Raw genomic sequence first — 144,179 nt, forward strand, 5'->3', positions numbered from 1 at the left:
CTGTCTTTCCTGACCTCTCCAGGTTAAAGACACTTTCTCTTCCTTGTGGCCTCACTTCCCCCCCTCCCTTCGCCATCCCTTTTCCTTATCCCTACCTCAGTTTTAGGACCAGCCTCACCCCAAATATTTAGGTTTTTACACTGTTCCCCCTTGCCTGCCCCCCACCGACATCCCCCTTCTCCAGTAGACTCTGAATTCCCTGAGAGCAAAGACCACCTCTTCCTCAGTTCTGTTGCTCCCAGGGGTCATGACAGTGCCCAACAGGGCATGGTCACCAGATACATACTTGTGGCAGGGGATTTATGTGGAGAACTTGGCAGAAAGCCGAAGAAGCAGCAACAGTGTCCAGGCAAACCTGAGGGAAGGAGGCCTGAATGCCAGGATGTGTCTTAAGTGTGCAGGTAACACAGGCGCCTGTGCTGGTGGGCATCTGGGTTTCTCTGTTGGAATAGCATGAAAAGGTGTCTGTGTGGACAGTACCAGAGTCAACAAGTGGGTGAATGAGGGCTTGTGTGAGGGAAGTCTTCTGTGTATGGGCGTGTGAAAGGGAGTTTGTTCACGTCACTGGGGGAGACAGTGAAACTGTTTGGAGTGCAGTTCTGAGCGCTGAGTCAGAAGTGTGGCAGAAACATATGTAAATTTTTCACATCACTCAAAAGTGTGGTCAGCCCAAGATCTTCTAAAGCTGTCTTTGCCATGTTGTAAGTCCTAGTGTCCAATTCTCTAATTATTGCATTTCCACAGACCCTGCCCAAATTTCCCACATCCCACACCCCAGTGTTTAAAGAAAATAATGAGGAATGAATGGAGACAATCTGAGGGTCTTCTAAGCCCTGGATGATGCAGGTGTTTTTGCTCTTGTAGTTTTTGTTCTGAGGAAGATTTCTGGTCCATCAGAGCAAAGAGGAACCAACACATAATAGAGGCCTATGGGTCACCCTAACTGAAGCTGGCCTGGGGCATCCCTCTTCCCTGACCAGTTCTAACAACATCCTAGTCACGATCGTTACTGATTTGAGGGTGGTTTTGTTTGTTTTTAGGGGTAATATGGACCTCATTTAATAAAAAGATTTTATTTATTTATTTGACACAGACAGAGATCACAAGTAAGCAGAGAGGCAGGCAGAGAGAGAGGGGAAGCAGGCTCCCTGCTGAGCAGGGAGCCCAATGCGGGGCACGACCCAGGACCGTGAAATCATGACCTGAGCTGAAGGCAGAGCCTTAACCCACTGCGCCACCCAGGTGCCCCTGGACCTCATTTTTTAAGATCTTTGCTAAAGTGAAGTCCTAGTAGATGTCTCAACAAACAATAAGAGGAAAAAATGCAGCCAATGCTCTTATTTCATTCCCTAACTACCCCATGAAGCTCCATCTTGTAAATGAAGAAACTGAGGTCTAAGATGTGGAGGGACAGGCACTGCAAGTAAATAACACAGCTGGGATATCACCTCCGGCCTGTCTGAGGAGGATTCCTAAGGGAATCTCCAAGGAAAGCTGAGGACTGTTCTGGTTTTGTTTTGGCTTCTTTGGTGCTGTCGATGGTCTGGGACATCGCCAGGAAATGCAGGTTTTAGACCATGAGGAGAGACTCCCAGGCACCTGGTGAGGAGAAAAATGTTTCTTCAGAGGGTGAACCACCCATGCAGGACTGAATCACAAAGCACCCGGAGTCTGTGCTGAACTGTGTGCAGAACGGACTGGCCTGCCTCTGCTCGGGACTGACTGGCACCACATGGCCCTGAAGGCACGAGCACTCAGCTGTGGTCGGACTTCATGGGTGGCCCCTTTCAAAATCTTTGCAAGTGGGGAGAAGCCTTTGCCATCAGATTATTAGGGTGGGGTGTATACACCTTTCTAGTGTCTCAGGAAATTTGAGCGTGTTGAGACTCCCAAGCACCCCGCATTATTTTTTTAATTTTTATTTTTTTGGAAAACTTGTTATAATTTATTTTTTCAGCGTAACAGTATTCATTGTTTTTGCACAACACCCAGTGCTCCATGCATACATGCCCTCCCTATTACCCACCACCTGTTCCCCTAACCTCCTACCCCCGACCCTTCAAAACCCTGAGGTTGTTTTTCAGAGTCCATAGTCTCTTATGGTTCGCCTCCCCTTCCAATTCCACATTTGAGTGAGATCCTATGGTATTTGTTTTTCCCCGATGGACTGATTTTCTTAGCATTATACTCTCTAGCTCCATCCATGTCATTGCAAATGGCAAGATTTCATTCTTTTTTATAGTTGGTTAATATTCCATTGTGTATATGTATCGCCTCTTCTTTAACCCTTGATCAATTGATGGACACTTGGGCTCTTTCCATCATTTGGCTGTTGTAAATAATGCTGCTATAAACAGAACCCTTTTGAATTTATGTTTCTATATTTGGGGGGTAAATGCCCCAGTAGTGTGATTGCTGGATCTTAGGGTAGTTCTAATTTTAAAGTTTTGAGAAACTTCCATACTGTTTTCCAGAGTGGCTGTACCAGTTTTCATTCTCACCAGTACTGGTTTTTCCATGCATTTTTTTTTACGTTAGCCATTCTGAAAGGTGTGAGGTGATGTCTCATTGCCGTTTTGATTTGCATATCCCTGATGATAAGTGATGTGGAGCACCTTTCTTTTAAAAAAGATTTTATTTATTTCACAGACAGAGATCACAAGTAGGCAGAGAGGCAGGCATGAGGGCAGGGCGGGGAGAAACAGGCTCCCTGCTGAGCAGAGAGCCCCATGTGGGGCTGGATCCCAGGACCCTGGGATGATGACCAGAGGCGAAAGCAGAGGCTTTAAACCCATTGAGCCAGCCAGGCACCCTGTCGAGTGTCTTTTCATTCATCTTATTGGCCATCTGTATGTCCTTGGAGAATTGTTTGTTTATTTCTTCCCCCCATTTTTTTAGTTGGAGCATTTGTTTTGGGGATATTAAGTTGCAGAAGTTCTTCATAGATTTAGGATACTAAACCTTAGTCGGATATGTCATTTGCAGATACCTTCTCCCATATCATATGTTGCCTTTTAGTTTTGTTGTGTTTCCTTTGCAATGCAGGAGCTTTTTATTTTGATGTAGTCACAATACTTTATTTTTGCTTTTATTTCCCTCACCTCAGGAGACATATGTAGAAAAATGTTGCTATGGCTGATGTCAGAGAAGTTACTGCCTGTGCACTCTGCTAGGATTTTAATGGTTTCCTGTCTCACATTTAGGTCTTTAATCCATTTCAAATTAAATTTTTATAAATGATGTAAGAAAGCGGTCCAGTTTCATTCTTTTGCATATAGCTGCTCAGTTTTCACAGCACCATTTGTTGAAGAGACTTTTTCCCATTGGATATTTGTTCATGCCTTATCCAAGATTAATTGACCATATAATTGTGGTCTTATTTCTGGGGTCTTTATTCTGTTCCATTGATCTGTGTGTCTTTTTTTGTGCAGTACTATACTGTTTTGACTACAGCTTTATCATACTATGTAAAGTCTGGAATTGTGATACCTCCAGTTTTGTTTTTCTTTTTCAAAATTGTTTTGGCTACTTGTGGTCTTTTGTGATTCCATATAAATTTTAGGATGGTTTAAGTTTGGTGAAAAATGCTGTTGGTATTTTGATAGGGATGGCAAGGAATCTGAAATTTAAACAGAGGTTTTTAATGTCTGACTACTCTGTTGGACTGGAGACACATCAACTCAGCACTGTGGTGAAAGCCCATTTCTAGCATCAGCTGGGACCCAGGAGAAGCTAGTTTGTGGGGAGAGAGGTTGAAGCAGCTGCTGGAGAAGGGGAGACTTGGATTCCCTGAAGCACAATGTCCCTGGCCAGGGGGCCTGAGGTCCAACTCTCTCCATGTCATGGAGTGACCCAGGATCCTCATCATAAAGGTCCCCCTGTGCTCATACTGGTTCTGCAACCAAGGTTTGAACTTGCCCAACTCAAACAGATTCGGACTTAATGACTTGCTTCTGTATTGATATCTGCTAATTTTTGTAGGACAATACAAAATAAAACAATTGCTTATTAGCCTAGTGCAATCAAACACATTGTGATTTTACCACCAAGAGTCCATTTGCATAAACTTTTAAAAATTAATTTTTAACTACTGGAATATATGAACACATTCTCTTTATAGAAATTAAATTATTACAGATGTTTCTATAGAACGGTTTATATATAACAGTAAAATACCATTAGGGGTTTTTAGTTCTCCTTTCTTAGTTAACAATCAGTATATTGCAGACACATGTATGAGCTCAGAGACAAACCCTCCACCACCATCCTTTGAGCTGAGGGCTCTCATAGCCCAGTAGTGAGTTCCTTGAAGTCAGAAAGCATGTCCTAATCATCTTTATGTGATTCACGTGCAGTGTATGCCTGCACACACAGTGTGGATAACTGAATGAATGAATGAAATCAGGAGATTGGACTACATGATCCTTAAGACCTTCTCTGTTATGTCTTATGTATTCTGATTCTATAAACTATTCATTCCCCACTATTTATCAGTGTATTGCTTGACACGGTTTCTGTGCATTCAATAGGATCCCTGTACAATGCTGACCACCATAAACATGATCAAAATCTATATAAAGATTACTTTTACTGGGGTGCCTGGGTGGCTCAGTGGATTAAGCCGCTGCCTTCGGCTCAGGTCATGATCTCAGGGTCCTGGGATCGAGCCCCGCATCAGGCTCTCTGCTCCACAGGGAGCCTGCTTCCTCCTCTCTCTCTGCCTGCCTCTCTGCCTGCTTGTGATCTCTCTCTCCGTCAAATAAATAAAAAAAATAAAATCTTTAAAAAAAAAAAAAGATTACTCTTACTGTTTGCCACTGTTGCATTTCAAGAAATACAAGTTGAATTGTAGAATAGCTGAAATTTTGGAAAAGTTTGAGGTTCTTAACATTATATGGAGTAAAATCATTCACTGAAATTGTATAAATGATCATTTAATGTATTATTCCAATGACCAAGTGGCAAGGACTCTGCAGCCCAGTTGTTGGGGTTCCAATCCTGGCTCCACCACTTGCTAGCTATGTGACTTTAGGCATGTTACTTAACCTTTCTGTGCTGAGTTGTCTCCTTTGTAAAATAGGGATAATGATTGTGTTTCAACTGTAGAGTTGTTGCAAGAATTAAAAGCATCAATATGGGAAACAGGTGGTTCAATAAGTTCAGTGCCCAAATCTTGACTTTGGGTCAGGTTATGATTTCAAGGTCATGAAATCAAGCCCTGCATCAGGCTGTGCACTGGGCATGGAGTCTGTTTAAGATTCTCTCTCTCCTTCCTCAGCCCCTCCTTCTGTTTTCTCTTATATATATATATGATATGTATACATATTAATAAATACATGTATATAGTTTTAAGCATCAATACAATTTCAGGGCTTACAACGGTGCTTGGTGCATAGTAAGGCATAATACAGGTGTTAGCTGCTGATGCTTTTAGTTAAAGGAGAAATTGAAATTATTCAAACATAATCAACTGCCAAGACACCCCATACATGGTACGACTGGCCACAGAGGAACCACAGAGGTTAACTTCCTTAGCAGTGCTTGGAGGGCCAGAAACACAACCCAAAAGCACAGGGTGTCCGTACTCTGTTAGAAGGGGAAGACTCAGCAGTTCAATTGCTAAACTGCCTCCTCACTCTTCCTCCCACAGTAGTGACTCCAGGAAGCCTCTGTGTAAATGCCCTAGGATAAAGGAGCGGGCTGTTTGTGGTGACACACTGGCCATTTGCCATGCACTCCCTGCCCTTTCCTGCCTGGTGTCCCTGTCCCTCTTTCTGGTCTCCTGGGGCAGCATTCCCCACTTAAGTGTTGGGACATCTGCACGTACCTGGGGGGCTCAGTTGGCTAAGCATCTGCCTTTGGCTCAGGTCATGATCCCAGGGTCCTGGTATCAAGTCCCAGGCGCGGGACTCTCTGCTCAGTGGAGAGCCTGCTTCTCCCTCCTGCCTCTGCCTGATGTTCCCTCTGCTTGTGCACTCTCTGTCAAATAAATAAATAAAATCTTTAACAAGATTGGGATATCCACTTCTGCCTGCAGCCCTGATGTTTAAGGAATTGCGACTAAGAGAGACATTTCCCACTGCATATCCTCCAAGCTTCACCAAGGAAAATAAACCACAGCCCATGGTTTTCTTTGGAATTGTGAGTAAAGAGCATCTGTAAGGGGATGCTTGGGTGGCTTAGTAGGTTAAGCATCCACCTTTCTCTCAGGTCATGATCCTAGGGTGGGGGGATCAAGTCCTGCATCTGGTCCCTGCTCAGCTGGGAGCCTGCTTCTCCCTCTGCCTGTTGCTCCCCTGCTTGTGCTCTCTCTGTGGCTTTCTCTTTGACAAATAAATAAAATCTTCAAAAGAAAATAAAACAGAAAACATTGCTTTCCTTACCTAAGTGGTGCTCTCTGATTTCTTCTCTGTTTTTTCTTCTTCATTCTGTTTTATTTTAAAGATTGTTTTCATTTGACAGACAGAGATCACAAGCAGGCAGAGAGAGAAGCAGGGAAAGCAAGCTCTCTGCTCAGCAGAAAGCCTGATGTGGGGCTCAATCCCAGGACCCTGGGATCATGACCTGAGCCAAAGGCAGAGGAATTAACCCACTGAGCCACACAGGCGCACCTCATTCTATTTGATTTTATAATCAAATTAAAATAAAAAATTTTAAAAAATTAAAATCTATTTGATTTTATAATTTTATTTTAAAATTGAGTTTATGGGGCACCTGAATGGTGCAGTCAGTTGAGCCTCTGACTGTTGATTTCAGCTCAGGTCACAGTCTCAGGATTGTGAGATCCAGCCAGCATTGGGCTATGCACTGGGCATGGAACCTGCTTGAGTCTCTCTCCTTCTCCCTCCCGTCCCTATGCTTTGTTTCCCTCTCAAGGGAAAGAAAAACCAAAAAACCGGGGGTGTGACCTACTGCAGTATTGGCCGTGACTCCATACTGATTCGTCACCGCAGCCTAAGAATGCTACACCAGGCCAGAGCTCCCAGGGGCCATTGGGTGCTTCCCAGATGATCAGCGATGAGCCTGTATTGCTCCAGAACTGAGACAGGCACCTAGGACAGGCCTGAGAGAGCCAGTAGAGACACAGCCCTTCCCTTCATCAAATTCACAGTAGGTTTTACTGTTCCCTTGCAGGCAGACTATGAAATCCAGATGTGTGGCTGTTGTAGCAGATGAAAACATTTTGTCCATCTTCTTTCTTTTTGCTACCTGATCTTGCTTTGAGGCAATCCCACCCCACCATGAAGTGTGGTCTTAGGGCAGGTGGCAAACAGAACCAGGAAGGCCCATGCTCTGTTTCTACCTCTGTGGCAGCCAGGCATGGCGTGTGGCTCCCACTCTGTGCCCAGGGCTTTGACTCCAAAGCAGGGGCCCCAAGGCAGGGCAGTGGATGGTGTGGGAGGACATCCATCACCGTAGCCACTGTGCTGTGCTCCTGTCCACAGCCCACCTGGCCACATAGCATTTCCCTAAGTCATAGAGAGCCTGCTAATACTGTCTGATTTCTGTTTCCCACGCTTAGTTTTCCTTCTTCAGGAACCGAGAAAAACAACTTGGAAAGAGCCAGTCTTTTTTTTTTTTTTTTTTTTAAGGAGGCTGCCTGGGTTGGAGAAGTCATGCAAGGAATCCTGTGTCAGAGCACAAGCATCCCCCTTATTTCTACTCCACAGTGCCCTTCATTACACGTGCCTGTGTTAGATGGTGTTCTAGATCTGAGAAGTCTCTCATGCCATGAAGTCAGGGGGTGGTGCGTTTTCCAGAAGAGGGATGCAAGAGTCCACGGACCCTGAGTTTCAAAGGATACCTTTCTGCTTGGGCAAAGAGCTAACCGAATGAAAGAAACTGATGGAACACACTTAAATTAGACATGAAACACATTTATTAGTTGCAACCCTCAGGTTTTCTGAAAACAGGAATCAGCCACTGTTACATATCTTCCTCCATGGAAGCAACAGCTCTGCACGCAGAACTAACCACATACCAGCAAGGACCTCATCCTCCTGTCATGATTTGGAGAACAACGATAGAAAAGATTAGGATAGCTTGTTAAGAAAACATTTTCCCCAGGCACGTTGATTTGTTCTGGTTTACTCTCAAAGAGCTCAGCGGATGGCTACCTCATAGGTTGATCCTCTTTCCTTTCACCAGCCGCACTCTAAATCTAAGCACATCCTGGAAATAAAACCAAGCAGAATCAGTTGAGGGAACACAGGGATCTGTTCAGCACGAGGCAAAGTAGATTTCTAGCATCTACCAACAGTTAAATGGAAAAACTCTGCACAGTAGTCCTATCAATGGGTAAATCAACCATATTCTAAGACTCCAAATAATGTACTTGCCCACATCTAGAATAGTGTTGACCAAACTAAGAGAGCAAGTCCCCAGAAGGTCAGCCTGTGTTATTTGGCGTTGCTGTTGCCCAGAGATTTTTTCAACCGGCTGAGCACAGTGTTTGGTCACAACAGACCGCACTGCCCCTTGTCCAGCATTCCCTTAGACACTGCCCCATTTACAGTGATCTGCTCCTAAGTGCAAATGATGTCATGAGTTATGGCTTGATTTGGGGTTTTTTTTCTTTGTTCTTAATAAAACAATTCAGACTTTTGGTTTCTTGTTTATTTTTGAGCCAATAGCTAGAGAAGGTAGAAAAAATGGACTTGGAATTGGACCTGACTCCAAAATGTAGCTCTGTCACTTACATCACTCAGGCCAGCCTCTTGGTCTTTTCACTTTTCTCCCTAAGAGCGCAGAGTGAGGGGTTCCTGGGGGCTCAGTCAGTTAAATGTCCGACTCAGGTTATGATCTCAGGGTGCTGGGTCGAGCCCTGTCTCGGGCTTCTCGCTCCATGAGGAGTCTGCTGGAGATTCCCTGCCTTTCCCTCCTTTCTGCCCCCGCTTGTGTGTACTCTCTCTCTCTCTCAAATAAATTAAGAGATCTTTTAAAAATAAGTGAGAATGGAATCCATCAGAATCCTAGAGGAGATCAAAGGCAGTAACCTCTTCGATATCAGCCACAGCAACTACTTCCAAGATATGTCTCCAAAAGCAAAGGAAACAAAAGTGAAAATAAACTTTTGGGACTTCATCAAGATCAAAACCTTCTGCACAGCAAAGGAAACAGTCAACAAAATCCCACGGAATGGTTGAAGATATTTGCAAGTGAAAGTACAGACAAAAGGTTGATATCCTGGATCTATAAAGAACTCCTCAAACTCAACACACACAAAACAGATAATCATATCAAAAAATGGGCAGCAGATATGAACAGACACTTTTCCAATGAAGACATACAAATGGCTATCAGACACATGAAAAAATGTTCATCATCACTAGCCATCAGGGAAACTCAAATTAAAACCACATTGAGAGGGGCGCCTGGGTGGCTCAGTGGATTAAGCCGCTGCCTTTGGCTCAGGTCATGATCTCAGGGTCCTGGGATCGAGCCCCGCATCGGGCTCTCTGCCCCACAGGGAGCCTGTTTCCTCCTCTCTCTCTGCCTGCCTATCTGCCTACTTGTGATCTCTCTCTCTGTCAAATAAATAAATAAATAAATAAATAAATAAATAAAACCACATTGAGATACCACCTGACACCAGTTAGAATGGCCAAAATTAGCAAGATAGGAAACAACACGTGTTGGAGAGGATGTGGAGAAAGGGGAACCCCCTTACATTGTTGGTGGGAATGCAAGTTTGTGCAGCCGCTTTGGAGAACAGTGTGGAGATTAATGTGAAATTAATGTGAAAAATATTGTGAAAATATGTGAAAAATATGTGAAAAATAATGTGAAAAATAATGTGAAAAATTAATGTGAAAAATAGAGCTTCCCTATGACTCTGCAATTGCACTACTGGGTATTTACCCCAAAGATACAGATGGAGTGAAAAGAAGGGCCATCTGTACCCCAATGTTTATAGCAGCAATGGCCACGGTCGCCAAACTGTGGAAAGAACCAAGATGCCCTTCGATAGACGAATGCATAGGGAAGATGTGGTCCATATACATGATGGAGTATTATGCCTCGATCAGAAAAGATGAATACCCAACTTTTGTAGCAACATGGACGGGACTGGCAGAGATTATGCTGAGTGAAATAAGTCAAGCCGAGAGAGTCAAGTATCATACGGTTTCACTTATTTGTGGAGCATAACAAAGAACACGGAGGTCATGGGGAGATGGAGAGGAGAAGGGAGTTGAGGGAAATTGGAAGGGGAGGTGAACCATGAGAGACTATGGACTCTGAAAAACAACCTGATGGTCTAGAAGGGGATGGGGGGTGGGAGGTTGGGGGAACAAGGTGGTGGGTATTAGTGAGGGCACATGTTGCATGGAGCACTGGGTGTGGTGCAAAAACAATGAACACTGTTATGCTGAAAAGAGAAAAAATAACGTGATATATGTTTAAAAAATACTTTTTAGGACTTTGAGCAAACAATAAATTTCTATTATGGTTGAAAATTTAAAAAAAAAGTGAGAATGACTGATGCTCTGGGATTTGTTGAAGAAAGTAAGACTAGAGATATGAAAGAGCTCTCATTACTCACAAAGAACTATGTAGCAGAAATTAATATCATTATTCTAAGTAAAGCTGAGGAACTATATCTGCAAGACTAACATTTTCAAATAAATACAGGCGGGGCACTAGGGTGGCTCAGTCCATTAAGCATCGTTCTTTGGCTCAGGTCATGATCTCAAGGTTCTGGGATCCAGCCCCTCATTATGTTCCCCACTCAGCAGGGAGTCTGCTTCTCCCTCTCCCTTTGCCTGCCGCCATTCCTGCTCGCCCTCTCGCTCTCTCTCTCAAATAAATGAAATAAATACAGAAGGCAATCACTTACCACAACCTGAACAAACCACAAACATAATATATGCATTTTTTTCCTGCTTTAAAATTCAGAGTGTTGTACGGAAGCCCCACTTGACAAAATATGATGCATTTTAAGCACTGGACCAAGGGAGAAGGACAAGATGGTCTACCATCTACAGTGTGAAATGAGAGCCTTTGCAGATATGGCACAGAGTCATAGATGCTAAAGGGAGAAGGGGCAAGGGAGAAGTCAGGTTCTTAAGCTGGGAAGGAGTTTCAGAAGATGACTCCTCATGGCACAGTAGCTTAGTGCTGGTGTATGGAACTCTTCAGAGTACTGGAAGGCTCTGAAGTTATCATGACACTCAATCTCCTTGGGGGTCTCCCCCATAGGAAATGCATGCATTTATGTTTAATGCAAAATAAATCATAGGATCAGCTTCTTGGTTCAGCAGCTAAAATGGACTCATTTACAAAGTCAAATGCTTATTTTTGCTTTGACTACAGTTTGTCTGGTGACCATCATCATCAGCTTTGAATGTTCTAGTTACAAAGAATTTACAAGTGATGTGTATTAAGTAGAAAGGGGTATGAAATAATGCCTCTATCCCCATTGATAAGCCTCAGAGGCTTCTGAGGTCTGCTCCATGAAACTCCACATGCCAACTGACCCAAACAAAACCTGCTTAGGAATGGCTTTCTGGGAGTCTCCTTGAATTTGTAGATATGTAAATACTCTGCCCTCTACAAATAAAGGAGGCCTATGGGTGAGAGCCCAAGACTCTAACTTTCCTTCTGTGCGTTCAGAAGGTAGCCTTTGTCCTTCACTTGCTCTCCTCCAGATCTGTTTTCTGTTTCCACCTGTCCATCCTGGAACAGAACAGCCCGCATACCACAGGGTGGCCAAAGACATAAAAAAGCATGGGGTGCTCAGATGCCCCAGCTGGGGAAGCGCGTGCAATGAAATTCACCATCATTCTTATTGGATCTCAGCAATGCTTCTGCAAGGCACCCTAAACAAAGCACATTATCCTTCTAAATTACAACAGGTATGAGAGTTGTTAAGCATCTGAAGACAAGAGGACCAAAAAGTCTTAACCTATCATCTCAGAAAAACATACCTGCAGCCTGGTGTCATCTCGAATTCCATATATTTTTTTTGACATCTCTGAAATATCTCTCTCAATGACTTCTTGACTGGTGCCTTTCACATCAATGTAGTGGCAGTCTGCACCGGCGTAATGGCAGGAAATTGCCTGTGCAGAGTGACAGGGTTAATACTGGAAAAAACCCATTCCATTAACACCAGCAACTGAACAGGGAGTCTTCTTTTAGAAAATCAGCTATTTCACTCAGCGTTTGATTTCTAGAATGTTCCATGCTGTCCTGTATTAGTCTCTTCATGGTTCGGTATCTTTTTTCCCCCAGGTACAGTTTAAATCTGACTCAGAAATACAAGAGGCTTTTAGCTCCCTGTGATACTTGGGTTGTATAAGTGGCGGGGAACGTAATGACATGAGTAAGAGGACTTTAACTTTTTTTTTTTTTAAGATTTTATTTATTTGACAGACAGAGATCACAGGTAGGCAGAGAGGCAGGCAGAGAGAGAGAGAGGAAGAAGCAGGCTCCCCGCTGAGCAGAGAGTCCGATGCGGGGCTCGATCCCAGGACCTTAGGATCATGACCTGAGCCGAAGGCAGAGGCTTAACCCACTGAGCCACCCAGCGCCCCGGACTTTAACTTTTTAACATGTGATTTTTCTAGTGTGTGGATGTCCTCAAGTCCTAAACAGGCATGTGTTCCAGGGTTCTTCACCATTTTCTTAGTCAGGGAAGTTAGTTACTCAGTTGAGTCTGTGGTGGGTTGTCCTTTCAATGGCTACGGATCATGAAAACAAACAAACAACTACCCACAAAAATACCTTGCAAAGGACAATAACATACACACTACCCCCTTTGAAATAAAACGGACACTTTGAGTCCAATAGCATCACATACGATCCCCATCCTGTTTCTGTCTGAAGGTAAGATGGAGGTTACTTGGTTCTCCCCATTCTTGAAAAAGTTACAAGCTAATCTAAACTTAAAACTCACTTTCCGAGTTTCAGGTTAGTTCTCTTAAGGTGACTGTCTACGGAAGGGACAGCCTGCTTTGCCCAGAACATTGAATTTCTATGCAGTGGAGTCACAAACTCCATTTCCCACAGAAGCCCCCACATCGTGCCAAGGAGGAGTGACACTTGAGGCCAAAGAGGAAAAGGGAACACCCATATCCAAGTGTTTTTGTATTTTTTTTTAAGGGTTCATAGTTTCCCAAACATTTAACTAGTTGAAAAACTATTGAAAAATTTGCAATGTTGGGGTATTAGCATTCATAGTACTTGGGGTGTTTCATGTTATATAACTTCCAATTTCATACAGTAATCATTTCATACTCAACTTTTTAAAAAATTAATTAATTTATTTTTTCAGCGTAACAGTATTCATTGTTTTTGCACAACACCCAGTGCTCCATGCAATACGTGCCCTCCATATTACCCACCACCTGGTTCCCCCAACCTCCCACCTCTGCCCCTTCAAAACCCCCAGGTTGTTTCTCAGAATCCATAGTCTCTCATGGTTCATCTCCCCTTCCAATTTCCCCCAACTTCCTTCTCCTCTCCATCTCCCAATGTCCTCCATGTCATTTGTTATGCTCCACAAATAAGTGAAACCATATGATACTTGACTCTCTCTGCTTGACTTATTTCACTCAGCACAATCACCTCCAGTCTCGTCTATGTTGGTACAAAAGTTGGGTATTCATCCTTTTTTTTTTTTTTTTAATAAACATATAATGTATTTTTATCCCCAGGGGTACAGGTCTGTGAATCACCAGGTTTACACACTTCACAGCACTCACGATAGCACATACCCTCCCCAATGTCCATAACTCCCTCCCCCCTCCCAACCCCACCTCCCCCCAGCAACCCCCAGTTTGTTTTGTGAGATTAAGAGTCACTTATGGTTTGTCTCCCTCCCAATCCCTTCTTGTTTTATTTATTCTTCTCCTATCCCCCTAACCCCCCATGTTGCATCTCCACATCCTCATATAAGGGAGATCATATGATATACAGAATGGAATACTATGCAGCCATCAAAAGAAATGAAATCTTGCCATTTGCGATGACGTGGATGGAACTAGAGGGCATCATGCTTAGTGAAATAAGTCAATCGGAGAAAGACAACTATCATATGATCTCCATACACAACTTTTTAACATGGAGTCTTTTAATATGTAGTTATCCTATCTCAGTTTGATCCTGATCATGTAGCACGTGTTATAACTTTCTGACTCATGTAAACTCTCAGATTATTGTCTCAGCTTCTGTTTTTTATACACACACATAAACATAAATTTCCATTTTTTATTCCAAGTTGAATTTTGGGGCTAAGGATACATGATAAAGGGCCCAAATTAGGGGCACCTGGGTGGCTCATTTGGCTAAGTGTCTGCCCTCAGCTCGGGTCGTGATCCTAGGGTCCTGGGGTTGAGCCCCTTATCGGCTCCCTGCTCAGTGGGGAGCCTGCTTCTCCCTCTCCAGCTCCCCTTGTTTGTGTTCCCACCCTCGCTATCTCTCTCTGTCATAAATAAATAACATCTTTTTTTAAAAAGGCTGTGAAACTCAGGAACACTCAAATTATTTATGTCACTGTGGCTATACCTCCTGCTTGCACATTTCCGAGGGCCATGTTGGTAGAGAGTCCATTCTAGTCTTTCTTTAAAATGCTGGCATTGTGCCCTTCATGCATATATATTTTTATTTTTTTTATTGTTATGTTGGTCACCATCGAGTACATCATTAGTTTTTGATGTAGTGTCCATGATTCCTTGTTTGCGTATAACACCCAGTGCTCCAGGCAATCGGTGCCCTCCTTAATCCCCATCACCAGGCTCACCGTCCACCCTCCCCACCCTCTGCCCTTCTAAAACCCTCAGTTTGTTTCCAGGAGTCCCTAAACTCTCATGGTTCATCTCTCTCTCTGATGTCTCTCCCTTCATTATTCCCTTCCTTCTCCTAATGTCTCCATGCTATTCCTTATGTTCCATAAATAAGTGAAACCGTATGATAATTGACTTTCTCTGTTTGAACTTATTTCACTCAGCATAATCTCTTCCATTCCCATCCATGTTGATGCAAATCCTTTCTGATGGTTGAGTAATATTCCATTGTGTATGTGAACCACATCTTCTTTATCCATTCTTCTGTTGGAGACCATCTTGGCCCGTTCCACATTTTGGCAATTGTGGACATTACTGCTATGAACATTGGGGTGCATGTGGCCCTTCTTTTCACTACATCTGTATCTTTGGGGTAAATACCTAGTAGTGCAATTGCTGAGTCATAGGGTAGCTCTATTTTTAATTTTTTGAGGAAACTCCACACTGTTTTCCTACGTGGTTGCACTCATCTGCATTCCCACCAACACTGTACCAGTGTTCCTCTTTCTCTACAACTCCTCCAACATTTGTTGTTTCTTGCCTTGTCAATTTTTGCCATTCTAACTGGCAATCTTCTGGAGGATTCGGAGATACCACCTCACATCATGGATATTTTTTCAATTAGTTTTGATTTTCTAAATACTGCCCTAATATTTCATTGAACTTGAATGCTGAGGGGTTGGTTTTTTTTTTTTTTTTTTTTTTTTTTGCACCGTTCCCCCACCCTCATTAAATTTTGATCCAGAAGAGTCTTCCTTCCTCATCTTCATCATGGCCCTGTAAAACTGATGGAAATATGAATAAATAGAAGAGGAAAACTGGAATCTAACCCTTGACCTCAGGGAGTCAGTGGTAGTTGGTGTGAAAACCTGGAAGGTTTCACTCAGCCCCCCAACACTCCCCAATATTTAATCTGGAGAGCCATGTTCTATGGGGAAATGTAAGTCCACAGTACTGTCAGATCTGTTGAATTTTTGAGAAGCGAGAAATCTGGGACTATGAGAAATTTTGTTAGTTTTAAATCATTAGGTGTTTCAAACATTCTGACGCTAAAAACGACTTTTGGGACTCAGGGATGAAAAATATGGCTGCCTGTGAAATCTGACGTCTGGGCAGCCAATTCAAAACGTTTGCTTAGAATTGATCACGGTTTTCCAAACAACAAAGCTATTATAAACCTTCCTCTTAGTGGTTACTATGAGCTATATACATTCCAAATTTTATGATTTTTATATGTCAGCCTTTGTTTCTGCCTCCAAAATCACAGGCTTTGGGCTCCCAAGTATGTTCTTCTTCTGAAGCAATTCTATGAATGTTCATAATTCATTATCAGCAGGATGAGGATCCTGATCTCACCTGGCTTCTTACTGATATGAGCAAAAAAGCATGAGGTAGCAAATAGATTTCCTGGTAAATAAACCAGACTAAACACCAGTTTCGTTCAATGTCACAAATCTCATGAAGTTTCACATATCTTGACATTTTTGGTTCTAATGTATTCATCGTTGGAAACTACAGTGATGAGAAAGCATACCTTCCGGTATCCTTGAGTTCTGTTCCAGCCAGATCCATGGATGAGCAAAGGATGAAAGAAAACAGTGTCTCCCTTCTCCATCACAAGATGCACTCGGGGGCAGTTTTCATCATAGTCCTGAATCCCGTAGAACATTATGTTAACTCCTCCCTAGATCACAGAACAGAACCAAAACTATATTTGAGGAACCCAACGATTAAGAATTTTATCAATGACTCATTAGGAAAAGCAAAGGGTTCCTAAGTTCTGCCAAGAGAAAGACATAAAAAGATTCTTTTTTTTTAAATGATTTTATTTATTTATGAGAAAGAGAGAGAGATCACAAGTAGGTAGAGAGGTAGATGTGGATGGTGGGGGAGCAGGCTTCCTACTGAGCAGAGAGCCCAATGTGGGGCTTGATCCCAGGACCTGAGATCATGACCTAAGCTGAAGGCAGAGGCTTAACCCACTGAGCTACCCAGGCAGCCCGAAATAAAAAAATTCTTCTTTTTTTTAAATAAAAAGATTCTTAAAAGCAACTGTAAATATGCAAACCCTTGGGGCACCTGGGTGGCTCACTGGGTTAAACCCTCTGCCTTCTGCTCAGGTCACGATCCTGGGATCCTGGGTCGAACTCCAGGTTCGGGTCTCCGCTCAGCAGGGAGCCTGCTTCTCCCACTCCCTCTGCATGCCTCTCTGCCTGCTTGTGATCTCTCTGTCAAATAAATAAATAAAATCTTAAAAAATATATATACAAAAACCTCTCAGACATCTGGTTGTAAAAATCATGGATTTAGGGGACCAAATGAAGAATTTCATATTTCTACTTATCTGTCATTACTGAATCATAAATGAAGATCTAGACCAACTCTGCATTTTGCAGTTAACATGAGAGATCCCCTTTCCAGCATGAATCTGTAATCACACTTTCCCAACATGATATTCTTCTCCCCCAGAACTTTGCCGAAATCATTCTTCTATTATTCAGGAGTACCTCTGGGAAGCAAATTTTTTTCTCAAGCCAGAAGAGAGAAAATGTTCAAGTTTCCTCAGCTCAGAAAGCACTCATGTCACAACGAGTGTTGAAAGAATAGTACATTACAACACTGTGCTTTATTAGAACTACTTCCAATGTTAGTTATTGCTTTAAGTAATGGTTATGGGGGGACTACAGTATCCCAGTCCCCTTCATAAGACTGTCCATATTCTTCTGGGGGAAGGATTCTTTCCTGATGGACTGTGTTGGGACTTTCATCCAGTGTACTTCTCTCCTGGCTAGGTGGATATGTAACCTATGCCAAGTCAGTCTGACCTCCCACTGTCATCACGTTGTATCTGAACAGAGGATCGATCAAAGGCATTGGTCATGGTCAAGGTTCAACTGCCCCCACCAGTTGCCCCATCTTGACTTCCCACTGTCACTCTCCCACTTTCCTGCTTACCAGAGTCAGCCAGACTTTCCATGGACTCAGCATGTGCCTGCGCCCCTCCAAGACACTCTCTTTGGCGTATGTTAGCCACAGCCCACTTCTGTTGCCTGCAACAAACTTTCCCTAAACCTCAACTCAGTTTTTCCATAAACCTCAACAGTTTATGAATCTCACAATTTCAGATTTTGTATCAGAATCCAGACTCAAAGAATTTCAGTTGGCACTATTCCTCAGAGTAAGAATTCTAACTAATTGAGACAGAAGTCCTGAAAGCCATATTCTTTACTTCCTACAAAAAACCCACATGTATTCTTCCCACCTGAACAACACGTGCTCTTCTGAGGGTTTCAGAGTTTATTGTCTGAGGTCTACAACACTCATCGTCTCCTCCCTGGTTTCTCTGCCTCTGGACTCCACACTTCCAGTACCTCCTGCTCTAGATCTCAAGATTATCATTCTTGAAGAGCCGATTTGATCTCACCATTCATGGGTTCAAAGCATTCAATAATTCAATCAATAAATCATGCAACAGGCAGGCAATGGAATACTACTCATCCTTCCCCAGAGCCTTCTCTGGTCTGTCTAGCAGGGGGGAGATGATTCCTCCGTCTTCTTTATCCTGACATCTAGCAATCAGTGGGTAAGAATTACCTGGCAGCTGATACAGGCATCTGGTGTTGTGGGTGTTTATGTCTGACCTCTGCAATGAAGCTTGATGATTTTAGATCCTATACAGTGCCTACCAGTGTTCCCCACACTGGTCAGCTTTCCAAAACTTGTTGAAAGAAAAATGATTATTCTACCTGACATCTTTGAATTTTCCCTGATCCTGGTTGCAAAACCTAAAACAATGTTTTGCTAAGAAAGGAAATGCCATCTCATTGTTAAAGTTCTGTATGGAATCTGATCTAAAATTAAAACAAAAGGGCACCTGGGTGGCTCAGTGGTTTAAGCCTCTGCCTTTGGCTCAGGTCATGATCTCAGGGTCCTGGGATCAAGCCCCGCATTAGGCTCTCTGCTCAGTGGGGAGCCTGCTTTTCTCTCTCTCTGCTTGCCTCTCTGCCTACTTGTTACCTCTCTCTTTCTGTCAAATAAATAAATTAAATCTTTAAAACTAAATAAATAAAAATCAAAACAAATCAATAAATATTCTGGTAAAGATTTATCTTCTAGTGGCACCTCGTTGGCTCAGGGAGTCAGATATCAGACTCTGGATTTTGGGATCAGGTTATGATCTCAGGGTCACAAAATCAAGCTGCATATTGAGTTAGTGCTCACCAGAGTCTCCATGTCCGTTTTCCTCCCTTTCTGCCTCTCTCCACCCACGCCACCTCTCACAAGTATCACGACCAAATATCATGAGCTGTCTCCCATTATCCCTGTCTCTCTCTGTGTTTGACTCAAATAAATAAATAAATAAAATCCTAAAAAAGAAAAGGAGGGAGGAAGGAAGGAAAGAAAAAGATAAGGAACAAAGGAAGGAAGGAAGGAAGGAAGGGATTTATACCTCCCACTTGGGATAAGCATGTGGCTTTAGGTCGCCTTTGTGACTGCCCGGGAGCACACACAGGCATCCATTGTTCTGGTCGATGTGCTCCATGGCTGTCCAAACACCAACTATGTTATTGCTGGCCTGACGGGGAAATAGTGCAGATCCTGATGCAAGGGGTGGCGGGATGTCTTCTTGCCTGAAACAGAACCTGCTGTTAAACCACTCTTGAACCTCAGAATTCATCTCCTCTGCCTGAAAACCAGATCAGTGACTATCCCTCCAAAACTCAAAGACGTGAAACCACACTACAGACAATCAGCCTGGAGAGATAAGCACCAAACTGGAATATCAAATCGACAGGGTGACTCCAGATCCTATACTTTTTTTCTGGGTCTGACAGCCAGGGATTCACACCATTCTCTGGCAACTCATAACATGTTACAATCTCTATTGTTCTTTATTCCTTTGTAACTCTGGTTGGTGGACAACCAGTATGTTCCCAGAAAAGTTTGGTCAACTGAAGAGAATCACCAAATTTGAAGTTCCCCATTAGCCCTCTAAGTGGCTGACCCAAACACTATCAAGTAATTAAATTAATAAAAGCCTTCCAAGAAATTCTTCCCGGAACTAAGAGCACTTGGTGGACAGTCACTATGTAGAATCAGAGATCATAGAACCACATTTACGTGGTTCCCTGTTTTGCAATCTGAACTTGGTACTGTTCCCCTATGCCCAACTCCAACCTCTCTAAGCAAGACATCCAGGGTAGGGAGATTTCGTGGTGCTACACTATAGCCTAGTCACATAAAGCTCTCCTGGCCTCTTTTTCTCCAGAAAAAGTGGAAAACATAAAGAATTCTGAAGGACCAACTTATTACTGCTACTAGAGTAGAATTTCTCAGCATGGACCAAGAGCTGTTGGCTTTAGAATTGCAGATTCTTGGGGTGCCTGAGTAGCTCAGTCAGTTAAGCATCTCTTGATTTCAGCTCAGGTTTTGATCTCTAGGTTATGAGTTCAAGTCCCATGTTGGGCTCCATGCTGGGCATGTAGCCTATTTAAAAAAATTTTTTTTTAGTGCACATATCTGGGTTTTAGCTTCCAATTAGGTTTCTCTGGGAGTGAAATCTTAGGAGCTATATTTTAGCAAGCACAAGACATTTTAAGTCAAGTGATGTATGTGATTTATAAGAAGCTTTAATTTTGATAACAATAATATCTTGAATCAGGAAAACAGAATTCACACCATCATTCGTGAGAATAGTTAACAAAGCTTAGGGATGATAATTACAATAATGAGAGCCTATGGTATATGAGCAGTTATGTTTATAAAAACAAACATTTGAGCAGTAAGCCAGTCAGTTGTCCAGAAATCCAACAATAACCCTACAGTTAACATCTGAAATCGCTATTCTATCTCACTATTGTTATGATGTATGCTATTTCGAGGCAAATAAAAGGACATATATATTTAGTTATCCAAATTTAGCTGTTACACACACAGCTAGAGTTAGAACACCTTAAACTCTCTCATTTCCTCTTTTTTTTTTAATTGTGGTGGGGGAGCTTCTTCGTAACAAATAAGAGCCCTTTACCAGAATCTGGAGGTTTGTTTATCAGCATTGTATGCAGGGCCACAATATCAGGTCCAGTGAAGCACTCCACATATTTCAGAATCTAAGGGAAAAGAAGAAAAAAAGTTTGATGAGAAATCCAATGCACAAAAGTGGCACAAAGTACAATTATCTGTAGAAGAGCCAAGATGCCTTCATTCAACACCTGGTAGGAGCACCTGGGTCGCTCAGTCAGTGAAGTTTCCAACTCTTGATTTATGCTCAGGTCATGATCGCACAGTCACAGGATCAAGCCCTGCACTGGGCCATTTGTTCAGTGGGGAGTCGACCTGAGATTCTCTCCCTCTGCCCCTCCCCTCCAAACAAACAAATATATGTATACACACACACACACACACACACACACACACACACATATATATATGTATATATATATTTAAAAACCACTTAGTATTTCATAACATTGCAAACAAAGCTTGAAAGCAGGAAAAAGTTGTAACAGCAAGTCTGCAACACTCTGAATTAAACAGGCTTTTCCAAGCCAGTGGAACCCTAACCAATTCAATGAAAAAGATGGTATTGAATCTCCAATTCTATCTGACTCCAAAAATGAAGCATATTCTACTGCTTTCTCATTGTTTGATCCTGTGTAGAAGGAATATTGGCAACTTGAGCAGGCAATGCTTGAAATGAAACCAAAATCCTAGAAGTCAGGCCTCCTATTTATTTGTTTATAAAGCATGTTATTTTTTGCAGGTTTTTTTTGGCAGTATTTTCTTTCTTTCTTTTTTAAATCCCTAATCCCACCATGGGGCTCGAACTCAGGACCTTGAGATCAAGGGTCTCATGGTCCCACAGCTAAGGCAGCCAGGTGCCTCTGACCAGTATTTTCTCAACCTCAGCGACACTCACGAGCCATTTTACCATTTCTATTCTACTTTAGAGAGGTGTCCAATAGTTTTAGTCAAGAATTTTTCCAAAATAACTCACATCTTATCCTGATTAATAATATTCTTGAGGTGATAGGTTGGATGTGCTGGTTATTTTTTCCAATACACGTGAAAATAAATTCCTAACTACTAAAGCATGACCTACTGCCTAAAAATCATTGCATGAACCAGCAAGCGCATGGTTCAGATTTTAGAGGGGTGGGAAACCTGGATGTCCCAGCCGTGCTTAATCTACCCTGTGCTGCCTCTAACTTCAAGATTTTCCTCCTTGATGGATGCACACAACGTCCATTTCCAGAGCAGGACTTGAGGTTGGGAAGTCATATCCCCTCCTGTCCCCAGCCCAATGGGCTGGACATCGTAGTTGACTTACCTGTACAGAGTCTTTTTTCTGAGGCAAATTTTTTTCTTTTTAAAAATTATTTTAAATGTGTTTTATTTTTAAGATTTTATTTATTTGTCAGAGAGAGCAAGAGAGAAAGCAGTAGGTAGAGGGAGAAGCGGGCTCCCTACTGATCAAGGAGCCTGATGTAGGACTTCATCCCAGGACCCAGGGATCCTGACCTGAGCCCAGTGCAGATGCTTAACCAACTAAGCCCCCCAGCTGTACCATTAAAAAAAAATTTTTTTTTTTTAAGTTATAAGTAACCTCCACAACCAGCCTGGGGTTCAAACTCACAACCCAGAGATCAAGAGCCACATGCTTGGGCCACTTGGGTGGCTCAGTCGGCTAAGCTACTGAGTTCTGGTTTCAGCTCAGGCCATGATTTCAGGGTCCAGAGATCCATCCCTATGTCAGGTTTGTGCTCAGCAGGGAGTCTGCTTTTCTCTCTCCCTCTCCTACTGACCCTCCCCCTCACCCCACCCTCTCTCTCTCTAAAATAAACACATAAATCTTAAAGAAAAAAAAGGTAGCATGCTCTACCAATGGAGCCAGCCAGGTGCCCCCATGGGCAAATTCTCTAATAGCACTTGGGGTTATAATTTCTAGCATGTACTATATGCAATGTGTCCTTTAAATCCATTCTAAATAAATTGTTCATAAACTGTGATACATGTATACAACGGGATGTTACATAATAGTTTAAAAGTATGATATAGATTAATGTATACGTGATATAGAAAGATGTGTAAGATCTACTATAAGTGTTGAAACTACAATTGTAAAGTGGACAACCAGTATGTTCCCACGTGACAGGAAAGGTGGGAGTAGACAGATGCACCTGCATAGCCATGAAAGACTTCTAGTTGAATATACTAGAAATCTCAGCGCTAAGTGGGGCTGGAGTGGGTGACTTTCCTTTGCATCTCATGCCCTTCTGGACTATGTGGATGTCTTTGTAAATTGAACTACTCTTAAAGAATGTTGATTTTTTAAAAAATGAGTTAAAATCTGAACACAAACCTTAACCCCTACGGACCAGTTCATAAGACAGAAGAAACAATAAATGGATGTCCAGTGAATAGGATCTGCAATGTCCCTCCTGTTGATTTGCCCATAGCCACAGTGAGAGAGGCTCTGTCTCTAAGGCAGAATTCCTGTCCTTCACAACCAAGAATAAAGACCAGACTCCAGAGGAGGGTTCTCCATCTGCCCACTACTGACATTTGGAGATGGATAAGTCATCATTTGGAGGAGGGGACTATTCTGCACACTATAGGATCCCTGGGCTTCAAGAGCAGCTCACCGACCCACCATGCCCACCTCTACCCCGAGAGAAGCACACGGTCCCCACCGTGCGCCAACCCAACACGGCTCCAGGCACTGCCAAATGTCTGCCTCCATTTGAGAACCACGGCTCACCAGCCACAAAACAGAGGGGCCAGATAAAGTGTAAGCAATTCCAGAGGCAAGCATGCAGGTGTGTTATTCACTTAAAAAGAAAATGCAGGAAAGTTCTTGAACCTCAGGGAGTGTAGTATTTGAAGAGTTCCTTATGTTCTTGGAAATCCTGGATCTTTGAAACCATCTTTTCACTTGGAGTAAATTCTGACTTTGCAATGGTTACATCTCTCATTATCCTCATTCCCTCTGGTTTCACCTCCCCTTTGCAGATCCTTTCAAACTCGTTCCTAGAGAATTAAATTGGCAGATGATGTCATTACTGCAGGCTCCAGGCACCTGTCTGGCCAGTTCTGGGGATAAAGAGTCTCAGACATTGAGGAGGGTGGTGTCTCTGCACCAGACTGACCTCCAGGTCAGACTGAGTAGTTCTGAGGATGGAGAGGAGAAAATGACCAGCACAGCAGCCCCTGTCTCCTCACTGTGAGGCCGGAGCTCACTGCAGGGACTCACCTATACCTTAGCCTAGCAGAACAGTGAGGAACCATCTGTGATGTGGTGTACCTGAGTAATAATGGCAAATAACTTCTCTCACGCTTACCATGGGCCAAGCCCCGTTCAAAGGCATCTGTGTGTACTTCACCTTATCCAGTCCTCACAACAACACTAGGGCATAAATACGATTATCATCCCCATTTTACAGGTATGAAAACAGAAGAGTAGAAAGTACGTTGCTCCAGGACACACAACAGAGGAAGTCTGGCTAACATTAAAGCCAGCCAGTCTCGCTGCAGAGCTCATGTTCCTAACTGCTTCCCAATGAACCAGTCACTGAAAAATATCTGAACACACACGCTAATCTTACTCATATTCCCACTGCAAACACAACATTTTTTTTTTTGTAAAACAACCAATGGTTACTGTACCGAAAGCGTTCAATATCAGCATCAGACACCAAATTTTTAATGACAAGAAACCCATTTTCTTCATAAAATTTTCTCTGTTCTAGGCTTAGAACATTATTATCCCGAGTATACCTAAAGGAGAAAAAGGAATTACAAATAAGTGTAACTGAAAAATCATAACCCAAAAACATGTATCAAGAGCCTGAGAAATGTTCATACTCTTCCACCCAGCATTTCTATTTTTTATTTACTCTAAGCAAATAGTCTGAACTTTTTTCTTTAAACAAGTTTAGGGGTGAGGGTTAATCTATTTTTTTTTTAAGTAATCTCTATACCCAATGTGGGGCTCCAACTCACAAACCAGAGGTCAAGAGTCACATGCTCTTCCCACTGAGCTAGCCAGGTCCCTAATCTGAACATTTTTTAAAAAGTTTAAAACTAAAATGTTAACTACTACTGTTACCAAAAAGTAGAAGAATCATTAATTATATCCACTCAATGGGATAGGACTCGGGCCTTAGAAATGAAGAGGTTGGGGGCCCTGGGTGGCTCAGTCAGTTAAGCATGGGCTGGTTATTTCAGCTCAGGTCATGACCTCATAGGTCTGAGATGGAGCCCCCAAATGGTCTGTGGGCTCAGCGGGGAGACTGCTTGAGATTCTCTCCCTCAGCCTCTCCCCCAACTTGCAATGTGTGCACTTTCTCTCTTAAGTAAATGAATCTTTTAAGAAAATGAAGCACATATAACAGCATGTGTAGTACTTATTATAATAAAATCCACCTAGATTTGTGTAAAACCAAGACACAGGGTACCTGGATAGCTCAGTGGGTCGAGCATCTGCCTTGGGTTAGGTCATGATCCCAGGTTCATGGGATCCCACATCGGACTCCTTGCTCAGCAGGGAATCTGCTTTTCCCTCTGCCCCTCCCCCCTGTTCCAGATCTCTCACAGGCACGCCGTCTCTCTCTCTCTCTCAAATAAATAAATAAGATCTTAAATAGGGTACTTGAAAAAAATGCAAATAAATTAAAAAACCACATTTTTTAAGTGATTACTTTTATGTAATGGAATTGTGAATGATTTTTTTAATTCCTTTTCTTCTCTTTCTAATTTGTTGGTTAATGACTATGTATGGTCGTCGAGTAGGAGACAAATTCAATAGATTTTATCCTTTAAATTGTCTAGATCATATGCTTTCAGAAGAAATCAAAGGGACAAAATCCAAGTAAGTACATAGCATATGCATAAACTCAAATCACCCAGTCCATTCTTCTCGATTGGAAATGTGGCTCTATGAGAATACTCCATGGAGATCGATGTCTTCCCTCACAAAGGTAATTTAAGATAAACCAAAGACACTAGCTAAGATAGCAAGAGGACCACAAGCCATAGGCTACCTTGAATGAGGTATAACATGTCTGAATTTGAACAAAATCAGATTATACACCTCTGATATTATTCCTCTTTCTGAACTTTAAAATACATATAAAATTAAAGTCATCTTCAAGTTTTTTCCTACTTCTAATTAGAAATTATCCTGGTAACACATGATTTGTGTAATGAATTTTTGGTAAGAATTTATTTATTCTCTGTAGAGATAGGGAGAGAGAGAGAGGGCAGGGGCAGGGGCCGGAGCAGAAGGAGAGGGTGAAGCAGATTTCATGCTGAACACAGAGCCTGACCCATGACTGATCCCACAGCCCATGAGATTCATGACCTAAGCCACAATCAAGAGTTGGATGCTTAACCCAGTGGCCACCCAGGTGCCCCTGCGTAATGAATTTTCATCAGACAACATAAGATGTTGTATTTTATATCTTAATTACCACTAGGAATTGCTTTATACACATTGTATGGTTAAGAATGACAATTCGATCTACTTACTGGAATTGTGGAGGATGGAAACTGTTAGGAGAAACAGCCCCTGAAGTGGAGTGGGCTACCTAGGCAGTGAATTAAGGCAAATAAAATGAAATTTACGAGTCAACCTTTTCGAGAAACAACAGTCTTCTCTGAATTAGCTCTCATTAGGGAAGACTGGGTTACACACATAACTGCGGACAGGTACGCACGGTTGCTTACATCATCTCATTTCACAGAGCCCAGAGCAGGGTCTGGAAGTCCCAAACCTTCATCACCTTTCCTGCTGCCCAGAGCAGGAGAATGAGACTCACACAGCTCAGTAACTGGGTCCAAGATCATCCAGCAGAAAATGCCTCAGGCCAGACTCAACCCATACTCTTTACTTCATAGCTTTCACCAGTTTCTTCCACATACTATTCCTTCCACTAAACTGCCGAACAAATAAAAATTGTAAGGTACAAATCTAACAGTAAGAGGAAATGTGCTCTTCCAAAGAGAAATTGAATTTAGTGGGAATCTATTCTGAAATACAAGAAACCATTAGTCTTGTTACTCTTTAAAAAAAAAAAGTCTATTAAATAGTGGCTAGGCTCTATGAAAAGTATGATCCACATAGTTTAGTATAATTTTAAATATCATAAAGAGCTAGAAATTCTTTCTAGTTTTCTATCCAGAGAACGACAGAAAATTTACTTAGCTTCTTCTCAATTGTTTTCATTGTTTCTTTTTTTTTTCTGATGTATCTTCTCCATTTTATTTATTTGTTCAGCGTAACAGTATTCATTCTTTTTGCACAACACCCAGTGCTCCATGCAAAACGTGCCCTCCCCATTACCCACCACCTGTTCCCCCAACCTCCCACCCTTGACCCTTCAAAACCCTCAGGTTGCCCCAACCTCCCACCCCTGACCCTTCAAAACCCTCAGGTTGTTTTTCAGAGTCCATAGTCTCTTATGGTTCGCCTCCCCTCCCCAATGTCCATAGCCCGCTCCCCCTCTCCCAATCCCACCTCCCCCCAGCAACCCCCAGTTTGTTTTGTGAGATTAAGAGTCATTTATGGTTTGTCTCCCTCCCAATCCCATCTTGTTTCATTTATTCTTCTCCTATCCCCCTACCCCCCCATGTTGCTTCTCCATGTCCTCACATCAGGGAGATCATATGATAGTTGTCTTTCTCCGATTGACTTATTTCACTAAGCATGATACGCTCTAGTTCCATCCACGTCGTCGCAAATGGCAAGATTTCATTTCTTTTGATGGCTGCATCGTATTCCATTGTGTATATATACCACATCTTCTCGATCCATTCATCTCTTGATGGACATCTAGGTTCTTTCCATAGTTTGGCTATTGTAGACATTGCTGCTATAAACATTCGGGTACACGTGCCCCTTCGGATCACTATGTTTGTATCTTTAGGGTAAATACCCAGTAGTGCAATTGCTGGGTCATAGGGTAGTTCTATTTTCAACATTTTGAGGAACCTCCATGTTGTTTTCCAGAGTGGTTGGACCAGCTTGCATTCCCACCAACAGTGGAGGAGGGTTCCCCTTTCTCCACATCCTCTCCAGCATCTGTCATTTCCTGACTTGTTAATTTTAGCCATTCTGACTGGTGTGAGGTGATATCTCATTGTGGTTTTGATTTGTATTTCCCTGATGCCGAGTGACGTGGAGCACTTTTTCATGTGTCTGTTGGCCATCTGGATGTCTTCTTTGCAGAAATGTCTGTTCATGTCCTCTGCCCATTTCTTGATTGGATTGTTTGTTCTTTGGGTGTTGAGTTTGCTAAGTTCCTTATAGATTTTGGATACTAGCCCTTTATCTGATATGTCGTTTGCAAATATCATCTCCCATTCTGTCAGTTGTCTTTTGGTTTTGTTAACTGTTTCCTTTGCTGTGCAAAAGCTTTTGATCTTGATGAAATCCCAATAGTTCATTTTTGCCCTTGCTTCCCTTGCCTTTGCCGTTGTTCCTAGGAAGATGTTGCTACGGCTGAGGTCGAAGAGGTTGCTACCTGCGTTCTCCTCAAGGATTTTGATGGATTCCTTTCTCACATTGAGGTCCTTCATCCATTTGGAGTCTATTTTCGTGTGTGGTGTAAGGAAGTGGTCCAATTTCATTTTTCTGCATGTGGCTGTCCAATTTTCCCAGCACCATTTATTGAAGAGGCTGTCTTTTTTCCATTGGACATTCTTTCCTGCTTTGTCGAAGATGAGTTGACCATAGAGTTGAGGGTCGATTTCTGGGCTCTCTATTCTGTTCCACTGATCTATGTGTCTGTTTTTGTGCCAGTACCATGCTGTCTTGATGATGACAGCTTTGTAATAGAGCTTGAAGTCCGGAATGGTGATGCCACCAACTTTGGCTTTCTTTTTCAATATTCCTTTGGCTATTCGAGGTCTTTTCTGGTTCCATATAAATCTGAGGATTATTTGTTCCATTTCTTTGAAAAAAATGGATGGTATTTTGATAGGGATTGCATTAAATGTGTAGATTGCTTTAGGTAGTATGGACATTTTCACAATATTTATTCTTCCAATCCAGGAGCATGGAACATTTTTCCATTTTTTTGTGTCTTCCTCAATTTCTTTCATGAGTACTTTATAATTTTCTGTGTATAGATTCTTAGTCTCTTTGGTTAGGTTTATTCCTAGGTATCTTATAGTTTTGGGTACAATTGTAAATGGGATTGACTCCTTAATTTCTCTTTCTTCAGTCTTGTTGTTGGTGTACAGAAATGCAACTGATTTCTGTGCATTGATTTTATATCCTGACACTTTACTGAATTCCTGTACAAGTTCTAGCAGTTTTGGAGTGGAGTCTTTGGGGTTTTCCACATATAGTATCATATCATCTGCGAAGAGTGATAGTTTGACTTCTTCTTTACCGATTTGGATACCTTTAATTTCTTTTTGTTGTCTGATTGCTGAGGCTAGGACTTCTAGTACTATGTTGAATAGCAGTGGTGATAATGGACATCCCTGCCGTGTTCCTGACCTTAGCGGAGAAGCTTTCAGTTTTTCTCCATTGAGAATGATATTTGCGGTGGGTTTTTCATAGATGGCTTTCATAATTTTGAGGTATGTGCCCTCTATCCCCACACTTCGAAGAGTTTTGATCAGGAAGGGATGCTGTACTTTGTCAAATGCTTTTTCAGCATCTATGGAGAGTATCATATGGTTCTTGTTCTTTCTTTTATTAATGTGTTGTATCACATTGATTGATTTGCGGATGTTGAACCAACCCTGCAGCCCTGGAATAAATGCCACTTGATCGTGGTGAATAATCCTTTTAATGTACTGTTGAATCCTATTGGCTAGTATTTTGGCGAGAATTTTTGCATCGTGTTCATCAAGGATATTGGTCTGTAGTTCTCTTTTTTGGTGGGATCCTTGTCTGGTTTGGGGATCAAGGTGATGCTGGCCTCATAAAATGAGTTTGGAAGTTTTCCTTCCGTGTCCATTTTTTGGAACAGTTTCAGGAGAATAGGAATTAGTTCTTCTTTAAATGTTTGGTAGAATTCCCCTGGGAAGCCGTCTGGCCCTGGGTTTTGTTTGTTTGGAGATTTTGGATGACTGTTTCAATCTCCTTACTGGTTATGGGCCTGTTCAGGTTTTCTATTTCTTCGTGGTTCAGTTGTGGTAGTTTATATGTCTCTAGGAATGCATCCATTTCTTCCAGATTGTCAAATTTGTTGGCATAGAGTTGCTCATAGTATGTTCTTATAATTGTCTGTATTTCTTTGGTGTTATTTGTGATCTCTCCTCTTTCATTCATGATTTTATTGATTTGGGTCCTTTCTCTTTTCTTTTTGATGAGTCGGGCCAGGGGTTTATCAATCTTATTGATTCTTTCAAAGAACCAGCTCCCAGTTTCATTGATTTTTTCTATTGTTTTTTTGGTTTCTATTTCATTGATTTCTGCTCTGATCTTTATGATTTCTCTTCTCCTGCTGGGTTTAGGGTTTCTTTCTTGTTCTTTCTCCAGCTCCTCCACGTGTAGGCTTAGGTTGTGTACCTGAGACCTTTCTTGTTTCTTGAGAAAGGCTTGTACCGCTATATATTTTCCTCTCAGGACTACCTTTGCTGTGTCCCACAGATTTTGAACTGTTGTGTTTTCATTATCATTTGTTTCCATGAATTTTTTCAATTCTTCTTTAATTTCCTGGTTAACCCATTCATTCTTTAGAAGGATGCTGTTTAGTCTCCATGTATTTGGGTTCTTTCCAGCTTTCCTCTTGTGATTGAGTTCTAGCTTCAGAGCATTGTGGTCTGAAAATATGCAGGGAATAATCCTAATCTTTTGATACCAGTTGAGACCTGATTTGTGACCCAGGATGTGATCTATTCTGGAGAAGGTTCCATGTGCACTAGAGAAGAATGTGTATTCTGTTGCTTTGGGATGAAATGGTCTGAATATATCTGTGATGTCCATCTGGTCCAGTGTGTCATTTAAGGCCTTTATTTCCTTGTTGATCTTTTGCTTGGATGATCTGTCCATTTCAGTGAGGGGAGTGTTCAAGTCCCCTACTATTATTGTATTATTATTGATGTGTTTCTTTGATTTTGTTATTAATTGGTTGATATAGTTGGCTGCTCCCACGTTAGGGGCATAGATATTTAAAATTGTTAGATCTTCTTGTTGGACAGACCCTTTGAGTAGGATATAGTGTCCTTCCTCATCTCTTATTATAGTCTTTGGCTTGAAATCTAATTGATCTGAAATAAGGATTGCCACCCCAGCTTTCTTCTGATGCCCATTAGCATGGTAAATTGTTTTCCACCCCCTCACTTTAAATCTGGAGGTGTCTTCGCGTCTAAAATGAGTTTCTTGTAGGCAACATACTGATGGGTTTTGTTTTTTTATCCATTCTGATACCCTGTGTCTTTTGATTGGGGCATTTAGCCCATTAACATTCAGGGTAACTATTGAGAGATATGAATTTAGTGCCATTATTAGCCTGTAAGGTGACTGTTACTGTATATTGTCTCTGTACCTCTCTGATCTACTCCTTTTAGGCTCTCTCTTTGCTTAGAGGACCCCTTTCAATATTTCCTGGAGAGCTGGTTTGGTGTTTGCAAATTCTTTCAGTTTTTGTTTGTCCTGGAAGCTTTTGATCTCTCCTTCTATTTTCAATGATAGCCTAGCTGGATAGAGTATTCTTGGCTGCATGTTTTTCTCGTTGAGTGCTCTGAATATATCATGCCAGCTCTTTCTGGCCTGCCAGGTCTCTGTGGATAAGTCTGCCGCCAATCTAATATTTTTACCATTGTATGTTACAGACTTCTTTTCTCGTGCTGCTTTCAGGATTTTCTCTTTGTCACTAAGACTTGTAAATTTTACTATTAGGTGACTGGGTGTGGACCTATTCTTGTTGACTTTGAGGGGGGTTCTCTGCATCTCCTGGATTTTGATGCTTGTTCCCTTTGCCATATTAGGGAAATTCTCTCCAATGATTCTCTCCAATAGACCTTCTGCTCCCCTCTCTGTTTCTTCTTCTTATGGAATCCCAATTATTCTAATGTTGTTTCGTCTTATGGTGTCACTTATCTCTCGAATTCTCCCCTCATGGTCCAGTAGCTGTTTGTCCCTCTTTTGCTCGGCTTCCTTATTCTCTGTCATTTGGTCTTCTATATCACTAATTCTTTCTTCTGCCTCATTGATCCTAGCAGTGAGAGCCTCCATTTTTGATTGCACCTCATTAATAGCTTTTTTGATTTCAACTTGGTTAGATTTTAGTTCTTTAATTTCTCCAGAAAGGGCTTTAATATCTCCAGAGAGGGTTTCTCTAATATCTTCCATGCTTTTTTCGAGCCCGGCTAGAATGTTCAGAATCGTCATTCTGAACTCTTGATCTGACATATTACCAATGTCTGTGTTGATTAGGTCCCTAGCCTTCGGTACTGTCTCTTGTTCTTTTGTTTGTGGTGATTTTTTCCGCCTTGTCATTTTGTCCAGATAAGAGGATATGAAGGGGCAAATAAACTACTAAAAGGGTGGCAAAGACCCCAGAAAAATGTGCTGTAACCAAATTAGAAGAGACCCCTAATTGTGCGGGGGAGAAAGGGGATAAAAACAGGTTCTGAAAAAAAAAAGAAAAAAAAAAAGGAAAAAATTTTAAAAATAAAACAAATAAAAAAATATTAAAAAGAAAGAAAAAATATATATATTTAGATGAACTAGTCAAAAAACGTTAAAAAAGAAAAGGGTAAAAGTTTTAAAAAATTTAGCAGAAGAAGAAAAAAGAAAAAGAAAAAAAAATTGAAAAAATGAAAAAAAAAATTGAAGTAGCCGCAAGACTAAAGAATCATGGGAAGAAAGCCATGAGTTCCGTGCTTTGCTTTCTCCTCCTCTGGAATTGCTCTGCTGTCTTAGGAATTGAACCTGCTTTCTCCTTGATAGATGAACTTCATCCTGGCTGGATATTTTATTGATCTTCTGGGGGAGGGGCCTGTTGTAGTGACTCTCAAGTGTCTTTGCCCGAGGCAGGATTGCACTGCCCTTACGGGGGGCCGGACTAAATAATCGGCTCGGGTTCGCTTTTGGGAGCTTCTGTTCCCTGAACGCTTTCCGTAGAATTCCGGAGGATGGGAATGAAAATGGCGGCCTCCTAGTTTCCGGCCCGGAGGAACCGAGAGCCTGAGGCCCCTCTCCTCAGTGTGCCCCCAGAGGACAGCACCCAATCACTCCCGTATCCCCAGCCTCTAGCCGCGATCCGAGCTCACCCAGCCCGCTACCAGTTCAAGGTAACCCTGAGCTGAGAGTTCAGTCCTCGGCTCTGTCTCCGCAGCCGGCTTCTCCGTTCTAATACCTGCGAGCTCTCTGACACTCTGACACCCCTGATCCTTCTGTGACCCTGCGGGACCTGGGGCCACGCTGACCCCGCGTGGGCTTCACCCTGGTTTAGCCTCTGGAGGATTGTCCCTCAGTGGAACAGACTTTTAAAAGTCCTGATTTTGTGCTCCGTTGCTCCGCCGCTTGCCGGGAGCTGGCCCCTCCCCCCGCGGTCTATCTTCCCGTCGTTTTAGATTCACTTCTCTGCCAGTCCTACCTTTCAGAAAGTGGTTGATTTTCTGTTTCTAGAGTTGCTGTTCTTCTTCTCTTCGCTCTCCCGTTGGATTTGTAGGTGTTTGCAATGTTTAGATAAGCTATCGAGCTGATCTCCTGCTACCTGATGTAGTCTCAGGCTGCTACTTCTCCGCCATCTTGACTCCTCCCTTTTTGGTTAAAAATTTTCATGTCTCCTGGCCTCGGTTTCTGCGTTTCTATTGGTCAAATGAGATTACATAATCACCTTGATCCGCGAAAGATTCCAGGTTGACAGTGGTTCTGCTATATCGTGGCTGGTAGTAGAAGTGAAATAAAAGTAACAAGAGACATTCGAAGAATCATTTTTAGGAAGGACGTCAGGATCCTGCACACAGCAACATAGAGCCTAATCCCATCACTTACGGGGAATTCCCACGCAGTGTCCTCCTCGCCCCCAAAGTACCCCCTGAAAGAGAACACTGAATTGGAGCAGGAGAAACAATTCATAAAGCATCTGACATCCGTGTCCCCTAGTGACATTTTCCGGGATCCGACACGGATGGCGCACACATCGCCTCCCAGAGTAACACCGAAAGGCCAACCGGGAGAGATCTATCCACTCCTGCGGGGTTCACGGACACTCTGGCGGAGCAGCACACACTGCTCTCCTCAAGGAAGAGCCAGAGGGTGCTGGCCGCGCCTCCTTCCCAAGCCCCGCCTCAGTATGCTGCTGCCTTAGGGTCCTCCCGCCCGCCGGCCCACCTGGGGCGCTCCAGGCAGCCCTGCGCTCCTGTTTAGGAGCGGCTGTGACTGTGCTTCCCGTGCTCGGGCTCTGGGCGGTCAGATCATGCGTGGCCAAGTGCAGAAAACGCCTGACAGGCTGGGAGCAGGCCCTCAGGAAGAACTTCCATTCTCCCTGGGCAAGGCAGGGAAACAGGCCCTAGGAGGGCCGGGAAGCCTGGGGAAGCGCCACATTATCCCCTGAGGCCGGCATTGTCACGCAGCAGCCCCGCGGGCACGCCGTGTCCCCCGCTGGGAACTTGGGGCTCCCCGCGCCGGGAACCCTCTAGCCCAGGCTCCCCTGCCTCCCCGCCCTCGGGCGCCTGGAACAGCTGACACCAATAACGGACGCGGGCGCAGAGGAAGGGGGAAGAGTCATCTGGCAGCTGTGCCATGAGCCCTGGAGGCCACCACACTTGTAGCCGGAGACCCGCGCAGCCCAAAGGATATGCCGACGTTATTGACATCGTGTTACCTTTGAAGTCTTTCTGTCTGTAGATTGTTTCTATATTTCTGTTCAATGATAATCTTAGGATTTTTTCTCTTTTATAGCACCCCCCTTAATATTTCCTGCCATGTCAGCTTGGTGGTTTCATAGTCTTTTAAACCTTGCCGGTCTTGGAAACTCTTTATCTCTCCATCCATTTTAAATGTCAGTCTTGCTGGATAGAGTATTCTTGGCTGCATGTTCTTCTCATTTAGTACTCTGAATATATTTTGCCAGCCCTTCCTGGCTTGCCAGGTCTCTGTGAAAAGGTCTGACATTATTCTAATGGGCTTTCCTCTGTATGTAAGGAGCTTCTTTGTCCTAGCTGCTTTTAAGAGGGTCTGTCTTGAAACATAATTCCTCATTTTAACTATAAGGTGTCATGAGGACTTTCGAGAATCTAAAATCTTGAGGGGAAATCTCTCTGCCTCTAGTACATGAACGTTGTTTCCATTCGTGAGATTGGGAAAATTTTCATAGACAACTTCTTCCACTATATCTTCTAGACTTCTTTCTTTTTCCTCCCCTTCAGGGATTCCAATAATTCTGATGTTGGAATGTTTCATGGCATCATTTATTTCCCTGATTCTGTTTTCATGGCTTCTGAGCTGTTTGTTCCAGGCTTCCTCCTAATCCTTTCTCTCTATCTGTTTGTCCTCCAGATCACTAATTCTATCTTCTGTCTCAGTTACCCTAGCTTTTAGAGAATTTAGATTAGATTGGAACTCATTGAGAGCATTTTGAACATCATCCCTGGTGGCTTTCAGTTCTGCCCTAACATTGTGAACATCATCCCTGGTGGCTTTCAGTTCTGCCCTAATCAATTCTGTTTGATCATCCATGGCTTTCTCCAACCTAGCTATTGCCTGGATAATTGTTAGTCTGAATTCCTTTTCCGACATATTGTCTATGTCGACCGCCATTAGCTCTGTTGCAGAAGGTCCGTCCTCTGTATTTTTCTTCTGTTGGGTATTCCTCCTCCTAGTCATTTTGGTAAGAGATGACTGAACAGATGCAGCTGGATTTATCGATTGTGGTGCAGTCAAGGTTCACCCTGGAACGCTTCTGTGCAATCAGCGTTCCCCACCCAAATGAGAGAAAAAAGAAAAGAAAAAGAAATAAAGAAGAAGAAAGAAAAAAAAAAGGAAAAGAAAAAAGGAAAAAAAGAGAGAGAGAGAGAGAGAGAGAGATAATCAGCTCACTTTAGGGTACAGCTTAAAACAGCGCCTCCTCCTCCCTCCCCGCCATCTTGACTCCTCCAGTTTCATTCTTTTGCATGCAGCTCTCCAGTTTTCCCAACACCAGTTGTTGAAGAAACTATCTTTTTTCCATTCTATGTTCTTGGTTCCTTTGTCATCATAGATGCATTGTTTATATATGTGTGGGTCTTTTCTAGACTCTCAATCTGTTCCATTCATCTGTGTTCATGTTAGTACCAGTAACATATACTTTGACTATAGCTTTGTGATGTAGTTTGAAATCAGGGAGGGTGATACCTTTCCTTTTTATTCGTAAGATTGCTTGTAGTTTGGGGATCTTTTCTGATTCCATACAAATTTTAGAATTATTGCTTCTACTCTGTGAAATATGCCAATGGAATTTTGGTAAGTATTGCACTGAATCAGTAGATTCCTTTGGGTAGTGTGGACATTTTAACAATATTAATTCTTCTCATCCATGAGCACAAAGTTTCATTCCATTTATTTGTGTGTTCACAAATAGAAGAGGATCCTTCCTATTTGCTTTGGTAGAAGGGGATCCTTTGGTAGAAGGGGATCCTTTGGTAGAAGGGGATCGCTTTGGTGTGCACTTTGAGTACCTCCTATACTCCTTTGAGGTTCCTTTCCAGGCAAATAAAACACTCCGCCAGGGTAAATCCCCTTTCCACCCACTGTGAAACCAGCTGTTCCTCATTCTGCCGAGATGAACTGATAGTCCCCTTCCAGCTCTTCATTTTGCTGCTGACCTTCGCTTCCACCTTTTCCAGGTGGGTCCACACAGACAAAACGATCCATCCTAACTCATCCTGGTGCCGTCTTTGTGCCACATCTAGTCCTATTACACAGAACAGATGGTTGGGTGTTTGTGAAATGAATGAATGCACAAGAGGGACACAGATAAAATGGGTGATGAATTTTTTCCTGATTGACTCATTGGCATGCACTCAAAAATGCATGAGGGAAGTAACAAATTGTGCTATCTGGTTTTCCTATTGAAGTTTATTTTTGCTAATTTATTTTACATTTGAAATTAGTTTTAAAGGCTTTTTGGTGGAACAGAGCTCCATATTTGCTGTTTACACAGGCTTTCCTCATGTACATTTTTTGTCCAATTACTCCGTAATCCATTTCCTTAAGCCTTGTCAGGGATAGTCTTGCCTTCTTCCGTTTCCAGTTGGACCTGAGCTTAAACAGGCTGCCCTCACAAAGAAACGGACAAAAACAGTGAAACTCGATTCAGGAAAACCTGTGCTTAGCACATTAACAAGAAAGGGACTCTTGTTATTTCTTAGCAAATTGTTATTTTTAAAAATGAAGACTACATCTCTTTGCTGCCCCAACTTGTGTGTAAATCTGGCACTGAATAAAATAAAGCCCCCTCCATGAGGCCGCAAGGTGGCTCAGTGGATGAAGCCTGTGCCTTAGGCTCAGGTCTTGATCACAGTGTTCTGGAATTGAACCCCTTGTGGGGCTCCCTGCTCATCAGGCTGTCTGCCTCTGCCTCCGCCCCTCCCCACTGCTCAAGCCTCTGTGTGTGTGTGTGTAGGTCTCTCTCAAGAAATAAATAAATAAATAAATAAATAAAATCTTCAAAATAAAATAAATTCTACCAGTTCATGCCCATTAGAATCCTAAACGATCTAAAATTTCCCCTTTAGTTTGAAAGAGTTTAGGTTTCATTCATAAATGCTGAGGGTTTTCAGCTGCCTTACCCAATAAAAAATATCAGATGAAGCCACCTTAGACTTCCTTCTTCAGGAACAGAGAAAAACAACTTGGAAAGATCCAGTCTTTTTTTTTTTTTTTTTTTTTTTTTTTTTTTAAGGAGGCTGTCTGGGTTGGAGAAGTCATGCAAGGAATCCTGTGTCAGAGCACAAGCATCCCCCTTATTTCGACTCCACAATGCACTTCATTACACGTGCCCGTGTTAGATGGTGTTCTAGATCTGAGAAGTCTCTCATGCCATGAAGTCAGGGGGTGGTGCGTTTTCCAGAAGAGGGATGCAAGAGTCCATGTACCCTGAATTTCAAAGGATACCTTTCTGCTTGGGCAAAGAGCTAACCGAATAAAAGAAACTGAGGGAACACACTTAAATTAGACATGAAACACATTTATTAGCTGCAACCATCAGGTTTCCAGAAAACAGTAATCAGCCACTGTTACATATCTTCCTCCATGGAAGCAACAGCTCTGCACGCAGAACTAACCACATACCAGCAAGTACCTCATCCTCGTGTCATGATTTGGAGAACAACGATAGAAAAGATTAGGATAGCTTGTTAAGAAAACATTTTCCCCAGGCACGTTGATTTGTTCTGGTTTTCTCTCAAAGAGCTCAGCGGATGGCTACCTCATAGGTTGGTCCTCTTTCCTTTCACCAGCCGCACTCTAAATCTAAGCACATCCTGGAAATAAAACCAAGCAGAATCAGTTGAGGGAACACAGGGATCTGTTCAGCACGAGGCAAAGTAGATTTCAAGCATCTGCCAACAGTTAAATGGAAAAACTCTGCACAGTAGTCCTCTCAACGGGTAAATCAACCATATTCTAAGACTCCAAATAATGTACTTGCCCACATCTAAAATACTGTTGACCAAACTAAGAGAGCAAGTCCCCAGAAGGTCAGCCTGTGTTATTTGGCACTGCTGTTGCCCACAGGTGTCTTCAACCGGCTGAGCACAGTGTTTGGTCACAACAGTCCACACTGCCCCTTGTCCAGCGTTCCTTTAGACACTGCCCCATTTACAGTGATCTGCTCCTAAGTGCAAATGATGGCATGAGTTATGGCTTGATTTGGGTTTTTTTTTCCCTATGTTCTTAATAAAACAATTCAGACTTTTTTTTTTCTTGTTTATTTTTGAGCCAATAGCTAGAGAAGGTGGATAAAACGGTTTTGGAATTGGACCTGACTCCAAAATGTAGCTTTTCACTCACATCACTCAGGCCAGCCTCTTGGATTTTTCAAATTCTCCCTAAGAGCGTGGAGTGAGGGGTTCTTGGGTGGCTCAGTCAGTTAAGTGTCCGACTCAGGTCATGATCTCAGGGTGCTGGGTTTGAGCCCTGTTTCAGGCTCCTCGCTCGGTGAGGAGTCTGCTGGAGATTCCCTCCCTTTCCTTCGTTTCTGCCCCCGCTTGTGTGTACTCTCTCTCCCTATCAAACAAATAAAGAGATCTTTTAAAAAAAAGTGAGAAGGGAATCCATCAGAATCCTAGAGGAGAACAAAGGCAGTAACCTCTTCGATATCAGCCACAGCAACTACTTCCAAGATATGTCTCCAAAAGCAAAGGAAACAAAAGTGAAAATAAACTTTTGGGACTTCATCAAGATCAAAACCTTCTGCACAGCAAAGGAAACAGTCAACAAAATCCCACGGAATGGTTGAAGATATTTGCAAGTGAAAGTACAGACAAAAGGTTGATATCCTGGATCTATAAAGAACTCCTCAAACTCAACACACACAAAACAGATAATCATATCAAAAAATGGGCAGCAGATATGAACAGACACTTTTCCAATGAAGACATACAAATGGCTATCAGACACATGAAAAAATTTTCATCATCACTAGCCATCAGGGAAACTCAAATTAAAACCACATTGAGATACCACCTGACACCAGTTAGAATGGCCAAAATTAGCAAGATAGGAAACAACACGTGTTGGAGAGGATGTGGAGAAAGGGGAACCCCCTTACACTGTTGGTGGGAATGCAAGTTGGTGCAGCCGCTTTGGAGAACAGTGTGGAGATTCCTCAAGAAATTAAAAATAGAGCTTCCCTATGATCCTGCAATTGCACTGCTGGGTATTTACCCCAAAGACACAGATGGAGTGAAAAGAAGGGCCATCTGTACCCCAATGTTTATAGCACCAATGGCCACAGTCGCCAAACTGTGGAAAGAACCAATATGCCCTTCGACAGACGAATGCATAGGGAAGATGTGGTCCATATACACGATCGAGTATTATGCCTCGATCAGAAAAGGTGAATACCCAACTTTTGTAGCAACATGGATGGGACTGGAAGAGATTATGCTGAGTAAAATAAGTCAAGCCAAGAGAGTCAAGTATCATATGGTTTCACTTATTTGTGGAGGATAACAAAGAACACGGAGGACATGGGGAGATGGAGAGCAGAAGGGAGTTGAGGGAAATTGGAAGGGGAGGTGAACCATGGGAGACTATGGACTCTGAAAAACAACCTGAGGGTCTAGAAGGGGATGGGGGGGTGGGAGGTTGGGGGAACAAGGTGGTGGGTATTAGTGAGGGCACATGTTGCATGGAGCACTGGGTGTGGTGCAAAAACAATGAACACTGTTATGCTGAAAAGAAAAAAAAATAACGTGATATATGTTTAAAAAATACTTCTTAGGACTTTGAGCAAACAATAAATTTCTATTATGGTTGAAAATTTAAAAAAAAGTGAGAATGACTGATGCGCTGGGATTTGGTGAAGTAAGACTAGAGATATGGAAGAGCTCTCATTACTCACAAAGAACTATGTAGCAGAAATTAATATCATTATTCTAAGTAAAGCTGAGGAACTGTATCTGCAAGACTAACATTTTGAAATAAATACAGGCGGGGCACTAGGGTGGCTCAGTCCATTAAGCATCGTTCTTTGGCTCAGGTCATGATCTCAAGGTTCTGGGATCCAGCCCCTCATTATGTTCCCCACTCAGCAGGGAGTCTGCTTCTCCCTCTCCCTTTGCCTGCCGCCATTCCTGCTCGCCCTCTCGCTCTCTCTCTCAAATAAATGAAATAAATACAGAAGGCAATCACTTACCTCAACCTGACAAACCACAAACATAATATATGCATTTTTTTCCTGCTTTAAAATTCAGAGTGTTGTACGGAAGCCCCACTTGACAAAATATGATGCATTTTAAGCACTGGACCAAGGGAGAAGGACAAGATGGTCTACCATCTACAGTGTGAAATGAGAGCCTTTGCAGATATGGCACAGAGTCATAGATGCTAAAGGGAGAAGGGGCAAGGGAGAAGTCAGATTCTTAAGCTGGGAAAGAGTTTCAGAAGATGACTCCTCATGACACAGTAGCTTAGTGCTGGTGTATGGAACTCTTCAGAGTACTGGAAGGCTCTGAAGTTATCATGACACTCAATCTCCTTGGGGGTCTCCCCCATAGGAAATGCATGCATTTATGATTAATGCGAAATAAATCATAGGATCAGCTTCTTGGTTCAGCAGCTAAAAAGGGCTCATTTACAAAGTCAAATGCTTATTTCTGCTTTGACTACAGTTTGTCTGGTGACCATCATCATCAGCTTTGAATGTTCTAGTTACAAAGAATTTACAAGTGATGTGTATTAAGTAGAAAGGGGTATGAAATAATGCCTCTATCCCCATTGATAAGCCTCAGAGGCTTCTGAGGTCTGCTCCATGAAACTCCACATGCCAACTGACCCAAACAAAACCTGCTTAGGAATGGCTTTCTGGGAGTCTCCTTGGATTTGTAGATATGTAAATACTCTGCCCTCTACAAATAAAGGAGGCCTATGGGTGAGAGCCCAAGACTCTAACTTTCCTTTTGTGGATTCAGAAGGTAGCCTTTGTCCTTCACTTGCTCTCCTCCAGATCTGTTTTCTGTTTCCACCTGTCCATCCTGGAACAGAACAGCCCGCATACCACAGGGTGGCCAAAGACATAAAAAAGCACGGGGCGCTCAGATGCCCAAGCTGGGGAAGCGCGTGCAAACTGAAATTCACTGTCATTCTTATTGGGTCTCATTAATGCTTCTGCAAGGCACCCTAAACAAAGCACATTATCCTTCTAAATTACAACAGGTATGAGAGTTGTTAAGCATCTGAAGACAAGAAGACCAAAAAGTCTTAACCTATCATCACAGAAAAACATACCTGCAGCCTGGTGTCATCTGGAATTCCATATAATGTTTTTGCCATCTCTGAAATATCCCTCTCAATGACTTCTTGACTGGTGCCTTTCACTTCAATGTAGTGGCAGTCCGCACTGGCGAAATGGCAGGAAATTGCCTGTGGAGAGTGACAGGGTTAATACTGGAAAAAACCCATTCCATTAACACCAGCAACCGAACCAGAAGACTTCTTTTAAAAAGTCAGCTCTTTCACTCAGTGTTTGATTTCTAGAATGTTCCATGCTGTCCTGTATTAGTCTCTTCAGGGTTCAGTATCTTTTTTTCCCCAGGTACAGTTTAAATCTGACTGAGAAATATAAGAGGTTTTTAGCTCCCTACGATACTTGTTTGTAAAAGGGGCGGGGAACATAATGACATGAGTAAGAGGACTTTAACTTTTTACATGTGATATTTCTAGTGTGTGGATGTCCTCAAGTCCTAAACAGGCATGTGTTCCAGGGTTCTTCACCATTTTCTTAGTCAGGGAAGTTAGTTACTCAGTTGAGTTTGTGGTGGGTTGTCCTTTCAATGGCTACGGATCATGAAAACCACCACCCACAAAAATAACTTGCAAAGGACAATAATATACACACTACCCCCTTTGAAATAAAACAGACACTTTGAGTCCAATAGCATCACATACGAACCCAATCTTGTTTCTGTCTGAAGATAAGATGGAGGTTACTTGGTTCTCCCCATTCTTGAAAAAGTTACAAGCTAATCTAAACTTAAAACTCACTTTCCTAGTTTCAGGTTAGTTCTCCTGAGGTGCCTGTCTACTGAAGGGACAGCCTGCTTTGCCCAGAACATTGAATTTCTATGCAGTGGAGTCACAAACTCCATTTCCCACAGAAGCCCCCACACCATACCAAGGAGGAGTGACACCTGAGGCCAAAGAGGAAAAGGGCACAACCATATGCAAGTGATTTTGTATTTTTTTTAAGGGTTCATAGTTTCCCAAACATTTAACTAGTTGAAAAACTATTGAAAAATTTGAAACGTGGGGGTATTAGCATTCATAGTACTTGGGGTGTTTCATGTTATATAACTTTCATTTTCATACAGTAATCATTTCATACTCAGCTTTTTAACATGGAATCTTTTAATATGTAGCTATCCTATCTCAGTTTATGATCCTGATCATGTAGCACGTGTTATAACTTTCTGACACATGTAAACGCTCAGATTATTGTCTCAGCTTCTGTTTTTTATACACACACATAAACATGAATTTCCATTTTTCATTCCACGTTGAATTTTGGGGCTAAGGATACACGATAAAGGGCCCAAGCTAGGGGCACCTGGGTGGCTCAGTTGGTTAAGTGTCTGCTTCAGCTCGGATCGTGATCCCAGGGTCCTGGGGTTGAGCCCCTTATCGGGCTCCCTGCTCAGTGGGGAGCCTGCTTCTCCCTCTCCAGCTCCCCTTGTTTGTGTTCCCACCCTCGCTATCTCTCTCTGTCATAAATAAATAACAACTTTTTTTTAAAAAGGCCGTGAAACTCTGGAACACTCAAATTATTTATGTCACTGTGGCTATACCTCTTGCTTGCACACTTCCGAGGGCCATGTTGGTAGAGAGTCCATTCTAGTCTTTCTTAAAATGCTGGCATTGTGCCCATCATGCATATATTTTTCTTTTTTTTTATTGTTATGTTGGTCACCATCGAGTACATCATTAGTTTTTGATGTAGTGTTCCATGATTCCTTGTTTGCGTATAACACCCAGTGCTCCAGGCAATCGGTGCCCTCCTTAATACCCATCACCAGGCTCACCCGTCCACCCTCCCCACCCTCTGCCCTTCTAAAACCCTCAGTTTGTTTCCAGGAGTCCCTAAATTCTCATGGTTCATCTCTCTCTCTGATGTCTCTCCCTTCATTATTCCCTTCCTTCTCCTAATGTCTCCATGCTATTCCTTATGTTCCATAAATAAGTGAAACCGTATGATAATTGACTTTCTCTGTTTGAACTTATTTCACTCAGCATAATCTCTTCCATTCCCATCCATGTTGATGCAAATCCTTTCTGATGGTTGAGTAATATTCCATTGTGTATGTGAACCACATCTTCTTTATCCATTCTTCTGTTGGAGACCATCTTGGCCCGTTCCACATTTTGGCAATTGTGGACATTACTGCTATGAACATTGGGGTGCATGTGGCCCTTCTTTTCACTACATCTGTATCTTTGGGGTAAATACCTAGTAGTGCAATTGCTGAGTCATAGGGTAGCTCTATTTTTAATTTTTTGAGGAAACTCCACACTGTTTTCCTACGTGGTTGCACTCATCTGCATTCCCACCAACAGTGTTCCAGTGTTCCCCTTTCTCTACAACTCCTCCAACATTTGTTGTTTCTTGCCTTGTCGATTTTTGCCATTCTAACTGGCAATCTTCTGGAGGATTCGGAGATACCACCTCACATCATGGATATTTTTTCAATTAGTTTTGATTTTCTAAATACTGCCCTAATATTTCATTGAACTTGAATGCTGAGGGGTTGGTTTTTTTTTTTTTTTTGGCACTGTTCCCCCACCCTCATTAAATTTTGATCCAGAAGAGTGTCTTCCTGCCTCATCTTCATTATGGCCCTGTAAAACTGATGGAAATATGAATAAATAGAGGATGAAAACTGGAAACTAACCCTTGACCTCAGGGAGACAGTGGTAGTTGGTGTGAAAACCTGGAAGGTTTCACTCAGCACCCTAACACTCCCCAATATTTAGTATGGAGAGCCATGTTCTATGGGGAAATGTAAGTCCACAGTACTGTCAGATCTGTTGAATTTTTGAGAAGCTAGAAATCTGGGACTATGAGAAATTTTGTCAGTTTTAAATCATTAGGTGTTTAAAACATTCTGAAGCTAAAAACGACTTCTGGGACTCAGGGATGAAAAATATGGCTGCCTGTGAAATCTGACGTCTGGGCAGCCAATTCAAAACATTTGGTTAGAATTGATCATGGTTTTCCAAACAACAAAGCTATTATAAACCTTCCTCTTAGTGGTTACTATGAGCTATATACATTCCAAATTTTATGATTTTTATATGTCAGCCTTTGTTTCTGCCTCCAAAAGCACAGGCTATGGGCTCCCAAGTATGTTCTTCTTCTGAAGCAATTCTATGAATGTTCATAATTCATTATCAGCAGGATGAGGATCCTGAGCTCACCTGGCTTCTTACTGATATGAGCAAAAAAGCATGAGGTAGCAAATAGATTTCCTGGTAAATAAACCAGACTAAACACCAGTTTCGTTCAATGTCACAAATCTCATGAAGTTTCACATATCTTGACATTTTTGGTTCTAATGTATTCATCGTTGGAAACTACAGTGATGAGAAAGCATACCTTCCGGTATCCTTGAGTTCTGTTCCAACCAGATCCATGGATGAGTAAAGGATGAAAGAAAACAGTGTCTCCCTTCTCCATCACAAGATGCACTCGGGGGCAGTTTTCATCATAGTCCTGAATCCCGTAGAACATTATGTTAACTCCTCCCTAGATCACAGAACAGAACCAAAACTATATTTGAGGAACCCAACGATTAAGAATTTTATCAATGACTCATTAGGAAAAGCAAAGGGTTCCTAAGTTCTGCCAAGAGAAAGACATAAAAAGATTCTTTTTTTTAAAAAAAGATTTTATTTATTTATGAGAGAGAGAGATCACAAGTAGGCAGAGAGGTAGGTGTGGGTGGTGGGGGAGCAGGCTTCCTACTGAGCAGAGAGCCCAATGTGGGGCTTGATCCCAGGACTCTGAGATCATGACCTAAGCTGAAGGCAGAAGCTTAACCCACTGAGATACCCAGGCGCCCTGAAATAAAAAAATTCTTTTTTTTAAAATAAAATGATTCTTAAAAGCAACTATAAATATGCAAACCCTTGGGGCACCTGGGTGGCTCAGTGGGTTAAACCCTCTGCCTTCCGCTCAGGTCATGATCCCGGGATCCTGGGATCGAACTCCAGGTTTGTCTCTCCCCTCAGCAGGGAGCCTGCTTCTCCCTCTCCCTATGCATGCCTCTTTGCCTGATGTGATCTCTCTCTGTCAAATAAAGAAATAAAATCTTAAAAAAATATATATAAAAAAACTTCTCAGACATCTGGTTGTAAAAATCATGGATTTGGGGGACCAAATGAAGAATTTCAAATTTCTACTTATCCGTCATTACTGAATCATAAATGAAGATCTAGACCAACTTTGTATTTTGCAGTTAACATGGGAGATCCCCTTTCCAGCATGAATCTGTAATCACACTTTCCCAACATGATATTCTTCTCCCCCATAACTTTGCCGAAATCATTCTTCTATTATTCAGGAGTACCTCTGGGAAGCAAACTCTTTTCTCAAGCCAGAAGAGACAAAATGTTCAAGTTTCCTCAGCTCAGAAAGCACTCATGTCACAACCAGAGTAAAGAAAGAATAGTACATTACAACACTGTGCTTTATTAGAACTACTTCCAATGTTAGTTATTGCTTTAAGTAATGGTTACGGGGGGACCACAGTATCCTAGTCCCCTTCATAAGACTGTCCCACATTCTTCTGGGGGAAGGATTCTTTCCTGCTGGACTGTGTTGGGACTTTCATCCAGTGTACTTCTCTCCTGGCGAGGTGGATATGTAACCTCTGCTAAGTCAATCTGACCTCCCACTGTCATCACTTTGTATCTGAACAGAGGATCGATCAAAGGCATTGGTCATGGTCAAGGTTCAACTGCCCCCACCAGGTGCCCCATCCTGACTTCCCACTGTCACACTCCCACTTTCCTGCTTACCAGAGTCAGCCAGCCTTTCCATGGACTCAGCATGTGCCTGTGCCCCTCCAAGACACTCTCTTTGGCTTAAGTCAGCCACAGCCCACTTCTGTTACCTGCAACAAACATTCCCTAAAACTCAACTCAGTTTTTCCATAAACCTCAACAGTTTATGAATCTCACAATTTCAGATTTTGTATCAGAATCCAGACTCAAAGAATTTCAGTTGGCACTATTCCTCAGAGTAAGAATTCTAACTAATTGAGACAGAAGTCCTGAAAGCCATATTCTTTGCTTCCCAGAAAAAACCCACATGCATTCTTCCCACCTGAACAACATGTGCTCTTCTGGGCTTTTCAGACTTTATTGTCTGAGGCCTACAACACTCATCGTCGTACTCTGCCTCTGGACTCCTCACTTCCAGTACCTCCTGCTCTAGATCTCAAGATTATCATTCTTGAAGAGCCGATTTGATCTCACCATTCATGGGTTCAAAAGCATTCAATAATTCAATCAATAAACCATGCAAGATACTACTCATCCTTCCCCAGAGCCTTCGCTGTTCTCTCTAGCAGGGAGGAGATGATTCCTCCGTTGACTTTATCCTGACATCTAGCAGTTAGTGGGTAAGAATTACTTGGCAGCTGATACAGGCATCTGGTGTCATGGGTGTTTATGTCTGACCTCTGCAATGAGGCTTGATGATTTTAGGTCCTAAACAGTGCCTACCAGAGATCCCCACACTGGTCAGCTTTCCAAAACTTGTTGAAAGAAAAATGATTATTCTACCTGACATCTTTGAATTTTCCCTGATCCTGGTTGCAAAACCCAAAACAATGTTTTGCTAAGAAAGGAAATGCCATCTCATTGTTAAAGTTCCGTATGGAATCTGATCTAAAATTAAAACAAAAGGGCACCTGGGTGGCTCAGTGGTTTAAGCCTCTGCCTTCGGCTCAGGTCATGATCTCAGGGTCCTGGGATCAAGCCCCGCATTAGGCTCTCTGCTCAGTGGGGAGCCTGCTTCTCTCTCTCTCTCTGCTTGCCTCTCTGCCTACTTGTTACCTCTCTCTTTCTGTCAAATAAATAAATTAAATCTTTAAAACTAAATAAATAAAAATCAAAACAAATCAATAAATATTCTGGTAAAGATTTATCTTCTAGGGCACCTCGTTGGCTCAGGGAGTCAGATATCAGACTCTGGATTTTGGGATCAGGTTATGATCTCAGGGTCACAAAATCAAGCTGCATGTTGAGTTAGTGCTCACCAGAGTCTCCATGTCCATGTTTCTCCCCGTCTGCCTCTTTCGGCCCACGCCACCTCTCACGAGTATCATGACCAAATATCATGAGCTGTCTCCCTTTATCCCTGTCTCTCTCTGTGTTTGACTCAAATAAATAAATAAATAAAATCCTAAAAAAGAAAAGGAGGGAAGAAGGAAGGGAGGAAGGAAGAAAGGAAGGAAGGAAAGAAAAAGATAAGGAACAAAGGAAGGAAGGAAGGGATTTATACCTCCCACTTGGGATAAGCATGTGGCTTTAGGTCGCCTTTGTGACTGCCCGGGAGCACACACAGGCATCCATTGTTCCGGTCGATGTGCTCCATGGCTGTCCAAACACCAACTATGTTATTGCTGGGCCTGACGGGGAAATAGTGCAGATCCTGATGCAAGGGGTGGCGGGATGTCTTCTTGCCTGAAACAGAACCTGCTGTTAAACCACTCTTGAACCTCAGAATTCATCTCCTCTGCCTGAAAACCAGATCAGTGACTATCCCTCCAAAACTCAAAGATGTGAAACCACACTACAGACAATCAGCCTGGAGAGATAAGCACCAAACTGGAATATCAAATCGACAGGGTGACTCCAGATCCTACACTTTTTTTCTGGGTCTCTGACAGCCAGGGATTCACACCATTCTCTGGCAACTCATAACATGTTACGATCTCTATTGTGCTTTATTCCTTTGTAACTCTGGTTGGTGGACAACCAGTATGTTCCCAGAAAAGTTTGGTCAACTGAAGAGAATCACCAAATTTGAACTTCCCCGTTAGCCCTCTAAGTGGCTGACCCAAACACTATCAAGTAACTAAATTAATAAAAGCCTTCCAAGAAATTCTTCCCGGAACTAAGAGCACTTGGTGGATAGTCACTATGTAGAATCAGAGATCATAGAACCACATTTACGTGGTTCCCTGTTTTGCACTCTGAACTTGGTACTGTTCCCCTATGCCCAACCCCAACCTCTCTAAGCAAGACATCCAGGGTAGGGAGATTTCGTCGTGCTACACTATAGCCTAGTCACATAAAGCTCTCCTGGCCCCTTTTTCTCCAGAAAAAGTGGAAAACATAAAGAATTCTGAAGGACCAATTTATTACTGCTACTAGAGTAGAATTTCTCAGCATGGACCAAGAGCTGTTGGCTTTAGAATTGCAGATTCTTGAGGGTGCCTGGGTAGCTCAGTCAGTTAAGCATCTCTTGATTTCAGCTCAGGTCTTGATCTCAAGGTTATGAGTTCAAGTCCCGTGTTGGGATCCACGCTGGGCATGTAGCCTATTTAAAATATTTTTTTTTTAAGTGCACATATCTGGGTTTTAGCTTCCAAATCAGTTTCTCTGGGAGTGAAATCTTAGGAGCTACATTTTAGCAAGCACAAGACATTTTAAGTCAAGTGATGTACGTGATTTATAAGAAAGCTTTAATTTTGATAATAATAATATCTTGAATCAGGAAAACAGAATTCACACCATCATTGGTGAGAATACTTAACAAAGCTTAGGGATGATAATTATAGTAATAGAAGCCTAGGATATATGAGCAGTCATGTTTATAAAACCAAACTTTTGAGAAGCAAGCTAGTCAGTTGTCCAGAAATCCAACAATAACCCTACAGTTAACATCTGAAATCGCTATTCTACCTCACTATTGTTATGATGTATGCTATTTTGAGACAAATAAAAGGACATATATATTTAGTTATACAAATTTAGCTGTTACACACACAGCTAGAGTTAGAACACCTTAAACTCTCTCATTTCCTCTTTTTTTTTTTATTGTGGTGGGGGGGCTTCTTCATAACAAATAAGAGCCCTTACCAGAATCTGGAGGTTTGTTTATCAGCATTGTATGCAGGGCCACAATATCAGGTCCAGTGAAGCACTCCACATATTTCAGAATCTAAGGGAAAAGAAGAAAAAAAGTTTGATGAGAAATCCAATGCACAAAAGTGGCACAAAGTACAAGAGCCAAGATGCCTTCATTCAACATCTGGTAGGAGCAGCTGTGTTGCTCAGTCAGTGAAGCTTCCAACTCTTGATCTGCTCAGGTCATGGTCGCACAGTCACAGGATCAATCCCTGCAGTGGGCCCTTTGTTCAGTGGGGAGTCGACTTGAGATTCTCTTCCTCTGCCCCTCCCCTCCAAATAAACAAACAAATATATATATATATATATATATATATATATATATATATATATATATTTAAAAACCACTTAGTATTTCACAACATTGCAAACAAAGCTTGAAAGCAGGAAAAAGTTGTAACAGCAAGTCTGCAACACTCTGAAATAAACAGGCTTTTCCAAGCCAGTAGAACCCTAACCAATTCAATGGAAAAGATGGTATTGAATCTCCAATTCTATCTGACTCCAAAAATGAAGCATATTCTACTGCTTTCTCATTGTTTGATCCTGTGTAGAAGGAATATTGGCAACTTGAGCAGGAAATGCTTGAAATGAAACCAAAATCCTAGAAGTCAGGCCTCCTATTTATTTGTTTATAAAGCATGTTAACTTTTGCAGTTTTCTTTGGCAGTATTTTCCTTCTTTCTTTTTTAAATCCCTAATCCCACCATGGGGCTCAAACTCAGGACCTTGATATCAAGGGTCTCATGGTCCCACAACTAATCCAGCCAGGTGCCTCTGACCAGTATTTTCTCAACCTCAGTGACACTCATGAGCCATTTTACCATTTCTATCCTACTTTACAGAGGTGCCCAATAGAGTTAGTCAATAACTTTTCCAAAATAACTTATGTCTTATCCTGATTAATAATATTCCTGAGGTCATAGGTTGGATGTGCTGGTTATTTTTTCCAATACACATGAAAATAAATACCTAACTACTAAAAGCATGACCTACTGCCTAAAAATCATTGCATGAACCAGCAGGTGCATGGTTCAGATTTTAGAGGGGTGGGAAACCTGGATGTCCCTGTCGTGCTTAATCTACCCTGTGCTGCCTCTAACTTGAAGATTTTCCTCCTTGATGGATGCACACAACATCCATTTCCAGAGCAGGACTAGAGGTTGGGAAGTCATATCCCCTCCTGTCCCCAGCCCAAGGGGCTGGACATCATAGTTGGCTTACCTGTACACAGTCTTTTTTCTGAGGCAAATTTTCTTTCTTTTTTAAAATTATTTTAAATGTGTTTTATTTTTAAGATTTTATTTATTTGTCAGAGAGAGCAAGAGAGAAAACAGTAGGTAGAGGGAGAAGCGGGCTCCATACTGATCAAGGGGCCTGATGTAGGACTTCATCCCAGGACCCAGGGATCCTGACCTGAGCCCAATGCAGATGCTTAAACAACTAAGCCACCCAGGGGTCCCATTTAAAAAAAATTTTGTTTTTAAATTTATTTATTTATTTATTTGACAGACAGGGATCACAAGTAGGCAGTTAGGCAGGCAGAGAGAGAGAGGAAGCAGGCTCCTTGCTGAGCAGAGAGCTCAATGCGGGGCTCCATCCCAGGATCCTGAGATCATGACCTGAGTTTAAGGCAAAGGCCTAACCCACTGAGCCACCCAGGCGCCCCTAAAAAAAAATTTTTTTTTTAAGTTATAAGTAACCTCCACAACCAGCCTGGGGTTCAAACTCACAACCCAGAGATCAAGAGCCACATGCTTGGGCCACTTGGGTGGCTCAGTCGGCTAAACACCTGAGTCTTGGTTTCAGCTCAGGCCATGATTTCAGGTCCAGAGATCCATCCCTATGTCAGGTTTGCGCTCAGCACGGAGTCTGCTTGAGATTTTCTCTCTCCCTCACCCTCTGACTCTCCCCCTCCCCCACCCTCTCTCTCTCTAAAATAAACACATAAATCTTAAAGAAAAAAAAGGTAGCATGCTCTACCAATGGAGCCAGCCAGGTGCCCCCCATGGGCAAATTCTCTAATACCACTTGGGGATATAATTTCTAGCATGTACTATATGCAATGTGTCCTTTAACCATTCTAAATAAATTGTTCATTAACTGTGATACATTGATGCAACACGATGTTATATAATAGTTTATAAGTATGATATAGATTAATGTATACGTGATATAGAAAGATGTGTAAGATGTACTATCAGTGTAGAAACTACACTTGTAAAGTGGATAACAAGTATGTTCCCACGTGACGTGAAAGGTGGGGGTAGACACATGCACCTGCAGAGCCACGAAAGACTTCTAGTTGAATACACAAGAAATCTCAGCGGTGAGTGGGGCTGGAGTGAGAGACTTTCCTTTGCATCTCATGCCCTTCTGGACTATGTGGATGTCTTTGTAAATTGAACTACTCTTAAAGAATATTGATTTTTTAAAAAAATGAGTTAAAATCTGAACACAAACCTTAACCCCTACGGACCAGTTCATAAGACAAAAAGAAACAAAAAAAATGAATGTCCAGTGAATAGGATCTGCAATGTCCCTCCTGTTGATTTGCCCATAGCCACAGTGAGAGAGGATCTGTCTCTAAGGCAGAATTCCTGCCCTTCGCAACCAGGAATAAGGACCAGACACCAGAGGAGGGTTCTCCATCTGCCCACTACTGTATTTGGAGCTGGATAAGTCATCATTTGGGGGAGGGGACCATTCTGCACACTATAGGATCCCTGGGCTCCATGAGCAGCTCACCCATCCACCATTCCTACCTCTACCCCGAGAGAAGCACACGGTCCCCACAGTGCGCCAACCCAACAGGCTCCAGGCACTGCCAAATGTCCGCCTCCATTTGAGAACCACGGCTCACCAACCACAAAACAGTGGGGCCAGATAAAGTGTAAGCAATTCCAGAGGCAAGCATGCAGGTGTGTTATTCACTTAAAAAGAAAATGCAGGAATGTTCTCGAACCTCAGGGAGAGTGCAGTATCTGAAGAGTTCCTTATCTTCTTGGAAATCCTGGATCTTTGAAACCGTCTTTTCATTTGGAGTAAATTCTGACTTTGCAATGGTTACATCTCTCATTATCATCATTCCCTCTGGTTTCACCTCGCCTTTGCAGATCCTTTCAAACTCGTTCCTAGAGAATTAAATTGGCAGAGGATGTCATTACTGCAGGCTCCAGGCACCTGTCTGGCTAGTTCTGGGGAAAGAGTCTCAGAGATTGAGGAGGGTGGTGTCTCTGCACCAGACTGAACTCCAGGTCAGGCTGAGTAGTTCTGAGGATGGAGACGAGAAAATGACCAGCGCAGCAGCCCCTGTCTCCTCACTGTGAGGCCGGAGCTCACTGCGGGGACTCACCTCTTCCGTAGCCTAGCAGAACAGTGAGGAACCATCTGTGATGTGGTGTACCTAAGTAATAATGGCAAATAACTTCTCTCACGCTTACCATGGGCCAAGCCCCGTTCAAAGGCATCTGTGTGTACTTCACCTTATCCAGTCCTCACAACACTAGGGCATAAATATGATTATCTTCTCCATTTTACAGGTATGAAAACAGAAGTGTAGAAAGTACATTGCTCCAGGACACACAAAAGAAGAAGTCTGGCTAACATTAAAACCAGCCAATCTGGCTTCAGAGCTCATCTTCATAACTGCTTCCCAATGAACCAGTCACTGAAAAATATCTGAACACACACGCTAATCTTACTCCCATTCCCACTGCAAATACAACATTTTTTTGTAAAACAACCAATGGTTACTGTACCGAAAGCGTTCAATATCACCATCAGACACCAAATTCTTAATGACAAGAAACCCATTTTCTTCATAAAATTTTCTCTGTTCTAGGCTTAGAACATTATTATCCCGAGTATACCTAAAGGAGAAAAAGGAATTACAAATAAGTGTAACTGAAAAATCATAACCCAACAACATGTATCAAGAGCCTGAGAAATGTTCATACTCTTCCACCCAGCATTTCTATTTTTTATTTACTCTAAGCAAATAGTCTGAACTTTTTTCTTTAAACAAGTCTAGGGGTGAGGGTTTATCTATTTTTTTTAAGTAATCTCTATACCCAAAGTGGGACTCGAGCTCACAAACCAGAGGTCAAGAGTCACATGCTCTTCCCACTGAGCTAGCCAGGTCCCTAATCTGAACATTTTTTAAAAAGTTTAAAACTAAAATGTTAACTACTACTGTTACCAAAAAATAGAAGAATCATTAATTATATCCACTCAATGGGATAGGACTCGGGCCTTAGAAATGAAGAGGTTGGGGGCCCTGGGTGGCTCAGTCAGTTAAGCATGGGCTGGTTATTTCAGCTCAGGTCATGACCTCATAGGTCTGAGATGGAGCCCCCAAATGGTCTGTGGGCTCAGCGGGGAGACTGCTTGAGATTCTCTCCCTCAGCCTCTCCCCCAACTTGCAATGTGTGCACTTTCTCTCTTAAATAAATGAATCTTTTAAGAAAATGAAGCACATATAATAGCATGTATAGTACTTATTATAATAAAATACACCTAGATTTGTGTAAAACCAAGACACAGGGTACCTGGATAGCTCAGTGGGTCGAGCATCTGCCTTGGGTTAGGTCATGATCCCAGGTTCATGGGATCCCACATCGGATTCCTTTCTCAGCAGGGAATCTGCTTTTCCCTCTGCCCCTCCACCCTGTTCCAGATCTCTCACAGGCATGCAGTCTCTCTCTCTCTCTCAAATAAATAAGATCTTAAAAAGTGTACATGAAAAAAATGCAAATAAATTAAAAAACCACATTTTTTAAGTGATTACTTTTATGTAATGGAATTGTGAATGAATTTTTTAATTCCTTTTCTTCTCTTTCAAATTTATTTGATAATGACAATGTATGGTTGTTCGGGTAGGAGACAAATTCAATAGATTTTATCCTTTAAATTGTCTAGATCATATGCTCTCAGAAGAAATCAAAGGGACAAAATCCAAGTAAGTACATAGCATATGCACAAACTCAGATCACCCAGGCCATTCTTCTTGATTGGAAATGTGGCTCTATGAGAATACTCCATGGAGATCGATGTCTTCCCTCACAAAGGTAATTTAAGATAAACCAAAGATACTAGCTAAGATAGCAATAGGACCACAAGCCATTGGCTAACTTGAATGAGGTGTAACATGTCTGAATTTGAACTAAATCAGATTATACACCTCTGGTATTTTTCCTCTTTCTGAACTTTAAAATACATATAAAATTTAAGTCGTGTTCAAATTTTTTCCTACTTCTCGTTAGAATTTGTCCTGGCAACACATGATTTGTGTAATGAATTTTTGGTAAGAATTTATTTATTCTCTGTAGAGATAGGGAGAGAGAGAGAGGACAGGGGCAGGGGCAGAAGGAGAGGGTGAAGCAGATTTCGTGCTGAGCACAGAGCCTGACCCATGATGGATCCCACAGCCCATGAGATTCATGACCTAAGCCAAAATCAAGAGTTGGATGCTTAACCCAGTGGCCACCCAGGTGCCCCTGCGTAATGAATTTTCATCAGACAAAATAAGATGTTGTATTTTATATCTTAATTACCACTAGGAAATGCTTTATACACATTGTTTGGTTAAGAATGACAATTCGATCTACTTACTGGAATTGTGGAGGATGGAAACTGTTAGGAGAAACAGCCCCTGAAGCGGAGTGGGCTACCTAGGCAGTGAATTAAGGCAAATAAAATGAAATTTATGAGTCAACCTTTTCTAGAAACAACAGTCTGCCCTGAATTAGCTCTCATCAGGGAAGACTGGGTTACACACATAGCTGTGGACAGGTACGCACGGTTGTTTACATCATCTCATTTCACAGAGCCCAGAGAAGGGGCTGGAAGTCCCAAGACCTTCATCACCTTTCCTGCTGCTCAGAGCAGGAGAATGAGACTCACAGGGCTCAGTAACTGGGTCCAAGATCATCCAGCAGAAAATGCCTCAGGCCAGACTCGACCCATACTCTTTACTTCATAGCTTTCACCAGTTTCTTCCACATACTATTCCTTCCACTAAACTGCCAAACAAATAAAAATTGTAAGGTTCAAATCTAACAGTAAGAAGAAATGTGATCTTCCAAAGAGAAATTGAATTTAGTGGGAATCCATTCTGAAATACAAGAAACCATTAGGCTTGTTACTCTTTAAAAAAAAAAAAGTCTATTAAATAGTGGCTAGGCTCTAGGGAAAGTATGATCCACATAGTTTAGTATAATTTTAACTATCTTAAAGAGCTAGAAATTCTTTCTAGTTTTCTATCCAGAGAACGACAGAAAATTTACTTAGCTTCTTCTCAATTGTTTTCATTGTTTCTTTAGCTTAGGAGTGAGTGTAAGAATGTCATAACTCATTTTTTTCATGTTTTTGTCATGTCTTTATGTAACTGGGGACAGTATAATCCTGTTTTCCTAGGCAAAGAGTTAATGACCTTTGTCAGCTACTAGCAAGATGTGGTGGTCAGAAGGCAATATTTCGGTCCACATTCTTCTCCTTACCATTGTGTGTTCTGGTGGTGTTGACTGCTTTCCTCGGAGAGTTTGTTTAATGATGTGGAAATGTTTCACGTCCTAACTACATAATATTAGTAACATGAAAAAATGGGTGCAAAAAGCTATCTCTACAGGATGGCTGTAATTATGTAAATGCACAGAAAAGAAACACACCAAAACGTTGACTGATAATGGTCCGTGAGAGTTGGAATTACAGGTAATATTTGTTTTCTTCTCGATGCATCTCTGCATTTAAAAAATGCATTGTGTTTGATGCATTAAGGCCACTGCCTTATGCCAGAACCCACATCTCTTTAGAACCAGGTAAGGCTGGGAAGAGAAGTCCACATGATTTCCAGGATTGTTTTTTATTTATTTATTTTTTTTTAGATGTTTGTTCCACAGAGAGAGAGCACAAGTAGGCAGAGAGGCAGGCAGAGAGAGAGGAAAGCAGGCTGCTTGCTGAGCAGAGAGCCTGATGTGGGGCTCGATCCCAGGACTCTGGGATCATGACCTGAGCCGAAGACAGAGTCTTTAACCCACTGAGCCACCCAGGCGCCCCCAGGATTGTTTTTAAGCCCCAGCCATCCGCACGTTCACTGACTGTTTCAGCAGAGTTGTCCAATACCAGGGTCCCTGTCCTCATCTGTCTCTTTAAATTGAAGAGTACGAAGGAGCGCCTGGGTTGCTCAGTGTGTTAAAGCCTCTGCCTTTGGCTCAGGTGATGATCCTGGGGTCCTGGGATCAAGACCTGCATTGGGTTCTCTATTCAGCAGGGAGCCTGAATCCTCCTATCTCTCTGCCTGCCTCCCAGCATACTTGTGATCTCTCCCAAATAATTAAATGAAATCTACAAAAAAAAAAAAAAAAAAAAAAAGGAGAATGAAAAGGAAAATGCCCCTAGCCATATTTCAAGTGCTCAATGGACACATGGGGCTCGCAGCAATGGATCTGGATAGTGCTGGTGTAGAACATCTCCACCATGGCAGAAGGTTGATAGGAGAGTGCTCTTCTAGGAAACACAGATGAAAAAGAAGCTCTAACCTCAACACTGTAGAGAAGCACCAGCAGGATCTGAATATTTTTTAATTATTATTATTTTTTAAGTAGGCTCACTGCCCAGCATGGAGCCCAATGCCAGGCTTGAAGTCACAACCCTGAGATCAAGAGCTGAGCCAGAATCAAGAGAGGTCTCTGAGACTGAGCCACCCAGGCACCCCAGAATTTTCATAGTAGTACCAGACTGGACCTGGAAATCTTCATTCTCGTTCCAGATACCCCCAGTCCCCATACGTTGGTGGTTCTCAACGGTGGGCATGTATCAGAAACAAGTGAGAACAGATTGCTGGGCCCCACTCCGGGGTATGTGGAGTCCACATGAGCCTGGGAATCCGCATGTCCAACCAGTTTCTGGGGGATGTTATTGTTGCTGCTCATAGGAGCATACTTTGTCAACCACTGGTTTCGTTAATTAAATGTCTTTGGTCCAAAGTTTTAATGTCTCCTGGCCTGGGTTTCTGCGTTTCCACTGGTCAAATGAGATTACATAATCACCTTGATCCGCGAAAGATTCCAGGTTGACAGTGGTTCTGCTACATCGTGGCTGGTAGTAAAAGTGAAATAAAAGTAACAAGAGACATTCGTAGAATCATTTTTAGGAAGGACGTCAGGATCCTGCACACAGCAACATAGAGCCTAATCCCATCACTTAGGGGAAAATCCCACGCAGTGTCCTCCTCGCCCCCAAAGTACCCCTTGAAAGAGAACACTTAATCGGAGAAGGAGAAACAATTCATAAAGCATCTGACGTCCGTGTCCTCTAGTGACATTTTCCAGGATACGACACGGATGGCGCACACATCGCCTCCGAGAGTAACTCCGAGACCAACCGGGAGAGATCTTATCCACTCGTGCGGTGTTCATGGACACCCTGGTGGAGCAGCAAGCACAGCTCTCCTCAAGGAACAGCCAGAGGGTGCCTGCCCGCGCCTCCTCCCAACCACCGCTGGAGCGCGCTGCTGGGAGTGTCCTCCCGCCCGCGGCGCTCCAGGCAGCCCAGCCCTCCGGTTTACAAACCGAGCGGCTGTGACTGTGCTTCGCGTGCCTCGGGCTCTGAGCGGTCAGATCATGCGCGGCCAAGTGCAGAAAACGCCACACTAGCTGAGAGCAGGCCCTCAGGAAGAACTTCCACCCTCCCTGGGCAAGGCAGGGAAACAGGCCCTAGGAGGGCCGGGAAGCCTGGGGCAGCGCCACATCAGCCCTTGAGGCCGGCATTGTCACGCGGCAGCCCCGCGGGCACGCCGGGTCGCGGGCACGCCGGGTCCCCCGCTGGGAACTTGGGGCTCCCCGCGCTGGGAACCCTCTAGCCCAGGCTCCCCTGCCTCACCGCCCCCTGGCGCCCGGAACTGCTGACACCAATACCGGACGTGGGCGCAGAGGAAGGGGGAAGAGTCGTCTGGCGGCTGTGCCCTGAGCCCTGGAAGCCAACACACTTGCAGCCGGAGACCAGCCCAGCCCAAAGGATACCTCGACTCCGGCCAAGCGGCGGCCCAGGTGTCCCAGCACCATCCGAAGGCGGGTGCCTGCGTGGGACTGGTTCATGTCTCCCGCGAGGATACGAGTCAGCCAGGCCTCAGTCTTCACTCCGACCGGAGGGCGGGGCATCGAACCGAAGGGGCCTGGCCCCGCGCTCGGAACTCTGGGAATTCCGCCTTGTAGGGCCTCCAAGGTCCAAGCACTGGGCCACCGTCCAGAGCGGACTTCGTGTCCCCGCGTCCAGCTCCTCCCCGATATCAGAGATCCTGCCACACAAAGCAGGGAAACTGATTTTGGAGGGTTTAGCAACAGGGTTAAGGTCGCCCAATGAGAAACGAGCCAAAACATGACCCACATTTCCAAACTCTTCAGTCTAGTTTACCCCACGTGTCTGTCTCTCTGCTGCTGAAGTAGCAATTCAGATGTTCAGCCCTATAAGTAATGTGCTGTTCAGAAAATGCGTTTAATATATTGGGAATCCAGTGTGAAATATTAGAAACCTGTAACGTGCTGCTCAAAAAAGGTGTTTAATTTGTTGGGAATCCAGTGTGAAATATTAGAAACACATTGGCTTTCACTGAAAAAGGAAAAAAGGTACATGAAATAAATAACTTTGTGAAACGTGTCTGATCCACATAGTCTAATATTATTTTAAATTTCCTTAAGAATTACAAGTTCTAGGGGCGCCTGGGTGGCTCAGTGAGTTAAAGCCTCTGCCTTTGGCATGGTCATGATCCCAGGGTCCTGGGATAGAGCCCTGCATCAGGCTCTCTGCTCTGCAGGGAGCCTGCTTCCTCTCTCTCTCTGCCTGCCTTTCTTCCTACTTGTGACCTCTGTCTCTCAAATAAATAAAATCTTTTAAAAACGGGGGAATAAAAAAGAACTACAAGGTCGTTTTCTTTCTTTTTTTCTAAGTTTATTTGAATAAACTTTATATAACATATGTTTTATAAAACATATATCATATATATATCAAATAAACTAAGTTTATTTGAATAAACACCCAACTTGGTGTTGGAATTCATGATCCCAGCGTGAGGAGGTACCCGTTCTACCAACCAAACCAGCCAGAAACTCCTTCCTTCTTCCCTTCCTTTCTCTTTCTCCCCCTCCCTCACTGCTTTCCTTCCTTTCCTCCATCTTCCCTCCTTTCGCTACCCCTTCTTCCTTCTTTCTCTCATTTTTTCTCTTTTCCCTCTTTTTCTTTTCTCTTCTTTCTTTCTTTCTCTGTCTCTTTTTCTTCTTTTTCCAACAGTTTAAATACTTCAGGGACAAGTAACCAGGATTCCGGCCACCATCATCAAGGTCATACACATCCATCACCTCTCAAAGTTCCCTCCCACACTCTTGCCCTCATTATTTTGTGTGTATGTGGTAAGGACACAACCATAAGATCTACTCTCTTAGCAAATTTTCAGTAGATAATGCAGCATTGCGAGCTAGGAACACTATACTGTATTGTAGATCTCCAGAACTATGTACCTAGCATACCTGAAACTTGGTAGCCTTAAACCATCCCCTCTCCATTCTCCCCTCCCTTCACCTCTAGTAACCACCATTTTCTCTGCTTCTAGGAGTTTGGCTCTTAAATTCCTCCTGTAAGTGGTAGCAGGTAGTACTAATCCTGTGATTGGCTTATTTTGCTTAGCATTGTGCCCTCAAGCTAAATCCATGTTGTCACAATGTCATTTGTTGTCACAAACTGCAGGGTCTCTTCCCTAATTAGGGTTGGATCACATTCCATTGTGTGTGCCTGCCATATTTTCTTTATCCTTTCACTTGACGACAGACGCTGAGGTTGTTGCCATATCTTGGGTCTTGTGAAAAGTGTTGCAATGAACATAGGAGTGCAGATATCTCTTTGAAATCTAATTTCAGTTCCTTTGGAACTGGAATTCAGTGGGATTATTGGATCATATGATAGATCTATCTATCTATCGATCTAAATTTTTTGAGGACCTTCCATATTGTTGACAATAATGGCTGTAAGAACTAGAAATTCTTTCTGCAAAATCTTTCCCATCCAGTCTCTGCAGGTGACTGACACAGCATGTCACTGTTTCTTTGCTCTCCCTCATTTTTCTCATTATTTCTTTGTCTTAAAGAGTAACTTCCAGAATGTCTCACCTTATAAACATGTTTTTTCTTATTTTCTAAGATTTTATATATTTATTTATTCATTTGAGAGAGAGAGAAAGCAGGGGGAGGAGCAGAGGGAGAGGAACTGGCAGACTCAGTGCTGAGTGCTGAGCCAGAGGCCAGGCTCAATCTCAAGACCCTAAGAACACCACCTGAGATGAAATCAAGAGTCAGCCAGTTCACGCATTGGGCCACCTGGATGCCCCTAAACATGTTAGAGTTTCTTAAGGGATGTCTTTATGGAATGTGGTGAAACTGCCATACTCACGGACAAAAGCAGGCCAGGACTCAGAAGAGAGTTTCTTAGCTGCTACCTATTTCCTCTGAGGCAGGGTGGACAATCGTCAACACCCAGAGCAAGACTAGCCCTTTGGCCTTCATCTTTGGGTTCTCTCTCCTTTTTCCATGATTCCTCCCCACCCAGACTCTCAGATTTGTTTAGGTTGACAGAAATGTCCTGGGCCTTCCCTCCTTAGTTCTTCACCTCATCACCCACAAATTGATCATCCCAGGGCTGGGACCTGATCCTGAACTCGTTGACTGGATTGCCAGGGGTCTTCAGGAGAGGCACTTATGTTTATCATAGTTTAAAGTGAAGTATCAGGCCTTTGGTAGGTAAAGAAAAGGGATTCTCCATCTTTTTACTTCTGAGAAAAAGGGCTCCTGGACCTGGCATGGGTGAATCTGTGAGTCCTTACCGCCCTCGCCTGGTAGAAAGTGGGCACTGCAAACGTAAATTAAATTCAGGCCAACCCAGATTATTTAAAGGTCAAGGCATTTACCCACACAGGCCCTGAAAGTTATTGACTTCCCTGACCAATGGGAAAGACAGTGAGATGAGACTACCTACACCTGTAGTTTTAATGTCCCCCCACCACTAAATACTTCGTTTTACAAATGTGTGAATATCCCTGCAGCTCTACTGTGAGCTGGTTTAAGTGGATGGTTTTTAAGAGAGATGAAGGAAATCGAATGCTTCCAATTGTTGTCTGCCTCTTTTAAAGGACGATGGGTTTAAAATGTTTCATGGAAGATCCCATGGGGGAATTAGAACAATAATTTCTCCATAGGTAATTTGATGAATGTTCCCAGTTTTAAAAACAGTGATTTGGATTATGTGGAAATTCCTTAAATTTGCATCTTTAATAATTGTGCTATTAAAATAAAAGTATCTGAGAACATTTGAAGTGGAAATACTAATGAAACCAACATTATCACAAGAATGATCATTTCTTTCTCCTTCAGCATTTGGAATTTATTCTTATTAAAGTTGGAATTTTGAAGATCACTTCAAAATCACCTTTTCCCATCCTCTTCAAGCAATGTGCTACGTTTCCCCAAGCACCAAAAGTATCCTTGAAGACAAATATTGAAACACAACGGTTTTCAAAACCATCTGAGGAATACTTCTCCCCAGATGTGTAAGAAGTTAAAGATGATTTTTAAAGAATAGACTATTTGAGCAGTTAAAAAAATTAGCAAAACCAAAGAAACTTGAATTAAATTGTTTATGAGTTGTGCACACTTATGACCATTTTTTAAAGATTTTATTTTTAAATAATCTCTGTACCCAGTTCAGGCCAAAGCTCAGATCCTCAGACCAAGCATTTCACACCCCACCAACTGAGTCAGTCAGGTGCCCCCAAACTCTTTCATTATATGAAGGAGAAATTGCAATCAATCCCAGATTCCAATATGCCATTCTTCCCTGAGAAGAAGAGATGATCGTATTCCAGTAATTTAGGAGCAAGTTTTAAAGTTGGTCAGATTCATTCATGCATCAAACAGAAGCCAGAATCTTGGCCATTACCTGCAGCTCTCCCCATCCTGAACTGTCTCAGCTACAGGGGCAGTTCAGTGCTCCCAGCGAAGGCCAGCCCTCCCCTTGGGCAGTGACACCTATCTCCTGTCTTGACTATTCCAGAACCTTGTGCAAGCGATTCTCCTTTTCTTTTCCACCCTGTTGGATCCCCTCTTCCACCATTAGCATAGAAGCCTTCTGTCAGCTTCCCATCTCTTCGAGGCTCCCTGCCTTCAAGATGCCAGTTCCTCCATCTCTCACTCACACATTTCTGCATTCTTTCTACAGCAAAGCTTGAAAACATTGTGTACATTCCCTGTCTCCAGTTTTTGTCCTCTCCTTTTCTTTGGAAGCCCGTCCATCTTCCATTCTGCTCAAAGTGCTGGTCAAAGTGGTCCAGTGATTACCACGTGGTGCAACCAAAGGTCGATTCTCATTTTGGAGCTATTAGACCCCAAGCATCACAGAACTCAGCAAAACACACACACAACTTTCCTCCCTGTTCCTTCTCAGCCTCCTTCACTGGGTCTCACACCCAGGCTCCTTTGACAATTCTTTTCTATACACACCGCTTTCCCAGTAATCTCCATCTTGTGACTTTAATTTCCTTCTGTAACCTGATGATCCCCAAAGTTATATCTTTGGCCTGAACTCTCCAGAGGATTCCAGACCCTGCTTCCACATCGTCTAACCGACATCTCAAAACAGAATTCCCGAACTTCTCCCCTCAACAGTCATGTTCACCCACAAAAAATAAAAGAGTATGTTTATGTCCTAACCCCCCAAAAGGGTGAAAGTGACCTTGTTTGGAAAAAGTGTCTTTGTGGGTATGATTAAGGATCTCAAGATGAGATCATCCTGGATTATTTGGGTGAGCCCTCAAACCCAAGGAAAAAATCTCTCCAGGTGATGACATCTGACCATCCCCACTCCCTTTCTGCTGAGCACCGCTGATCTCTCGTATTTGGTGATGAAACAGAGCGGGAGGAAAGAAGCAAAAAAATTGGAGGAAAGGAAGAAATACACACACACACACACACACACACACACACACACACACACACACACACACGTACCCAAGCAAACCCTCCACTCATTTCCATTCCTTTGGACCCGAATTACAATTTTAGAATCTGTCCCATAAAGATCATGGTCTTCTCACATGAAAAAAAATTCAGAAAAACAGGATAAATCTAATTCTAGGAGCACAAATATAATTTAGCTATGTGTTGTAGCTATAAGACAAGCTTTCTATAAATCATTTCCACACAAAGAGACACAAGTGTATTTTCTCCAAGCCTTTTTCCAGTATCAGCCATAATTAAAACTAGTCTGACGGACTGACAGGGTGTGCGCTGCCCAGATTTGTGATCTTTCAGCATGAACTCGAACCTCAAAGATACATATGTATCAATCCAGCAGAAGATGAAAGGATAAAATCACCACTTACAGAATTGTTCTGGTTTAGAAATGTCAAGAGGCCTGGGGTAATTCCCTAGCATGAAGTGAAGAAATATCAACCCACAAACCTTCGCACGCTCCTTGAGCATCTCACTTGTGCAGGGCTGTCTGCAAAGAAGAGGAAAAGAGTGGACAGCCACCATTCCTGTGAGCAGAGTGCTCTCGCCCTACCTAGGGAGAAAGACAGTAAGACTCTGGCAAGGGCAGGCATGCTGCAGGCGGAACTTCTCCCCAGGGCATGTGTGCGGCCAGAGAAGAGGGAGACAGGCACCAGGAGACTCTGCTGGGGGAAGCAGGGTTAACGGTCCTGATGCCAAATTGCCCAAGAATGAAGAGACCTGTCAGTCCTGCTGGAACATTCAGCCTTCTATGGCCCCTTGTGTATATTCCAGCTTGGCATTTATAATTTTCATATATGAACACATGTTCGGGGGTGTCTGGGTGGCTCAGTCAGTTAAGCATCTGCCTTCAGCTCAGGTCCTGATCCTGGGGTCCCAGTGGGGAGTCAGCTTCTCCCTCTGCCTCTTCCCCTCCACCCGCTTATATTTTCTCTCACTTACTCTCAAATGAATAAGTAAAACTTTACAGTATATATTTTAAAAATATATATGTATATATATATATATATTTAAGGTCTGATGTTTTGTGATCAAATGTAGTACATATGCATTGTAGAAAAATGGAAACTAGAGATAGAATTTTTCAAAACTAAAATTCACTTATGACCCTGCTCTCTGGGAGAAAACTTGTGTTAAAATCCCTTGTATTGGAGGAGTCAAGATGGCGGAGAAGTAGCAGGCTGAGACTACATCTGGTAGCAGGAGATCAGCTCGATAGCTTATCTAAACATTGAAAACACCTACAAATCCAACGGGAGAGTGAAGAGAAGAAGAACAGCAATTCTAGAAATAGAAAATCAACCACTTTCTGAAAGGTAGGACTGTTCGAGAAGTGAATCTAAAACAACGGGAAGATAGACCGAGGGGAATGGGCCGGCTCCCGGCAAGCGGCAGAGCAATGGAGCACAAAATCAGGACTTTTAAAAGTCTGTTCCACTGAGGGACATTTCTCCAGAGGCTAAACCGAAGTGAAGCCCACAAGATGTCAATGTGGCCCCACGTCCCGCAGGGTCACAGAAGGATCGGGGGTGTCAGAGTGTCACAGAACTCACAGGTATTAGAATGGAAAAGCTGGCTACAGAGACAGAGCCGAGGACTGAACTCCAGCTTGGTGTTACCTTGAACTCATTTCAGGCTGGGTGAGCTCGGAGCGCCGCTGGAGGCTGGGGATATGGGAGTGATTGGGTGCTGTTCTCTGGGGGCGCACTGAGGAGTGGGGCCCTGGGCTCTCGGCTCCTCCAGGCCGGGGACTGGGAGGCCAACATTTTCATTCCTGTCCTCCAGAACTCTACGGAAAGCATTCAGGGAACAAAAGCTCCGAAAAGCGAACCCAAGCAGATTACTTAGTCCGGCCCCCGGTAAGAGCGGTGCAGTTCCGCCTCGGGCAAAGACACTTGAGAATCACTACAACAGGCCCCTTCCCCAGAAGATCAACAAAATTTTCAGCCAGGATGAAGTTCATTTATCAAGGAAAGCAGGTTCAATACCTAGGAGAGCAGTGGAATTCCAGAGGAGGAGAAAGCAAAGCACGGAACTCCTGGCTTTCACCCCATGATTCTTTAGTCTTGCGGTTAATTCAATTTTGTTTTTGTTTTTTTTTTTCTTTCTTTTTTCTTCTTCTGCTAAATTTTTAAAAACTTTTGCCCTTTTCTTTTTTAACGTTTTTTAACTAGTTTATCTAAAATATATAATTTTTCTTTTTTATATTTTTTATTTGTTTATTTCTTAAATTTTCTTCTTTATTTTTCCTGAACCTCTTTTTATCCCCTTTCTCCCCCCCACAATTTTGGGTCTCTTCTGATTTGGTTACGGCGCATTTTTCTGGGGTCTTTGCCACCCTCTTAGTATTTTATTTGATCCTTCATATCCTCTTATCTGGATAAAATGACAAGGCGGAAAAAATCAGCACAAACAAAAGAAGAAGAGGCAGTACCAAAGGTTAGGGACCTAATCAACACAGACTTTGGTAATATGTCAGATCTAGAGTTCAGAATGACAATCCTGACAGTTCTAGCCGGGCTCGAAAAAGGCATGGAAGATATTAGAGAAACCTTCTCTGGAGATATAAAAGCCCGTTCTGGAGAAATTAAAGAACTAAAATCTAACCAAGTTGAAATCAAAAAGCTATTAATGAGGTGCAATAAAAAATGGAGGCTCTCACTGCTAGGATCAATGAGGCAGAAGAAAGAATTAGTGATATAGAAGACCAAATGACAGAGAATAAAGAAGCCGAACAAAAGAGGGACAAACAGCTACTGGACCACGAGGGGAGAATTCAAGAGATAAGTGACACCATAAGATGAAACAACATTAGAATAATTGGGATTCCAGAAGAAGAAAGAGAGAGGGGAGCAGAAGGTCTATTGGAGAGAATTATTGGAGAGAATTTCCCTAATATGGCAAAGGGAACAAGCATCAAAATCCAGGAGATGCAGAGAATCCCCCTCAAAGTCAACAAGAATAGGTCCAACCCCGTCACCTAATAGTAAAATTTACAAGTCTTAGTGACAAAGAGAAAATCCTGAAAGCAGCCCGGGAAAAGAAGTCTATAACATACAATGGTAAAAATATTAGATTGGCAGCAGACTTATCCAAAGAGACCTGGCAGGCCAGAAAGAGCTGGCATGATATATTCAGAGCACTAAACGAGAAAAACATGCAGCCAAGAATACTCTATCCAGCTAGGCTATCATTGAAAATAGAAGGAGAGATCAAAAGCTTCCAGGACAAACAAAAACTGAAAGAATTTGCAAACACCAAACCAGCTCTCCAGGAAATATTGAAAGGGGTCCTCTAAGCAAAGAGAGAGCCTAAAAGGAGTAGATCAGAGAGGTACAGAGACAATATACAGTAACAGTCATCTTACAGGCTAATAATGGCACTAAATTCATATCTCTCAATAGTTACCCTGAATGTTAATGGGCTAAATGCCCCAATCAAAAGACACAGGGGATCAGAATGGATAAAAAAACAAAACCCATCAGTATGTTGCCTACAAGAAACTCATTTTAGACGCGAAGACACCTCCAGATTTAAAGTGAGGGGATGGAAGACAATTTACCATGCTAATGGGCATCAGAAGAAAGCTGGGGTGGCAATCCTTATATCAGATCAATTAGATTTTAAACCAAAGACTAAAATAAGAGATGAGGAAGGACACTATATCATATGCAAAGGGTCTGTCCAACAAGAAGATCTAACAATTTTAAATATCTATGCCCCTAACGTGGGAGCAGCCAACTATATCAACCAATTAATAACAAAATCAAAGAAACACATCAACAATAATACAATAATAGTAGGGGACTTGAACACTCCCCTCACTGAAATGGACAGATCATCCAAGCAAAAGATCAACAAGGAAATGAAGGCCTTAAATGACACACTGGACCAGATGGACATCACAGAAATATTCAGACCATTTCATCCCAAAGCAACAGAATACACATTCTTCTCTAGTGCACATGGAACCTTCTCCAGAATAGATCCCATCCTGGGTCACAAATCAGGTATCAACCGTTATAAAAAGATTAGGATCTTTCCCTGCATACTTTCAGACCACAATGCTCTGAAGCTAGAACTCAATCACAAGAGGAAAGCTGGAAAGAACCCAAATACATGGAGACTAAACAGCCTCCTTCTAAAGAATGAATGGGTCATCCAGGAAATTAAAGAAGAATTGAAAAAATTCATGGAAAGAAATGATAATTAAAACACAACAGCTCAAAGTCTGTGGGACACAGCAAAGGCAGTCCTGAGAGGAAAATATATAGCGGTACAAGCCTTTCTCAAGAAACAAGAAAGGTCTCAAGTACACAAGCTAACACTACACCTAAAGGAGCTGGAGAAAGAACAAGAAAGAAACCCTAAACTCAGCAGGAGAAGAGAAATCATAAAGATCAGAGCAGAAATCAATGAAATAGAAACCAAAAAAACAATAGAAAATATGAATGAAACTAGGAGCTGGTTCTTTGAAAGAATCAATAAGATTGATAAACCCCTGGCCAGACTCAACAAAAAGAAAAGAGAAAGGACCCAAATAAATAAAATCATGAATGAAAGAGGAGAGATCACAACTAACAACAAAGAAATACAGACAATTATAAGAACATACTATGAGCAACTCTATGCCAACAAATTTGACAATCTGGAAGAAATGGATGCATTCCTGGAGACATATAAACTACCACAACTGAACCAGGAAGAAATAGAAAACCTGAACAGGCCCATAACCAGTAAGGAGATTGAAACAGTCATCAAAAATCTCCAAACAAACAAGAGCCCATGGCCAGACGGCTTCCCAGGGGAATTCTACCAAACATTTAAAGAAGAACTCATTCCTATTCTCCTGAAACTGTTCCAAAAAATAGAAATGGAAGGAAAACTTCCAAACTCATTTTATGAGGCCAGCATCACCTTGATCCCAAAACCAGACAAGGATCCCACCAAAAAAGAGAACTACAGACCAATATCCTTGATGAACACAGACGCAAAAATTCTCGCCAAAATACTAGCCAATAGGATTCAACAGTACATTAAAAGGATTATTCACTACGACCAAGTGGGATTTATTCCAGGGCTGCAAGGTTGGTTCAACATCTGCAAATCAATCAATGTGACACAACACATTAATAAAAGAAAGAACAAGAACCATATGATACTCTCAATAGGTGCTGAAAAAGCATTTGACAAAGTACAGCAACTCTTCCTGATCAAAAGTTTTCAAAGTGTAGGAATAGAGGGCACATACCTCAATATTATCAAAGGCATCTAGGAAAAACCCACCGCAAAAATCATTCTCAATGGAGAAAAACGGAAAGCTTTTCCGTTAAGGTCAGGAACACGGCAGGGATGTCCATTATCACCACTGCTATTCAACATAGTACTAGAACTCCTAGCCTCAGCAATCAGACAACAAAAAGAAATTAAAGGCATCCAAATTGGCAAAGAAGAAGTCAAACTATCACTCTTCGCAGATGATATGATACTATATCTGGAAAACCCAAAAGACTCCACTCCAAAACTGCTAGAACTTGTACAGGAATTCAGTAAAGTGTCAGGATATAAAATCAATGCACAGAAATCAGTTGCATTTCTGTACACCATCAACAAGACAGAAGAAAGAGAAATTCAGGAGTCAATCCCATTTACAATTGCACCCAAAACTATAAGATATCTAGGAATAAACCTAACCAAAGAGACTAAGAATCTATATGCAGAAAACTACAAAGTACTCATGAAAGAAATTGAGGAAGACACAAAGAAATGGAAAAATGTTCCATGCTCCTGGATTGGAAGAACAAATATTGTGAAAATGTCTATGCTACCTAAAGCAATCTACACGTTTAATGCAATCCCTATCAAAATACCATCCATCTTTTTCAAAGAAATGCAACAAATAATCCTAAAATTTATATGGAACCAGAAAAGACCTCGAATAGCCAAAGGAATATTGAAAAAGAAAGCCAAAGTTGGTGGCATCACAATTCCGGACTTCAAACTCTATTACAAAGCTGTCATCATCAGTATAGCATGGTACTGGCACAAAAACAGACACATAGATCAATGGAACAGAATAGAGAGCCCAGAAATAGACCCTCAACTCTATGGTCAACTAATCTTCAACAAAGCAGGAAAGAATGTCCAGTGGAAAAAAGACAGCCTCTTCAATAAATGGTGCTGGGAAAATTGGACAGCCACATGCAGAAAAATGAAATTGGACCACTTTCTTACACCACACACGAAAATAGACCCCAAATGGATGAAGGACCTCAATGTGAGAAAGGAATCCATCAAAATCCTTGAGGAGAACGCAGGCAGCAACCTCTTCGACCTCAGTCGCAGCAACATCTTCCTAGGAACATCAGCAAAGGCAAGGGAAGCAAGGGCAAAAATGAACTATTGGGATTTCATCAAGATCAAAAGCTTTTGTACAGCAAAGGAAACAGTTAACAAAACCAAAAGACAACTGACAAAAAGGGAGAAGTATTTCAAATGACATATCAGATAAAGGGCTAGTATCCAAAATCTATAAGGAACATAGCAAACTCAACACCCAAAGAACAAACAATCCAATCAAGAAATGGGCAGAGGACATGAACAGACATCTCTGCAAAGAAGACATCCAGATGGCCAACAGACACATGAAAAAGTGCTCCACGTCACTCGGCATCAGGGAAATACAAATCAAAACCACAATGAGATATCACCTCACTCCAGTCAGAATGGCTAAAATTAACAAGTCAGGAAATGAGAGATGCTGGCGAGGATGCGGAGAAAGGGGAACCCTCCTCCACTGTTGGTCGAATGCAAGCTGGTGCAACCACTCTGGAAAACAGCATGGAGGTTCCTCAAAATGTTGAAAATAGAACTACCCTATGACCCAGCAATTGCACTATTGAGTATTTACCCTAAAGATACAAACACAGTGATCCGAAGGGGCACGTGCACCCGAATGTTTATAGCAGCAATGTCTACAATAGCCAAACTATGGAAAGAACCTAGATGTCCATCAACAGATGAATGGATAAAGAAGAGGTACACAACAGAATACTATGCAGCCATCAAAAGAAATGAAATCTTGCCGTTTGCAACAACGTGGATGGAACTAGAGGGTATCATGCTTAGTGAAATAAGTCAATCGGAGAAAGACAACTATCATATGATCTCCCTGATATGAGGAGGTGGAGATGCAACATGGGGGGTTAGGGGGATAGGAGAAGAATAAATTAAACAAGATGGGATTGGGAGGGAGACAAACCATAAGTGACTCTTTTCTCACAAACAAACTGGGGGTTGCTGAGGGGAGTTGGGGTTGGACTAGGGGTAAGGGGGTTATGGACATTGGGGAGGGTATGTGCTATGGTGAGTGCTTTGAAGTGTGTAAACCTGGCAATTCTCAGACCTGTACCCCTGGGGATAATAATATATTATACGTTTAATAAAAAATAAGAAAAATCTAAAAATTAAAAAAAAAACCCTTGTATTTTTCTCCATTCATATATAGTTGGAACAAGGAGCCTGACGAGGGACTGGATCCCAAGACACTGGGATTAAGCCCTGAGCTGAAGGTAGATGCGTAACTGCCTGAGCCACCCAGGAATCCTAAATAGCTACTTTTAAAATCCTCTGATCTTGGGGCACATGGCTGGTTCAGTCTAAGGAGCATGTGACTCTTTGTCTCGGGCTCATGAGTTCAAGCCCACGTAGGGTGTAGAGATTATTTACATAAACTTCAAAAAAAATCCTCAAATCTTACTAGCTAGGGTATGGATGTACAATATCGAGATTTTCAACATTCCAAAGATTAGTACTGAACAAAACTTAAGGTGAATGGACTGGAGACATTTGGGAATATCTTCAGTATTTATCTATATTTCAGCAACTGAGTATCCTGCAGCCATACAATGGAAAACCACAGGGGCGTCGGGGTGGCTGAGTGGGTTAAAGCCTCTGCCTTTGGCTCATGTCATGATCTCAGCGTCCTGGGATTGAGCCCCGCATCAGACTCTCTGCTCAGCGTGGAGCCTGCTTTCCTTCCTCTCTCTCTGCCTGCCTCTCTGTCTACCTGTGAGATCTGTCTGTCAAATAAGTAAATCAATCTATGATTGGGAATTATGATAGAAAATGATAGGAAGTTATGTCTAGGACATAGTAACTGAGAAGAAACACTTTGCACAAGTATATATGTATATATTATGTAAAACTAACTATATATGTGACTATATATATATATATACATAAGTATATGCCAATTTTTTAAAAAAGATTATTTTAGAAAGACAGATAACACAAGTGTGTGAGGGGAAGAGGGGGAGGGAGGGGAAAAGCAGACCTCCTACTGAGCACGGACCAGACTCAGGGCTCCATCTCAGGATCCTGAGATCAGGAGCTGAGCTGAAGTCTTAGATGCCCAACCGAATGACCCAACCAGGGGTTCCTATGCTAATTTTCTGAAAGTTGCTCCTCTCATTTGGTATTTCTCTTAGTTTAGCTCACCTCAGTGATTTTTTTTAAATACTTTATTTATTTATTTGACCGACAGAGATCAAAGTATGCAGAGAAGCAGGCAGAGAGAGAGGAGGAAGTAGGTGCGCCACCAAGCAGAGAGCCTGACAGCGGGCTTGATCCTAGGACCCTGGGATTATGACCTGAGCCAAAGGCAGATGCTTTAACCCACTTAGCCCCCCAGGCACTCCTTACCTCAATGATTTTATAGCTGGAAGTTCTTGCATACTATAAAATCTGCCATGGTAATGCTGTGGCTAGATTCACGGCACTCTGATCACCTGAAATAATTGATTGTCTGGGGATGTCCCCACCCGCCACTTGACAGTGTCACAATGTCTGCAGTTTACTTATGACAGTGACCCTACCAAAACAACAAAGGAATGTTTACGTCTATGTCCGTGTGTGTGCGTGTCTGTGTGCATATGTTCTACATACGCAGGTGTGGTAGGATATCAGCAACTTAACATTTCTAGAGGCATCTGTTCTACTATTTTGTTAGTTCTTGCTTAAACTTGCTCAAAATAAAAAGTTGGGAAACAGAAAGAAATGTCATCTGGATTTTAAGCACCCCACAAACTTACTGGAAGTCGATTTACTAGACTGATTTGACTCTCTGAGGTGGAGGATGGCTATTTAATTTAATTTTAAAATTTTTAAAGATTTCTTCATTTCTTAGAGAGAGACTCTCATGCACCTGTGCAGGGGAGTAGGGGAGGGGTAGAATGAGAGAATCCAAATAGACTTCCCGCTAAGTTCTGAGCCCAATGTGGGACTTGAACCCATGACCCTGAGGTCACAACCTAAATGGAAACCAAGAGTCAGACGCCCAACCAACAGAGCCACCAGGGTGCCCCTTTATTGATAACTTTCTAATGTCCTGGTTAACAGTCTCATATTAATACTTGAGAAATCCGTTATAGATATATCTGATTCGTGTGTGTGTGTGTGTGTGTGTGTTTTAGATTTTATTTATTTATTTGACAGACAGAGATCACAAGTAGGCAGCGATGCAGACAGAGAGAGGGGAGGAAGCAGGCTCCCTGCTGAGCCGAGAGCCCGACACAGGGGCTGGATCCCAGGACCCTGAGACCATGACCTGAGCTGAAGGCAGAGGCTTAATCCACTGGGCCACCCAGGTGCCCTTGGACCTCATTTTTTAAGATCTTCTTTGCTAAAGTGAAATCTGAGTAGATGTCTCAACAAACAATAAGAACAGGAAAAAATGTAGCCAATGCTCTTATTTCACTCCCTAACTACCCCCATGAGGCTCCATCTTGTAAATGAAGGAACTGAGGTCTAAGATGTGGAGGGACAGGCACAGCAAGTAAATAACACAGCTGGGATATCACCTCTGGCCTGTCTGAGGAGGATTCCTAAGGGAATCTCCAAGGAAAGCTGAGGACTGTTCTGGTTTTGCTTTGGCTTCTTTGGTGCTGTCACTGGTCTGGGACATCACCAGGAAATGCAGGTTTTAGACCATGAGGAGAGACTCCCAGGCACCTGGTGAGGAGAAAAGTGTTTCTTCAGACGGTAAGCCACCCCTGAAGGACTGAATCCCAAAGCACCCGGAGTCTGTGCTGAACTGTGTGCAGAACGGACTGTTCTGCCTCTACTCAGGACTGACTGGCACCACATGGCCCTGAAGGCAGGAGCACCCAGCTGTGGGCGGACTTCCTACGTGACCCCTTTCAAAATCTTTGCAAGTGGGGAGAAGCCTTTGCCATCAGATTATTAGGGTGGGGTGTTGCAACGGTCCCTCAAACAACGGATTACTTAAAATAGAACCCATGGGAAATTTTACTCTTACCAAGTATATTTAGATATAGCCTTAAGAAAAACACATACTGGGGCACCTGGGTGGCACAGTGGGTTAAAGCCTCTGCCTTCCACTCAGGGCATTAGCCCAGAGTCCTGGGATTGAGTCCCGTATTGGGCTCTCTGTTCAGTGGGGAGCTGCTTCCTCCTCTCTCTCTCTCTCTCTCTCTCTCTCTCTCTCTCTTTCTGTCAGCCTCTGCCTGCTTGTCATCATTGTCAAATAAATAAATAACATCTTTCTATTAAAAAAATAAGAAAAACACATACTGGCCTTTGGGAGAGACGATGATATACGGCCTTGAACCTGAGCAGCGGGGGATGCTTCATTTTCTCGGTATCTCCCCTTGCTCCAACGGAGAGCACCTGTGGCTATTTAGATAAGCCCTTTGAATGTGCTTGTTCAACTATAAACTTTCTACTGCTTGACCAGAAATATTTTGCCTTCCTTCTTGTTTATCTACAAGGCTAATGTTTGGCCTTTTTCGGCTCTTCTGTGGGTTACTGTTTCTATCTAATAAAAGAGGGACTGAAGAGTTGTTCAGGACAAAAGTCTTTTCTATTGCTGTCCCCTGCTCCCTTTCTTTGTAGCTGACTTGTTTGTGCCTCATTCTTCTCCCGTGCACCATCAGGAAGTAGAAAGGAGTGTATACTCCTTTCTAGTATCTTAGGACATTTGAGTGTTTTCTTTTTTCTGTATTAAAATTTTTTTATTTTGTTTTTTAAGATTTTGGTAAAATGCACATAATGGAGGAGTTACCATTACATTACCATTAAGGAAAAGTTACTATGAACGCCTCAACTGTTAGACTTAGCCCTTTCTACACCCATCACCCCATTCACGTAGGCCTCTCTCCATTTTCCCAAACTGAAACTCTGTCCCTATGAAACAATAACTCCCCATCCTCCCTGCCTCCAGCCCCTGGCCATTCTGCTGTCTCTATGAACGTGACTGCTCTAGCTACCTCATAGAGATGGACTCATGCACTGTTTTTGCTTGTGAATGGCGTTCTTTCTTTGGCATAACGTCCTCATGGTGCATCCATGTGGTCGCATGAGTCAGAATTTCCTCCCTTTCTAAGGCTGAATAATATTCCACGGTGTGTGTACCCACTGGTTTACCACTCACCTCTTGATATACAGTTGCTCCTGCCTTTTGGCTACTCTAAGTAATGCTGCTGTGAACACAGGCATACAGACATCTCTTGGAGACTTTGTTTTCAGTTCCTTTAGATATCCACTCAGAAATGGAGCTGCTAGATGGGATCAGTGCCTTTCTTTTTTTTTTTAGGATTTTATTTATTGATTTGAACATGAGAGCGAGAACACAAATGCAAGCATGAGTGGGGGGAGGGGCAGAGGCAGAGGGAGAAGCAGGCTCCCCGCTGACCAGGGAGTGTGCCGTGGGACTCGATCCCAAGACCCCAGGATCATGACCTTAGCTGAAGGCAGAAACCACTGACTGAGCCACTAGGTACCTCCAGTGCATTATTTAAGACTTTTTTAAAAAGATTTTATTTACTTGAGAGAGATCACAAGTAGGCAGAGAGACAGGAAGAGAGAGAGGGGGAAACTAGCTTCCCGCTGAGTAGAGAGCCCAATGCGTAGATCAATCCCCAGACCCTGAGATCATGACCTGGGCCAATAATGGAGACTTAACCCACTGAGACTCCCAGGCACCCCGCATTAGTTTTTAATGCAAGTTTCTTTCTTTCTTTCCTTTTTTAAAAAATTCAGTTAGTTAGTTCATTTGCTTTTAGTAGTCTCTAAACCCAATATAGGGCTCAAAATCCCAACCCCAAGATCAAGAGTTGAATGATCTTCCGATTGAGCTAGCCAGGTACAGCTGTATCAGTGCATTTTTTTTTCTTATCAGTGCATTTTTAATAGAGATGTGTTTCCTAGTGTACAGACTGTCCTAGCCACAGCTCCATCGTCTGGTCAGCTTTTCTCCCTGCCTTTGCTTCACCTAACGCATACCTCTTGTTCCTCAACCTTCATCCCCCACATCCTGACATGCTTGACTGGGACTACTATCTATTGGTAACATTATTTAAGGGAGAAGCTGATCATGCTAAGAAATCATTGGATCAGGGCAGGGCACCTGATCTAAAATGAGCCAGTGAGATTCTTTACTAGGATCCTGGAATGTGTTTTATCTTAATTTATGTTCTTTTTCATTTATTTTACATTATTTTCATTCCAGTAGAATTAATATATAGTATATTAGTTCCAGGTGCACAATACAGTGATTCAGCTATTCTGTACGTCACTCGTGATGATCACAACAAGTGCATTACTTAACCCCTTCACCTATTTTACCCATCCCCACCCCACCCCCCAGTAAGCAGCAGTTTGTTTTCTATAGCTAAGAATCTGTGTCCTGGTTTGTCTCTCTTTTTTTACCTTTTGGTGTTTGTTACATTTCCTAAATTCCACATTTGAGTGAGATCCTATGGTATTTATTTTTCCCCGATGGACTGACTTTCTTAGCATTATACTCTCTAGCTCCATCCATGTCATTGCAAATGGCAAGATTTCATTCTTTTTTATAGATGGTTAATATTCCATTGTGTATACATATCGCCTCTTCTTTATCCCTTGATCAATTGATGGACACTTGGGCTCTTTCCATCCTTTGGCTGCTGTAAATAATGCTGCTATAAACAGGGGTGCACGTAACCCTTTTGAATTCGTGTTTCTGTATTTGGGGGGTAAATGCCCCAGTAGTGTGATTGCTGGATCTTAGGGTAGTTCTATTTTTAAAGTTTTGAGAAACTTCCATACTGTTTTCCAGAGTGGCTGTACCAGTTTTCATTCTCACCAATACTTGTTTTTCCATGCATTTTTTTTATGTTAGCCATTCTGAAAGGTGTGAGGTGATGTCTCATTGCCGTTTTGATTTGCATATCCCTGAGGATAAGTGATGTCCAGCATCTTTTTTTTTTAAAAAAAAGATTTTATTTTTATTTACTTGACAGACAGATATCACAAGTAGGCAGAGAGGCAGGCATGGGGGCGGGGTGGGGAGAAACAGGCTCCCTGCTGAGCAGGGAGCCCCATGTGGGGCTGGATCCCAGGACCCTGGGATGATGACCTGAGCCAAAAGCAGAGGCTTTAACACACTGAGTCAGCCAGGCACCCTGTTGATTATCTTTTCATTCGTCTTATTGGCCATCTGTATGTCCTTGGAGAGATTTCTCTTCATTTCTTCCCCCGTTTTTTTAGTTGGAGCATTTGTTTTGGGGCTATTGAGTTGCAGAAGTTCTTCATAGATTCAGGATACTAAACCTTAGTCGGATATGTCATTTGCAGATACCTTCTCCCATGCCATGTGGTACCTTTTAGTTTTGTTGTGTTTCCTTTGCAATGCAGGAGCTTTTTATTTTGATGTAGTCACAATACTTTATTTTTGCTTTTATTTCCCTCGCCTCAGGAGATGTATGTAGAAAAATGTTGCTATGGCTAATGTCAGAGAAGTTACTGCCTGTGCACTATGCTAGGATTTTAATGGTTTCCTGTCTCACATTTAGGTCTTTAATCCATTTCAAATTGACTTTTATAAATGATGTAAGAAAGTGGTCCAGTTTCATTTTTTTTGCATATAGCTGCTCAGATTTCACAGCACCATCTGTGCTGGAAAAAGAGACTTTTTCCCATTGGATATTTGTTCGTGCCTTATCCAAGATTAATTGACCATATAATTGTGGGCTTATTTCTGGGGTCTTTATTCTGTTCCATTGATCAGTGTGTCTTTTTTTTTAATTTTTATTTATTTGACAGACAGAGATCACAGGTAGGCAGAGAGGCAGACAGAGAGAGAGGAAGGGAAGCAGGCTCCCTGCTGAGCAGAGAGCCCCATGCGGGGCTCGATCCCAGGACCCTGGGATCATGACCTGAGCTGAAGGCAGAGGCTTTAACCCACTGAGCCACCCAGGCGCCCCAATCAGTGTGTCTTTTTTATGCTGTACTATACTATTTTGACTACAGCTTTGTCATAAAATGTAAACTCTGGAATTGTGATACGCCCAGTTTTGTTTTTCTTTTTCAAAATTGTTTTGGCTACTTGTGGTCTTTTGTGATTCCATATAAATTTTAGGATGGTTCAAGGTTGGTGAAAAATGCTCTTGGTTTTGATAGGGATGGCAAGGAATCTGAAATTTAAACAGAGGTTTTTACTGTCTGACTACTCTGTTGGACTGGAGAGACATCAACTCAGCACTGTGGTGAAAGCCCATTTCTAGCATCAGCTGGGACCCAGGAGAAGCTAGTTTGTGGGGAGAGAGGTTGAAGCAGCTGCTGGAGAAGGGGTGACTTGGATTCCCTGAAGCACTATGTCCCTGGCCAGGGGGCCTGCACTCCAACTCTCTCCATGTCATGGAGTGACCCAGGATCCTCATCATAAAGGTCCCCCTGTGTTCATACTGGTTCTGCAACCAAGGTCTGAACTTGTCCAACTCAAACAGATTCTTAAGACTTAATGACTTGCTTCTGTACTGGTATCTGCTATTATTTGTAGGACAAAATAAAACAAAACAAAACAAAACAAAATTCCTCAAACCCCCTGGCTTATTAGCCAAGTGCAATAACACATTGTGGTTTTACCACCAAGAGTCCATTTGCATGAACTTTTAAAAATTAATTTTTAACTATTGGAATATATGAACATATTCTCTCTATAGAAATTAAATTATTATAGAAATTTCTATAGAACGGTTTATATATAACAGTAAAGTGCCATTTGGTGTTTTTAGTTCTGCTTTCTTTTCATTACCAATCAGTACATTGCAGACACATGTATAAGCCCAGAGACAACCCCCCCCCACCACCCTTTGAGTTGAGGATCTCATAGGCCAGAGGTGAGTTCCTTGAAGTCAGAAAGCCTGTCCTAATCATCTTTATGTGATTCACGTGCAGTGTATGCCTGAACACAGAGTGTGGATAATTGAATGAATGAATGAAATCAGGAGATTGGACTACATGATCCTTAAGACCTTCTCTGTTATGTCTTATGTATTCTGATTCTATAAACTATTCATTCCCCACTATTTATCAATGGATTGCTTGACACAGTTTCTGTGCATTCAATAGGATCCCTTTACAATGCCGACTACCATAAACATGATCAATATCTATATTAAGATTACTCTTACTGTTTGCCACTGTTGCATTTCATGAAATACAAGTTGAATTGTAGAATAGCTGAAATTTTGGAAAAATTTGAGGTTCTTAACATTGTATAGAGTAAAAGCATTCACTGAAATTGTATAAATGATCATTTAATGCGTTATTCCAATGACCAAGTGGCAAGGACTCTGCAGCCCAGTTGTTGGGGTTCCAATCATGGCCCCACCACTTGCTAGCCATGTGACTTTAGGAATGTTACTTAACCTTTCTGTGCTGAGTTGTCTCCTTTATAAAATAGGGATAATGATTGTGTTTCAACTGTAGAGTTGTTGCAAGAATTAAAAGCATCAATATGGGAAACATAGGTGGCTCAATCAGTTCAGTGCCCAAATCTTGACTTTGGGTCAGGTTAAGATTTCAAGGTCATGAAATCAAGCCCTGCATCAGGCTGTGCACTGGGCATGGAGCCTGTTTAAGATTCTCTCTCTCCTTCCTCAACCCCTCCTTCTGATCTCTCTTGTATATATATATATATATATATATATATATATATATATATATATATAATATGTATGTATATTAATAAATACATGTATATAGTTTTAAGCATCAATACAAGTTCAGGGCTTACAACAGTGCTTGGTGCATAGTAAGTCATAATACAGGTGTTAGCTGCTGCTGCATTTAGTTAAAGGAGAAATTGAAATTATACAAACATAATCAACTGCCAAGGCACCCCATACTTGGTACAGACTGGCCTCAGAGGAACCTCAGAGGTTTACTTCCTTAGCAGTGCTTGGAGGGCCAGAAACACAACCCAAAACACAGTGCGTCCGTACACTGATAGAAGGGGAAGACTCAGTAGTTCAATTGCTAAACTGCCTCCTCACTCTTTCTCCCACAGTAGTGATTCCATGAAGCCTCTGTGTAAATGCCCTAGGATAAAGGAGCAGACTGTTTGTGGTGACACACTGGCCATTTTCATGCACTCCCTGCCCTTTCCTGCCTGGTGTCCCTGTCCCTCTTTCTGGTCTCCTGGGGCAGCATTCCCCACTTAAGTGTTGGGACATTTGCACGTGCCTGTGGGGTTCGGTTGGCTAAGCATCTGCCTTTGGCTCAGGTCATGTTCCCATGGTCCTGGTATCAAGTCCACAGCGCGGGACTCTCTGCTCATTGGAGAGCCTACTTCTCCCTCCTCCCTCTGCCTGATGTTCCCTCTGCTTGTGGGTATCCCAACTCTTGTTAAAGATAAATAAATAAAATCTTTAACAAGAGTTGGGATATCCACTTCTGCCTGCAGCCCTGATGTTTAAGGAATTGCGACTAAGAGAGACATTTCCCACTGCATATCCTCCAAGCTTCACCAAGGAAAATAAACCACAGCCCATGGTTTTCTTTGGAATTGTGAGTAAAGAGCATCTGTAAGGGGACGCCTGGGTGGCTTAGTAGGTTAAGCGTCCACCTTTCTCTCAGGTCATGATCCTAGGGTCGGTGGATCAAGTCCTGCATCCGGTCCCTGCTCAGCTGGGAGCCTGCTTCTCCCTCTGCCTGTTGCTCCCCTGCTTGTGCTCTCTCTGCGTCTCTCTCTTTGACAAATAAATAAAATCTTCTAAGAAAATAAAACAGAAAACATTGCTTTCCTTACCTTAAGTGGTGCTGTCTGATTTCTTCTCTGTCTTCTCTTCTTCATTCTGTTTTATTTTAAAGATTGTTTTCATTTGACAGACAGAGATCACAAGCAGGCAGAGAGTGAAGCAGGGAAAGCAGGCTCTCTGCTGAGCAGAGAGCCCGATGTGGGGCTCAATCCCAGGACCCTGGGATCATGACCTGAGCCAAAGGCAGAGGCATTAACACACTGAGCCACACAGGTGCCCCTCATTCTATTTGATTTTATAATTTTATTTAAAATTGAGGTTATGGGGCACCTGAATGGTGCAGTCAGTTGAGCCTCTGACTGTTGATTTCAGCTCAGGTCACAGTCTCAGGGTTGTGAGATCCAGCCAGCATTGGGCTCTGCACTGGGCATGGAACCTGCTTGAGTCTCTCCCCTTCTCCCTCCCCTCTCTATGCTTTCTTTCCCTCTCAAAGGAAAGAAAAACCAAAAAACTGGCGGTGTGACCTACTGCAGTATTGGCAGTGACTCCATACTTATTCATCACCGCAGCCCTATTCTATTGCACCAGGCCAGAGCGCCCAAGGGCCATGGTGTGCTTCCCACATGATCAGCAATGAGCCTTTCTCACTCTAGGACTGAGACAGGCACCTAAGACAGGCCTGAGAGAGCCAGTAGAGACATAGCCCTTCCCTTCATCAAGTTCACAGTGGGTTTTACTGTTCCCTGGCAGGCAGACTATGAAATCCAGATGTGTGGCTGTTGTAGCAGATGAAAACATTTTGTCCGTCTTCTTTCTTTTTGCTACCTGATCTTGCTTTGAGGCAATCCCACCCCACCATGAAGTGTGGTCTTAGGGAAGGTGGCAAACAGAACCAGGAAGACCCTTGCTCTGATTCTACCTCTGTGGCAGTCAGGCATGGCATGTAGCTCGGACTCTGTACCTGGGGCTTTGACTCCAAAGCAGGGGCCCCAAGGACAGGGCAGTGGATGGTGGGGGAGGACATCCATCACTGTAGCCACTGTGCTGTGCTCCTGTCCATGGAACACCTGTCCACATAGCATTTCTCTAAGTCCTAGAGAGCCTGCTAACACAGTCTGATTTCTGTTTCCCACACTTAGGGTCAGCCTCTGTCGTTTGCACCAAGCTTTCTGGTGGATACCAATGTGCATATTTAAGCAGTGTCCTGGAGTAATGTGTATCACCCACCCCATCTCAGAGCATCCTCCTTCTGGGCTACATGTTACACCAGAGGACTTGGGATAATTCTACACAGGGTGTCCCTAAAGTTACTCTACATCAACAATTGGTCACATCAGGGAAGAAAAAACAAACAGTTATGCATCACATAAGGAAGCAAGCTGTGCCTTGCATGGGGCAGGGCCAGGCTCCCAACACCTTCCTGTTCATCTCAAAAAAACAGGGAAGTGCTCTGAAGCATTGTTCCCTCACTGCCAGGTAGAGCTTTTTGTCAAGGACCATGACAATTGTTTGCTTTCCTAAATACACAGACTCATCCAGTTCAGGGTAGGCATAAAAGAACCCCAGGGTCAAGTCTGGCAGATATCTTGTTTCTGTGAATGGAGTTTTATTGGATCCTAGCCACACCTCTTTACTTAGCTGTTGTCCCTGACTGCCCTCCTGCTGTACAAGCAGAGCTGAGTCCATGCGACACAGAGAGTATAGCTTGTGAAGCAGAAAATATTTACTATCTGGCTCTTGATAGTAAAGAGCCAGATCCTTCACAGAAAAGGATCACCAGCTCCCAAGCAATGGCAGAAATACCTAAAATAACCAAGAGAAAGGATGTATTTCTGAGTGTCTAGTTTCTAGGTTGTTAACAGTTTCTTCCTGTTCTTTTTGTTGTTGTTAAGATTTTATTTATTGATTTGAGAGAGAGAGAGAGAGCACAAACTGGAGGAGGGCCAGAGAGAGAGGGAGAAGCAGACTTCCCACTGAGCAGGGAGTATGAGGTGGGGACTTGATCCCAGGACCCTGAGATCATGACCTGAGCTGAAGGCAGATGCTTCGTGGAATATTACACAGCCACAGAAAAGAATGAAATCTTACCATTTACGACAACATGGGTGGAATGTGAGAGTATAACGTTAAGTAAAATACGTTGGAAAAAGACAAATACTATATTTCATAATACTGTATTTCACAAGTACTATATTCCTATTTGAAATCTACAAAAAAAAAAAACAAAATAAAAACCCAAGAAACCCAAACCAAGAAAATTAATCTCAAAGATACAGAGAATACATTAGTGGTTACCAGAGGAGAAGGGGTAAATGGTATGAGGGAGGCAACTGTATGGTGATGCTTGGTAACTAGACTTGTAATGGTGATCACACTGTAGTGTATACGGATGTAGAATTACAGAGATGTACATCTGGACCTTACACACACATAGATATCTATATACATATGTATATATGTATATAAGTGAATAGGGGGACATCTTAGTGATGTCAAGCATCTTTTCAAGTGCCTTTGGCCACCTGTCTCCTTTGGAGAAATGTCTGTTAGGTTTCCACACATTTTTTAATCAGGTTGTTTGTCTCTTTGTTATTGAGTTGTATGAGTGCCTTATGTATTTTGGATATTAACCCATTATCAGATATACGGTTTGCAAATGTCGTCTCCCAATTGGTAGGTTGCCTTTTCATTTCGATGACGTTTTCTTTGCTGGGCAGAAGATTTTTGGTTTGATGGAGTTCCATTTGTTTATTTTTGATTTTGTTTTGCTTGCCTTTGGAGTCATACCCACAATGATGTCACTAAAGCACATGTCAAGGGGTTTACTGCCTTGGTTTCCTCCTAGGAATTTTATGGTTTCAGGACTTACATTCAAGTCTTGATTCATTTTGAGTTACTTTTTGTGTGTGGTGTAAGACAGTGTTCCACTTTCATTCTTTTTTTTTTTCCTTTTATTTATTTATTTTATTTTTTTTAACATTTTTTTATTTTGTTTATTTTCAGCGTAACAGTGTTCACTGTTTTTGCACCACACCCACTGCTCCATGCAGTACGTGCCCTCCCTATTACCCACCACCTGGTTCCTCAACCTCCCCCCCCCGCCCCTTCAAACCCCTCTGGTTGTTTTTCAGAGTCCATAGTCTCTCATGGTTCATCTCCCCTTCCAGTTTCCCTCAACTCCCTCTCCTCTCCATCTCACCATGTCCACCGTGTTCTTTGTTATGCTCCACAAATAAGTGAGACCATATGATACTTGACTCTCTCTGCTTGACTTATTTCCCTCAGCATAATCTCTTCCAGTCTCGTCCATGTTGCTACAAAATTTGCGTATTCATCCTTTCTGATGGAGACAAAATTCTCCATTGTGTATATGTACCACATCTTCCTTATCCATTCATCCGTTGAAGGGCATCTTGTTTCTTTCACAGTTTGGCAACTGTGGCCATTTCTGCTATAAACATTGGGGTATGGATGGCTCTTCTTTTCACTACATCTGTATCTTTGGGGTAAATACCCAGCAGTGCAATTGCAGGGTCATCAGGAAGCTCTATTCTTAATTTCTTGAGGAATCTCCACACTGTTCTCCAAAGCGGCTGCACCAACTTGCATTCCTACCAACAGTGTAAGGGGGTTCCCCTTTCTCCACATCCTCTCCAACACACGTTGTTTCCTGTCTTGCTAATTTTGGCCATTCTAACTGGTGTCAGGTGGTATTTCAATGTAGTTTTAATTTGAATCTCCCTGATGGCTAGTGATGATCAACATTTTTTCATGTGTCTGATAGCCATTTGTATGTCTTCATTGGAGAAGTGTCTGTTCATATCTTCTGCCCATTTTTTGATATGATTATCTGTTTTGTGTATGTTAACTTTGAGGAGTTCTTTATAGATCCTGGATATCAACCTTTTGTCTGTAGTGTCATTTGCAAATATCTTCTCCCATTCCGTGGGTTGCCTTTTTGTTTTGTTGACTGTTTCCTTTGCTGTGCAGAAACTTTGATCTTGATGAAGTCCCAAAAGTTCAGTTTCGCTTTTGTTTCCTTTGCCTTTGGAGACATATCTTGAAAGCAGTTGCTGTGGCTGATATCGAAGAGGTTATTGCCTATGTTCTCCTCTAGGATTCTGATGGATTCCTGTCTCACGTTGAGGTCTTTTATCCATTTCGAGTTTATCTTTGTGTATGGTGAAAGAGAATGGTCGAGTTTCATTCTTCTACATATTGCTGTCCAGTTTTCCCAGCACCATTTATTGAAGAGACTGTCTTTTTTCCATTATATATTTTTTCCTGTTTTGTCAAAATTATTTGACCATAGAGTTGAGGGTCCATATCTGGGCTCTCCACTCTGTTCCACTGGTCAATGTGTCTGTTTTTATGCCAGTACCACGCTGTCTTGGTGATCACAGATTTGTAGTAAAGCTTGAAATCAGGTAACGTGATGCCGCCAGTTTTGTTTCTGTTTTTCAACATTTCCTTAGCAATTCGGGGTCTCTTCTGATCCCAAACAAATTTTAGGATTATTTGCTCCAGCGCTTTGAAAAATACTGGTGGAATTTTGATCGGAATGGCATTAAAAGTATAGATTGCTTTAGGCAGTATAGACATTTTAGCAATGTTTATTCTTCTAATCAAGATCATGGAACGGTCTTCCATCTTTTTGTGTCTTCTTCAGTTTCTTTCATGAGTGTTCTGTAGTTCCTTGAGTACAGGTCCTTTACCTCCTTGGTTAGGTTTATTCCCAGGTATCTTATGGTTCTTGGTACTATAGTAAATGGAATCGATTTTCTAATTTCCCTTTCTGTATTTTCATTATTAGTGTATAAGAAAGCCACTGATTCTGTGCATTGACTTTGTATCCTGCCACGTTACTGAATTGCTGTATGAGTTCTAGTAGTTTGGGGGTGGAGTCTTTGGGGTTTTCCATATAAAGAATCATGTCATCTGCGAAGAGAGAGAGTTTGACTTCTTCCTTGCCAATTTGGATACCTTTTATTTCTCTTTGTTGCCTGATTGCCGTTGCTAGGATTTCTAATACTATGTTGAACAAGAGTGGTGAGAGTGGGCATCCTTGTCGTGTTCCTGATCTCAACGGGAAGGCTGCAAGCTTTTTCCCATTGAGGATGATATTTGCTGTGGGTCTTTCATAGATAGATTTTATGAAGTTCAGGAATGTTCCCTCTATCCCTATACTTTGAAGCGTTTTCATCAGGAACGGATGCTGGATTTTATCAAATGCTTTTTCTGCATCAATTGAGAGGACCATGTGGTTCTTCTCTCTTCTTTATTGATTTGTTCTATCACATTGATTGATTTGCTTATGTTGAACCAACCTTGTAACCCAGGGATGAATCCCACCTGGTCATGGTGGATAATCTTTTGAATGTGCTGCTGGATCCTGTTTGCTAGGATCTTGTTGAGAATCTTAGCATCCGTATTCATCAGCGATATTGGTCTGAAATTCTCCTTTTTGGTAGGGTCTTTGCCTGGTTTGGGGATCAGGGTAATGCTGGCTTCATAAAAAGAGTCTGGAAGTTTTCCTTCTGCTTCAATTTTTTGGAACAGCTTCAGGAGAATTGGTGTTATTTCTTCTTTGAAAGTTTGGTAGAATTCCCCCGGGAATCTGTCAGGTCCTGGGCTCTTGTTTTTTGGGAGGTTTTTGATCACTGCTTCAATCTCATGACTAGATATCAATCTATTCAGGTTGTCAATTTCTTCCTGGTTCAATTTTGGGAGTTTGTAGTTTTCCAGGAATGCATCCATTTCATCTAGGTTGCTTAGCTTATTGGCATATAACTGTTGGTAATAATTTCTGATGATTGTTTCTATTTCCTTGGTGTTAGTTGTGATCTCTCCCTTTTCATTCATAATTTTATTAATTTGGGCTTTCTCTCTTTTCTTTTGGATTCGTGTGGCCAGTGGTTTATCGATCTTATTGATTCTTTCAAAAAACCAGCTTCTACTTTCACTGATACGTTCTATTGTATCCCTGGGTTCTACCTCATTGATCTCTGCTCTAATCTTGATTATTTCCCTTCTTGCATGTGGAGTTGGTTTGATTTGTTGTTGATTCTCCAGTTCTTTAAGGTGTAGAGACAGCTGGTGTATTCTGGATTTTTCAGTGTTTTTGAGGGAGGCATGGATGGCTATGTATTTCCCCCTTAGAACCGCCTTTGCTGTATCCCATGGGTTTTGGACCGAAGTGTCTTCATTCTCATTGGTTTCCATGAATTGTTTAAGTTCATCTTTGATCTCCTGGTTGATCCAAGCACTCTTAAGCAAGGTGGTCTTTAGCTTCCAGGTGTTTGAGTTCCTTCTGAACGTTTCCTTGTGATTGAGTTCCAGTTTCAAAGCATTGTGATCGGAGAATATGCAGGGAATAATGTCAGTCTTTTGGTATCGGTTGAGTCCTGCTTTGTGACCCAGTATGTGGTCTATTCTGGAGAAGGTTCCATGTGCATTTGAGAAGAATGAGTATTCTGTTGTTTTAGGGTGGAATGTTCTGTATATGTCCATGAGGTCCATCTGGTCCAATGTTTCATTCAATGCTCTTATTTCTTTATTAATTTTCTGCTTCGATGACCTGTCTTTTTCTGAGAGAGGTGTATTAAGATCTCCTACTATTATTGTATTCATATCAATATGACTCTTTATCTTGATTAATAGTTTTCTTATGTAATTGGGTGCTCCCATACTGGGGACATAGATATTTACAATTGTTAGATCATCTTGGTGGATTGTCCCTTTAAGAATTATGTAGTGTCCTTCTGTATCTCTGACTACAGTCTTGAGTTTAAAATCTAATTTATCTGATATGAGGATCGCTTTCCTGGCCTTCTTTTGAGGGCCATTGGCATGAAAGATGCTTCTCCATCCCTTCACTTTCAGTCTGGGTTTATCCTTAGGTTCAAAATGGGTCTCTTGTAGACAATATATGCATGGGTCCTGTTGTTTTATCCAATCTGCTACCCTGTGTCATTTTATGGGTGCATTTAGGCCATTCACATTGTGAGTGATTATTGAGAGATAGTTTTATGTTGACATCGTGTTACCTTTGAAGTCTTTCTGTCTGTAGAATGTTTCTATATTTCTTTTTTTTTAAGATTTTATTTATTTATTTGACAGAGAGAGAGATCACAAGTAGGCAGAGAGGCAGGCAGAGAGAGAGGAGGAATCAGGCTCCCCACGGAGCAGAGAGCCCAATGCGGGGCTCGATCCCAGGACCCTGAGATCATGGCCCGAGCCGAAGGCAGTGGCTTAATCCACTGAGCCACCCAGGTGCCCCAGAATGTTTCTATATTTCTGTTCAATGATATTCTTAGGATTTTTTCTCTTTTATAGGACCCGCCTGAATATTTCCTGCAGTGTCAGCTTGGTGGTTGCATAGTCTTTTAAGCCTTGCCAGCCTTGGACTTTTTATCTCTCCATCAATTTTAAATGTTAGTCTTGCTGGATAGAGTATTTTTGGCTGCATGTTCTTCTTATTTAGTTCTCTGAATATATTTTGCCAACCCTTCCTGGCTTGCCAAGGTCTCTGTGGAAAGGTCTGACGTTATTCTAATGGGCTTTCCTCTGTATGTAAGGAGCTTCTTTGTCCTAGCTGCTTTTAAGAGGGTCTGTCTTGAAACATAGTTCCTCATTTTAGCTATAAGGTGTCGTGAGGACTTTCGAGAATCTAAAATCTTGGGAGGAAATCTTTCTGCCTCTAGTACATGAACGTTGTTTCCATTCGTGAGATTGGGAAAATTTTCATAGACAACTTCTTCCACTATATCTTTTAGACTTCTTTCTTTTTCCTCCCCTTCAGGGATTCCAATAATTCTGATGTTGGAATGTTTCATGGCATCACTTATTTTCCTGATTCTGTTTTCATGGCTTCTGAGCTGTTTGTTCCAGGCTTCTTCCTGATCCTTTCTCTCTATCTGTTTGTCCTCCAGATCACTAATTCTATCTTCTTCATCACTTACCCTAGCTTTTAGAGAATTTAGATTAGCTTGAACTAATGGAGAGCATTGAACATCATCCCTGGTGGCTTTCAGTTCTGCCCTAATCAATTCTGTTTGGTCATCCATGGCTTTCTCCAACCTAGCTATTGCCTGGATAATTGTTAGTCTGAATTCCTTTTCTGACATATTGTCTATGTCGATAGCCATTAGCTCTGTTGCAGAAGGCCCATCCTCTGTATTTTTCTTCTGTTGGGTATTCCTCCTCCTAGTCATTTTGGTAAGAGATGACTGAACAGATGCAGATGGATTTATCGATTGTGGTGCAGTCAAGGTGCACCCTGGAACGCTTCTGTGCAATCAGGGTTCCCCACCCAAATGAGAGAAAAAAGAAAAGAAAAAGAAATAGAGAAGAAGAAAGAAAAGAAAAGGAAAAGAATAAAGGAAAAAAAAAGAGAGAGAGAGAGAGAGACGGGAAAAAAAAAAGGGAAGATAAAAGAGAAGGCTCAGCCCACATGGGCCCCAAGGTAAGATTTATGAAGTATACAAACAAAAACAAAGAAAAACTGATAAAAGTATATGACAATAGAAAAAATATATATATAAGCAAAAAAAGGGAAGAAACTCATCAGAAAGAACCCCAAGTATAAGATTTATATATTATCAGGACAAACACAAATTCACAGAAACACTGGCAGAGGGAAAAATTGGGAGAGTGGTTATAAATTCTCAGTGTGGGTGAGGAAGGTTATTTTGATTCTTCCTGGATGTATCTTGATGTTTTTGTTAAGGGACTCAACTTTCCTAAGTTACAGGGGGATTAGAAACTTGTTTGCGTATAGGGGTAGCATTGATTGGGGAAAGGGGATTACCTTGAAGTTTAACTCTATATGTATAGTAGAAAATAAAAATTAAAAAAGAATAAACTAGACTAAACTAAGTTAAAAATTTAAAAAGAATTAAAAAAATAGAAAAGCAAAAGAAAAACATGGGTGTATGTATCAAAAAATTCACGTTAGAAGGTTATTAAGGAATTTGATGTACTGGACATCTCAGTGTGATGGTAAAGAGGTTAAAAAATTTTCTGTATGGGAGGGAGGAGTCAAGATGGTGCAGAGGTAGCAGGCTGAGACTGCATCAGGTAGCAGGAGATCAGCTTGATAGCTTATCTAAACATTGCAAACACCTACAAATCCAACGGGAGATCGAAGAGAAGAAGAACAGTAATTCTAGAAATAGAAAATCAACCACTTTCTGAAAGGTAGGAGTGGCGGAGAACTGAATCTAAAACGATGGGAAGATAGACCCCGGGGGGAGGGGCCGGCTCCCGGCAAGCGGCAGAGGAAGGGAGCAGAAAATCAGGACTTTTAAAAGTCTGTTCCACTGAGGGAAATTGCTCCAGAGGCTAAACCAGGGTGAAGCCCATGCGGGGTCAGCATGACCCCAGGACCCGCAGGGTCACAGAAGGATAGGGGGTGTCGGGGTGTCACAGAGCTCGCAGGTCTTAGAACAGAGAAGCCGGCTACAGAGACAGAGCCGAGGACTGAACTCTCAGCTCGGGGTTACCTTGAACTGATCATGCACTGGGTGAGCTCGGAGCGGGGCTAGAGACTGGGGATACGGGAGTGATTGGGTGCTGTCCTCTGGGGGTGCACTGAGGAGTGGGGCACTAGGCTCTCGGCTCCTACAGGCTGGAGACTAGGAGGCCGCCATTTTCATTCCCATCCTCCGGAACTCTAAGGAAAGCATTCAGGGAACAGAAGCTCCCAAAAGCGAACCCGAGCCGATTATTTAGTCCGGCCCCCCGTAAGGGCGGTGCAATCCCGCCTCGGGCAAAGACTCTTGAGAATCACTACAACAGACCCCTCCCACAGAAGATCAACAAAATATCCAGCCAGGTCGAAGTTCTTCTATCAAGGAAAGCAGGTTCAATTCCTAAGACAGCAGCGCAATTCTAGAGGAGGAGAAAGCAAAGCACGGAACTCATGGCTTTCTCCCCATGATTCTTTAGTCTTGCGGCTAATTCAATTTTTTTTTCTCTTTTTTCAATTTTTTTTTCTTTTTTTCTTTTTTCTTCTTCTGCTAATTTTTTTAAAACTTTTACCCTTTTCTTTTTTAACGTTTTTTGACTAGTTTATCTAAATATATATATATTTTTCTTTCTTTTTAATATTTTTTCTTTATTTGTTTTTTTTTAACTTTTTTTTCTTTTTTTTTCTGAACCTCTTTTTATCCCATTTCTCCCCCCCACAATTTGGGGTCTCTTCTGATTTGGTTACAGAGCATTTTTCTGGGGTCTTTGCCACCCTTTTAGTATTTTATTTGATCCTTCATATCCTCTTAGCTGGACAATATGACAAGGCGGAAAAAATCACAACAAACAAAAGAACAAGAGACAGTACCAAAGGCTAGAGACCTAATCAACACTGACTTTGGTAATATGTCAGATCAAGAGTTCAGAATGATGATTCTGAACCTTCTAGCCGGGCTTGAAAAAGGCATGGAAGATATTAGAGAAACCCTCTCTGGAGATATAAAAGCCATTTCTGGAGAAATTAAAGAACTAAAATCTAACCAAGTTGAAATCAAAAAGCTATTAATGAGGTGCAATCAAAAATGGAGGCTCTCACTGCTAGGATCAATGAGGCAGAAGAAAGAATTAGTGATATAGAAGACCAAATGACAGAGAATAAAGAAGCCAAGCAAAAGAGGGACAAACAGCTATTGGACCATGAGGGGAGAATTCGAGAGATAAGTGACACCATAAGATGAAACAACATTAGAATAATTGGGATTCCAGAAGAAGAAGAAAGAGAGAGGGGAGCAGAAGGTCTATTGGAGAGAATTATTGGAGAGAATTTCCCTAATATGGCAAAGGGAACAAGCATCAAAATCCAGGAGATGCAGAGAACCCCCCTCAAAGTCAACAAGAATAGGTCCACACCCTGTCACCTAACAGTAAAATTTACAAGTCTTAGTGACAAAGAGAAAATCCTGAAAGCAGCCCGGGAAAAGAAGTCTATAACATACAGTGGTAAAAATATTAGATTGGCAGCAGACTTATCCACAGAGACCTGGCAGGCCAGAAAGAGCTGGCATGATATATTCAGAGCACTAAACGAGAAAAACATGCAGCCAAGAATACTCTATCCAGCTAGGCTATCATTGAAAATAGAAGGAGAGATCAAAAGCTTCCAGGACAAACAAAAACTGAAAGAATTTGCAAACACCAAACCAGCTCTCCAGGAAATATTGAAAGGGGTCCTCTAAGCAAAGAGAGAGCCTAAAAGGAGTAGATCAGAGAGGTACAGAGACAATATACAGTAACAGTCACCTTACGGACTAATAATGGCACTAAATTCATATCTCTCAATAGTTACCCTGAATGTTAATGGGCTAAATGCCCCAATCAAAAGACACAGGGTATCAGAATGGATAAAAAAACAAAACCCATCAGTATGTTGCCTACAAGAAACTCATTTTAGACGCGAAGACACCTCCAGATTTAAAGTGAGGGGATGGAAGAAAATTTACCATGCTAATGGGCATCAGAAGAAAGCTGGGGTGGCAATCCTTATATCAGATCAATTAGATTTTAAGCCAAAGGCTATAATAAGAGATGAGGAAGGATACTATATCCTACTCAAAGGGTCGTCCAACAAGAAGATCTAACAATTTTAAATATCTATGCCCCTAACGTGGGAGCAGCCAACTATATCCACCAATTAATAACAAAATCAAAGAAACACATCAACAATAATACAATAATAGTAGGGGACTTTAACACTCCTCTCACTGAAATGGACAGATCATCCAAGCAAAAGATCAACAAGGAAATGAAGGCCTTAAATGACACACTGGACCAGATGGACATCACAGATATATTCAGAACATTTCATCCCAAAGCAACAGAATATATATTCTTCCTTAGTGCACATGGAACCTTCTCCAGAATAGATCACATCCTGTGTCACAAATCAGGTCTCAACTGGTATCAAAAGATTGGGATCATTCCCTGTATATTTTCAGACCACAATGCACTGAAGCTAGAACTCAATCAAAAGAGGAAAGCTGGAAAGAACCCAAATACATGGAAACTAAACAGCATCCTACTAAGGAATGAATGGGTCAACCAGGAAATTAAAGAAGAATTGAAAAAATTCATGGAAACAAATGATAATGAAAACACAACAGTTCAAAATCTGTGGGACACAGCAAAGGCAGTCCTGAGAGGAAAATATATAGCGGTACAAGCCTTTCTCAAGAAACAAGAAAGGTCTCAGGTACACAACCTAAGCCTACACGTGGAGGAGCTGGAGAAAGAACAAGAAAGAAACCCTAAACCCAGCAGGAGAAGAGAAATCGTAAAGATCGAGCAGAAATCAATGAAATAGAAACCAAAAAAACAATAAAAAAAATCAATGATACTAGGAGATGGTTCTTTGAAAGAATCAATAAGATTGATAAACCCCTGGCCAGACTCATCAAAAAGAAAAGAGAAAGGACCCAAATAAATAAAATCATGAATGAAAGAGGAGAGATCACTACTAACACCAAAAAATACGGACAATTATAAGAACATACTATGAGCAACTCTATGCCAACTAATTTGACAATCTGGAGGAAATGGATGCATTCCTAGAGACATATAAACTACCACAGCTGAACCAGAAAGAAATAGAAAACCTGAACAGACCCATAACCAGTAAGGAGATTGAAAGTGTCATCAAAAATCTCCAAACAAACAAAAGGCCAGGGCCAGATGGCCTCCCAGGGGAATTCTACCAAACATTTAAAGAAGAACTAATTCCTATTCTCCTGAAACTGTTCCAAAAAATAGACATGGAAGGAAAACTTCCAAACTCATTTTATGAGGCCAGCATCACCTTGATCCCAAAACCAGACAAGGATCCCACCAAAAAAGAGAACTACAGACCAATATCCTTGATGAACACAGACGCAAAAATTCTCGCCAAAATACTAGCCAATAGGATTCAACAGTACATTAAAAGGATTATTCACCACGATCAAGTGGGATTTATTCCAGGGCTGCAGGGTTGGTTCAACATCCGAAAATCAATCAATGTGATAGGACACATTAATAAAAGAAAGAACAAGAACCATATGATACTCTCAATAGGTGCTGAAAAAGCATTTGACAAAGTACAGCATCCCTTCCTGATCAAAACTCTTCAAAGTGGAGGGACAGAGGGCACATACCTCAATATTATCAAAGCCATCTATGAAAAACCCCCCGCAAATATCATTCTCAATGGAGAAAAACTGAAAGCTTTTCCGTTAAGGTCAGGAACACGGCAGGGATGTCCATTATCACCACTGCTATTCAACATAGTACTAGAAGTCCTAGCCTCAGCAATCAGACAACAAAAAGAAATTAAAGGCATCCAAATTGGCAAAGAAGTAGTCAAACTATCACTCTTCGCAGATGATATACTATATGTGGAAAACCCAAAAGACTCCACTCCAAAACTGCTAGAACTTGTACAAGAATTCAGTAAAGTGTCAGGATATAAAATCAATGCACAGAAATCAGTTGCATTTCTGTACACCAACAACAAGACAGAAGAAAGAGAAATTCAGGAGTCAATCCCATTTACAATTGCATCCAAAACTATAAGATACCTAGGAATAAACCTAACCAAAGAGACTAAGAATCTATACACAGAAAATTATAAAGTACTCATGAAAGAAATTGAGGAAGACACAAAAAAATGGAAAAATGTTCCATACTCCTGGATTGGAAGAATAAATATTGTGAAAATGTCTATGCTACCTAAAGCAATCTACACATTTAATGCAATCCCTATCAAAATACCATCCATCTTTTTCAAAGAAATGCAACAAATAATCCTAAAATTTATATGGAACCAGAAAAGACCTCGAATAGCCAAAGGAATATTGAAAAAGAAAGCCAAAGTTGGTGGCATCACAATTCCCTACTTCAAGCTCTATTACAAAGCTGTCATCATCAAGACAGCATGGTACTGGCACAAAAACAGACACATAGATCAGTGGAACAGAATAGAGAGCCCAGAAATCGACCCTCAACTCTATGGTCAACTAATCTTCGACAAAGCAGGAAAGAATATCCAATAGAAAAAAGACAGCCTCTTCAAGAAATGGTGCTGGGAAAATTGGACAGCCACATGAAGAAAAATGAAATTGGACCACTTCCTTACACCACACACGCAAATAGATTCCAAATGGATGAAGGACCTCAATGTGAGAAAGGAATCCATCAAAATCCTTGAGGAGAACGCAGGCAGCAACCTCTTCGACCTCAGCCGCAGCAACATCTTCCTAGGAACAACGGCAAAGGTAAGGGAAGCAAGGGCAAAAATGAACTATTGGGATTTCATCAAGATCAAAAGCTTTTGCACAGCAAAGGAAACAGTTAACAAAACCAAAAGACAACTGACAGAATGGGAGAAAATATTTGCAAAGGACACATCACATAAAGGGCTAGTATCCAAAATCTATAAGGAACTTAGCAAACTCAACACCCAAAGAACAAACAATCCAATCAAGAAATGGGCAGAGGACATGAACAGACATTTCTGCAAAGAAGACATCCAGATGGCCAAGAGACACATGAAAAAGTGCTCCACGTCACTCGGCATCAGGGAAATACAAATCAAAACCACAATGAGATATCACCTCACACCAGTCAGAATGGCTAAAATTAACAAGTCGGGAAATGACAGATGCTGGCGAGGATGTGGAGAAAGGGGAACCCTCCTACACTGTTGGTGGGAATGAAAGCTGGTGCAATCCTCTGGGAAACAGCATGGAGGTTCCTCAAAATGTTGAAAATAGAACTACCCTATGACCCAGCAATTGCACTCTTGAGTATTTACCCTAAAGATACAAACATAGTGATCCGAAGGGGCACGTGTACCCGAATGTTTATAGCAGCAATGTCTACAATAGCCAAACTATGGAAAGAACCTAGATGTCCATCAACAGATGAATGGATAAAGAAGATGTGGTATATATACACATTGGAATACTATGCAGCCATCAAAAGAAATGAAATCTTGCCATTTGCGACGACGTGGATGGAACTAGAGGGTATCATGCTTAGTGAAATAAGTCAATCGGAGAAAGACAACTATCTTATGATCTCCCTGATATGAGGACGTGGAGATGCAACATGGGGGGTTAGGGGAATAGGAGAAGAACAAATGAAACAAGATGGGATTGGGAGGGAGACAAACCATAAATGACTCTTTTCTCACAAAACAAACTGGGGGTTGCTGGGGGGGAGGTGGGGTTGGGAGAGGGGGAGAGGGTTATGGATATTGGGGAGGGTATGTGCTATCATGAGTGCTGTGAAGTGTGTAAACCTGGCGATTCACAGACCTGTACCCCTCGGGATAAAAATACATTATATGTTTATAAAAAAAAATTGGAAGGGGAGGCGAAACATAAGAGACTATGGACTCTGAAGAACAACCTGAGGGTTTTGAAGGATCAGGGGTGGGAGGTTGGGGGAACAGGTGGTGGGTTATAGGGAGGGCACGTTTTGCATGGAGCACTGGGTATTGTGCAAAAACAATGAATACTGTTACGCTGAAAAAATAAATAAATATAAAAAATTTTTCTGTATGTATTAAAAAAAAAAGAACCAGAATATTGCTAAAGAGTTAAAAATAAAAGTTGTATTTATGAAGTATTGGTGGTTGTTCTCTTGTAGTCTTCTTCTTTTTTTTTTTTTTTCCTTCCTTCCTGGTTGGTTTTCTGGGGGAGGGGCCTGCCACGTGGGTTTTCAGACGATGATGTTCCCTGTGTTAGGTCCTCCCACTCCCCACAAGGGGGTGGGCTCTGAGGAAACTTTTTTTTTTTCAGGCTTTTGTTCTCTGGGGGTTTTTATGTTCTTTCATCCGTTTTCTCTCGCCTTGACAGCTTTTGATGGTTTTTGGAGTTTTAGAGGAGAGCAAACTGCACCCTGACCTCCCTCTAAGAGAGAAGCTCAGAATGCTCTGCAGAGCTGCTGGCAGAGTCGGTTCTGAGTCATGGTCTCTGGGGATGTCGGAGCTCCTCGTTTTACCCAATACCAGGGCAGCAGTAGCTGTCTAGGCAGCTCCAGACCATCAGAGAGGTTCCAAGCAGAGATCACCCACTGAGATTTTCCCGCTATCCCGGGCTGGGAATGTCTGGTTTTTCTGGATGCCAGAGCTCCAGGATAGCATCTATGAGCACCTCTCCCAAGGGAGGGTGTGGGATGCACGTGTTTCAGGATTGCCGCCTGGCCAGGCTCCCAGCCCCTCACGGGAGCCGGACCCCACTTTTTCTTGGGCGTGCTGGCAGCTCAGGCGCACTGGCAGCTCAGGGACGGAGATCTGATTTCTCCGCCGCACTCTCTCTGGCTCAGCGCCAGGGGAGACTATCCTGGGTCCGGGGACTTAGGTCCCTGTCCCTAACTGCCCAGATTCCCACTATTTTCCCCCGCGATCCTTTGCTCTTTGTTTTTTGAGTGCTTTCAACCCGACTCCAAGTTAATGCTGGTTCCCAGACACAGGGCAAACTCGTATTGGGGTATTACTTTCCTATGCATCACCTCTGGTGGCTCCCTCCCCCTTTTGTTTATCTTCCGATATCAGTCTGTAGTTCCGACTCTGCTTTACCTGCCACTGGCGTCTTCTGCTCCTGTAGAGATCCAGACGTGTATAATTCTGATCTCAGGCTGATTTCATGGGTGGTCGGTGTTCTTTGGTAGGGAATCAGCTCACTTTAAGGTACAGGTTGAAACGGTGCCTCCTCCTACTTCCCCACCATCTTGACTCCTCCAGTTTCATTCTTGTGCATGCGGCTCTCCAGTTTTCCCAACAGCAGTTGTTGAAGAAACTGTCTTTTTTCCATTCTATGTTCTTGGTTCCTTTGTCATCATAGATGCATTGTTCATATATGTGTGAGTCTTTTCTAGACTCTCAATCTGTTCCATTCTTCTGTGTTCATGTTAGTGCCAGTAACATATAATTTGACTATAGCTTTGTGATGTAGTTTGAAATCAGGGAGGGTGATACCTTTCCTTTTTATTCTTAAGATTGCTCTGGTAGTTTGGGGATATTTTCTGATTCCATACAAATTTTAGAATTATTGCTTCTACTCTGTGAAATATGCCAGTGGAATTTTGATAAGTATTGCACTGAATCAGTAGATTTCTTTGGGTAGTGTGGACATTTTAACAATATTAATTCTTCTCATCCATGAGCACAAAGATTCATTTCATTTATTTGTGTTCACAAATAGAAGAGGATCCTTCCTATTTGCTTTGGTAGAAGGGGACCCTTTCTATTCTCTTTGGTTTGCACTTTGAGTACCTCCTATAGTACTTTGAGGTTCCTCTCCAGGCAAATAAAACACTCTGCCAGGGTAAATCGCCTTTACACCCAACGGATGGTTGGGTGTTTTTGAAATGAATGAATGCACAAGAGGGACACAGATAAAATGGGCGATGAATTGTTTCCTGATTGATTCATTGGCATGTGCTCAAAAATGAATGAGGGAAGTAACAAATTGTGCTATCTGGTTTTCCTATTGAAGTTTATTTTTGTTAATTTATTTTACATTTGAAATTAGTTTTAAAGGCTTTTTGGTGGAACAGGGCTCCATATATGCTGTTTACACAGGCTTTCCTCACGTACATTTTATGTCCAATTATTCCATAATCCATTTCCTTAAGCCCTGTCAGGGATAGTCTTGCCTTCTTCAGTTTCCAGCTGGACCTGAGCTTAAACAGGCTGCCCTCACAAAGAAACGGACAAAAACAGTGAAACTTGATTCAGGAAAACCTGTGCTTAGCACATTAACAAGAAAGGGACTCTTGTTATTTCTTAGCAAATTGTTACTTTTAAAAATCAAGACTATGTCTCTTTGCTGCCCCAACTTGTGTACAAATCTGGCACTGAATAAAATAAAACCCCCCGCCATGATGCCCAAGGTGGCTCAGTGGATTAAGCCTGTGCCTTAGGCTCAGGACTTGATCACAGTGTCCTGGGATTAAGCCCCTTATGGGGCTTCCTGCTCACCAGGCTGCCTACCTCTGCCTCCGCCCCTCCCCACTGCTCAAGCCTCTGTGTGTGTGTGTGTGTTTGTGTAGGTCTCTCTCAAGAATAAATAAATAAATAAATAAATAAATAAATAAATAAAATCTTCAAAATAAAATAAATTCTCCCAGTTCATGCCCATTAGAATCCTAAATGATCTAAAATTGTCCCTGTAGTTTGAAAGAGTTTAGGTTTCATTCATAAATGCTGAGGGTTTTCAGCTGTCTTACCCAATAAAAAATACCAGATGAAGCCACCTTAGTCTTCCTTCTTCAGTAACAGAGAAAAACAACTTGGAAAGATCCAGTCTTTTTTTTTTTTTTAATTAGGCTGCCTGGGTTGGAGAAGTCATGCAAGGAATCCTGTGTCAGAGCACAAGCATCCCCCTTATTTCTACTCCACAATGCCCTTCATTACATGTGCCTGTGTTAGACGGTGTTCTAGATCTGAGAAGTCTCTCATGCCATGAAGTCAGGGGGTGGTGGGATTTCCAGAAGAGGGATGCAAGACTCCATGTTCCCTGAGTTTCAAAGGATACCTTTCTGCTTGGGCAAAGAGCTAACCGAATGAAAGAAACTGAGGGAACACACTTAAATTAGACATGAAACACATTTATTAGCTGCAACCCTCAGTTTTCCTGAAAACAGTAATCAGCCACTGTTACATATCTTCCTCCATGGAAGCAACAGCTCTGCACGCAGAACTAATCACATACCAGCAAGTACCTCATCCTCGTGTCATGATTTGGAGAACAACAATAGAAAAGATTAGGATAGCTTGTTAAGAAAACATTTTCCCCAGGCACGTTGATTTGTTCTGGTTTTCTCTCAAAAAGCTCAGCAGACGGCTACCTCATAGGTTGATCCTCTTTCCTTTCACCAGCCGCACTCTAAATCTAAACACATCCTGGAAATAAAACCAAGCACAGTCAGTTGATGGAACACAGGGATCTGTTCAGCACGAGGCAAAGTAGATTTCTAGCATCTACCAACAGTTAAATGGAAAAACTCTGCACAGTAGTCCTCCAACGGGTAAATCAACCATATTCTAAGACTCCAAATAATGTACTTGCCCACATCTAGAATACTGTTGACCAAACTAAGAGAGCAAGTCCCCAGAAGGTCAGCCTGTGTTATTTGGCACTGCTGTTGACGACAGGTTTCTTCAACTGGCTGAGCACAGTGTTTGGTCACAACAGTCCACACTGCCCCTTGTCCTGCGTTCCTTTAGACACTGCCCCATTTACAGTGATCTGCTCCTAAGTGCAAATGATGGCATGAGTTATGGCTTGATTTGTTTTTTTTTTTTCCTTTGTTCTTAATAAAACAATTCAGACTTTTTTTTCTTGTTTATTTTTGAGCCAATAGCTAGAGAAGGTGGAAAAAACGGTTTTGGAATTGGACCTGACTCCAAAATGTAGCTCTGTCACTTACATCACTCAGGCCAGCCTCTTGGACTTTTCACGTTCTCCCTAAGAGCACGGAGTGAGGGGTTCCTGGGTGGCTCAGTCAGTTAAGTGTCCAACTCAGGTCATGATCTCAGGGTGCTGCGTTCGAGCCCTGTCTCGGGTTCCTCGCTCCGTGAGGAGTCTGCTGGAGATTCCCTCCTTTTCCCTCCTTTCTGCCCCCACTTCTGTGCACTCTCTCTCTCTCTCTCCAATAAATAAATAGATCTTTTAAAAAAAGTGAGAATGGAATCTATCAGAATCCTAGAGGAGAACATAGGCAGTAACCTCTTCGATATCAGCCACAGCAAGTACTTCCATGATATGTCTCCAAAAGCAAAGGAAACAAAAATGAAAATAAACTTTTGGGACTTCATAAAGATCAAAAGCTACTGCACAGCAAAGGAAACAGTCAACAAAATCCCACGGAATGTTTGAAGATATTTGCAAGTGAATGTACAGACAAAAGGTTGATATCCTGGATCTATAAAGAACTCCTCAAACTCAACACATGCAAAACAGATAATCATATCAAAAAATGGGCAGAAGATATGAGCAGACACTTTTCCAATGAAGGCATACAAATGGCTATCAGACACACGAAAAAATGTTCATCATCACTAGCCATCAGGGAGTCTCAAATTAAAACCACATTGAGATACCACCTCACACCAGTTAGAATGGCCAAAATTAGCAAGACAGGAAACAACGTGTCTTGGAGAGGATGTGGAGAAAGGGGAACCCCCTTACACTGTTGGTGGGAATGCAAGTTGGTGCAGCCGCTTTGGAGAACAGTGTGGAGATTCCTCAAGAAACTAAGAATAGAGCTTCCCTATGACCCTGCAATTGCACTACTGGGTATTTACCCCAAAGATACAGATGGAGTGAACAGAAGGGCCATCTGTACCCCAATGTATATAGCAGCAATGGCCACGGTCGCCAAACTGTGGAAAGAACTAAGATGCCCTTCGACAGACGAATGCATAAGGAAGATGTGGTCCATATACATGATGGTGTATTATGCCTCTATCAGAAAAGATGAATACCCAACTTTTGTAGCAACATGGACGGGACTGGAAGAGATTATGCTGAGTGGAATAAGTCAAGCCAAGAGAGTCAAGTATCATATGGTTTCACTTATTTGTGGAGCATAACAAAGAACGCGGAGGACATGGGGAGATGGAGAGGAGAAGGGAGTTGAGGGCAAGTGGAAGCGGAGGTGAACCATGAGAGACTATGGACTCTGATAAACAACCTGAGGGTCTAGAAGGGGCGGGAGGTGGGAGGTTGGGGGGACAAGGTGGTGGGTATTAGTGAGGGCACATGTTGCATGGAGCACTGGGTGTGGTGCAAAAACAATGAACACTGTTATGCTGAAAAGATAAAAAAATAAAGTGATATATGTTTAAAAAATACTTTTTTAGGACTTTGAGCAAACAATAAATTTCTATTATGGTTGAACATTAAAAAAAGTGAGAATGACTGATGTGCTGGATTTGGTGAAGAAAGTAAGACTAGAGATATGAAAGAGCTCTCATTACTCACATAGAACTATGTAGCAGAAATTAATATCATTATTCTAAGTAAAGCCGAGGAACTATATCTGCAAGACTAACATTTTCAAATAAATACAGGTGGGGCACTAGGATGGTTCAGTCCATTAAGCATCGTTCTTTGGCTCAGGTCATGATCTCAAGGTTCTGGGATCCAGCCCCTCATTATGTTCCCCACTCAGCAGGGAGTCTTCTTCTCCCCCTTCCCTTGCCTGCCACCCTTACTGCTGGCCCTCTCACTGTCTCTCTCTCTCAAATAAATGAAATAAATACAGAAGACAGTCACTTACCACAACCTGACAAACCACAAACATAATATATGCATTTTTTTCCTGCTTTAAAATTCAGAGTGTGGCACGGAAGCCCCACTTGACAAAATATGATGCATTTTAAGCACCGGACCAAGGGAGAAGGACAAGATGGTCTACCATCTACAGTGTGAAATGAGAGCCTTTGCAGATATGGGATAAAGTCATAGATGCTAAAGGGAGAGGGGCAAGGGAGATGTCAGATTCTTAAGCTGGGAAGGAGTTTCAGAAGATGACTCCTCATGGCACAGTAGCTTAGTGCTGGTGTATGGTACTCTTCAGAGTACTAGAAGGCTCTGAAGTTATCACAATACTCCGTCTCCTTGGGAGTCTCCCCCATAGGAAATGCATGCATTTATGATTAATGCAAAATAAATCATGGGATCGGCTTCTTGGTTCAGCAGCTAAAATGGACTCATTTACAAAGTCAAATGCTTATTTTTGCTTTGACTACAGTTTGTCTGGTGACCATCATCATCAGCTTTGAATGTTCTAGTTACAAAGAATTTACAAGTGATGTGTATTAAGTAGAAAGGGGTATGAAATTATGCCTCCATCCCCATTAATAAGCCTCAGGGGTTTCTGAAGTCTGCTCCATGAAACTCCAGATGCCAACTGACCCAAACAAAACCTGCTTAGGAATGGCTTTCTGGGAGTCTCCTTGAATTTGTAGATATGTAAATACTCTGCCCTATATGAATAAAGGAGGCCTATGGGTGAGAGCCCAAGACTCTTAACTTTCCTTCTGTGCATTCAGAAGGTAGCCTTTGTCATTCACTTGCTCTCCTCCAGATCTGTTTTCTGTTTCCACCTGTCCATCCTGGAACAGAACAGCCCGCATACCACAGGGTGGCCAAAGACATAAAAAAGCCCGGGGTGCTCAGAAGCCCCAGGTGTGGAAGCACGTGCAAGCTGAAATTCACTGTCATTCTTCTTCTTTTTTTTTAAATTCAGTGTCATTCTTATTGGGTCTCAGTAATGCTTCTGCAAGGCACCCTAAACAAAGCACATTATCCTTCTAAATTACAATAGGTATGAGAGTTGTTAAGCATCTGAAGAAAAGAAGACAAAAAAGTCTTAACCTATCATCTCAGAAAAACATACCTGCAGGCTGGTGTCATCTCGAATTCCATATAATGTTTTTGCCATCTCTGAAAATTCCCTCTCAATGACTTCTTGACTGGTGCCTTTCACATCAATGTAGTGGCAGTCCGCACCGGCGTAATGGCAAGAAATTGACTGTGCAGAGTGACAGGGTTAATACTGGAGAAAACCCATTCCATTAACACCAGCAACCGAACAGGGAGACTTCTTTTAGAAAGTCAGCTATTTCACTCAGCGTTTGATTTCTAGAATGTTCCATGCTGTCCTGTATTAGTCTCTTCAGGGTTCAGTATCTTTTTTTCCCCAGGCACAGATTAAATCTGACTGAGAAATACAAGAGGTTTTTAGCTCCCTGTGATACTTGTTTGTAAAAGGGGCGGGGAACATAATGACATGAGTAAGAGGACTTTGTAACTTTTTAACATGTGATTTTTCTAGTGTGTGGATGTCCTGAAGTCCTAAACAGGCATGTGTTCCAGGGTTCTTCACCATTTTCTTAGTCAGGGAAGTTAGTTACTCAGTTGAGTTTGTGGTGGGTTGTCCTTTCAATGGCTACGGATCATGAAAACAAACAACCACCCACCCACAAAAATACCTTGCAAAGGACAATAATATACACACTACCCCCTTTGAAATAAAATGGACACTTTGAGTCCAATAGCATCACATACGATCCCCATCTTGTTTCTGTCTGAAGATAAGATGGAGGTTACTTGGTTCTCCCCATTCTTGAAAAAGTTACAAGCTAATCTAAACTTAAAACTCACTGTCCTAGTTTCAGGTTAGTTCTCTTGAGGTGACTGTCTATGGAAGGGACAGCCTGCTTTGCCCAGAACATCGAATTTCTATGAAGCGGAGTCACAAACTCCATTTCCCACAGAAGCCCCCACATCATGCCAAGGAGGAGTAACACTGGAGGCCAAAGAGGAAAAGGGCACACCTATATACAAGTGTTTTTTTTTTAAGGGTTCATAGTTTCCCAAACATTTAACTAGTTGAAAAACTATTGAAAAATTTGAAACGTGGGGGAATTAGCATTCATGGTACTTGGGGTGTTTCATGTTATATAACTTTCATTTTCATACAGTAATCATTTCATACTCAACTTTTTAACATGGAATCTTTTAATATGTAGCTATCCTATCTCAGTTTATGATCCTGATCATGTAGCACGTGTTGTAACTCTCTGACACATGTAAACTCTCAGATTATTGCCTTGGCTTCTGTTTTTTATATACACACATACAGATAAATTTCCATTTTTCATTTCAAGTTGAATTTTGGGGCCAAGGATACATGATAAAGGGCCCAAATTAGGGGCACCTGGGTGGCTCAGTTGGTTATGTGTCTGCCCTCAGATCGGGTTGTGATCCCAGGGTCCTGGGATTGAGACCCTTATCAGGCTCCCTGCTCAGTGGGGAGCCCGCTTCTCCTTCTCCAGCTCTCCCCTTGTTTGTGTTCCCTCTCTTGCTATCTCTCTCTGTCATAAATAAATAACATCTTTTTAAAAAAAGGTCCAAATTAATGAAACTCAGGAACACTCAAATTATTTATGTCACTGTGGCTATACCTCCTGCTTGCACACTTCTGAGGGCCATGTTGGTAGAGAGTCCATTCTAGTCTTTCTTTAAAATGTTGGCATTGTGCCCATCAGGCATATTTTTTCTTTTTTTTTATTGTTATGTTGGTCACCACCGAGTACATCATTAGTTTTTGATGTAGTGTTCCAAGATTCATTGCTTGCGTATAACACCCAGTGCTCCAGGCAGTCTGTGCCCTCTTTAATACCCATCACCAGGCTCACCCGTCCACCCACCCCACCCTCTGCCCTTCTAAAACCCTCAGTTTGTTTCCAGGAGTCCCTAAACTCTCATGGTTCATCTCTCTCTCTGATATCTCTCCCTTCATTATCCCCTTCCTTCTCCTAATGTCTCCATGCTATTCCTTATGTTCCATAAATAAGTGAAACCGTATGATAATTTACTTTCTCTGTTTGATTTATTTCACTCAACATAATCTCTTCCAGTCCCATCCATGTTGATGCAAATCCTTTCGGATGGTGGAGTAATATTCCATTGTGTATGTGGACCACATCTTTTTAATGCATTCGTCTGTTGGAGGCCATCTTGGCCCTCCGACTTTTTGGCAATTGTGGACATTACTGCTATGAACATTGGGGAGCATGTGGCCCCTCTTTTCACTACATCTGTATCTTTGGGGTAAATGCCTAGTAGTGCAATTGCACGGTCATAGGACAGCTCTATTTTTAGTTTTTTGAGGAAACTCCACATTGTTTTCCTAAGTGGTTGCACTCATCTGCATTCCCCCCAACAGTGTACGAGTGTTCCCCTTTCTCTACAACTTCTCCAACATTTGTTGTTTCTTGCCTTGTCAATTTTTGCCATTCTAACTGGCAATCTTCTGGAGGATTCAGAGATACCTCCTCACATCATGGATATTTTTTCAATTAGTTTTGATTTTCTAAATACTGCCCTAATATTTCATTGAACTTGAATGCTGAGGGTTTTTTTTTTTTTTTGCACCGTTCTCCCACCCTCATTAAATTTTGATCCAGAACAGTGTCTTCCTGCCTCATCTTCATCATATCCCTCTCAACTTGATGGAAATATGAATAAATAGAGGATGAAAACTGGAATCTAACCCTTGACCTCGGGGAGACAGTGGTAGATGGTGTGAAAAACTGGAAGGTTTCACTCAGCCCCCCAACACTCCCCAATATTTAGTATGGAGAGCCATGTTCTATGGGGAAATGTAAGTCCACAGTACTGTCAGATCTGTTGAATTTTTGAGAAGCTAGAAATCTGGGACTATGAGAAATTTTGTCAGTTTAAAATCATTAGGTGTTTCAAACATTCTGAAGCTAAAAACAACTTCTGGGACTCAGGGATGAAAAATATGGCTGCCTGTGAAATCTGACGTCTGGGCAGCCAATTCAAAATGTTTGCTTAGAATTGATCATGGTTTTCCAAACAACAAAGCTATTATAAACCTTCCTCTTAGTGGTTACTGTGAGCTATATACATTCCAAATTTTATGATTTTTATAGGTCAGCCTTTGTTTCTGCCTCCAAATGCACAGGCTATGGGCTCCCAAGTATGTTCTTCTTCTGATGCAATTCTATGAATGTTCATAATTCATTATCAGCAGGATGAGGATCCTGAGCTCACCTGGCTTCTTACTGATATGAGAAAAAAGCATGAGGTAGCAAATAGATTTCCTGGTAAATAAACCAGACTAAACGCCAGTTTCGTCCAATGTCACAAATCTCATGAAGTTTCACATATCTTGACATTTTTGGTTCTAATGTATTCATCATTGGAAACTACATTGATGTGAATGCATACCTTCCGGTATCCTTGAGTTCTGTTCCAACCAGATCCATGGATGAGCAAAGGATGAAAGAAAACAGTGTCTCCCTTCTCCATCACAAGATGCACTCGGGGGCAGTTTTCATCATAGTCCTGAATCCCGTAGAACATCATGTTAACTCCTCCCTAGATCACATAAGAGAACCAAAACTATACTTGAGGAACCCAATGATTAAGAATTTTATCAGTGACTCATTAGGAAAAGCAAAGTTTTCCTACGTTCTGCCAAGAGAAAGACATAAAAAGATTCTTTTTTTTAAAAAAAAGATTTTATTTATTTATGAGAAAGAGAGAGAGATCACAAGTAGGCAGAGAGGTAGGTGTGGGTGGTGGGGGAGCAGGCTTCCTGCTGAGCAGAGAGCCCAATACGGGGCTTGATCCCAGGACCCTGAGATCATGACCTAAGCCGAAGGCAGAGGCTTAACCCACTGAGCTACCCAGGTGCCCTGAAATAAAAAGATTCTTTTTTTTTTTTAATAAAAAGATTCTTAAAAGCAACTGTAAATATCCAAACCCTTGGGGCACCTGGGTAGTTCAGTTGGTTAAACCCTCTGCCTTCTCTCAGGTCATGATCCTGGGATCCTGGGATCAAACCCCAGGTTTGGCTCTCCGCTCAGTAGGGAGCCTGCTTCTCCCTTTCCCTCTGCATCCCTCTCTGCCTGCTTGTGATCTCTCTGTCAAAGAAATAAATAAAATCTTAAAATATATATATACAAAAACTTCTCAGACATCTGGTTGTAAAAATCATGGATTTGGGGAACCAAATGAAGAATCTCAAATTTCTACTTATCCATCATTACTGAATCATATTGAAAATCTAGACCAACTTTGCATTTTGCAGTTAACATGGGAGATCCCCTTTCCAGCATGAATCTGTAATCACACTTTCCCAACATGATATTCTTCTCCCCCAGAACTTTGCCAAAATCATTCTTCTATTATTCAGGAGTACCTCTGGGAAGCAAACTCTTTTCTCAAGCCAGAAGAGAGAAAATGTTCAAGTTTCCTCAGCTCAGAAAACACATATGTCACAACCGGAGTAAAGAAAGAATAGTAAATTACAACACCTGTGCTTTTTTAGAACTACTTCCAATGTTAGTTATTGCTTTAAGTAATGGTTATGGGGGGACCACAGTATCCCAGTCCCCTTCATAAGACTGTCCCACATTCTTCTGGGGGAAGGATTCTTTCTTGATGGACTGTGTTGGGCCTTTCATCCAGTGTACTTCTCTCCTGGCTAGGTGGATATGTAACCTCTGCTAAGTCAATCTGACCTCCCACTGTCATCACTTTGTATCTGAACAGAGGATCGATCAAAGGCATTGGTCATGGTCAAGGTTCAACTGCCCCCACCAGGTGTCCCATCCCGACTTCCCACTGCCACACTCCCACTTTCCTGCTTACAAGAGTCAGCCAGCCTTTCCATGGACTCAGCATGTACCTGCACCCCTCCAAGATACTCTCTTTGGCATATGTTAGCCACAGCCCACTTCTGTTGCGAGCAACAAGCTTTCCCTATACCTCAACTCAGTTTTTCCATAAACCTCAACAGTTTATGAATCTCACAATTTCCGATTTTGTATCAGAATCCAGACTCAAAGAATTTCAGTTGGCACTATTCCTCAGAGTAAGAATTCTAACTAATTGAGACAGAAGTCCTGAAAGCCATATTCTTTACTTCCTACAAAAAAACCACATGCATTCTTCCCACCTGAACACATGTGCTCTTCTGGGGTTTTCAGACTTTATTGTTTGAGGCCTAAAACACTCATCATCTCCTCTCTAGTTACTCTGCCTCTGGACTCCTCACTTCCAGTACCTCCTGCTCTAGATCTCAAGATTATCATATTTGAAGAGCTGATTTGATCTCACCATTCATGGGTTCAAATGCATTCAATAATTCAATCAATAAACCATGCAGCAGGCAGGCAATGGAATACTACTGATCCTTCCCCAGAGCCTTCGCTGGTCTCTCTACAGGGAGGAGATGATTCCTCCGTCATCTTTATCCTGACATCTAGCAATCAGTGGGTAAGAATTACTTGGCAGCTGATACATGCATCTGGTGTTGTGGGTGTTTATGTCTGACCTCTGCAATGAGGCTTGATGATTTTAGGTCCTAAACAGCGCCTACCAGAGATCCCCACAGTGGTCAGCTTTCCAAAACTTGTTGAAAGAAAAATGATTATTCTTCCTGATATCTTTGAATTTTCCCTGATCCTGGTTGCAAAACCTAAAACAATGTTTTGCTAAGAAAGGAAATGCCATCACATTGTTAAAGGTCTGTATGGAATCTGATCTAAAATTAAAACAAAAGGGCACCTGGGTTGCTCAGTGGTTTAAGCCTCTGCCTTCGGCTCAGGTCATGATCTCAGGGTCCTGGGATCAAGCCCCGCATTAGGCTCTCTGCTCAGTGGGGAGCCTGCTTCCCTCTCTCTCTCTGCTTGCCTCTCTGCCTACTTGTTACCTCTCTCTTTCTGTCAAATAAATAAATAAAATCTTTAAAAATAAATAAATAAAAATCAAATCAAATCAATAAATATCCTGTAAAGATTTATCTTCTAGGGGAACCTTGTTGGCTCAGGGAGTCAGATATCAAACTCTGGATTTGGGGATCAGGTTATGATTTCAGGGTCACAAAATCAAACTGCATGTTGAGTTAATGCTCACCAGAGACTCCATGTCCGTGTTCCTCCCATCTGCCTCTCTCGGCCCACGCTACCTCTCGCAAGTATCATGACCAAATATCATGAGCTGTCTCCCTTTATCCCTGTCTCTCTCTGTGTTTGACTCAAATAAATAAATAAATAAATAAATAAATAAATAAATAAAATCCTAAAAAAGAAAAGGTGGGAGGAAGTAAGGGAGGATGGAAGAAAGGAAGGAAGGAAAGAAAAAGATATGGAATGAAGGAAGGAAGGAAGGGATTTATACCTCCCACTTGGGATAAGCATGTGGCTTCAGGTCGCCTTTGTGACTGCCTGGGATCACACACAGGCATCCATTGTTCTGGTCAATGTGCTCCATGGCTGTCCAAACAGCAACTATGTTATTGCTGGGCCTGACGGGGAAATAGTGCAGATCCTGATGCAAGGGGTGGCGGGATGTCTTCTTGCCTAAAACAGAACCTGCTGTTAAACCACTCTTGAACCTCAGAATTCATCTCCTCTGCCTGAACATCAGATCAGTGACTATCCCTCCAAAACTCAAAGACGTGAAACCACACTACAGACAATCAGCCTGGAGAGATAAGCACCAAACTGGAATATCAAATCGACAGGGTGACTCCAGATCCTACACTTTTCTTCTGGGTCTCTGACAGCCAGGGATTCACACCATTCTCTGGCAACTCATAACATGTTATGATCTCTATTGTGCTTTATTCCTTTGTAACTCTGGTTGGTGGACAACCAGTATGTTCCCAGAAAAGTTTGGTCAACTGAAGAGAACCACCAAATTTGAAATTCCCCGTTAGCCCTCTAAGTGGCTGACCCAAACACTATCAAGTAACTAAATTAATAAAAGGCTTCCAAGAAATTCTTCCCGGAAGTAAGAGCACTTGGTGGACAGTCACTATGTAGAATCAGAGATCATAGAACCACATTTACGTGGTTCCCTGTTTTGCACTCTGAACTTGGTACTGTTCCCCTATGCCCAACCCCAACCTCTCTAAGCAAGGCATCCAGGGTAGGGATATTTCGTGGTGCTACACTATAGTCTAGTCACATAAAGCTCTCCTGGCCTCTTTTTCTCCAGAAAAAGTGGAAAACAATAAAGAATTCTGAAGGACCAATTTATTACTGCTAGTAGAGTAGAATTTCTCAGCGTGGACCAAGAGCTGTTGGCTTTAAAATGGCTTATTCTTGGGGGTGCCTGGGTAGCTCAGTCAGTTAAGCATCTCTTGATTTCAGCTCAGGTCTTGATCTCAAGGTTATTAGTTCAAGTCCCATGTTGGGCTCCACGCTGGGCATGTAGCCTATTTAAAAAAATTTTTTTTAGTGCACATATCTGGGTTTTAGCTTCCAAATCAGTTTCTCTGGGAGTGAAATCTTAGAACCTACATTTTAGCAAGCACAAGACATTTTAAGTCAAGTGATGTATGTGATTTATAAGAAAGCTTTAATTTTGATAATAATAATATCTTCAATCAGGAAAACAGAATTCACACCATCATTGGTGAGAATAGTTAACAAAGCTTCAGGATGATAATTATAATAATAGGAGCCTAGGGTATATGAGCAGTCATGTATATAAAACCAAACTTTTGAGCAGCAAGCTAGTCAGTTGTCCAGAAATCGAACAATAACCCTACAGTTAACATCTGAAATCGCTATTCTACCTCACTATTGTTATGATGTATGCTACTTTGAGACAAATAAAAGGACATATATATTTAGTTATCCAAATTTAGCTGTTACACACACAGCGAGAGTTAGAACACCTTAAACTCTCTCATTTCCTCTTTTTCTTTTTGTGGTGGGGGGGCTTTTTTGTAACAAATAAGAGCCCTTACCAGAATCTGGAGGTTTGTTTATCAGCATTGTATGCAGGGCCACAATATCAGGTCCAGTGAAGCACTCCACATATTTCAGAATCTAAGGGAAAAGAAGAAAAAAAGTTTGATGAGAAATCCAATGCACAAAAGTGGCACAAAGTACAATTATCTGTACAAGAGCCAAGATGCCTTCTTTCAACACCTGGTAGGAGCACCTGGGTCGCTCAGTCGGTGAAGCTTCCAACTCTTGATTTCTGCTCAGGTCATGGTCACACAGTCACAGGATCAAGCCCTGCACTGGGCCCTTTGTTCAGTGGGGAGTCGACTTGAGATTCTCTCCCTCTGCCCCTCCCCTCCAAACAAACAAATATATATATATATATATATATATATATATATATATATATATATATATTTAAAACCACTAAGTATTTCACAGCATTGCAAACAAAGCTTGAAAGCAGGAAAAAGTTGTAACAGCAAGTCTGCAACACTCTGAAATAAACAGGCTTTTCCAAGCCTCTTTGGAATCCTAGCCAATTCAATGAAATAGATGGTATTGAATCTCCAATTCTATCTGACTCCAAAAATGAAGCATATTCTACTGCTTTCTCATTGTTTGATCCTGTGTAGAAGGAATATTGGCAACTTGAGTAGGAAATGCTTGAAATGAAACCAAAATCCTAGAAGTCAGGTCTCCTATTTATTTGTTTATAAATCATGTTAACTTTTGCAGTTTTCTTCGGCAGTATTTTCTTTCTTTCTTTTTTAAATCCCTAATCCCACCATGGGGCTCGAACTCAGGACCTTGAGATCAAGGGTCTCATGGTCCCACAGGTAAGCCAGCCAGTTGCCTCTGACCAGTATTTTCTCAACCTCAGTGACACTCTTGAGCCATTTTACCATTTCTATCCTACTTTACAAATGTGCCCAATAGAGTTAGTCAACAATTTCTCCAAAATAACTTACATCTTATCCTGATTAATAATATTCCTGAGGTCATAGGTTGGATGTGCTGGTTATTTTTTCCAATACACATGAAAATAAATACCTAACTACTAAAAGCATGACCTACTGCCTAAAAATCATTGCATGAACCAGCAAGAGCATGGTTCAGATTTTAGAGGGGTAGGAAACCTGGATGTCCCAGTCATGCTTAATCTACCCTGTGCTGCCTCTAACTTCAAGATTTTCCTCCTTTATGGATGCATACAACTTCCATTTCCAGAGCAGGACTAGAGGTTGGGAAGTCATATCCCCTCCTGTCCCCAGCCCACGGGGCTGGACATCATAGTTGGCTTACCTGTACACAGTCTTTTTTCTGAGGCAAATTTTCTTTCTTTTTTTAAATTATTTTAAATGTGTTTTATTTTTAAGATTTTATTTATTTGTCAGAGAGAGCAAGAAAGAAAGCAGTAGGTAGAGGGAGAAGCGGGCTCCCTACTGATCAAGGAGCCTGGTGTAGGACTCCATCCCAGGCCTGAGGGATCCTGACCTGAGCCCAATGCAGATGCTTAACCAACTAAGCCACCCAGGTATCCCATTAAAAAAAAAATTAAGTTATAAGTAACCTCCACAACCAGCCTGGGGTTCAAACTCACAACCCAGAGATCAAGAGCCACATGCTTGGGCCACTTGGGTGGCTCAGTCCGCTAAGCAACTGAGTCTTGGTTTCAGCTCAGGCCATGATTTCAGGGTCCAGAGATCCAGCCCTATGTCCGGTTCTGTGCTCAGCAGGGAGTCTGCTTGAGATTTTCTCTCTCCCGCTCCCCCTGACCCTCCCCCTCCCCCCACCCTCTCTCTCTCTAAAATAAACACATAAATCGTAAAGAAAAAATAGTAGCAATTTCTACCAATGGAGCCAGCCAGGTTCCCCCATGGGCAAATTCTCTAATAGCACTTGGGTTTATAATTTCTAGCATGTACTGTATGTAATGTGTCTTCTAAATCCATTCTAAAGAAATTGTTCATAAACTGTGATAAATTTATGCAACGCGATGTTACATAAGAGTTTATAAGTATGATATAGATTAATGTATATGTGATATAGAAAGATGTGTAAGATGGACTATAAGTGTAGAAACTAACTTGTAAAGTGGACAACCAGTATGTTCCCACGTGACAGGAAAGGTGGGGGTAGACAGATGAACCTGCATAGCCATGAAAGACTTCTAGTTGAATACACCAGAAAGCTCAGCCCTGAGTGGGTCTGGAGTGGGAGACTTTCCTTTTCATCTCATGCCCTTCTGGACTATGTGGATGCCTTGTAAATTGAACCACTCTTAAAGAATATTGATTTTTTAAAATGAGTTAAAATCTGAACACAAATCTTAACCCCTATCGACCAGTTCATAAGACAAAAGAAACAATAAATGGATGTCCAGTGAATAGGATCTGCAATGTCCCTCCTGTTGATTTGCCCATAGCCACAGTGAGAGAGGCTCTGTCTCTTAAGGCAGAATTCCCGCCCTTCGGAACAAAGAATTAATGGCCAGACTCCAGAGGAGGGTTCTCCATCTGCCTACTACTGACATTTGGAGCTGGATAAGTCATCATTTGGGGGAGGGGACTATTCTGCACAGTACAGGATCCCTGGGCTCCATGAGCATCTCACCCATCCACCATGCCCACGTCTACCCTGAGAGAAGCACACGGCCTCCACTGTGTGCCAACCCAACATGGCTCCAGGCACTGCCAAATGTCCATCTCCATTTGAGAACCATGGCTCACCAGCCACAAAAGAGAGGGGCCAGATAAAGTGTAGGCAATTCCAGAGGCAAGCATGCAGGTGTGTTATTCACTTAAAATGAAAACGCAGTAAAGTTCTCGAACCTCAGGGAGAGTGCAGTATCTGAAGAGTTCCTTATGTTCTTGGAAATCTTGGATCTTTGAAACCATCTTTTCACTTGGAGTAAATTCCGATTTTGCAATGGTTACATCTCTCATTATCATCATTCGCTCTGGTTTCACCTCCCCTTTGCAGATCCTTTCAAACTCATTCCTAGAGAATTAAATTGGCAGATGATGTCATTACTGCAGGCTCCAGGCACCTGTCTGGCCAGTTCTGGGCAAAGAGTCTCAGAGATTGAGGAGGGTGGTGTCTCTGCACCAGACTGACCTCCAGGTCAGACTGAGTAGTTCTGAGGATGGAGAGGAGAAAATGACCAGCACAGCAGCCCCTGTCTCCTCACTGTGAGGCTGGAGCTCACTGCGCGGACTCACCTATTCCTTAGCCTAGCAGAACAGTAAGGAACCGTCTGTGATGTGGTGTACCTGAGTAACAATGGCAAATAACTTCTCTCACGCTTACCATGGGCCAAGCCCCGGGGTTCAAAGGCATCTGTATGTACTTCACCTCATCCAGTCCTCACAACAACACTAGGACATAAATATGATTACCATCCCCATTTTACAGGTATGAAAACAGAAGTGTAGAAAGTACGTTGCTCCAGGACACACAACAGAAGAAGTCTGGCTAACATTAAAGCCAGCCAGTCTGGCTGCAGAGCTCATGTTCCTAACTACTTCCCAATGAACCAATCACCGAAAAATATCTGAACACACACGCTAATCTTACTCACATTCCCACTGCAGACACAACATTTTTTTGTAAAACAACTGAGGGTTACTGTACCGAAAGCGTTCAATATCAGCATCAGACACCAAATTCTTAATGACAAGAAACCCATTTTCTTCATAAAATTTTCTCTGTTCTAGGCTTAGAACATTATTATCCCGAGTATACCTAAAGGAGAAAAAGGAATTACAAATAAGTGTAACTGAAAAATCATAACCCAACAACATGTATCATGAGCCTGAGAAATGCTCATACTCTTCCACCCAGCATTTCTATTTTTTATTTACTCTCAGCAAAGAGTCTGAACTTTTTTCTTTAAACAAGTCTAGGGGTGAGGGTCTATTTTTTAAAGTAATCTCTATACTGAATATGGGGCTCCATCTCACAAACCAGAGGTCAAGAGTCACATGCTCTTCTCACTGAGCCAGCCAGGCCCCTAATCTGAACATTTCTTAAAAAGTTTAAAACTAAAATGTTAACTACTACTGTTACCAAAAAATAGAAGAATCATTAATTATGTCCACTCAATGGGATAGGACTCGGGCCTTAGAAATGAAGAGGTTGGGGCCCCTGGGTGGCTCAGTCAGTTAAGCATGGGCTGGTTATTTCAGCTCATGTCATGACCTCATAGGTCTGAGATGGAGCCCCCAAATGGTCTGTGGGCTCAATGGGGAGACTGCTTGAGATTCTCTCCCTCAGCCTCTCCCCCAGCTTGCAATGTGTGCACTTTCTCTCTTAAGTAAATGAATCTTTTAAGAAAATGAAGCACATATACTATGTATAGTACTTATTATAATAAAATACACCTAGATTTGTGTAAAACCAAGACACAGGGTACCTGGGTAGTCAGTGGGTCTAGCATCTGCCTTGGGTTAGGTCATGATCCCAGGTTCATGGGACCCCACATCGGACTCCTTGTTCAGCAGGGAATCTGCTTTTCCCTCTGCCCCTCCCCCCTGTTCCAGATCTCTCAGGGGCACGCGGTCTCTCTCTCTCTCTTTCTCAAATAAATAAATAAGATCTTAAATAGGGGACTTGAAAAAAATGCAAATAAATTTAAAAACCACATTTTTTAAGTGATTACTTTTATGTAATAGAATTGTGAATGATTTTTTTAATTCCTTTTCTTCACTTTCAAATTTGTTGGATAATGACTATGTATGGTTGTTCGGGTAGGAGACAAATTCAATAGATTTTATCCTTTAAATTGTCTAGATCATATGCTCTCAGAAGAAATGAAAGGGACAAAATATGCACAAACTCAGATCACCCAGTCCATTCTTCTCGTTTGGAAATGTGGCTCTATGAGAATACTCCATGGAGATCGATGTCTTCCCTCACAAAGGTAATTTAAGATAAACCAAAGACACTAGCTAAGATAGCAATAGGACCACAAGCCATTGGCTAACTCGAATGAGGTATAACATGTCTGAATTTGAAGGAAATCAGATTATACACCTCTGATATTATTCCTCTTTTTGAACTTTAAGATACATATAGAATTAAACTCGTCTTCAAATTTTTTGCTACTTCTAATTAGAATTTGTCCTGGCAACACATGATTTGTGTAATGAATTTTTGGTAAGAATTTATTTATTCTCTGTAGAGGTAGGGAGAGAGAGAGAGGGCAGGGGCAGAAGGAGAGGGTGAAGCAGATTTCATGCTGAACACAGAGCCTGAGCCATGACAGATCCCCTAGCCCATGAGATTCATGAACTAAGCCACAATCAAGAGTTGGATGCTTAACCCAGTGGCCACCCAGGTGCCCCTGCGTAATGAATTTTCATCAGACAACATAAGATGTTGTATTTTATATCTTAATTACCACTAGGAACTGCTTTATACACATTGTATGGTTAAGAATGACAATTCGATCTACTTACTGGAATTGTGGAGGATGGAAACTGTTAGGAGAAACAGCCCCTGAAGTGGAGTGGGCTACCTAGGCAGTGAATTAAGGCAAATAAAATGAAATTTACGAGTCAACCTTTTCTAGAAACAACAGTCTGCCCAGAATTAGCTCTCATCAGGGAAGACTGGGTTACACACATAGCTGCAGACAGGTACGCATGGTTGCTTACATCATCTCATTTCACAGAGCCCAGAGCAGGGGCTGGAAGTCTCAAGACCTTCATCACCTTTCCTGCTGCCCAGAGCAGGAGAATGAGACTCACAGGGCTCAGTAACTGGGTCCAAGATCATCCAGCAGAAAATGCCTCAGGCCAGACTCAACCCATATTCTTTACTTCATAGCTTTCACCAGTTTCTTCCACATACTATTCCTTCCACTAAACTGCCGAACAAATAAAAATTGTAAGGTTCAAATTTAACAGTAAGAAGAAATGTGCTCTTCCAAAGAGAAATTGAATTTAATGGGAATCCATTCAGAAATACAAGAAACCATTAGGCTTGTTACTCTTAAAAAAAAAAAAAAAGTCTATTAAATAGTGGCTAGGCTCTATGAAAAGTATGATCCACATAGTTTAGTGTAATTTTACCTATCTTAAAGAGCTAGAAATTCTTTCTAGTTTTCTATCCAGAGAATGACAGAAAATTTATTTAGCTTCTTCTCAATTGTTTTCATTGTTTCTTTAGCTTAGGAGTGAGCGTAAGAATGTCATAGCTCATTTCTTTCATGTTTTTGTCATGTCTTTATGTAACTGGGGACAGTATAATCCTATTTTCCTAGGCAAAGGGTTAATGACCTTTGTCAGCTACTAGCAAGATATGGTGGCCAGAAAGCAATATTTCAGTCCACAATTCTTCTCCTTACCATTGTGGGTTCTGGTGGTGGTGACTGCTTTCCTCAGAGAGTTTGTTTAATGATGTGGAAATGTTTCACGTCCTAACTACATAATATTAGTAAACATGAAAAAATGGATGCAAAAAGCTATCTCTACAGGATGGCTGTAATTATGTAAATGCACAGAAAAGAAACACACCAAAACATTGACTGATGGTCCATGAGAGTTAGAATTATAGGTCATATTTGTTTTCTTCTCGATGCATCTCTGCATTTAAAAAATGCATTGTGTTTTATGCATTAAGACCCCTGCCTTATGTCAGAACCCACATCTCTTTAGAACCAGGTAAGGCTGGGAAGAGAAGTCCACATGATTTCCAGGATTATTTTTAAGCCCCAACCACATGCAAGTTCACTGACTGTTTCAGCAGAGTTGTCCAATACCAGAGTCCCTGGCCTCGTCTGTCTCTTTAAATTGAAGAGAATGATGGAGCGTCTGGGTGGCTCAGTGGGTTAAAGCCTCTGCCTTTGGCTCAGGTCATGATCCTGGGATCTTGGGATCAAGACCTGCATTGGGTTCTCTACTCAGCAGGGAGCCTGAATCCTCCTCTCTCTCTGCCTGCCTCCCTGCCTACTTGTGATCTCTCCCAAATAATTAAATGAAATCTACAAAAAAAAAAAAAAGGAGAATGAAAAGGAAAATGTCCCTAGCCATATTTCAAGTCCTCAATGTCCACATGGGGCTCGTAGCAATGGATCTGGATAGTGCTGGTGTAGAACATCTCCACCATGGCAGAAGGTTGATAGGAGAGTGCTCCTCTAGGAAACACAGATGAAAAAGAAGCTCTAACCTCAACACTATTAGACAAGTACCAGCAGGATCCGAATATTTTTTAATTATTATTATTTTTTAAGTAGGCTCACTGCCCAGGATGGAGCCCAGTGTCAGGCTTGAAGTCACAACCCTGAGATCAAGAGCTGAGCCAGAATCAAGAGAGGTCTCTGGGACTGAGCCACCCAGGCACCCCAGAATTTTCATGATAGTCCCAGACTGGACTTGGAAACCTTCATTCTGGTTCCAGTTAACCCGTCCCCATGCGTTGGTGGTTCTCAACGGTGGCCATGTATCAGAAACAAGTGAGAACAGATTGCTGGGCCTCACTCCAGGGTATGTGGAGTCCACATGAGCCTGGGAATCCGCATGTCTAACCAGTTTCCAGGGGATGTTATTGTTGCGGGTCCTGGGAAAACACTTTGTCAACCACTGGTTCCGTCAATTAAATGTCTTTGGTCAAAGTTTTAATGTCTCCTGGCCTGGGTTTCTGCGTTTCCACTGGTCAAATGAGATTACATAATCACCTTGATCCGCGACAGATTTTAGGTTGACAGTGGTTCTGCAACATCGTGACTGGTATTAAAAGTGAAATAAAAGTAACAAGAGACATTCGTAGAATCATTTTTAGGAAGGACGTCAGGATCCTGCACACAGCAACATAGAGCCTAATCCCATCACTTACGGGGAAATCCCACGCAGTGTCCTCCTCGCCCCCAAAGTACCCCCTGAAAGAGAACACTGAATCGAAGAAGGAGAAACAATTCATAAAGCATCTGATCCCGCGTCCCATGGTGACATTTTCCGGGATCCGACACGGATGGCGCACACATCGCCTCCCAGAGTAACACCGAAAGGCCAACCGGGAGAGATCCTATCCACTCCTGCGGGGTTCATGGACACCCTGGCTGAGCAGCACACACAGCTCTCCTCAAGGAAGAGCCAGAGGGTGCCTGCCCGCGCCTCCTTCCCAACCCCCGCCAGAGGGCGCTGCTGCCTGAGTTTCCGCCTGCCCGCCCGCCCAGGGCGCTCCTGGCAGCCTTGCGTTCCTGTTTAAGAGCGGCTTGACTGTGCTTCGCGTGCCTCGGGTTCTGGGCGGTCGGATCACGCGCGGCCAAGTGCAGAAAACGCCTCACTAGCTGAGAGCAGGCCCTCAGGAAGAACTTCCATTATCCTGGGCAAGGCACGGAAACAGGCCCTAGGAGGGCCGCGAAGTCTGGGGCAGCGCCACATTAGCCCCTGAGGCCGGCATTGTCACGAGGCATCCCTGCGGGCACGCCGGGTCCCCCGCTGGGAACTTGGGGCTCTCCGCGCTGGGAACCCTCTAGCCCAGGCTCCCCTGCCTCCCCGCCCCCGGGCGCCTGGAACTGCTGACACCAATACCGGACAGGGGCGTGGAAAAAGGGGAAGAGTCGCTGGGCGGCTGTGCCATGAGCCCTGGAGGCCACCACACTTGCAGCCCGAGACCCGGGCAGACCAAAGGATACACCGACGTCGGCCGAGCGCCGGCCCAGGTGTCCCAGCACCATGCGAAGGCGAGTGCCTGCGTGGGACTGGTTCATGTCTCCCGCGAGGATACGAGTCAGCCCAGCCTCAGTCTTCACTCCGACCGGCGGGCGGGGGACAAGCCAAAGGTGCCTGGCCCAGCGCTGGGAACTCCAGGGATTCCGCCTTCTGCGGGGATGCACAGTGCTTCACGGTCCACGCACTGGGACCTTCCGGAGCGGACTTCGTGTCCGCGCGTCCAGCTCCTCCGCGATCACAGAGATCCTGCCACACGCAGGGAAACTGATTTTGGAGGGTTTAGCAACAGGGTTAAGGTCGCCCAATGAGAAACGAGCCAAAACATGACCCACATTTCCAAACTCTTCAGTCTAGTTTACCCCACGTGTCTGTCTCTCTGCTGCTGAAGTAGCAATTCAGATGTTCAGCCCTATAAGTAATGTGCTGTTCAGAATATGCGTTTAATGTATTGGGAATCCAGTGTGAAATATTAGAAACCTGTAACGTGCTGTTCAAAAAAGGCGTTTAATTTGTTGGGAATCCAGTGTGAAATATTAGAAACACATTGGCTTTCATTGAAAAAGGAAAAAAGGTACATGAAATAAATGACTTTGTGAAATGCGTCTGATCCACATAGTCTAATATTATTTTAAATTTCCTTAAGAATTACAAGTTCTAGGGGCGCCTGGGTGGCTCAGTGGGTTAAAGCCTCTGCCTTTGGCTTGGTCATGATCCCAGGGTCCTGGGAGAGAGCCCTGCATCAGGCACTCTGCTCTGCAGGGAGCCTGCTTCCTCTCTCTCTCTGCCTGCCTCTCTGCCTACTTGTGACCTCTGTCTCTCAAATAAATAAAATCTTTTAAAAATGGGGGAATAAAAAAGAGCTACAAGTTCTTTTTCTTTCTTTCTTTTTTTCTAAGTTTATTTGAATAATCTCTACACCCAACTTGGTGTTGGAATTCATGATCCCAGCGTGAGGAGGTACCTGTTCCACCAACCAAGCCAGCCAGAAACTCCTTCCTTCTTCCCTTCCTTTCTCCCTCCCTTCCTTTCTCTTTCTCCCCCTCCCTCGCTGCTTTCCTTCCTTTCCTCCATCTTCCCTCCTTTCCCTAACCCTTCCTCCTTCTTTCTCTCATTTTTTCTCTTTTTCCTTTTTTTCTTTTCTCTTCTTTCTTTCTTGTTTTCTTTCTCTTTCTCTGTCTCTTTTTCTTCTTTTTCCAACAGTTTAAATACTTCAGGGACAAGTAACCAGGATTCCGGCCACCATCATCAAGGTCATACACATCCATCACCTCTCAAAGTTCCCTCCCACACTCTTGCCCTCATTATTTTGTGTGTATGTGGTAAGGACACAACCATAAGATCTACTCTCTTAGCAAATTTTCAGTAGATAATGCAGCATTGCGAGCTAGGGACACTATACTGTATTGTAGATCTCCAGAACTATGTACCTAGCATACCTGAAACTTGGTAGCCTAAAACCATCCCCTCTCTATCCTCCCCTCCCTTCACCTCTAGTAACCACCATTTTCTCTGCTTCTAGGAGTTTGGCTCTTAAATTCCTCCCATAAGTGGTAGCAGGTAGTACTAATCCTGTGATTGGTTTATTTTGCTTAGCATTGTGCCCTCAAGCTAAATCCATGTTGTCACAATGTCATTTGTTGTCACAAACTGCAGGATCTCTTCCCTAATTAGGGTTGGATCACATTCCATTGTGTGTACCTACAGTATTTTCTTTATCCTTTCACTTGATGACAGACACTGAATTTGTTGCCATATCTTGGGTCTTGTGAAAAGTGTTGCAATGAACATAGGAGTGCAGATATCTCTTTGAAATCTAATTTCAGTTCCTTTGGAACTGGAATCCAGTGGGATTCCTCAATCATATGATAGATCTATTTTTAATTTTTTGAGGACCTTCCATATTGTTGCCCATAATGTCTGTAAGAACTAGAAATTCTATCTGCAAAATCTTTCCCATCCAGTCTCTGCAGGTGACTGACACGGCATGTCACTGTTTCTTTGCTCTCCCTCATTTTTCTCATTATTTCTTTGTCTTAAAGAGTAACTTCCAGAATGTCTCACCTTATAAACATGTTTTTTCTTCTTTTCTAAGATTTTATATATTTATTTATTCATTTGAGAGAGAGAGAAAGCAGAGGGAGGAGCAGAGGGAGAGGAACTGGCAGAGTCCTTGCTGAGTGCTGAGCCAGAGGCCAGGCTCGATCTCAAGACCCTAAGACCACCACCTGAGCTGAAGTCAAGAGCCAGCCAGTTCACGCATTGAGCCACCTGGATGCCCCTAAACATGTTAGAGTTTCTTAAGGGATGTCTTTATGGAATGTGGTGAAACTGCCATACTCACGGAGAAAAGCAGGCCAGGACTCAGAAGAGAGTTTCTTAGCTGCTACCTATTTCCTCTGAGGCAGGGTGGACTATCGTCAACACCCAGAGCAAGACTAGCCCTTTGGCCTTCATCTTTGGGTTCTCTCTCCTTTTTCCATGATTCCTCCCCACCCAGACTCTCAGATTTGTTTAGGTTGACAGAAATGTCCTGGGCCTTCCCTCATTAGTGCTTCACCTCATCGCCCACAAATTGATCATCCCAGGGTGGAACATGATCCTGAACTCATTGGCTAGATTGCCAGGGGTCTTCAGGAGAGGCGCTTATGTTTATCATAGTTTAAAGTGAAGTATCTTGCCTTTGGCAGGTAAAGGAAAGGGATTCTCCATCTTTTTGCTTCTGAGAAAAAGGGCTCCTGGACCTGGCATGGGTGAATCTGTGAGTCCTTACCGCCCTCGGTGGAAAGTGGGCACTGCAAATGTAAATTAAATTCAGGCCAACCCAGATTATTTAAAGGTCAAGGCATTTACCCACACAGGCCCTGAAAGTTATTGACTTCCCTGACCAATTGGAAAGACAGTGAGATGAGATTACCTACAGCTGTATTTTTAATGCCCCCCGCAACCAAATTCCTCTTTTTACAAGTGTGTGAATATCCCTGCTGCTCTACTGTGAGCTGGTTTAAGTGGATGTTTTTTAAGAGAGATGAAGGAAATTGAATGCTTCCAATTGTTGTCCTCCTCTTTTAAATTAAAGAATTATGGGTTTAAAATGTCTCATTGAAGATCCCATGGGGGAATTAGAACAATAATTTCTCCCTAGGTAATTTGATGAATGTACCCAGTTTTAAAAACAGTGATTTGGATTATGTGGAATTTCCTTAAGTTCACATCTTTAATAATTGTGCCATTAAAATAAAAATATCTGAGAACATTTGAAATGGAAACACTAATGAAACCAACATTATCACAAGAATGATCATTTCTTTCTCCTTCAGCATTTGGTATTTATTCTTATTAAAGTTGGAATTTTGAAGATCACTTCAAAATCACCTTTTCCCATCCTCTTTAAGCAATGTGCTATGTTTCCCCAAGAACCGAAAGTATCCTTGAAGACAAATATTGAAACACAACAGTTTTCAAAACCATATGAGGAGTAATTCTCCCCACATGTGTAAGAAGTTAAAGAAAATGATTTTTAAAGAATAGATTATTTGAGCAGTTAAAAAAATTAGCAAAACCAAAGAAACTTGAATTAAGTTGTTTAAGAGTTGTGCACACTTATGACCATTTTTTAAAGATTTTATTTTTAAGTAATCTCTGTACCCAGCTCAGGCCAAAGCTCACATCCTGAGACCAAGCATTTCATGCCCCACCAACTGAGCCAGCCAGGTGCCCCCAAACTCTTTCATTATATGAAGGAGAAATTGCAATCAATCCCAGATTCCAATATGCCATTCTTCCCTGAGAAGAAGAGATGATCGTATTCCAGTAATTCAGGACCAAGGTTTAAAGTTGGTCAGATTCATTCATGCATCAAACAGAAGCCAGCATCTTGGCCATTACCTGCAGCTCTCCCCATCCTGGACTGTCTCAGCTCTGGGGGCAATTCAGCACTCCCAGCGAAGGCCAGCCCTCCCCTTGGGCAGTGACACCTATCTCCTGTCTTGACTATTCCAGAACCTTGTGCAAGTGATTCTCCTTTTCTTTTCCACCCTGTTGGATCCCCTCTTCCACCATTAACATAGAAGTCTTCTGTCAGCTTCCCATCTCTTCGAGGCTCCCTGCCTTCAAGATGCCAGTTCCTCCATCTCTCACTCACACATTTCTGCATTCTTTCTGCAGCAAAGCTTGAAAAAATTGTGTACATTTCCTGTCGCCAGTTTTTCTCCTCTCCTTTTCTTTGGAAGCCCATCCATCTCCCATTCTGCCCAAAGTGCCGGTCAAAGTGGACCAGCGATTACCATGTGGTGCTCCCAAAGGTCGATTCTCATTTTGAAGCTATTAGACCCCAAGCATCACAGAACTCAGCAAAACACGCACCCAACTTCCCTCCCTGTTCCTTCTCAGCCTCCTTCACTGGGTCTCCCTCACGCCCAGGGACCTTTGACAATTCTTTTCTATACACACCGCTTTCCTAGTAATCTCCCTCTTGTGACTTTAATTTCCTTCTGTAACCTGATGATCCCCAAAGTTATATCTTTGGCCTGAACTCTCCAGAGGATTCCAGACCCTGCTTCCACATCGTCTAACCGACATCTCAAAACAGAATTCCTGAACTTCTCCCCTCAACAGTCATGCTCACCCACACAAAAAAATGTATATTTATGTCCTAACCCCCAAAAAGGGTGAAAGTGACCTTGTTTGGAAAAAGTATCTTTGTGGGTATGATTAAGGATCTCAAGATGAGATTATCCTGGATAATTTGGGTGAGCTCTCAAACCCAAGGAAATTATCTCTCCTGGTGACGACATCTGACCATCCCCACTCCCTTTCTGCTAGCACCCCTGATGTCTCGTATTTGGTGATGAAACAGAGAGGCAGGAAAGAAGCAAAAAAATTGGAGGAAAGGAAGACACACACACACACACACACACACACGTACCCAAGCAAACAAACACTCCACTCATTTCCATTCCTTTGGACTCGAATTACAATTTTAGAATCTGTCCCATAAAGATCATGGTCTTCGCACACTCCTTGAGCACCTCATTTGTGCAGGGCTGTCTGCAAAGAAGAGGAAAAGAGTGGACAGCCACCCTTCCTGTGAGCAGAGCATTGACGCCCTAGCTGGGGAGAAAGACAGTAAGACTCTCGCAAGGGCAGGCATGCTGCAGGCGGAACTTCTCCCCTGGGTGTGTGTGCAGCCAGAGGAGAGGGAGACAGGCACCAGGAGACTCTGCTGGGGGAAGCAGGTTAACGGTCCTGATGCCAAATTGCCCAAGAATGAAGAGACCTGTCAGTCCTGCTGGAACATTCAGCCTTCCATGGCCCCTTGTGTATATTCCAGCTCGGCATTTATAATTTTCATATATGTACACATGTTCGGGGGCGTCTGGGTGGCTCAGTCACTTAAGCATCTGTCTTGGGCTCAGGTCGGGATCCTGGGGTCCCAGTGGGGAGTCGGCTTCTCCCTCTGCCTCTTCCCTCCACCCGCTTGTATTTTCTCTCACTCACTCTGACATGAACAAATAAAACCTTAAAATATATATTTAAAAATATATATGTATGTATATACATATATATATATATATTTAAGGTCTGATGTTTTGTGATCAAATGTACACAGGCATTGTAGAAAAATGGAAACTAGAGAAATAATTTTTTAAACTAAAATTCACTCATGATCCTGCTCTCCGGGAGAAAACTTGTGTTAAAATCCCTTGTATTTTTCCCCATTCCTATATAGTTGTAACAAGGAGCCTGACGAGGGACTGGATCCCAAGACACTGGGATCAAGCCCTGAGCTGAAGGTAGATTCTTAACTGCCTGAGCCACCCAGGAATCCTAAATAGCTATTTTTAAAATCCTCAGATCTTGGGGCACCTGGCTTGCTCAGTCTAAGGAGCATGAGACTCCTTGTCTCAGGCTCATGAGTTCAAGCCCACGTGGGGTGTAGAGATTATTTACATAAAGTTCAAAAAAAATCCTCAAATCTTACTAGCTAGGGTATGGATGTACAATATCGAGGTTTTCAACATTCCAAGTATTAGTACAGAAAAAAACTTAAGGTAATGGACTGGAGATATTTGGGAATATCTTCAGTATTTATCTATATATGAGCAACTGAGTATCCTGCAGCCATGCAATGGAAACCACAGGGGCGTCGGGGTGGCTGAGTTGGTTAAAGCCTCTGCCTTCAGCTCAGGTCATGATCTCAGGGTCCTGGGATTGAGCCCTGCATTGGACTCTCTGCTCAGCGTGGAGCCTGCTTTCCTTCCTCTCACTCTGCCTGCCTCTCTGAATTCTGTCAAATAAGTAAACCCTACATTAGGGTTAACATGAATGTGAATATTTCTGTGATCTATGATTGGGAATTATGATAGAAAATGATAGGAAGTTATGTCTAGGACATAGTAACTGAGAAGAAACACTTTGCACAACTATATATGTATATATTATGTAAAACTAATTATATATGTGACTATATATATATATATACATAAGTATATGCCAATTTTTTAAAAAAGATTATTTTAGAAAGACAGATAACACGAGTGGGTGAGGGGAAGAGGGGGAGGGAGGAGAAAAGCAGACCTCCTACTGAGCATGGACCAGACTCAGGGCTCCATCTCAGGATCCTGAGATCAGGAGCTGAGCTGAAGTCTTAGATGCCCAACCGAATGAGCCACCCAGGGGTTCCTATGCCAATTTTTTGAAAGTTGCTCCTCTCATTTGGTATTTCTCTTAGTTTAGCTCACCTCAGTGATTTTTTTAAAATACTTTATTTATTTATTTGACCGACAGAGATCAAAGTATGCAGAGAAGTAGGCAGAGAGAGAGGAGGAAGTAGGTGTGCCACCAAGCAGAGAGTCTGACAGCGGGCTTGATCCTAGGACCCTGGGATTATGACCTGAGCCAAGGGCAGATGCTTTAACCCACTTAGCCCCCCAGGCACTCCTTACCTCAATGATTTTATAGCTGGAAGTTCTTGCATACTATAAAATCTGCCATGGTAAAGCTGTGGCTAGATTCAAGGCACTCTGATCACCTGAAATCATCTGATCGTCTGGGGATGTCCCCACCCGCCACTTGACAGTGTCACAATGTCTGCAGTTTATTTATGACAGTGACCCTACCAAAACAACAAAGGAATGTTTACGTCTATGTCCATATGTGTGCGTGTCTGTGTGCATATGTTCTACATACGCAGGTGTGGTAGGATATCAGCAACTTAACATTTCTAGAGGTATCTGTTCTACTATTGTGTTAGTTCTTGCTTAAACTTGCTCAAAATAAAAAGTTGGGAAACAGAAAGAAATGTCATCTGGATTTTAAACACCCCACAAACTTACTGGAAGGGGATTTACTAGACTGATTTGACTCTCTGAGGTGGATGATTTCTATTTAATTTTACTTTTAAAATTTTTAAAGATGTCTTCATTTCTTAGAGAGAGACTCTCATGCACCTGTGCAGGGGAGTAGGGGAGGGGGAGAAAGAGAGAATCCAAATAGACTTCCTACTAAGTTCTGAGCCCAATGTGGGACTTGAACCCATGACCCTGAGGTCACAACCTAAATGGAAACCAAGAGTCAGATGCCCAACCAACAGAGCCACCAGGGTACCCCTTTATTGATAACTTCCTAATGTCCTGGTTAACAGTCTCATATTAATACTTGAGAAATCCGTTATAGATATATCTGATTCGTTTGTGTGTGTGTGTGCGTGTGTGTGTGTATGTGTTTTAGATTTTATTTATTTATTTGACAGACAGAGATCACCAGTAGGCAGCAATGCAGACAGAGAGAGAGGAGGAAGCAGGCTCCCTGCTGAGCCGAGAGCCCAACACGGGGCTCGATCCCAGGACCCTGAGACCATGACCTGAGCTGAAGGCAGAGGCTTAACCCACTGCGCCACCCAGGCGCCCTTGGACCTCATTTTTTAAGATCTTCTTTGCTAAAGTGAAGTCTGAGTAGATGTCTCAACAAACAATAAGAACAGGAAAAAATGTAGCCAATGCTCTTATTTCACTCCCTAACTACCCCCATGAAGCTCCATCTTGTAAATGAAGAAACTGAGGTCTAAGATGTGGAGGGACAGGCACAGCGAGTAAATAACACAGCTGGGATATCACCTCTGGCCTGTCTGAGGAGGATTCCTAAGGGAATCTCCAAGGAAAGCTGAGGACTGTTCTGGTTTTGCTTTGTCTTCTTTGGTGCTGTCGCTGGTCTGGGACATCGCCTGGAAATGCGGGTTTTAGACCATGAGGAGAGACTCCAAGGCACCTGGTGAGGAGAAAAGCGTTTCTTCAGAGGGTGAGCCACCCCTGCAAGACTGATTCACAAAGCACCCGGATTCTGTGATGAACTGTGTGCAGAACGGACTGTTCTGCCTCTGCTCAGGACTGACTGGCACCACATGGCCCTGAAGGCAGGAGCACCCAGCTGTGGGTGGACTTCCTACGTGGCCACTTTCGAAATCTTTGCAAGTGGGGAGAAGACTTTGCCTTCAGATTATTAGGGTGGGGTGTTGCAACAGTCCCTCAGAACAACGTATTACTTAAAATAGAACCCATGGGAAATTTTACTCGTTACCAAGGATGATTAGATATAGCCTTAAGAAAAACACATACTGGGGCACCTGGGTGGCGCAGTGGGTTAAAGCCTTTGCCTTCCACTCAGGGCATTATCCCAGAGTCCTGGGATCAAGTCCCATATGGGCTCTCTGCTCAGTGGGGGGCTGCTTCCTCCTCTCTCTTTCACTCTCTCTCTGCCTGCCTCTGCCTGCTTGTGATCTCTGTCAACTAAATACATAACATCTTTCTTTATTAAAAAGAAGAATAACACATACTGGCAACAGGCCTTTGGGGGAGACGACGATATAGGGCCTTGAAGCTGAGCAGCAGGGGACGCTTCATTTTCCCGTTATCTCCCCTTTCTCCCCGGAGAGCTCCTGTGGCTAGTTAGATAAGTCCTTTGAATGTGCTTGTTCAACTATAAACTTTCTACTGCTTGACCAGACATATTTTGCCTTCCTTCTTGTTTATCTACAAGGCTAATGTTTGGCCTTCTTTGGATCTTTTGTGGGTTACTGTTTCTATCTAATAAAAGAGGGACTGAGGAGTTTTTCAGGACAGTCTTTTCTACTGCTGTCCCCTGCTCCCTTTCTTTGTGGCTGACTTGTTTGTGCCTCAGTCTTCTCCCGAGCACCGTCAGGAAGTGGCAGAGTGTATACTCCTTTCTAGTATCTTAGGACATTTGAGTGTTTTCTTTTTTCTGTATTAAAATTTTTTTATTTTGTTTTTTAAGATTTTGGCAAAATGCACATAATAGAGGAGTTACCATTACACTACCATTAAGTCAAAGTTACTATGAATGCCTCAACCATTAGACTTAGCCCTTTCTACAACCATCACCCCATTCACGTAGGCCTCTCTCCATTTTCCCAAACTGAAACTCTGTCCCTATGAAACAATAACTCCCCATCCTCCCTGCCTCCAGCCCCTGGCCATTCTGCTGTCTCTATGAACGTGACTGCTCTAGCTACCTCATAGAGATGGACTCATGCACTGTTTTTGCTTGTGAATGGCGTTCTTTCTTTGGCATAACATCCTCATGGAGCATCCATGTGGTGGCATGAGTCAGAATTTCCTCCCTTTTTAAGGCTGAATAATATTCCACGATGTGTATACCCATTGGTTTATCCACTCACCTCTTGACATACAGTTGCTCCTGCCTTTTGGCTACTCTAAGCAATGCTGTTGTGAACACAGGCATACAGACATCTCTTGGAGACTTTGTTTTCAGTTAATTTAGATATCCACCCAGAAATGGAGCTGCTAGATCGGATCAGTGCCTTTCTTTTTTTTTTTAGGATTTTATTTATTGATTTGAACATGAGAGAGAGAACACAAATGCAAGCATGAGTGGAGGGAAGGGCAGAGGCAGAGGGAGAAGCAGGTTCCCCGCTGACCAGGGAGTGTGTCGTGGGACTTGATCCCAAGACCCCAGGATCATGACCTTAGTCCAAGGCAGAAACAACTGACTGAGCCACTAGGCACCTCCAGTGCATTTTTTTAAAGATTTTTCTTTTTAAGATTTTATTTACTTGAGATATTACAAGTAGGCAGAGAGACAGGCAGAGAGAGAGGGGGAAACTAGCTTCCCGCTGAGTAGAGAGCCCAGTGAATAGCTCGATCCCCAGACCCTGAGATCATGACCTGGGCCAAAGACAGAGTGTTAACCCACTGAGACTCCCAGGCACCCCGCTTTAATTTTTAATGCAAGTTTCTATCTTTCTTTCCTTTTTTAAAAAATTCAGTTAGTTAGTTCGTTTGCTTTTAGTAGTCTCTAAACCAATGTAGGGCGCCAAATCCCAACCCCAAGATCAAGAGTTGAATGCTCTTCCAATTGAGCCAGCCAGGTACACCTGCATCAGTGCATTTTTAATAGAGATGTGTTTCCTAGTATCCAGACTGTCCTAGCCACAGCTACATCATCTGGTCAGCTTTTCTCCCAGCCTTTGCTTCACCTAACCCATACCTCTTGGTCCTCAACCTTCATCCCCCACACCCTGACATGCTTGATTTGGACTACTATCTACTGCTAACATTATTTAAGGGAGAAGCTGATTATGCTGAGAAATCATTGGATCAGGGCAGTGCACCTGATCTAAAATGAGCCAGTGAGATTCTTTCCTCGGAATCTGGAGTTTCAGTTGCACAATACAGTGATTCACCTATTCTGTACGTCACTCATGATGATCAAAACAAGTGCATTCCTTAAGCCCTTCACCTGTTTTACCCATCCTCACCCCACCCCCCAGTAAGCAGCAGTTTGTTTTCTATAGCTGAGAATCTGTGTCTTGGTTTGTCTCTCTTTTTTTACTTTCAGTGTTTGTTACATTTCCTAAATTCCACATTTGAGTGAGATCCTATGGTATTTGTTTTTCCCTGAGGGACTGATTTTCTTACCATTATACTCTCTAGCTCCATCCATGTCATTGCAAATGGCAAGATTTCATTGTTTTTTATAGTTGGTTAATATTCCATTGTGTATACATATCGCCTCTTCTTTATCCCTTGATCAATTGATGGACACTTGGGCTCTTTCCATCATTTGGCTGCTGTAAATAATGCTGCTATAAACAGGGGTGCACATAACCCTTTTGAATTCGTGTTTCTGTATTTGGGGGGTAAATGCCTCAGTAGAGTGATTGCTGGATCTTAGGGTAGTTCTATTTTTAACGTTTTGAGAAACTTCCATACTGTTTTCCAGAGTGGCTGTACCAGTTTTCATTCTCACCAATACTTGTTTTTCCATGCATTTTTTATGTTAGCCATTCTGAAAGGTGTGAGGTGATGTCTCATTGCCGTTTTGATTTGCATATCCCTAAGGATAAGTGATGTTGAGCATCTTTTTATTTTTTTAAAATATTTTATTTTTATTTATTTGACAGACAGAGATCACAAGTAGGCAGAGAGGCAGGCATGGGGGCGGGGCGGGGCGAAACATAATCCCTGCTGAGCAGAGAGCCCCATGTGGGGCTGGATCCCGGGACCCTGGTGTGATGACCTGAGCCAAAAGCAGAGGCTTTAACCCACTGAGCCAGCCAGGCACCCTGTCGTGTGTCTTTTCATTCATCTTATTGGCCATCTGTATGTCCTTGGAGAGTTGTCTGTTCATTTCTTCCCCCCATTTTTTTAGTTGGATCATTTGTTTTGGGGCTATTGAGTTGCAGAAGTTCTTCATAGATTTAGGATACTAAACCTTAGTCAGATATGTCATTTGCAGATACCGTCTCCCATACCATATGTTGCCTTTTAGTTTTGTTGTGTTTCCTTTGCAATGCAGGAGCTTTTTATTTTGATGTTGTCACAATACTTTATTTTTGCTTTTTATTTCCCTTGTCTCAGGAGACATATGTAGAAAAATGTTGCTATGGCTGATGTCAGAGAAGTTACTGCCTGTGCACTCTGCTAGGATTTTAATGGTTTCCTTTCTCACATTTAGGTCTTTAATCCATTTCAAATTTACTTTTATAAATGATGTAAGAAAGTGGTCCAGTTTCATTCTTTTGCATATAGCTGCTCAGTTTTCACAGCACCATTTGTTGAAGAGACTTTTTCCCATTGTTCGTGCCTTATCCAAGATTAATTGACCATATAATTGTGGGCTTATTTCTGGGGTCTTTATTCTGTTCCATTGATCTGTGTGTCTTTTTTTGTGCAGTACTATACTGTTTTGACTACAGCTTTGTCATACAATGTAAAGTCTGGAATTGTGATATGTCCAGTTTTGGTTTTCTTTTTCAAAATTGTTTTGGCTACTTGTGGTCTTTTGTGATTCCATATAAATTTTAGGATGGTTTAAGTTTGTTGAAAAATGTTGTTGGTATTTTGATAGGGATGGCAAGGAATCTGAAATTTAAACAGAGGTTTATACTGTCTGACTACTCTGTTGGACTGGAGAGACATCAACTCAGCACTGTGGTGAAAGCCCATTTCTAGCATCAGCTGGGACCCAGGAGAAGCTAGTTTGTGGGGAGAGAGGTTGAAGCAGCTGCTGGAGAAGGGGAGACTTGGATTCCCTGAAGCACAATGTCCCTGGCCAGGGGGCCTGAGGTCCAACTCTCTCCATGTCATGGAGTGACCCAGGATCCTCATCATAAAGGTCCCCCTGTGCTCATACTGGTTCTGCAACCAAGGTTTGAACTTGCCCAACTCAAACAGATTCAGACTTAATGACTTGCTTCTGTATTGGTATCTGCTATTTTTGAAGGAGAAAACAAAATAAAACAAAACAAAACAAATTCCTCAAACCCCCTTGCTTATTAGCCTAGTGCAATCAAACACATTGTGGTTTTACCACCAAGAGTCCATTTGCATGAACTTTTAAAAATTAATGTTTAACTACTGGAATATATGAACACATTCCCTTTATAGTAATTAAATTATTATAGATGTTTCTATAGAACGGTTTACATATAACAGTAAAGTACCATTAGGGTTTTTTTTGTTGTTGTTGTTTGTTTATTTTCATCGTAACAGTGTTCATTGGTTTTGCACCACACCCAGTGCTCCATGCAGTACGTGCTCTCCCTATTACCCACCACCTGGTTCCTCAACCTCCCCCCACCCTTCAAAACCCTCTGGGTGTTTGTCAGAGTCCATAGTCTCTCATGGATCATCTCCCTTCCAGTTTCCCTCAACTCCCTCTCCTCTCCTTCTCACCATGTCCACCGTGTTCTTTTTTGTGCTCCACAAATAAATGAGACCATATGATACTTGACTCTCTCTGCTTGACTTATTTCGCTCAGCATAATCTCTTCCATTCCCGTCCAAGTGGCTACAAAAGTTGGGTATTCATCCTTTCTGATGGAGGCATAATACTCCATTGTGTATATGTACCACATCTTCCTTATCCATTCATCTTTTGAAGGGCATCTTGGTTCTTTCCACAGTTTGGCGACCGTGGCCATTGCTGCAATAAACATTGGGGTACAGATGGCCCTTCTTTTCACTCCACCTGTATCTTTGGGGTAAATACCCAGCAGTGCAATTGCAGGGTCATAGGGAAGCTCTAGTCTTAATTTCTTGAGGAATCTCCACACTGTTCCATTAGGGGTTTTTAATTCTCCTATCTTAGTTAACAATCAGTACATTGCAGACACATGTATGAGCCCAGAGACAACCCCCCATCACCACCCTTTGTGCTGAGGGCTCTCATAGCCCAGAGGTAGTTCCTTGAAGTCAGAAAGCATGTCCTAATCATCTTTATGTGATTCATGTGTAGTGTATGCCTGCACACAGTGTGTGGATAATTGAATGAATGAATGAAATCAGGAGATTGGACTACATGATCCTTAAGACCTTCTCTGTTATGGGGCGCCTGGGTGGCTCAGTCAGTTAAGTGTCTGCCTTCGGCTCAGGTCATGATCTCAGGGTCCTGGGATCGAGCCCCACATTGGGCTCCCTACTCATCGGGAAGCCTGCTTCTCCCTCTCTCACTCCCCCTGCTTGTGTTCCCTCTCTCACTGTGTCTTTATCAAATAAATAGATAAAAATCTTTTAAAAAAAAAGCTTCTCTGTTATGTCTTATGTATTCTGATTCTATAAACTATTCATTCCCCACTATTTATCAATGGATTGCTTGACACGTTTTCTGTGCATTCAATAGGATCCCTTTACAGTGCTAACTAACATAAACATGATCAATATCTATATTAAAGATTACTCTTGCTGTTGCCACTGTTGCATTTCAAGAAATACAAGTTGAATTGTAGAATAGCTGAAATTTTGGAAAAATTTGAGGTTCTCAACATTATATGGAGTAAAATCATTCACTGAAATTGTATAAATGATCATTTAATGCGTTATGCCAATGACCAAGTGGCAAGGACTCTGCAGCCCAGTTGTTGGGGTTCCAATCGTGGCCCCACCACTTGCTAGCCATGTGACTTTAGGAATGTTACTTAACCTTTCTGTGCTGAGTTGTCTGCTTTATAAAATAGGGATAATGATTGTGTTTCAACTGTAGAGTTGTTGCAAGAATTAAAAGCATCAATATGGGAAACATAGGTGGCTCAATCAGTTCAGTGCCCAGATCTGGACTTTGGGTCAGGTTATGATTTCAAGGTCATGAAATCAAGCCCTGCATCAGGCTGTGCACTGGGCATGGAGCCTGTTTAAGATTCTCTCTCTCCTTCCTCAACCCCTCCTTCTGTTCTCTCTTTTATATATATATATATATATATATATATATATATATATATATAATATGTATATATATTAATAAATACATGAATATATATATATATTAATAAATACATGAATATCGTTTTAAGCATCAATACAAGTTCAGGGCTTACAGCAGTGCTTGGTGCATAGTAAGGCATAATACAGGTGTTAGCTGCTGCTGCTTTTAATTAAAGGAGAAATTGAAATTATTCAAACATAATCAACTGCCAAGGCACCCCATACATGGTACAGACTGGCCTCAGAGGAACCTCAGAGGTTACTTCCTTAGCAGTGCATGGCCAGAAACACAGCCCAAAACACAGGGCGTCCGTATGCTGAAGGAAGGGGAAGACTCAGCAGTTCAATTGCTAAACTTCCTCCTCACTCTTCCTCCCACAGTAGTGACTCCAGAAAGCCTCTGTGTAAATGCCCTAGGATAAAGGAGCAGGCTGTTTGTGGTGACACACTGGCCATTTGCCATGCACTCCCTGCTCTTTCCTGCCTGGTGTCCCTGTCTCTCTTTCTGGTCTCCTGGGGCAGCATTCCCCACTTAAGGGTTGGGACATCTGTACGTTCCTGGAGGGCTCAGTTGGCTAAGCATCTGCCTTTGGCTCAGGTCATGATCCCAGGGTCCTTGTGTCAAGTCACTGGCACGGAACTCTCTGCTCAGTGGATAGCCTGCTTCTGCCTCCTCCCTCTGCCTGATGTTCCCTCTGCTTGTGCACTCTCTGTCAAATAAATAAATAAAATCTTTAACAAGGGTTGGGATATCTACTTCTGCCTGATGTTTCAGGAATTGCGACTAAGATAGACATTTCCCATTGCATATCCTCCAAGCTTCACCAAGGAAAATAAACCACAGCCCATGGTTTTCTTTGGAATTGTGAGTAAAGAGCATCTGTAAGGGGACGCCTGGGTGGCTTAGTAGGTTAAGCGTCCACCTTTCTCTCAGGTCATGATCCTAGGGTCAGGGGATCAAGTCCTGCATCCCGTCCCTGCTCAGCTGGGAGCCCGCTTCTCCCTCTGCCTGCTGCTCCCCTGCTTGTGCTCTATCTGCGTCTCTCTTTGACAAATAATTAAAATCTTCAAAAGAAAATAAAACAGAAAACATTGTTTTTCCTTACCTTAGTGGTGCTGTCTGATATCTTCTCTGTTTTTTCTTCTTCATTCTGTTTTATTTTAAAGATTCTTTTCATTTGACAGACAGACATCACAAGCAGGCAGAGAGAGAAGCAGGGAAAGCAGGCTCTCTGCTGAGCAGAGAGCCCGAAGTGGGGCTCATCCCAGGACCCTGGGTCATGACCTGAGCCAAAGGCAGAGGCATTAACCCATTGAGCCAAGCAGGCGCCCCTCATTCTATTTGATTTTATAATTTTATTTTAAAATTGAGGTTATGGGGCACCTGAATGGTGCAGTCAGTTGAGCCTCTGACTGTTGATTTCAGCTCAAGTCACAGTCCCAGGGTTGTGAGATCCAGCCAGCATTGGGCTCTGTACTGGACAGTGAACCTGCTTGATTTTCTCTCCTTCTCCCTCACCTCCCTATGCTTTCTTTCCCTCTCAAAGGAAAGAAAAACCAAAAAACCGGAGGTGTGACCTACTGCAGTATTGGCAGTGACTCCATACTGATTCATCACCGCAGCCCTAAGAATGCTGCAGCAGGCCAGAGCTCCCAGGGGCCATCGTGTGCTTCCCAGATGATCAGCGATGAGCCTGTATTGCTCGAAGACTGAGACAGGTACCTAGGACAGGCCTGAGAGAGCCAGTAGAGACACAGACCTTCCCTTCATCAAGTTCACAGTGGGTTTTACTGTTCCCTGGCAGGTAGACTATGAAATCCAGATGTGTGGCTGTTGTAGTAGATGAAAATATTTTGTCCATCTTCTTTCTTTTTGCTACCTGATCTTGCTTTGAGGCAATCCCACCCCACCATGAAGTGTGGTCTTAGGGCAGGTGGCAAACAGAACCAGGAAGTCCCATGCTCTGATTCTACCTCTGTGGCATCCAGGCATGGTGTGTGGCTCAGACTCTGTACCTAGGGCTTTGAATCCAAAGCAGGGACCCCAAGGACAGGGCAGTGGATGGTGGGGGAGGACATCCATCACCATAGCCACTGTGCTGTGCTCCTGTCCACGGCACACCTGGCCGCATAGCATTTCCCTAAGTCCTAGAGAGCCTGCTAATACTGTCTGATTTCTGTTTCCCACGCTTAGGGTCAGCTTCTGTTGTTTGCACCAAGATTTCTGGTGGATACCAATGTGCATATTTAAGCAGTGTCCTGGAGTACTGTGTATCACCCACACCATCTCAGAGCATCCTCCTTCTGGGCTATATGTTACACCAGAGGACATGGGATAATTCTACACAGGGTGTCCCTAAAGTTAATCTACATTAACAATTGGCCACATCAGTATAACAAATGACATGGAGGACATTGGGAGATGGAGAGGAGAAGGAAGTTGAGGGAAATTGGAAGGGGAGGCGAAGTGTAAGAGACTATGGACTCTGAAAATCAACCTGAGGGTTTTGAAGGGGCGGGGTGGGAGGATGGGGGAACCAGGTGGTGGGTAATATGGAGGGCACGTATTCCATGGAGCACTGGGTGTTGTGCAAAAACAATGAATGCTGTTATGCTGAAAAATAAATAAATAAATAAAAAATCAGATTAAAAAAAATTGGCCACATCAGGGAAGAAAAAACAAACAGTTGTGCATCACATAAGGAAGCAAGCTGTGCCTTGCATGAGGGCAAGGCCAGGCTCCCAACACCTTCCTGTTCATCTCAAAGAAAAAGGGAAGTGCTCTGAAGCATTGTTCCCTCACTGCCTGGTAGAGCTTTTTGTCAAGGGCCATGATAATTGTTGCTTTCCTAAATACACAGACTCATCCTGTGCAGGGTAGTCATAAAAGAACCCCAGGGTCAAGTCTGGCAGATATCCTGTTTCTGTGAATGGAGTTTTATTGGATCCTAGCCACACCTCTTTACTTAGCTGTTGTCCCTGACTGCTCTCCTGCTGTACAAGCAGAGCTGAGTCCATGCGACACAGAGAGTATAGCTTGTGAAGCAGAAAATATTTACTATCTGGCTCTTGATAGTAAAGAGCCAGATCCTTCACAGAAAAGGATCACCAGCTCCCAAGCAAGGGCAGAAATCCCTAAAATAACCAAGAGAAAGGTTGTATTTCTGAGTGTCCAGTTTCTAGGTTGCTCACAGTTTCTTCCTGTTATCTTTTTTTTTTTTTTGGTTAAGATTTTATTCATTGATGTGAGATAGAGAGAGAGAGCACAAGCTGGAGGAGGGCCAGAGAGAGAGGGAGAAGCAGACTTCCCACTGAGCAGGGAGTAAGAGGTGGGAACTCGATCCCAGGACCCTGAGATCATGACCTGAGCTGAAGGCAGATGCTTCGTGGAATATTACACAGCCACAGAAAAGAATGAAATCTTACAATTTGCGACAACATGGGTGGAATGTGAGAGTATTACGTTAAGTAAAATACGTTGGAAAAAGACAAATACTATATTTCATAATACCATATTTCACAAATACTATATTCTTATCTGAAATCTAAAAAAAAAAAAAACAAAAAAAAAAACCAAAATAAAAACCCGAGAAACCGAAACCAACAAAATTAATCTCAAAGATACAGAGAATACATTAGTGGTTACCAGAGGAGAAGGGGTAAATGGTATGAGGGAGGCAACTGTATGGTGATGCTTGGTAACTAGACTTGTAATGGTGATCACACTGTAGTGTATACGGATGTTGAATTACAGAGCTGTACATCTGGACCTTATACACACATAGATATCTATATACATATGTATATATGTATATAAGTGAACAAGGGGACGTCTTAGTGATGTCAAGCATCTTTTCAAGTGTCTTTGGCCACCTGTCTCCTTTGGAGAAATGTCTGTTAGGTTTCCACACATTTTTTAAAAATTTTTTTAAAGATTTTATTTATTTGAGATCAGAGGAAGAGTCAGGATGGCGGAGAAGTAGCAGGCTGAGACTGCATCAGGTAGCAGGAGATCAGCTCGATAGCTTATCTAAACATTGCAAACACCTACAAATCCAACAGGAGATCGAAGAGAAGAAGAACAGCAATTCTAGAAACAGAAAATCAACCACTTTCTGAAGGTAGGACTGGCGGAGAAGTGAATCTAAAACAATGGGAAGATAGACCGTGGGGGAGGGGCCGGCTCCCGGCAAGCGGTGGAAGAACGAAGCACAAAATCAGGACTCTTAAAACTCTGTTCCACTGAGGGACATTGCTCCAGAGGCTAAACCAGGGTGAAGCCCACGCGGGGACAGCGTGGCCCCAGGTCCCGCAGGGTCACAGAAGGATCGGGGGTGTCAGAGTGTCACAGAGCTCGCAGGTATTAGAACAGAGAAGCCAGCTACAGAGACAGAGCCGAGGACTGAACTCTCAGCTCTGGGTTACCTTGAACTGGTCACGGGCTGGGTGAGCTCGGAGCCCGGCTAGAGGCTGGGGATATGGGAGTGATTGGGTGCTATCCTCTGGGGACACACTGAGGAGTGGGTCCCTGGGCTCTCGGCACCTCTGGGCCGGAGACTAGGAGGCTGCTATTTTCATTCCCATCATCCGGAACTCTATGGAAAGCGTTCAGGGAACAGAAGCTCCCAAAAGTGAACCCGAGACGATTACTTAGTCTGGCCCCTGGTAAGGGCGGTGCAATCCTGCCTCGGGCAAAGACACTTGAGAGTCACTACAACAGGCCCCTCCCCCAGAAGATCAACAAAATATCCAGCCAGGACGAAGTTCTTCTATCAAGAAAAGCAGGTTCAATTCCCAAGACAGCAGCGCAATTCCAGAGGAGGAGAAAGCAAAGCACGGAACTCATGGCTTTCTCCCCATGATTCTTTAGTCTTGCGGCTAATTCAATTTTTTTTTCAATTTTTTTTCTTTTTTTCTTTTTTCTTCTTCTGCTAAGTTTTTTAAAACCTTTACCCTATTCTTTTTTAACGTTTTTTGACTAGGTTATCTAAACATATATATTTTTTCTTTCTTTTTTATATTTTTTCTTTGTTTTATTTTTAAAATTTTTTTCTTTTTTTTCCTGAACCTCTTTTTATCCCGTTTCTCCCCCCCACAATTTGGGGTTTCTTCTGATTTGGTTACAGCGCAATTTTCTGGGGTCTTTGCCACCCTTTTAGTATTTTATTTGATCCTTCATATCCTCAGCTGGACAAAATGACAAGGCAGAAAAAATCACCACAAACAAAAGAACAAGAGACTGTACCGAAGGCTAGGGACCTAATCAACACAGACATTGGTAATATGTCAGATCAAGAGTTCAGAATGACGATTCTGAACGTTCTAGCTGGGCTCGAAAAAGGCATGGGAGATATTAGAGAAACCCTCTCTGGAGATATAAAAGCCCTTTCTGGAGAAATTAAAGAACTAAAATCTGACCAAGTTGAAATCAAAAAAGCTATTAATGAGGTGCAATCAAAAATGGAGGCTCTCACTGCTAAGATCAATGAGGCAGAAGAAAGAATTAGTGATATAGAAGACCAAATGACAGAGAATAAAGAAGCCGAGCAAAAGAGGGACAAACAGCTATTGGACCACGAGGGGAGAATTCGAGAGATAAGTGACACCATAAGGCAAAACAACATTAGAATAATTGGGATTCCAGAAGAAGAAGAAAGAGAGAGGGGAGCAGAAGGTCTATTGGAGAGAATCATTGGAGAGAATTTCCCTAATATGGCAAAGGGAACAAGCATCAAAATCCAGGAGATGCAGAGAACCCCCCTCAAAGTCAACAAGAATAGGTCCACACCCCGTCACCTAATAGTAAAATTGACAAGTCTTAGTGACAAAGAGAAAATCCTGAAAGCAGCCTGGGAAAAGAAGTCTATAACATACAGTGGTAAAAATATTAGATTGGCAGCAGACTTATCCACAGAGACCTGGCAGGCCAGAAAGAGCTGGCATGATATATTCAGAGCACTAAACCAGAAAAACATGCAGCCAAGAATACTCTATCCAGCTAGGCTATCACTGAAAACAGAAGGAGAGATCAAAAGCTTCCAGGACAAACAAACACTGAAAGAATTTGCAAACACCAAACCAGCTCTACAGGGAATATTGAAAGGGGTCCTCTAAGCAAAGAGAGAGCCTAAAAGAAAGGTACAGAGACAATATACAGTAACAGTCATCTTACAGGCTAATGATGTCACTAAATTCATATCTCTCAATAGTTACCCTGAATGTTAATGGGCTAAATGCCCCAATCAAAAGACACAGGGTGTCAGAATGGATAAAAAAACAAAACCCATCAGTATGTTGCCTACAAGAAACTCATTTTAGACGTGAAGACACCTCCCAATTTAAAGTGAGGGGGTGGAAGACAATTTACCATGCTAATGGGCATCAGAAGAAAGCTGGGGTGGCAATCCTTATATCAGATCAATTAGATTTTAAGCCAAAGACTATAATAAGAGATGAGGAAGGACACTATATCCTACTCAAAGGATCTGTCCGAACAATTTTAAATATCTATGCCCCTAACGTGGGAGCAGCCAACTATATTAATCAATTAATAACAAAATCAAAGAAACACATCAATACTAAGACAATAATAGTAGGGGACTTAAACACTCCCCTCACTGAAATGGACAGATCATCCAAGCAAAAGATCAACAAGGAAATAAAGGCCTTAAATGACACACTGGACCAGATGGACATCACAGATATATTCAGAACATTTCATCCCAAAGCAACAGAATACACATTCTTCTCTACTGCACATGGAACATTCTCCAGAATAGATCCCATCCTGGGTCCTAAATCAGGTCTCAAGCGGTATCAAAAGATTGGGATCATTCCCTGCATATTTTCAGACCACAATGCTCTGAAGCTAGAACTCAATCATAAATGGAAAGCTGGAAAGAACCCAAATACATGGAGACTAAACAGCATCCTTCTAAAGAATGAATGGGTCAACCAGGAAATTAAAGAAGAATTGAAAAAATTCACGGAAACAAATGATAATGAAAACACAACAGTTCAAAATCTGTGGGACATAGCAAAGGCAGTCCTGAGAGGAAAATATAAAGCGGTACAAGCCTTTCTCAAGAAACAAGAAAGGTCCCAACTACACAACCTAACCCTAGACGTAAAGGAGCTGGAGAAAGAACAAGAAAGAAACCCTAAACCCAGCAGGAGAAGAGAAATCTTAAAGATCAAAGCAGAAACCAATGAAATAGAACCCCCCCCCAAAAAAAGAAAAAAGAAAAAAAAGAGAAAAAAGAAAAAGTCAATGAACTTAGGAGATGGTTCTTTGAAAGAATCAAAAAGATGGATAACCCCCTGGCCAGACTTATCAAACAGAAAGGAGAAAGGACCCAAATAAATAAAATCATGAATGAAAGAGGAGAGATCACAACTATCACCAAAGAAATACAGACAATTATAAGAACATACTATGAGCAACTCTCCGCCAACAAATTTGACAATCTGGAAGAAATGGATGCATTCCTAGAGACATATAAACTACCACAACTGAACCAGGAAGAAAGAGAAAACCTGAATAGGCCCATAACCAGTAAGGAGATTGAAACAGTCATCAAAAATCTCCAAAAAAACAAAAGCCCAGGGCCAGACAGCTTCCCAGGGGAATTCTACCAAACATTTAAAGAAGAACTAATTCCTATTCTCCTGAAACTGTTCCAAAAAATAGACATGGAAGGAAAACTTCCAAACTCATTTTATGAGGCCAGCCTCACCTTGATCCCAAAACCAGACAAGGATCCCACCAAAAAAAAGAACTACAGACCAATATCCTTGATGAACACAGATGCAAAAATTCTCACCAAAATACTAGCCAATAAGATTCAACAGTACATTAAAAGGATTATTCACCAGGACCAAGTGGGATTTATTCCAGGGCTGCAAAGTTGGTTCATCATCCGCAAATCCATCAGTGTGACACAACACATTAATAAAAGAAAGAACAAGAACCATATGATACTCTCCATAGGTGCTGAAAAAGCATTTGACAAAGTACAGCATCCCTTCCTGATCAAAACTCTTCAAAAGTAGGGATAGAGGGCACATACCTCAATATTATCAAAGCCATCTATGAAAAACTCACCGCAAATATCATTCTCAATTCAGAAAAACTGAAAGATTTTCTGCTAAAGTCAGGAACACGGCAGGGATGTCCATTATCACCACTGCTATTCAACACAGTACTAGAAGTCCTAGCCTCAGCAATCAGACAACAAAAAGAAATTAAAGGCATCCAAATCAGCAAAGAAGAAGTCAAACTATCACTCTTCGCAGATGATATGATACTATATGTGGAAAGCCCAAAGGACTCCACTCCAAAACTGCTAGAACTTGTACAGGAATTCAGTAAAGTGTCAGGATATAAAATCAATGCACAGAAATCAGTTGCATTTCTGTACACCAACACCAAGATAGAAGAAAGAGAAATTCAGGAGTCAATCCCAATTACAATTGCACTCAAAACTGTAAGATACCTAGGAATAAACCTAACCAAAGAGGCTAAGAATCTATATGAAGAAAACTACAAAGTACTCATGAAAGAAATTGAGGAAGACACAAAGAAATGGAAAAATGTTCCATGCTCCTGGATTGGAAGAACAAATATTGTGAAAATGTCTATGCTACCTAAAGCAATCTACACATTTAATGCAATCCCTATCAAAATACCATCCATTTTTTTCAAAGAAATGGAACAAATATTCCTCAAATTTATATGGAACCAGAAAAGACCTCGAATAGCCAAAGGAATATTGAAGAACAAAGCCAAAGTTGGTGGCATCACAATTCCGGACTTCAAGCTCTATTACAAAGCTGTCATCATCAAGACAGCATGGTACTGGCACAAAAACAGATACATAGATCAATGGAACAGAATAGAGAGCCCAGAATTAGACCCTCAACTCTATGGTCAACTAATGATCAACACAGCAGGAAAGAATATCCAATAGAAAAAAGACAGCCTCGGTTCCATTGTGTAATGGTTAGCACTCTGGACTCTGAAAAAAGACAGCCTCTTCAATAAATGCTGCTGGAAAAATTGGACAGCCACATGCAGAAAAATGAAATTGGACCACTTCTTTACACCACACACGAAAATAGACTCAAAATGGATGAAGGACCTCAATGTGAGAAAGGAATCTATCAAAATCCTTGAGGAGAATGCAGGCAGCAACCTCTTCGACCTCAGCCTCAGCAACATCTTCCTAGAACATCAGCAAAGGCAAGGGAAGCAAGGGCAAAAATGAACTATTGGGATTTCATCAAGATCAAAAGCTTTTGTACAGCAAAGGAAACAGTTAACAAAACCAAAAGACAACTGACAAAAAGGGAGAAGTATTTGCAAATGACAGATAAAGGGCTAGTATCCAAAATCTATAAGGAACATAGCAAACTCAACAACCAAAGAACAAAGAATCCAATCAAGAAATGGGCAGAGGACATGAACAGATATCTCTGCAAAGAAGACATCCAGATGGCCAACAGACACATGAAAAAGTGCTCCACATCACTCGGCATCAGGGAAATACAAATCAAAACCACAATGAGATATCACCTCACACCAGTCAGAATGGCTAAAATTAAGAAGTCAGGAAATGAGAGATGCTGGCGAGGATGTGGAGAAAGGGGAACCCTCCTCCACTGTTGGTGGGAATGCAAGCTGGTGCAACCATTCTGGAAAACAGCATGGAGGTTCCTCAAAGTGTTGAAAATAGAACTACCCTATGACCCAGCAATTGCACTACTGGGTATTTACCCTAAAGATA

The 144,179-nt window shown here is 42.3% G+C and overlaps 2 protein-coding genes and 1 pseudogene across 3 annotated transcripts; all 3 read right to left on the reverse strand.

The window, feature by feature from the left end:
- Positions 1–7,856: 7,856 nt before the first annotated feature.
- LOC123946709 lies at positions 7,857–58,867 on the reverse strand (annotated as a pseudogene).
- LOC123946707 (phytanoyl-CoA dioxygenase, peroxisomal-like) lies at positions 38,131–58,720 on the reverse strand. Of its 2 annotated transcripts, XM_046012362.1 has the most exons (9): positions 58,611–58,709; positions 55,204–55,613; positions 53,352–53,462; positions 52,556–52,724; positions 49,543–49,624; positions 47,960–48,141; positions 45,047–45,196; positions 41,686–41,820; positions 38,131–38,216 (listed from the first exon to the last, which is right to left on the reverse strand). In XM_046012362.1, exons 4-9 carry the CDS (start codon positions 52,676–52,678, stop codon positions 38,163–38,165), a joined length of 726 nt encoding a protein of 241 aa, XP_045868318.1. In that variant the 5' UTR covers positions 52,679–52,724; positions 53,352–53,462; positions 55,204–55,613; positions 58,611–58,709; the 3' UTR covers positions 38,131–38,162. The 2 variants fall into 2 exon arrangements, with proteins under 2 accessions (XP_045868318.1, XP_045868319.1); XM_046012363.1 differs by lacking the exon at positions 55,204–55,613 and having other exon boundaries at positions 58,611–58,720.
- A 40,449-nt stretch (positions 58,868–99,316) lies between the features above and the next one.
- LOC123946708 (phytanoyl-CoA dioxygenase, peroxisomal-like) lies at positions 99,317–119,697 on the reverse strand. Its single transcript, XM_046012364.1, has 9 exons — positions 119,623–119,697; positions 116,444–116,502; positions 114,618–114,728; positions 113,816–113,984; positions 111,002–111,083; positions 109,423–109,604; positions 106,465–106,614; positions 103,100–103,234; positions 99,317–99,596 (listed from the first exon to the last, which is right to left on the reverse strand). Exons 1-9 carry the CDS (start codon positions 119,695–119,697, stop codon positions 99,543–99,545), a joined length of 1,017 nt encoding a protein of 338 aa, XP_045868320.1. The 3' UTR covers positions 99,317–99,542.
- Positions 119,698–144,179: the final 24,482 nt, after the last annotated feature.

This window comes from Meles meles, chromosome 7 (genome assembly GCF_922984935.1).
Source record: "Meles meles chromosome 7, mMelMel3.1 paternal haplotype, whole genome shotgun sequence".
In the NCBI taxonomy this organism is placed as follows: domain Eukaryota; kingdom Metazoa; phylum Chordata; class Mammalia; order Carnivora; family Mustelidae; genus Meles; species Meles meles.

Coding starts and splice junctions, on each gene's coding strand:
- LOC123946707 (XM_046012363.1), bottom strand. CDS start 52,678: ATGATGATAATGAGAGATGTAACCATTGCAAAGTCAGAATTTACTCCA. Junction 49,625..52,555: donor GATACTGCACTCTCCCTGAG/GTTCGAGAACAT, acceptor CTTTTCCCTTAG/ATTCTGAAATATGTGGAGTG. Junction 48,142..49,542: donor AAACAAACCTCCAGATTCTG/GTAAGGGCTCTT, acceptor GTTCTGTTTCAG/GCAAGAAGACATCCCGCCAC.
- LOC123946708 (XM_046012364.1), bottom strand. CDS start 119,697: ATGAACCAGTCCCACGCAGGCACTCGCCTTCGCATGGTGCTGGGACAC. Junction 116,503..119,622: donor GGCGCTCGGCCGACGTCGGT/GTATCCTTTGGT, acceptor TTCACTGCCTAG/GTAGCCCACTCCACTTCAGG. Junction 114,729..116,443: donor TTCCATCCTCCACAATTCCA/GTAAGTAGATCG, acceptor TTTCTCCTTTAG/GTATACTCGGGATAATAATG.